We start from the raw sequence: 144179 nt of genomic DNA on the forward strand, positions 1-144179 counted from the left end.
CTGTTGGTATTGGAAAGAAATGAAAGCTTTTCTTTTAGTGATTCATGCTAGAAGCGTCTTACCCAAGAGGAAAGAATAGATCTTGACTGAAATACAAGGAGGACATACCTCGCTGGTTTTCTTGGCCAATGCGCCATGCCTAAACCTTTGCCAGGCTTCATGTGGAATGTTGCTTTGCTCAGTAGGATCTGTTGGCCAGATTATGTATTTTGAGAAAATTCCCCAGAAATGTTTGCCAAAGCTGTTGATGTCTTCCAAGGGTGAACAAAGTATGCCGTGATGTATATAACCCAATAAAAATACATTTCATAAGCTAGTAGTCACCCTCGCTATTCTTCAATACTGTTCTCATTGCTGGATGTCTTCGCATTTATTCTCTCATTCGTGAAAATAGATGTTGAAATAAAATCAGCATTAACAGTAACTGCCCTATTAAGGAATGTTAAATGTTTTTGATGAAATATGCAAAGAGATCAATTTATCAAGATAATTTGCATAGAATTATTTTTATTGTTCATTTTTGTGATGTCAGAATCTTGGAATGATAATCCCAATCTGAAATCTTCTATAAAATTGTTTTGTTTGAAATAGTAGATGAAAAATTATCATGACCCTTGCATGGAAACTAAATCACAAGTCCTGGTGCCACACCTCGTAAACAACTAGCTCTCGCTGTCACTGTACCGTAAACAAAAACGAAAACATCACAACCATGACTAGTCTTAAATCATTCAAAACAGCCACTGGAGCGAGAAATTCCCTTCAACAACTCGGACATGTTTCTCGAACAAAAGATGTCAGCGGCATTCATTAAAGCAGATAGGCCGCGATGCTTTGTTAACACTTTGAATAGGAGAAACAGTCGGGGCCATTACATTGTGCAAGTTGGTTTCCATGGCAACCACAGTTAGGCAGTTTATGTTTCTAGGTGTACTTGGCAGTAACCCGGACGCAAACGCCTGTTGCTCGGCGCAGTTGTAAAGATGGATGTGCCAGGTAGAAAATTTAAAGAAAAACACCTGCTTACAGTTAACTCTGCTTCACTATTTACTTGTTCTTTCTCTTCTGATGTCATCTGCATCCACCATTTATTTCTGTTATTTTTTTACAAGGACTGGAAAATTATTGTCAAATACAGAAATACAAATAAAAGCGTTGCCGTAGTACTTTAATTTTAGGAAGAATTTCATTTCAGTAATAATACTAATGAAACAGTTTATGTATAGATCTTTCCTTTCAATCAAACACACGCACGCACACGCGCACGCGCGCTCACACACACACACATACAGACTCTTACACGCTCCCTTTCTTTTTACTTTATTTCTTTTCAGTACAGTAAAGTTTGTCACAAGTTTGTCCTCCAACAGCTTCAAGATCAAAGATAAAGTTAAAGATTCATTTTGCAGAAACTTAACTACAAATTGTTTTGTTTCGCTTTTTTTCTCTTATTCTAGCAAAGTCTCTCCTCAGTTCTCGGCCATTCGGTATTAAAAAAGTCTGAGAAGGAGGGCAGGGTGTTTCCAGAGCTCGAATGTCCGTTCCGATTCCCTGCCTTCATCATCAGTAATGTTCTGGAAAGATGCTGGGGAAGGGCTGCAGTAATGCAATGTCGGTGCCAGGGGAAACCTTGCCATCGATTGTAGAGGAGGCTAATGTTATCTTTGTACTCTGCATTCTACAGAAAAATACAGCTTTTCTTACTGCCACACTCACACCTCTATCTCTCTCACACACATTTATTTACACAAACAGGGGCGCGAGCACGCATATTTATTCAGAAAAAGCAGAAGAAAAATAAAAAAAAACGAAGAAAAAGAGATAGTGCATAACTTTGTACACATTTAGAAGTAAAACAGCAAATTTCTTTGGACCGACACTCTATTTATTCCTCTCTTGCATTATTCTCTCTCTTCTCCCTAGTTTTGACCTCCGATTGTGCAAAAGGGACAAACTGAAGCTGACACCCACACAAACAATCACAACAACACTCATATCGTGAATGAAAAGTGTTTCAGTCAACTGAGAGACGGAATAACTAGTTAGTCTACCTTGTGTTTTCTCACCTGTATTTAGCATCCAGCTAGAAAAGAGAAAAGCAGCGATAAAATCAAGCTTACAAAACAATTATCATTGATTTATTTGTGCATAAATCAACACTTAATGATTTTTAAAGACTTGCATGCATATATGCATGACTAGTTTGTTTATCTGTTTTTATAAAGGTGTGTTAGGTGATGATTTTCCCTGCGCAATACTTTGTATGACTGGTCAATTTTTAACGATGATGTTCATGTCATCTTGACCCAGGAATACATTTTAAATTAACAACTGCCAAGTGTGCAACTCATAATGTCTTGCTATAAATGCATGTGACTTACATCACAAATAATAGCAAAATTACAGCTACTGACACTGTTGAAAATAATTAAGGAAGTAAAGTTGGTTCGTTACCATAAATCTCACAGAGAACCTGAGATCCTAACGACTGAGGTAAAAGGAATGAATTCTGGGAAAACAACCGCAGCAAAGGAATGTGTAATTGATGTCATTTCTAGAAAGAGATGCATTATCAGCTGCAGTGATCCCGGGTAGGTTTGGTGGCCACCCCTATTTTGTTTCATTACTTAAGTGGCACCGCTTGCGTTCTGAGATGTACGGACAGTTTCAGTGAGGTGGAGATGCCAACAGCAATGAGCACAGCATGGTACAGCGAGGTCTGTCAGTTCTCAACTACAAGTAATGACAAGAATAATAAAGTGTGCAAATGTAGTGAAACCACGCACACTTATATGCAAATATATATATACAAACTTATGACATATCTACAAACGTGACACAATGATTGCTTCTATATGTCAACACCTTTACGTTCCTAAGTTCATAAAAGAATCACTTTGTAATCAGACTGTCTGCACTTTGTAACAGTAACGGGAGTGTTGGTGTGATGGCATAGTATAGTACTTAAATGTCAATTTGTCTATCGGGTTAGGCTATTTGGGGACTCTAATTAAATTAATAGACATCGTCTTCCTTTTCTCTTAAACAGACTGTTTAAGATTGATTAGCTGGAATAACGAGTTCAGGCAGACGACGCTGGCAGAAAAAAAAAAGCTTTACTTTCCAGCATCGGTTAGGATCTCAGAGGAGGGATGCATCCAAAGGAAGGTGGAAATAAAGAAATCCATTCCCAGCTGCACAAACTTAAGGCAAATTGCAAGTGCTTTAATTTGTTTGTTTTATTTTTTGTTGTATATATTTTTTTTAAAGGCGAGGGAACGAGTGAAGCCGAGACAAACAAGAAATTGCTGGAGCAGCTCTGATGAAGATCTTCACTCTATCGCGCTCGGCTCGCCATACTTTTTCATCTACTTCTACACTCTGGCTGCAGGCTTTTTTGGTTCTTGCGGTAGAAAACGATCTCTCTTCAACAGTGGAAACTCTCCTTATCGCCCTTCCTTATCCTTCGTGAGCTATTAACAAGATCTTTTCCAAGTGGCTGAAGCTCATGTGGATTACATCTTCCTCGATTTGTGCCCGCCTACAGTTTCCCAAACCCTGAAAGAACCATTTCCCGGAGCATTAATGCAGGGGGATTTTTTTGGTTCAAGCAAAGAATACATCCACACATTTCCCGACCTGCCGTGTGCCTGGTTTCTTCAACTGGAGGTCTGGACTTACAGTTAAGGGTTCCTTACACAGGACTGCAGCATCCACTACAAGGAGAGTTCAAAACAATATCCGTTAGCGCTATAGCAGATGAGTTTGTCAGCTACAATAGCGATGTAGCTGTACTTTGGGTTTGCTTAAACTTACCGTTTTACATATCAGTCGGATATTTATAGCTGAGATTCACATTTCATCTATGTCCTAACAAAAAGCTCTGAAAATTATTACCTGAGAGTCAGTGGCATCCATCTTTCCATAGGGTTTGGTTTTGTAAAATGTTTGCCATACCTTCTCCGTGTGTGTTGGAAACAATCTTTCCTACATGACCAAAGTCCATTTTTTCCGAAAGGTGATAAAGATTCAGCCAGGTATACATCAACAGGTGAAAATCAACCTTACGTAGATCTTCTGATACGTACCTGACTCTCATCCAGTAAAATGTGACAGGTTTTCAATGAGGCAGGTTTGAAGCAGTGTGGTGTTTGACTCCGGTCTTTCTTGTCACCTGAAAATACCCGCGATTGGCAGATAACTGGACCTGTCTGCTCATTGGTCACGTGAGTCGCGTAACAGCCTCGCACTGACTCACTCAACACACGCGCTTGCATTTTAGCCGAATGCCCAGACCGGTGAGCATGCACGACTTCCGCTACATAAACATCAGTTGTCAACAAAAGAACCACTTGAGCAGTCTGGGCACGCATGCGCACAGCACACGTACGGACACAAGCTATAAATAAACACACACGTGTGCGAGCGCGTGAGAACACTCCATTTATCTTCCGCAGCCAATGGCCGTGAAGATGGGGTCCTGTTCCAAACCGTTCGCCACAAAATCGGTTTTCCTTCTCAGGGGACACCTTGGTTTGAGTTCAGTTCATTTCTTAACGTCCTTCTCTAGATAAAAGGCAGGAAGAACCAAAATAGAAAAGAAATAATGATGAGAGTTGGATGAAAAGAGAGGTGGATAAGAAAGGAGAAGAAAGACAGATGATTTGTAACTTCTTTCATTTTTGTGCGTTTATTTCTTTCCGGATGTTTCGCTTCTTAGTATAAGATGATTCCTAAAATGTTGGCTTTCTTCTCTCTTATTGCTGCGGTGAGACATATCGTGTTGCCATGGAAATAGCATCCCAGTAAGCAAGGGTTTTATAGCAGAGCGAATGCCCAGGTGTGGAGAATAATGAAGAGAATATCCGATCTCTCACTCCTTCTGCGTAGCTCGACCCATGGGTAGCATCTTATGTAACCCTGTTTTTTTTGGTACCTTCCAGCAATGACATTCATTTCCCCGGGTGGGTCTTCATCCAGCTGCACACTGTCTAACCTTACCTCATCCTTGAAACTCGCAGTGTTCATCCTCATGCAACTGCTTTTCCGCAAAGCCGAAAGTTCTAGAAAAATTCCCTTTGACATAGAACATAACTCAGTCCAATAAAAAGAAATCATTGAATTGCGTGGAATACAAAGAAAAATGTGAAGTTATTTATCTAATCTGAAAATGTCCCACTAAAAGTCTCACTTGGCAAACTTTTTATCAGTACTCGGAAAATAAACAAATTAAAAAGGTGACAAAAATTCGGTCATCTGTTATGCGAGTATTATTTTTTCATTCTCCACTATTTGTCAGTTGTGGTAAAGTTAAAGACCCCCAGAGCATACAGGCCGATGGGCAGTCCCATAATTCATCTCGTCTATAAGACGGAATGTGAAGGGCAGACCCCAACACCCTCTTTCCGCCGTCTTTATGTTCCCTCAGGTACTCATTTCTGTTGGACTGCTGCAAGGTGGGTGGACTTTTCCACCCAGCAACCGGAAATCAACGATTGACAGTAGACACCATAGACCACTATGACATAGGTGTGCACCCTCATGGAAACGAAAAGATGAGTCAATCGGGTATTGAAATTACAAGACAGTATGTGTGGCCTTAATATAACTAGTCTATCTATCCATCGCTTGCGCTCTTCCACCGTGGTCTTCAGTCACTCACAGTGCAGGTTCCCCCTTCTGTCGGCACACGGGGCAACACGAATGGGCCCTGGCCCCGAGCTGCTAGCCTCCTACGCTCCACCTCCCTGCAAGTTACGTCTGTGTCCCGCCATGCCAGCTTGTGCCAGAGAGGGTTCCCCTAAACCGCTCTCAAAAACAAGAATCCTTGTGCTTTGTGCACCTTTGCTGCCTTGCTTTTCCTTCGCTGTTCATCCTGCCTGTACGTGGAGGATTCAGAAGCGCAGAATTGCAGCCCACACACTCTCTCACTCCCTCACTCTCTTCCTTCCTACCTTCAACTATCTACTGCACAGCTGCTAGAGTATCCTCCGTGTGTATGCGTGCGTCTGTCGGCGTTTCGGCTCCTCATGTCGGCTCAGCGTTTACTTTCATGAGCGCGCAAGGAAGAGAAGCATCTGGGATCGAGTGACCCCCAGGATCAACGGGGCGGAATGGCGTGTGGTCCTTCCTGCAGCCACCACTACTTACCGAAGCATGCGACGAGCCCCTGGTCGACCGAATGAAGTGACGAACCGGAACAAAGTTGTTTTTGTGTCGGTGACATCACAAACGAAACTCCTTCAGAAAACGACCAACCAAACCATCAATATTAACAACAACAAAGTTTTGCATGATGGAAGAAGAGTTAATGAGGATCGCCACCGATTGTGAAGGTCAAGCCGACTGATTGGCTGACATCATCCAATCTGACCTCAAGATCAGGTGGGTGAAAATAACTCGTCGGCACTAGCCTTCCTTCCCCTCGTCCAACAGGTTGAGAGGTACACATGTGTGGGGTAAGTGATCGTCTCTGGCCCCGTCACATCGGCTCGAAGCTGCTGCGGGAGTCGGGCAACAACCCGAAGTCCGCCACGCAGCCGCCGCCGCCCTCTGTCGCAGCACCATGCCGTCTATGGTTCGCTTCTTCGGGGAGTTAGCGGCAACCGGTGCTCATCAGTCCACCAGAAGGTCCAGCATCCGCAGGGGCTCGGAGATCGGGGAGCGACTCGAGCACACCATCCACCTGACCTCCCAGTCCTCCACTCCGTCGGCTCACGACACGGGCAGCGACTTCAACCCCTTTCAGTGAGTACAGCTCATGCTTGACCTCTTTCCCTTCGTGTCCTGAGGTCTCGGTACTCTCCCGTCTTCTTTACTTCAGTTCCTAAAAAAACTTCTTCCTACTCATTCATGCATGGTTTCCTCCAAAACCTGTTAGTATCCTTTTTTTAAGTTTTAGGAAAACGAAAAGATTAAAACCAACCCACAGTTATTCACCAAATGGTGTAAGTTAGTTTAACGACTGGTCAGCATGTTGGTCCAGCTGTCACAAAATAATGTGGCTGTTTCATCGGATTGTCTATAACCCTTAGATCCTATTTGTCGAGTGCAAACAAGTATCCCAGTGTCTAGCATCGCCATTCTGGTGGTGGACGCAGCTGACAATGGTTCTGCCGACTGACTAGTTGTTTGGAAGATCGATGGCTGCCGCGTCACCGATCGCCTTCCTTCATTTACTCACGCCTGATTGGGATGATTTCAGGGTCTTTACACTCGCAGACACATACAAAAAATGGGTCACGAGGCTGGAAATAAGGTTCCAGGGATCTCAAAATCCGAATGCAAACATAGATAGACTCACAGAAAAACATGGACAGACAACAAACATAGATAAATCCCTTGCAAACATGAATATATACGAACGCAAATATAAAACGCACACAATGAAAGATGAATGAATGAAAACATAAAATGTGGTCATTAGTCAGTAACTAGGGAAAATAGTTATAGAAATCAGTTGTTATTTGACTAAGGAAGGCAAAAGGATTCAAATGTAGAATTTGTTATTGATGTGTTTACGAGTAAATGTTGAGGGTTGAGAGTGCGGAATGAGTGCGTGCGTGTGTACTTACACTTCACATCCACATCTAAACACTTGTGAACTAATCTTACTCGAACTTCGAACTATCCGTATATCTCTCTGCAAGCTGATGAACACACACCTGCACAGAATTACCATCACCGTGTGTGCATCGAGCACGATCCCTTCGAGCTGATTTACAACCCCGTGAGCACAAGCTGAAACACACTAATGGCATTTATTCGCCTGCACTCATTCTCCTCCCACACAGACGATTCCTGCGCGTGCAGTGATCCCACCTGTACACATACCTTACCTGTCACACGGCACACGCAGGTAGTTGGCGTCAGGTGTCGGCACCACACACCTGTGACACGTCCTGAATATTGTCTGCAGGGCAAACACGCGGTCTACCTCACTGCCATTCACCGGAATTTCAATCTGTTTCCGTTTACACGATCCAATGATCAAAGGTCTGACACAATACCGCAGAACACTTCAGAGGCGAGGTATTCAAGAATGTTCCTTTATAACCGAGGGAATGGACGGAGTCACCTGGGTTACTTCAGTCCCTCGATTACTATGAATAAAACTAATCTTTCTAAAGAACAATTCACATCGTCATTATCATTATCATATTATCATCATGAATATCGTTGTTCCCACCTTAATTCATGCGTTGTGGTAAAGGCTTGTAGAGATATCCATTGCGTCCTTTCACCTGAGAATTATTTCTTTTAAAGTGGGGAAGATGTCGATATTCCTATCTTTGTATCTCGTTATTGGCATTTCTTTTGCTTCTTACAAAAAATTAAATATCAAGTTAAAAAAAGAAATCAACCGTGTAAATGTTAACTGAAGTGAAAAACTATCATTAATTCTATTTTAGAAAAAAAAAAAAGAAAATCATAATAACTGTTTATTTTGTCACTCACATTGCTCTAGTGCCATTTGGAACTAAAAACATTTGGAATAAATTTCCCAAGACTGAATAGAAGAATATTGAATTGGAAAAACTGAATGTAAAAAAGATTTCGCGTTTTTTAATGAAATCAGAAATCGAAGGTACGACACAGAAGTTATATCAAAAAACATTCGCTATGAAGCACGGGCAAAGTCACTTTACAAACTAGTAACAAATAATAATAATTATTAATTGTAGTAAAACAACATCAATTATAAACCTCAACAGTCAAGCTCTAGGAGCAATGCCACTCAATAAGAGTTGGTACTTTTCGAATTTTATTCATTATAGAAATGATTTAGTTTCATCAGTAACAACATATTACAATCTCTAAAGATTACCCGGATGTGATCATCTGCATGATCTCTATTTTTGTTATGCTTCTCGATGTGTGAGCATCCTCCTCTCGTAATTCTTGTTCCTTCCCTTCTCACCTCCATCTCTGAGTTTCTACAAGTAGTGCTGACTGTAGGAGTTCACACCCCCGCTTCAGTTTATACTTTCGGCCAAACTGTCCTGGGATACAATGACAGGGACAAGGCTCTACGATTTTGTCCCGAAGGTTACCCTAGACCTCTTCTCTCTTTTGTCGACCAGAACACCTCCTGCACGTGAGTGCCACTGTCTGGGTCACGTGGTGCATCGATCAGACTATCCTCGTAAGGAAACACTTGGAGAGCATGTAGCTTTGGTATTCAAACAAGGCAGCCTCGTTGCCAATCGACCGAATCGTGTGACGTAAGAATCGTCTGGAAAAACACAGCGTCTCGGCATTTGGATTTTGTTTTGTCTTGTTTTCCTCGGTGTTGACCGAGTATTGGGAGGATCTTTGCCACGCCTCTGAGGTCGATGTACTTAAAGTGTGATTAAAACTCAGTTCACAAGATTGCGTGTGATTTAGTGGCACACTGGGAACTGGAAAATAAAAATGTCAGATTTACACAAATGATTCTTAACCAAACATTAAGGATCAAAGAAATGAAATTGGATAATTGTGTAGTCAGTAGCAACCAAAAAGTATACATTGGTGACCTCTTCGCCCAGATGACGACAGCGGATATGATGTCACTTCGCATTGCAAGGGAGTAGTCATTAACTGTGTTAATCAGACGTTATCAAAAATGAAGCCAGAAAAAAACTGTCGACATTCAAGACCGAAGCAAGAGAAGAACTATGAAGGTACGAGTGTTAAAAATACACTTTTCGTAGAGCATTTTACCTAGACTTGTTTATTAAGAGTAATTATTTCGGCATCATGGAGATGAAAAATAACAACCCAAAACCAAAAAATTGTAAAACTATAAATCAAGTCACGCACACATGTTTAATATTATCTCAAACAATAGACGAACATCTGGTAGCAATGTAGAGGTAATATACTAGTCATGAAAAACATTTGCTGTCTTTTACCTGCAAATAATAAATATTTGCAAATATGTGGTAACTGAACATGAAAAAATCGTTCAAAGTATTGTCTATGTTTAAAAACTAATTATTTTAGATTTTCATACATATTATATCCCAGATTTATCAGTTTATGATATTTTCTAGAACACCTGTAGCCTGTTCTGAAAAATTTTTTTTTTTGTGAGAAATGGTTTCTTTAGTCTGTCTAGGAGGCTACCGGCTTTGCAAAAAGGTTAAGTTACACTTTAACGAACTGATGAAAATGTAGACATGGAACCTATTCGAATGGACGAAATGTAATGGGTGCATAGCATCCTGCTTCTTGTATAAAGAAAGAAATAGTGATCGGCTTGACTGTTGACCGCTCATTGACGCCATCATGGTAGTAGAGGAAGGACCAGATGAATAAGATTATGTCCGTGTCTGATGGCAACTCTCACTATCTCAAAGAAGAGAATTTCGAAGACAAAGAAACTTTTCGGGGTTAGTTTTGGTTGTCTCTTGACTCTCATTCTTTGGCATACGAAGTTTGTGTCTTGGTTTAAGGGTTATTACTTGGAATGCACAAGTCTGTTCTACGCAAATGTACCCTGACTATTATTTGAAGCAAACAAGTGCCGATTCTCCTACAAACCTTAGAACTAAACTAGCCAGAACGAGGAGCACACACACATACACACGTTTAATACGTGGTTGTTAGTGGACTGGCTGCACAAGTAGCATCTAGAATGTTCTACAGGAACTTCACTGAAAACTTTATGGCTCCTTGCACACCCTGTCTTGGGTAAAGCCTCCGACAGCGAGTTCTAAAAACAGTACTAAAAGTAGAAAAAATAGTCCTTGACTCTCCATGATTCCTGTTCTCCATCTATCCCAAGAAAGTACTTCAGAAGCTAAACATGGCTACTGCACAAACTGCTTCAAGATGTGAATACTTTGAGCTTCAGACTTCCAGGAATATTAGCTGTTTCTGTGTAGAACACTTTTGTTACTCACTGGGCTAACCCAGGCTAGTAAAAAAATGGCAAAACTGGAGAGAACATTTAACCAAACACAAACAGAGACTGAGACAAGATAAATGCAGGTGGATCTCCTGCTTTGTGTAAAAGAAAGAGAGGACCTGAAAGAGAAAAGAAGAAACACCTTCACGCTTATTTCCGAAGGTGAAAACTTGTTTAGTTTCCTCTCGTATCCGACGCTGTTCTTGTGAGGAATACATTACCACTTTGCTGAAAAAATATACACAAGATGCCAGAAAAAACCCATTTCTTTCAGCTTGTGTGCTTGCTCTAGGATACAGCGACTTTCTCTTTGTCTGAAAAGCTTCCATCTTCGAGTGTCTAATACCGTAGAAAAAAGTTAACAGTTTTACAGGCTTCATCTGCTTTTCTGACTCAGCCTTGTAAACCAGGTTCCTAGTCTTTTACATTTCTTTTAAAGAAAGCCAGTGAGTTCTAATTAAAACTAAATGGCGGTGAAGCTTCTGTCTTACATATCTAGCACATGTCTTTAAAATGGATGGCTTGTCGAATGTTAACTTCTTTCTTATCAAAACGAAAACAGGTTTACATTTCCTACCTCAGGTCTAATCACAAGTGGAGTTCGTGGTTTGATTTTAATTTCATTAACGACCTTCATGTCGCATTTCTAGCGTGATTACCGTGGAGTCGTAGAAATCCTGGGATTCGTTCCCTGCTGGTTTGGCTTCTGTCATCGCTTCTGAGTTGCCGGCGATGTAATTGTCAGCAAGCGACCCCCAGGTGAAAGCGAGTATTTCTCCGTTAATTACTTTACTCGTTTTCCCTTTCTTTGCTTTAATTTTAATACTGCTGTGAGAGTTTTGAAATTGGGGAGTAGGATGTGGCATTCTGAGACCTGTTTCTGCTGTAATTCGTGAACTTTTTTTTTTTTTTGGCGAACGTTTTCAAGTGGTTTTGTAAAGGCGTAAATCATTTCTAAATCATGCAGCTGACGTTCTTAACATTAACCATAAGCCACTAAATGTTTTAATGGATCTTCTTCAGAAGAATGAAATTTATATTCTCTTTATTTCCCTGCTGCTTGGTTGTCTACTACCCCCACTCACCCATACCCCACCTCACATACTTATATTTCTTTATTTTTCTTCGTCTCTCAAAGGGTCAAAGTAGTCTGAATATTATTAATACTTACAACAAAGGAATCAGGGGAGGGAGTTTAGAAAAAAAGGCTCTTTCAAAGCACTTTAAGCATACCTGTTGAATGTCACTAATCTCCTGGGAAACATTCCCCACATAATATCAAGGAAACACTCCAGGCTCATCTCATCACCTTGTCTAACAACAATACATCTTACATTTACCAACAATACATCTGACATGCATCAACAATGCATACTTCTAGCAACCGAGCGTCTCCCGAGAGTTTTCGAGACACCATAACGCGAGCTTATCAACGTTTACAACAGTTCTCCCCTCCAGCGCCATCTCTGTCACACTGACATCCTCCACAAGCCATCGGTGCATGACGTGTACTGCCAACGGCTGAGGAGAGACTTGGAAATAAAAACCAACTTTGCTGATGCGATGTAAGCTCCCGGGCAAAGTTTTGAAGCGGTCTGCCAGAAATATCTTGAGGAGTGCACTGCGTGCATTGGCTAATGAGCTGGAAATGATATATGCCTTATATGAGACAGGACGAGTTTTAAGATAAAAGTAAGATGTGGGAAACCTCATCAGCCCTCAAAAAGCCAGGAAATTACGACTCCACAGAGCCAAGGTTGGGTGACATTTCTTTCCGACATTTGCCTTCGACCTCAGTCCTCCAAACGACCCCGTGAGAGGAACCCTTCCCCTCTACACTTAGGCTCGCTGATTTTTTTTTTCTTCTGCAGGATTCCTTAGAGATGTAACCTCCTTCTGCACTGTTCCTTAGGGAGGTAACTTCCTTCTGGCATCAACTAGGACGCGTCCGCTTTTATGGCCTTCTTCTGCGTTTGGACCTCAGAAATCAAGAAGCTTTTCGCTGCCCATCGATTTGTTTATTTATTTTATTTTTTATTACTTTTTTTGGGGGGAGAAGTCATCAGTTTCTTCATCATCTTCCTGATGTTTATTTCTGATGTTGTTTTAAATCATGTCAAACCCTATTAAATTTGTTTGCAATTAGTGATACTCTATCTCTGTACATACCTTTCTGTGTCCATATAAACATTAATTAAATAACTCGTTTTACTGTTGTTAGTGTATGCATTTTATCTGTTTCATCCATTTCCACTCAAGATTACACATTTTTCTTTACTGGTCGGCTTGTCAAGGTTTCTTTACTTTGTGTAGGCATTTTTTTCAAATCCAGATCCTTTTAAATGGACTACCGTTATAGTTTATTCTTTCCCTGAAAAGTGGCCTAACATGTCAGATGACTGATCTTGCGCTTTCTAGCCATTTGTGAACATGAAGAGTATTTGTTCATTTTTTAGGAGTCTAATGTCACTGGACATCATTACCTCTTGATAACAGAAGCTCGGAAATATTTTGTAATTTTTAAAATGTATTATTCCCTGTGATTCACAAAAAGCCTGACGAGGTGCAAAATACGTTTGAAACATACAGCCGTTGTAATACATACAATGTTAATATTTTTGTACTGTTTTCCTTGGGTTAAACATTAAAGATAAGAACATTGACAGAACTAGCATATCTGATGGCAATGTATTTTTTTCTACGAGAAATGAAAATTTCTTAGCAAGTTTTCTTCTTTTTTTTTTTCTTGTCCTACATTCCTTCAGATTGTTTTGTGTGAGACTAACGTCTGATGATGCAGTTCTTAGGACTTAAAATTTCTTTTTCTTTATCTCCTATACACTCTCCCCTTCCATCCCCCTAAACACGTTAACATAATGTGACAGGATGACGTAATTAGAGTAATGGACATGCGCAAGACAAACTCTCGCCCAGCAGACACCGTTCTTGATTAGTAAGAGATAACGTCCCTCTGACAGTTGCTTACATTGCAGGGTTTTTTGGGTTTTTTTTTTTCTTTTTTACTTTCATCTCCACTTTTTTTTTTCCTCTGAGCAAGTCACAGGAGTTCTGCGTTGATCAGATGAAACACGTGAGAAGCTGTAACGGCGCGCGCTTAGTCTAATTACGCCCCCTAGCGTCCCGTTTTCTAGTAATAGTCATTCGACCGTGGAAAGTACTATAATTATGTCCCTTCCACCACTAAAAGCAGGCCTTACAAAGATCGTAGTGTATACAAACTTAGTTTATCTCGCATGAGAGATCACGTGAAGGGGAAAGGAGACTGTCGGGAGAATAATGGTTGCAAAGTAGGGTGTGCGGCATAAATTGGATATTATTTTTTTCTGTTCCTTTTTATTTTCTTTCATTCATTCATTCGTTCATTTTTTCCTCTTTTGTTACCTTTCCTGTCTTCTTTATTTAAAAAGTATTCCTTTTGTGGTATTTCTTTCCTTCTTGCCTCTTTTACTTCCTTCCTCATTTATTTATTCTGTATTATCTGTCTTATGCGCGGTCCGGTGGCGCCAATACAGTGAGAGTTGGCTGTCTTGGGTTCAGCTCTCGTCGTGGGCAGACTATTCTTTTTCTGCATGTGGCTTCTGTTTACAGGGCTGGCTGCCTGGTTATATAACTTTAGCTTGCCGGTTCAGTATAAAACACAAATTCTCTCCCTCTTTGGTCTTCTTTCTTTCTTTATCTTTTTCTCTCTTTCTCTGTGTTAACTTCTTAAAGCCCCTACTGTATACAAAACCACCTGAGTGCAAGTCCCATATATTCTATTATTAACTCCAACATTTCAATGACACGTAGCAAAGGGTTTAGACTCCTTGCAAGCAGTCATCTCTATAGGCTTTTACATTTTCTTTGATGATGCCTCTCACATTTTCACGAATCAGTAAACTAGGATCGTTAGTAAGATAATTTTGTAGTTCTTTAAGTGAGCGTCTGAAGACTGCGAATTGAAACGTTTTTGCTTTTTCACAACTGGCTGAACAAAACATTTCCTTTGAACTTGTCACACACTTAAGTTTACTCAACATTTGGGAATGTCTTATCTGTTGAAGTTGTCTCACGAACTCTTCCAAGCGAGCATTCTCGGGTAGTTTGTATTGTAATGTTAGACATTAACAAATGGCTTTGAGATAGCTGATTCATTCCTTGCGATGCTTTCAGCTTAACATTTGGCTGGAGGCCACTTTGTGATGGTAGTACTGAGGCATTTGCCCCAACATTTCTTAGCCGATGAAGATGAAGATTGCAAGAGGCGTGTGTTTTGCTCAGGAAGACAGCTGTTTGCTTGCTATACTTGGATGCTGTGTGGAAGGGATTCTATCAACCTTGTTACCACAAATTTAAAAAAAAATTCACTGAATTATATTAATCATTATTTGTACTAAATGCTCCCAAATGTTATAAAGCTAAATTTCTCTTTTTTCAGACCATCGCTTCTCCGATAAATATGTTTTGGTTCTATGATTCATGAGAGATTCAGTATGGGACGGCCAGCTCATGCAATAAACTTTCACCAGACTTTCAGAAGACTTGTAAACTCGTAAACACATCAGCCAAGAGGTGTTTACTTTGTGAACGTGATCTGATGCAGAGATGCTACGAATAGAAGTTTAGTTGATACCATATGTTTCTTCATTACCGTGCCACCTGTTCTTCTCTCGCTCTGCTGATGGCGGTATCCATCTGAATCGTGTTTGGTGATATCGTACACCACAAAGAAGCTACGGCTATGACCTGCTTTTGTACTTAATAAAACTATGGCAGAAAAGTTCAAGCTTCCATCCCATTAATGATCATCCAGCATTTTAAAGCTCTGTGTAAATATTTCAATATCCTGAAGGAAGATTACATGACGAGCAGAAACATTATCCCGCCCAGAAATATTCTAGGTCCAGACACTGACGGTTCAAACCTTCCCCATCAGCAGTAAGCCACCACAGATGCTCCACGACTTTACATCCTTACAAGTTCATCCTAAAGTGAAATCAATGTCAAAAATTCGTAAGTCTCGTAAGTCGGGGACATTCTCATGGCTAAAAACATTTCTGAAGGGACAAAGAGAATTAAGTATTGGAAGTTTTAGGCTGAGCATTGTTTACAGATTAATTAATGAGTTGATGCACGTGACAGGACAGCGCCACCTGTTGCATACCTGTCTGCGCCATGAGTTGTCTGTCCTGCAGGAAGCTCTCCCCTGACCTCTGATGTCATGGGTTAATGACTGTGGTGGCTGTTAACGAGAAATCTGCGAGCGTGTAATGGTGGATGCTCTGAGGAAAGGGAAATGAAAAACCATGGACTGTTAGCGAAGTTCGATATTTAAAACATCAGTTAGATCGTGGTGGTCTCTAAATGCGCATGCGCGCTACGTGCATGGTACATGAAGTCTGGTTTATATCTTTCATTAAAAGTGTTGTTTTATGTTTGTACGATCGCTTTTCTTTACAAACATGATGGACGCTATAGTAACAGCACAAATGCTGAACTGAGAAGTTACACATATATTATGGTCTTGTAAAAATTATTATACTCTTTTTAATTATAGTAATAACAATAACTCTTGGACCTTGTTTTAACTAGAACTCACACACATGTATGATGAGGATGGTTTCACTCTCAACAGCTGTATCAGAACAGGAGAAATAAGGAGGAAACAGAGGAATGTTTTTATATGACTGATTATTTTAAATAGGACTTTGAACTTCCTGGAAAGAATCCTCTTTACATCAGCGTTTGGCAGACTGCGGACAGGAACACAACTGTTAAACAAACATCTTCCTGCGAGGAGTATGTTTCCGGAAAGCATGAGGCAAATACAAATACACTTTCACATTCTCTGGTCACATGCTGATGAGTCAGATGTTTGGTCTGTTAGTGAAGGGAGCTGGCTCGAGACCTCGAGATTGTGTAATGATCGTCGTCTATGTCTAAATACCTTTGGAGAATTTTGTTTATGTCTCGCTGTAAACAAACTGCATAGGCGTGATCCTTTATCCTCCAGTCAGTGCCTTATGTTGTTGATCACCTTTTTAAAGTTTGTTTGAGTTTTTATTTTATTTTTAACAAACGGAAGATAACGACATGCAGAAAGCGACGAGTGAAGTGTTAATAAGAAAAAGATAAAAGCACTTGTCGAATTTCTGTTTACGGGACCCCGTGAGAAAAGACAACACGTGTCGCTTGTAGCAAAATCAAAAAGGCCGAAGAGAAAGATAAAATATGAAGAAAAAAAATATATATATATATTAGACAAACTATGTCTCAGTGATGCTTGATTTCTGAAAAATATGTTTTTGAGTTTGTCTTGACTCATTAGCGAAATCATTTCTTTATCACTTTGCTAGAACATAATTATTTTTTACCTGTTTTCTCTTCCCTCTTTAGTTTGAATTTTCACGAAATGCATGCTTCGCTAAAATGTTATGCATTCCTTCCTTTTCCTTTTTCGTTCCTTTTTTCTCTTTTCTTCCGTCTCAGTTTTTCTTTTAATAGCCATCATTTGTACAGCTGATAAGAAATAGATGGAAATAAGTATACTTTCGCAAAGGAGGGTAAAATCGTCAACCACGTGCATTAACGACTAATCAAGTTTAAAAGATCTGGACGACATCAACCTCATGTACAAGCTGGGTCAAAGGTATGGTAGTGGTGTCCCCTGATTTCGTTTTAACTGATTAAGCTTGATGTTAGAAACACTGTTAAGTCTGAGAAGTTACCTCCCCTGCCAATTTGTGAGCAGCTGGCTTCTCTCTCCATCCGAGGCTACTATCTGCCCATGGCTTTTCTCAGCGTCAGTCGCTTCCTAACAAATAGCCAATCACAAATCGAACTGCAAAAAGATCAGCCACTTTGATATATTTGACAGGAGTTATCGTGCCTATCTCCGTGGGTTCTGTCCCTTCATTGCTTATAAGAGCACATAACCCTAACGTGTGGGATCGGGTGCTCTTTCTTGTGGGTGTTCGCTCTGTGATCAAGGCAGGACTGAGCAGCCACCAGTAAACTTTTAAGTTTGGAATTACAAGTGCCGTGTGTGTGTGAGAGAGCACACGCGGCTTAACAAGTGATCTTGATGAAGTTGGCAAGTAGTCTTTCATCCCATGAAGACGAGGAGTCTCGTCCCAGTGACTAACCCCATCAGTCAGTAAAGAAGAGCGACCAGCCTTTACTAATTGCAATTTTCAGTGTTACAGTATTTCTGTCACTCGACTAAATCAGGACTTCTCCCACTATGTCACTTTTTGTGGCATGCCATGGATTTGATGGCCTCTCTATTATTTAGAATTTAATGGAAACGTCAAAGAGATAAAGAACAAACCCTTAGCCTAAATATTAAATAAATTATAATATATCACACCAGTTCTTCACATCGTAGTCTCATCAAAATTATATTATATATCATTTCATATAATTTCCAATGCTCATCACGACAACTTTTCTGGAATCTTCAACCCTCGTCGTTTCTTCTCTCAGCATTCCCTGTCCTGTCGGGACTGCTCGTGCAGAATTTCGTTTCATGTCACCGACTGCTTGTATTATTAAAGCGCAGCTGAAAGTCAAAGAACTTCAAAGAGGTTAGGCAGGAGGAAGGGGCAATAGTGGGTGAGTCTGTGGATGGGTGGGTGAAGACATGTCGGTGTAAATGAGAGTAATGGGCTTGGGAAAGCTGCTGTGTGTCGGCCTATCACCCGCTGCCAGAATTTCTTGAAATTGCTAGAGCTCTGCAAATCACCGGAAGGCGTTTAGGAGATGCGCTGGTTCCTCGCAGTCTGCGAAACAGAGAAAAAAAAAAGTTCGTGTGAGCCCAAGGTGACTGGTGGACTAACTGAAAGTCTGATGCCGGAGGTCAGAGTGGAGGAGTTTCAATGAGTCAGACTCTCAAAGTGTGCACGCAGTGGTCACTAGCACCCGGTCTTGTGTCGAAGAAAAACCTGTGATTGTCGGAAGTGATTCTTTCTGTCTTCTTTCGAGGCTCCTGGCAAAAGAGAAGCCGTGCTGTGTGGTCAGCCTTTCTCACTCCCCCACTTGGACTTTGCCATCCCATCAGTCACAGCGTGAAACGAGGTGGAGACGGTTTTATCTTCGAATGCCCTGGCGTGAGACCAGCCTCGTTTAATTGAGAAAAATCTGACAGACCACTACGCCCCCTGTCGTGCCCTCCCGTCCCTCCAGATCAGTCGCTGTTTTCATCGGTTCTTGTGTGGACCCGTTACGCCCTTCACAGAGATTTTTAAAGGGAAAAATAAGCAAACAAAAAAATCCCACCCGATTGAAGATTCAGAGTTACTTCCCTTTCCCCTAGCCTCCCCCTGCAGCTGTCTTGAATCTTCATTTCCAGGAACGCTTAATCAAATTTGCAGAGTCATCCAATGATGGTATGGACCTCGCAATTCTGGTGGTAAGTACTGGATAAACAAAAAGGAAAAGGAAAAAAAAAACCAAACCTATTAGCGTTTCTATTCCTGGCGTTGCCGGGTATCCTCAATCGGAATAAAAAGAATGACAGATGGGAGTTAGAATCAGCGATGTCTTACCAGAATGCCGATTGTACTTCGCCTTGCATCTTTGCTTGTTGTCTTTAAAGCAGCAGGAACTCAGCCACACCTACCTCAGTAGATGGCTTTCTCGCCTACATCTCCACTGCGTCAGAATAACGGCGTATTGATGCTCGCTCGTTGCGCCATCGGAGAAACAAAAACCGTTATAGCTAAAGTTGTGCTATTAGGGAACTTTTCCAAAATAATTTAGATAAAAGACTTGCTGAAGTTATTTCGATGACAACAAGATCCGTTTAACTGTGAAGCATTCACTTGTCCGCTAACAAGAATCTTTATTAGAAATCTTCGGTGTACTATTCCTTGCGAATATTTTTTTAATGGTTGCCATGGCTGCTATTACTAATGTTTTCTTCTTTACAAAGATATTACAAGAAACTGGTGAAATAATGCTAAATTATTACATAAGAAGGCCTTGCTGTGGGAGAGGTCAGTTAAATTTTAGTCCAGTTTTGGAGTTTGTTCCCTGGGCAGGGTACTCAAATTATCAAATCTCCTTTCAATGAGTAAACAAATCCTTTTTGCTAACCTCTGAAGTTTACAGTCATTTACAAGCCATGGCAATGCAATGCAAATATGCATGAAGTCTCATCCAACGTGGTGAATATTCATCCAGCATGGGGTGGGGTATTTCTGTTTATTTTTTCTGTCTTAATACTGACTCCGTTCTTTAGAACTGTTTACCGTCAGTCGATGACACGACACGGATGCCACGCCCTTGCACTTGCTCACGCCTGAGGACCTCCTCACACCAGACCTCAACCCTTGCGCAAAGCACGCAAAGCTATTACAAGGGGAAAAATGGCGAAGAGCAACAGCTCGATTCCGTTTCCCAAGTAAATGCTTTTGATCCATTTTTTATTCGCACCAAAGTTTATTTTTAATGTCCGTTTGCCTTCAAACTTCCCGCACACAGACGAAAACGAGTTAAGGAGTGAATCATCAGACCCGTTGTCTCTGTGATCATCTCTTTACTCGCTGGCCAGGCTAACTCAACCGGTCCTTTGCTTGTCTCGGAAATGTCAACAGTGTGAAGAGCGCAAACTTTAATCATTAAGCATTGAAATCCGGCTTGGAAATCGCTTAAACCTTCTTATTTTAGCCACTTCTCGTAGCTATTTTAGGTCCAGGGTAAAGGAGAGGTTATTCCTCGATGAAAGCGTTTAACGAACACTTCGTTATAGTTCCAGAAAGAATTATCTGTATCTTTGAGAAAAAGCAAGGAAGAAGACCATATTTCATGCATTCAGCTACTTCATTTTTATTTCTTTTCTTCCGGTTTTCCTTAATTTAATTTATTCTTGAATTTTTTTTGGCCATTTTTCTTCTTTCATTTCTTTCTTTCCTCTCTTCTTTTTTTCTTTTATTCTTTCTTTGTTTCGGTAAAGAACTTCATCAAATAATGTCCTTAACTCAAATCCATTGATTCTGTTTCTTCTCATACATATATATATATTTACAACACTTACCTTTTTAAACAAAATGACAAAATGCCTATCACGAAAAATTCTTTTCTAATTTTCTTTACCTATCTGACTCCGTATCCCAGCAAGCAGCAAAAACAATCTCATCATAATGTCAAAAATACATTTAGGCAACTAAATACCACCACCATCATCATTACGAAGAAAAAACTGTTCACGTGACACTAAAAATTCAAAGTCATTATTATTTTTATTCTCTAGCTGTGTCTGATGAACGCTCTTCGTTAAAACACTGGAAAATTGTTTTGCTTCTGTTTTCACTTTGCTGCAAATCCTTGCTTGACCATCTTCAGGTAGTTTGCACCAAGTGTTCTCCAGACAAGCATTACTCCCTCGCCCAGGTTTATATGCCTTTCAGCAGCTGTGAAAGTGTGTGGCGCTAACAGTCTGCGACTTTCCATTACCAGAACTTTCGTCAACAAACCGTGATGCCAATCCCATGGGAGTCGCACTCGTTTAAATGAGAGAGTTTGGGTGTTTTAATTGTTTGAGGTAGGGGTGGGACTGGCTGTACTTGAAATTGGCCAGAGAACCGAAAGATGGCAAACTGTACAGTTCTTATATGGACGAATATCTGCATCGGAAAGTGCGTATGAGAACATCAGAAAAACCTTTATAACATGACTTTCACGTGTGTTGGTTGGTTTATTCTGACCATTTTCGGAAAAAAATTAGAAGTACGGTTAGTGGAATAGACTGGTCAGACGAACACAAATCATTAAATTCATGGGCATTTCGTTAAATTCAATGACTCTCTAAAAGAGTGCGCTTAGGAAGTTCGTTTCAATAGAGCAACGCGGGAGCAACACTGTTTGATGTCAATCTTGGCAATTTTCTGGAACTTTGTTTTGTTTTGTTTTGCGATATTTTTTCGGAAGAAAATCAAGCAGAGCAAACATGTCTGCTGACGTGCTCTTGTGTGACATGGATTTTCATTTCCAATCTCTAGAAAATCCTCTTTCTATCTTATTCGAGCCGAAGATAGTATCTTTCATGGCAGGTTATCAGCCCCAATCCATTCTAAGCCTCTCTGATCAAAGAGTAAGCGTTCCTGAAATCTGTCCTTGTCGAATCCAGTTAAAACAGAGTTTAACAAAATCCACCTGCGGTTTTCATGTTTTACACGTCTATGACCTATGACATTTAGGATTTTCTTTGTCTCTTTTCATTTTCTTTGCATTTCTCTTGATATATGTTTATTGCCAAGGTTGCGGGAGCTTGTTAGGAACTGTATCCAATGAAGTCCTTCTTGAAGCGATTTGACCTTTGCCCAAGCTTGGTTATTTTTGTAGACTTGAACCTTGACACGATAGAAAAATTAGTTCAAACCTGAGAGCTCAGCCCAGTCACTTGAAAAGAAACTTGAACACAGGTAGACATTAATAACGGAGAAAATTGCAGACCTTAGATTGAGTGGATGGTGCCCGTGCTTGAAAGATCATCAAAACATCCTACTGTTTTTTGCAAGCCACTGATCACGTGGCAGGGTGAGTCAGAGGTGCATATGTATACGGGGTACTTGCTGCTTTCACGAAACCTCTTCACTAAAAATGTCTTTCCAGGGACGCAGGGCAGTTGACCTCAACAGTTGCGACCTACTTTTTTTTAACCTTTTCAAAAATAACAAAGAAGCAAACATTTAACTCATTTTAACTTCTTTCTCTAAAGTTTCGAGATCAAGATATTTTATGTTTTACGAAGAGGTTCGTTATCAATTTTTTTCAAGAGGCTAGATAGTTTTGATAATTGCTTTAACCCATACTTCGCGGTAGAGAGGTGTTTTCCACATCCATGCATTGTAGACACCCTTCTATCAAAGTCTGCTATATGGCTTTTATAGGATGGTTGTGTGAGTCTCCCTTTTTCAACTTCCTGTTCGGCAGCCGGGGTCTGATATCACCTGCGGCGCAGGTGAACGTTATTCCGCTCTTCGAATGTAAATTAAAGCAACGTAGACAAATTTACAGGCAATGCTAGCATCGCTGGACCACCGGAAGTTGCCTTCTTATTCGCCACAGGGAGGAAACCTGTATGGAAAAGATACCAGCCACAGTACTGAAAATTTCTTTGACAGTTTTCCCGAAATAGACCTGAGTGAAGGAAAAAGACAGTTATTTCTACTCAACTTTTTGGAGAAGTATTGGTTGGTAATGTGTTGTAGTTTGTGATGAATTCTAACATCTTTTTAATATTTTTATTGTATTTCGTTTATTTTTGAACAAACACTCAGACATTGGTGCATTATTTCTCTATTTGTCTTTCTCTAGAGCCGAGTGACTTTCGTGTTAAATTTAAGTAAGTTATAAAGAAAGATAATAAATACTTTTAGTGGCCGCCATATTGCCGTCTGAGCCTCACGCTCCACCGACCACGCTAGTCTCACTGAATGACGCTTGTCATTGCCGTTAGAAACCTCGGTCAGCCATGTCCACATCCAGCATCTTGTTTCTCTGCACTTTCCGTTAAAGCAAAGCAGCCTGTAATGTAAGCAATTATTATTTCTGGTCAATTTTCAGTCTTCTGACAAGTGTCTGAAAGTTAAGCTGAAAATTCTCTTGACTTAAATTGGTTTGGCTTCCGGTCACCTGCACAAGCGATTACCGTTGGCTTCAGAATCAGATCTACCGGTTTCTTCACGGTAAAGAAATGAAAACTTATTTTTTTAATGTGTGTAAGAGAGACGTATAGATGAATGTAATAAATTTTATATTATTATTATTAAATTTTTTAATATCGACAGAGCGAAAATGGCTTAAAATAGCTGATATTGGGGTTCATCGTTCATCATCTCTGCAGTACTGCTTTTTCAAATTTCTCCCAAGCCTAAAACACACACATATATATATCGCTATAACAGGACTGATGTTTTGTCGAAACAGAGCAAGTTTTTGTATATTATTAGCTTTAGGTACATGGTCAACTCAAAGCTGGAGCGATTGTGCATACGATCGAAATAAAACTGTTATCTTTTATTATCTTTTCTTTCGTAATAGATGCGTCAGAGCACTCTTAACTCCTCCCATCCTTTCTCTACATCCCACTTTGTTGTTGTTTAATAAATAATAAATCGGTTTGTATTATTTGCATAGCGCACTTTCCCCTTGAGCTCCAAGACCTTCAGAAAGCTTCACACGCACAAACATTAGGCATGCATCACATGGCCGTGACAATCATTCACATCGAGAAACACAAAAATAATTATCTCTTTACTCTCTCTTTTCTCTCTCTCTCTCGCTCTCTCTCACATACACACACGCACACATATAAAATACTTAATCAGGCTTACTGTGTACAGGAGACAGGAAATCCCCAAAGCACGTTGATGGTCATTTCTGCGAACAGATGCTGTAAAGGTTCTTTTTTTGTAAAAAAGTCATATTAATAAATAGTATAAGATGTTTGGTAAATAAATAAGCTGATAGTTATTTAAAACGAAAAAATATCATATTTTATAATTATTAAAGTTAAGAAAACCTTTGAGAACTATGTCAGGCTAACCTGGACAAAGTACCCCGCTGCTCTATCAGGTCACGTTGACAGCAACATTGAGTTGCTCCAGCAACAGCGATCTGGGTATGTGTATGCACCCGACACGAGGAAGGAATCTGCACACAAGCAGCCATGGCTATATTTGGCATGTCATGGAGACCACGTGCCCCTCACCGCCTACCATTTGCTTTTGATCCGAGCTCCGACATTATTATCTTTTGCGTCATCATCGAGACATTTAAACGGCTGACTGGGACTGTAGCCTTGTGCCTCTCTGTTGCCGGCAAGCCCTCGTCGACAAGGCACGCCTGGAAAAATAGCCATACCTTAGACTAGTTAGGGTCATATGACCAAGAAGTCGATAGATGGTATTAGAAGACAAGTAATTAATACAGCTGACTGAAGTTATAAACGTCCTCTAGCGGCTTGTGCCATGTGATGTGTCTAGCCCCGGGCTAAAAAAGGAAGCTTGGAAAGTTTGGTTTACTGCACAAGTCATTTCTACGATCAGCTTCTTTCTCCATCCTCTTTTTCTTGTTAACCATCCTTATTTTATCTGATCGCATTCGTACACTCTTCCTTCTCTCTTCTCTTCATTCTCTCTCTCTCTCTTCCTTTCCTGAAATTCTTCCTTCCTTTTCACCGCAGTGCACACATTGGATCCGCAATTTACACACCCTCCAGTGACGCGATACGAATTAGTTTTCTGCAGTAACACCTTCCTGCCCATAGGTTTGGGTGCTAAAGTCTTCAGTCGATGTTTACCTACGTCACTAGCAGCGCTCCCTCCGGGTTTTTATCGGTGGATTGCAGTCCAAACAGGTCACAAGAGTTCGGGGAGCGTCTCTTGGCGATTGACTCCCTTGGGTTGGTTCCCTCCCTTCGCCGCCAGACAGGTATTGGAGCCGTGTGAAGAGGCAATCCACTCTCACCTGACTTTCATCGTCAGCGTTAACTCCCCTTACAGCGATCATTGAAGTCAGTCATTTCAAGACAACACGCGTGGATATTCGCAAAGAGCATGTTAAAATTTGTCATTTTATCATTGAAGTAATCAAAGAAACATTGCTTAAAATTTTATTTTAAATACATTAAAGAATGTTTATATTTAGACTGACAGACTTTTTTTTTTTAAAGTCTGACATTTTAATTAAATCGTTTAGTGTAAGTGGTGCTTTGCCAGCTCCACGAACAGCTTCAGCAGCTGCCATGGTTGACTCTGTGGGTTTCGATCTTTCTCACGGTCTTGGTGTTAAAAAAGGACATAGTCTCGCCTGATGAGAGAAAAGGCTTTTGCCTTAGGAAATCCTGTGAGACCGAGTTTAATGTACTGCCATGAACAGAGACAGTCAATATTCATTTTACAAAGCACCGTGGTGATGAGAAGCAATTGCATGTCCAGTAATAAAATTTGATCACGCTTTCAGTTGAGTGCTTGAAATCTTTCTCTCTCAATGTCTTGAAATGCCAAAGGAAAAGTCGTGAAAGCCTCTGGTAATTTTCATGTGGAGTTTCGTTATCTAGTCTGTGCTCACGTGACACAGCGGTGAAGGAAGGTTTGCAGTCAAAGAACAGATTTTCTACTGTACTGTAAATGACTGCATGTCGAGTACTGAGAACACTGTACAAACTGAAGCACTCTCAAGATCTGACGATTGGCTCACGGTTCTGACTAAGCCAGTCTCCAAGGTAACACATGGCAAAAGATGGTGAAAATAGTGCAGCATCAGGTCTTGACCCCAACACCTCCTGCCTGCTCCTTGATTTTAAAACTTGCACCAGATATCGGTGCACCTATGGGTGACAGATGGGTCGCGTTTCATACTAACCCAAGTTGGTTTTGACTGGCAACCAGCCAGATAAAACCGGATGAATAGCTAACGTACCGGATGCAAAAGCAGCGCTAACTGGCCTGTGGTAGACGGGACCAGTTGCGGCCGGTCAGTTCAATGGCTGCAAGGAGGGAAAAAAAATTAAGACCTACTTTAAAATGTACCTGTGTGTGTGAGAGAGAGCTAGATTGCAGGTCGGAACTGAAGACTATGGTCAATCAACTGGAAGGAAATGATCAGAATGCTTATGAAGAAAATAATTATAGTAATGTAAATGATGATGATTATTTTCACCGATGGTGATTTACTAATCACGTGTATAAAGATATAAGAGTGAAGTGCCAGTGTAGCATAAAAAGTATTTAAGGGAACGAACTCTCCAGTAGAATTAATGACTTACAAAATTCACAGACCACCAACAGGAAGGGATCACGTGGTGTTGCAGCAGCAGCAGTCTTGCAGAGCCATGCACCGCAGTCAGGCGGCATTACTCTTTCCACAAGTCTTGCTTTACCTGCAGCCATGCCGTGTCAGTATTTGTATATAAAAAAACAGATGAGCTCAGAGCTTTACCCAAAACCAATCGGAGCTTTATCCTCTCTCTCTCTCCTCCCCTGTTGTTTGTCACTCCCTCCACGTCTCTGCTGACATCGTTACAGCGTTCAACGGCTTTGCGCAATGCACACTGGGAGAGTGTTTTGCTCGTCAGTCGGTATGTCTTGCCACGAGACAATCATTCTCTTCTTTTTCGCTTTAGACCAGACACTCGATGCTCAGTTTTCGTGCCCAAAAAGTCGGTTACAGGCATCTGTTAGAACGCTTTGCTGCGGATGCTGACGCCCTAGCCTTGTTACTCACAGAGAGATGGTGGGGTAGTTTTTTTTTATATCAAGAATGCATCTTGTAATAGTGACTACACTAATACTGCACTTCCATAAGTATTACTTTTGATTAGAAGTAGAAATTCTCTCCATCACTAGAGAGAGAAGCAGGAAGAAAGATTAAGCAGTGACTAATGAAAGAGAATTCACACCGTGCGTACTGCAAATGAACAATCTAATGTTTGTATTTTGACACAAAAAACAAATTCTGCACTAGAAAAGGTCTCAGAAAGGATAATCCAAACAGATTTTGAACTGGAACCTGCTCAAAATAAGCAAAGAACCACAACCCTCCCCGCCCTTGGCAAATTCCGCCTTTTGATGTCTTAAACGGCGAGCAGAAACACATACTTTCTCCAGGTGTTTGGTTTGTATGTTTAACTCCTCTTTCTGATTGTGATTTTTCTTTCAAGTGTAGTTGTTAGTTTGTCCGAGATCAGAAAGTCATCAAACGATACAAATGAAGACATTCTTGCCCCCCCCCCTTTAATAATTGAATTTGCATTCATAATTATGCGCACAGAACTGTATATATACACACACATACGCAAACACCCGAACACACGCGCGCACACACAAACACACACACAGGCACACACACACACACTCATTCAGTCAGACAACGCACCAAACACGCTCGCTCAAACATCTCAATAAACACAAAATACATAACAAGCAGGCGCACGTGCACATGTAACATATACGAAGAAAAAGGGAAGAAAGGATTTTTAATCATTCGTGTCGGTTCCAGCTGCAAGCACTGCATGACGACAAACATGAAGGAGGATCCGTTGCGCATCTATACAGAAAATATCTGCTCCTCCAGTTTGTCTTTCCTGGCACAGGCATCCCCACGTCAGAGTTCTGCCCCTTAACCTGTTTCATCTCCCCGGGAGCATCCCTCACTTGTACATTTCCGCCTCATTCTCCTTTGTCTGTAGCCTGCTTGGTCTCCTTAGTGATCGGCCCCTGGTCTGCCTCCCAACAACGCCCAGACCTCACCGCGCCGGTTGGAAGGTCAAAGGTCATTAAACGGCTGCGCAAGATGCTGCAGCTGCAGCAGACGGCGACTGCGGATATCTCGCCACTAACACTGCATGTGCTGGGAGTCTGGCACCTCCATGGCTCTATCACACAGCATGTTGAATTTGTTTGAAGATAACGGTCTCTGTTTTAAGGGTTAAAAAAAATCAGCACGAACTCGCCCAGGTTATTCTCTCCCATCACCATGATGTTACTGGCGGTGCTGCAGTTGCTGGCGAGCGCTTTACAGCAGCTTTATATCCATCTGGTTGATTTTTTTAAAACCAATTACTCTGTTAGAAGTGTCTGTATCTTAATTTGGGGGTATACTGGTTGGTATATATTAATTATTTCTAAATCATTTAGGATGAATTGTGTGTACTGAATACTGTACACCTCTCCTAATATACAGCCTCATTAAAATCGTGTCTACAATTCTTCAAGTATCAGTCCGTTAAATATTTCTATCACAACCTCTGATCACTTGCCTCTTTATCTACTGTCTCATCATGATTACCCGAAAAAACGTTTATCTGAAATAAAATGCTTTGCGACTACTTCATTATTATATGTGTATATATACACCTAATGAAGAATATTATAATCTCTACCTCGGTTTCTTTCTTAACGTATCCTCCCTTAGGGTGTCGGCCGTCTGTCTATCGCTTGTCTTTCGTTCTTCCCTGCTTATCACACTGACGTAAGAAACGATCCGTTACTTAGACTAACATCATCAATTCTGTTATTGCATCTCCTAGCTTCAGCTGCAAGCATCGGATGAAGACAACTCCGCCATCTGTCAAAACGACATTGATTTTTCACCGCACAAAATTATATCTCGGCCGCCTCCATGAAGGAGACAAACACATTCATTCATCTCCTTTCCCATTTTTTTCCCACCTGATATACTCACATTTTTAAACACCAGGTGGTAAGCAGCGATGATTCAGCGCAAGTGTCGTAACATACTGCCAGAGTCTGTATGGGCGGACGTATGGACGCACAATGCTATTTTGAGAATATTGAAACAAATGTTTTTGTCGCGTCAACCGCTGCAGTAATTTTCACCTGGGCGTCAAAACTGGTTGAGCTCATTTCCTTCAAGATGTTTTTTAGTGCTGCAACCGCGAGCTGAATGTCTTTCAAAAGTTTCTAGAATATGTGGACTCTCTTTCGTTCTGTTTTGATTGTTATTACTCACATTACTTTGACATCAGGTAGATGGAAATCTTCGTCCACCATTTTTTAAAATTTATTATCTGTGTGTTTGCATGCGTGCGTGCGTGCGTGAGAGAGAGAGCGAAAGGAAAGGAGCGATGAAAACATTAGTTCATCCGTACTGTAGTCACGTGCACTCGTTCCCAGAAGCCACCGAGGAGATTGATGAGTCCTTTCTCTTTGCGGAGTGAGTGCAGTTCACACGACACCAGTGTGCGATGAGCAAGCACATCCACCAGCTGATCGATTAGTGTTCCAGAATATAACATCCTCCGATTGTCCGCCAGGAACGTTCCCAAAAACAGCCACACTTAAATATATATATATGTGTGTGTGAGAGTCATTATTCATTTGCGCGAGTCTTCAACAAAAATTAATACCGTGGGTACAGTCTCCCCACACGTGGATGCATCTCTTTCTCACAAGAATTTTCTTCTCGGGACACGGCAGCCCTTTGAGTTTTCATACCCAACTCGCTTCAGTTGCACAGTTTTCTGACCTCGTATGGCTGATCTATACAACAAAAGTAAGTGTTTGCTTATCAATAAACCGGTAGGGACTCAATAATTCTACCCACCGGCGCTTCCATCTTCATTCATGACGAGGTCTTTCATATTCGTGGCAAGAATTATCTGCCTCACTGACAGCGGCGAGGTGTGTTGGTCTGTGTCTTGGAGACCTTCCTGGTTTTCATTAATGACTCAGGTGGAAACCCAGGTCGGCATCTGCCACTGGCATCGTCACAAACATCTTTTGTTCTGGCAGGCAGGAAGAAGTGGAGCGAATCTATCAATATTATTGTCCTTGGTGTTTACAACCTCACACGCTGAGCTGTGCTTGTTAACAGGAGCAGGAAAGTGGAGAGGGAGAAATACTGTGGTAGTGAAGTGAATGAAAGTAACGATGACAAATAATATTTAGTCGTGCACACAGTAAGAATTAGAGAGTGGGAAAGGGGTAGTTTCGAATTTTATTAACAACAAAACTTAGACTGTGTATGGTTAGGCTTTTAAAGAGTTGACACTGTTCTGGATTTAAAAAAAAAAAACAGCAAAAAAAAAAACAAAAAAAAAACCAAAACAACTAAAACAAACAAACAAAACAAAACAAAAAACAAAACAAAAACAAAAAAACAAAACAAAAAAAAAAAAACAGAAAAAAACTGAGCAACTGAGTTGACAACTTAAGAAAAAAAAGCAAAAAAAAAAACTCAACAACAACAACAACAACAACAACAAAAACAGAAAAAAAACTGAGCAACCCGCACATCCAGACCTATTCTTCACGAGAGGACAAAGACTGAAATATATGTACAGGAAAGAAAGATGTTTATGAGCGTCCACGCTGCTGGCGCCGCCACAAGGGAAGCAATATGGCTGACATTTCCGTGAGATGCATCATGTTTTCTCTAACAACAACCACTTCTTTTCTTAAAGCTTTTAATCGCAGCCATCGTCGCAGCTTGACAGCTTTACTGTTGAGTCAGTCTGGCTATGGATCTTTTTGTGTTCTTTCCGCTGGTCGGCCTCACTCGGGTCATCCCGCCTACAATTCATCGCAGAGCTGCGTGGTTAGAACACGCCAGCACTCGCGCTTATGAGGCTATGTTATTTCTGTGGCGAAAGAAGGTATCAGGGGAGGATTTAATTGCCAATAAAGCCGACCTCCTTCTTCTGAAGCCGTCATGTTTAGCACGCACTCTTCTGACAGCACGCGCATGCACGCGGCCACACGTCGACACTGACGAACACGCATGCAGTTTTCATATCTTCATAGTTTTCTGGAGTTAGTTTTAAAACCTAAATGAGAGCATTTCCCACAAAAAAGACTATTCCTGTATTGAAAACTTCCGTGTGTATCTGCCAGTGGAGGAGAGTTCCATGCTTCGTGGCGTGTATTGAATTACTTCGCTCCACTCCATGTTCCAGAACCACGATCATGGACTGGAAGCTGGAGAAGGTTTTTTCTGGTTTTTTTTTTAAATTCTGCTTGCGGCGCCAGTTGAGCTGATGTACGTGTCTGGAGGATGTATGCTTTACCATTCGATATCCTAAAACAACTGGATAAAGTGTCCTTTAAATTTCAGACCTTCAGACATTTCGTCTGATAAGGTAAAAACATTTCAAGTAAGGCGATCAGAAATAAACTCAATATTATGTTTACGTTAATGTTTACAGCAATGAAAACAAGTGCAATACATTCATAAACTTCAAAGAGACATTTTTCATGTTCGTATATCAAGTACACACAGGCACACACACAAGCATGAGATCATTATACCAGCTAAACGTCTCACGACTTACTGGTTTTTTAGTCGCACTTATCCTGCGTTCTTCTCATTTCATCTTTGATGTGGTTTACAGCAATTTTCTTCTCTGAAAGCAAATATCCTAAAGATCGATGATGACTCAGCCAGGACCTATGAGTTCGTGTTGTGTAAACGTCGCTTAGAGATTTCTTAAACAAAAGACTAGTGACGAGTCTATCAAGACATTTACCTTCCTTTCTTCTTTTCTGTCGTTCACCGAAGCTCTTTCTCTTCCCTCGAGCAGCATCAAGTGATTGCAGATTTTTTTCTATCAGAGTTTGGGGAAAATACACCTGTCTTCTTTTCCAAGGTTGCGGAGTCCTCATGACCTTGACATTTCCCTGTAGTGACAGACTGCACGTGCGCGACGCACCATCATGCAAGGTAAATCGTGGCAACAGCTCGTGCACCTGGCCATACGCTGCAGTTCACTCCCTTTGCTTTGGGCCGACTGCACAGACGCACCATCCCTCTCTCTCTCTCACTGGCTCGACTGCTGTGCTCCTCCCTTCTCCCCTCGCACTGTAAATAGCTCTGCTTGCACTGTAAGCGGTGGGTGCTTCGTACCTTAAAGCATTTCAGTTCGCCAAAACGACGATTTAGTTTGCGAAACACCTGAGGCTTTCTAGCAAGCATATAAGACGATATTCAATTACTTTTAATAACTTTACTGATTATTCATCATCATGATCGTCTTCATGATAATTTTTTTCTTCGTATTATTTTTTAAGCCTATAATTTAAAAGAAATATCCGGGAGTTTTCTTGCCGACGGTCATAAAGGGTATCGAACCATTAATCTGCACTTTCTCACTGGAGATTTAGTAGACTGTGAAATAGGAGCAGATTACAGGACAGGGTGGTACTGAGGCTGGTAACAGTCTGTGGCAAATGAGTGAAGACCACACCAAAGCCTGCGTCTGCTCATCGATTGTCTCTGTGGGAGCTAAGGGCTGGCCAGGAGACGGATGCTCGCTAGCCCCGCGAGAAACCGGACCCTACTTTATTAGTCCCCGAGCTTCAGGCTGTCAGATAAGACAACACAGCTGCTGACTGGTCCACAATCAGCCTGATAAGCCTGGCAGCTAGTGAGGACAGTGCAGCCTGAAACACCGAGTGTGTGTGTGCTCTTTGCCCACCCCACCACCACCACCACACCACAAACACCACCATCACCATCACCAGGCCGCCATTGCGGTCCAGACACGGGTTAGAAAACATCAACAACCAGACTAGCTTACACCACACCGTATATAGTGTCGCCACCATCTATGTTTGCTGGATTATCTGCTATCAAGCAGATAACCAAAATGACTGAAATATTGATGTCGGGTAAAATATTCAACATCAAGCATATAACCAGTTTCTTCAGAACACACAGTTAAATCGACTAACAAACTTAAAGTAAATAAAAAATAATTTCAGCAATTTTCTATTAAAGTTAAGCACAAACTTAACACGCTTTTCTTGGCCAAAGATATCAATTTAATGTCTGGACTGAGTTTGAACCAGAATATGACAGCTCGCTTGGGAATAGTTTTAATTTAAAGCCCAGTAAACGAACTTCGATGACTCGACACTATAATTAAATCACAGAGTTAAGCTTTTGTGATATATTTTCTTTATATCATTGTGTGTGGTAGACAGAGTTCTGGGAAGATTCTGTTTTATAACTGCGTGTTGTGATAATGGCAACAATGTCACAAACACAGATGGAAAGTTTATTACACATCACCGTGTCGGCTGCTGCTGTTTCCCTCTACTTCACCTTGCTAAACCATGAAATCGAATTTGCACACAGAATAGATTACAGCATCACTTGTTATCGTGTTACTTTAGTTCTCGTGCATGCTTGCAGGCATCTGAACGAGTTGGGTGGTCAGTGAGTCAGTAAGAAAGACGGGCTGCCACGTCACAGTAGACAAAGGTCAAGGGTCACTTTTGTACTTAAGTGTATCTAGATATCGATATTAACTCGGCACTGGAACCTCTGTTGCTATTCACACCATACCTTAACCCTGAAAACTCAATAATCGTTACCCTGGTCACTTTAGCCTTGTCTTAGTGTAATGATGAACTGATAGGATTCTCCAACTTCATCCAAATTTCGATCCACTGGGACTGGACTCAGCTGGTGAGTAATGTAACCGGCAGAAGTCGGAGGAGGGGGAAGGAGAGTCATGTCTCTCCCTCTCACTCACTCAGAATCCAGAGGACAACTTTCTCTCTCACTCTTATTATCTTGCAGGCTTGTTACTACGCTGTCCCTTAGATATTTATTCTTTAATTAATTCATTATTACTTCTAACGCTTTAAGCTTCAATGGCATCCTCCTCCTCCTCATCATCATCATCATCAATCATCATCAGTGTTCTTCAATTTCCATTTTCTGCCTGTCCTTAGTCCAACCGCGTTCTAAAATGTCTTTTCAGCTGCCTAAAAAACTCTGCTAATTTTTCTCTTTTTTAACTTGTTCTCTTTTTCACAAGCACTCTCTTTTAACTGGCCGTAAATCATTTACTCCCCACAAGATGGCTGCTACTCTTGTTCACCGACCGACCGTTGCCCTCCATCCTCTGTGTCTCCGTATCGCCCTTCCCCTGCCCACAGCCATGGCAACCACTGAGCTGATTGATACGGGTAGATGGCAGTAGGCTGTCTCCTGTTGACACAAGATCCTTTTCCACTTCGTCTGCGTCCACGCACCGCTTCTCTATAATAGCGTCCCGTGCCGCGATGTAATGAAGAAGTGTATGTAGTCTAGGTATCGATATCTACATTATCTTTTCTTTAAAATTCTTTGGTATCATCGTCGTCGTTGTCATCATCATCGTTGTTTGTTAATGTTATTCCAGAAAGCAAATTTTCATATGCAAGCAGACAGAAGAATCTGCCTGTTTGCTTGTCATTTATCAAGATTCTCGGAAGAGGAAACTTGACAAACGCTTTCATATTCGTCTGGTTCCGATTGCCTCTGAGTTATGGGAAAGAAAAAGAGTTCAAAGACAAAGAATAAAATGCCGTGCGCTCTTCTATTCAGGAATAATGTTTTCAGAACCCAAAAACTGTCGATGTAGCTCCATCTACTCCAAAAGAACCGAATATCGGCAAATATTTTGGGGAGACAGGTCCAGGACTTTATGCGTTAGTAATGACAACAGGTCTCTTGGAACCGGGCGAAGGAATTTGCTGCTGTTATTAAAGACCTCGGCTTTGGCTCGAGATTAATGTGGCGCAAGTCTCCTTCGCCACCTAGGGGCGTGGGGAGAGGAGGAATATCGTTCAGGCCTCAATAACTGCCCCAGGCCTCTAGCCTCAATAACGACTTTCATGTATTACGATTAGAAAAGAACCCGGACCTGAAGGATCCTTCTGTGCAAATTGGTCCTCGATTTATGATTTTAGCGCTGATGGGTGTGAAGGTCTTTCCTCTGAAGGCGCTCCCCTGTCTCCTCCTCCTCATCTTATCTCTCATTATACCTCCATAGCTACATTACCATGCTTCTCTCAATCCCACATTCCTTCATATTTCCTGTGTGTGCCTCTAATGAGCGGGCGACATATTTTATCTCTATGTGTATAGATATATTATAACATGTAAATAAATATTATATAAATATAAATGGGTTTTAGTGATCTTGCAGTTCATTATAGGTAGAAAAAGACTCACTAAAGTCATGGTTTAAAGTTTCCGTTGTGTCAATTTGGGAACTGTGATAGCAAGTGAGATGGAGACACATTCGTGGCACCAAAATGAGATTCTGTTGACACGCAGCTGTTTCATTTGCTGCCAGTGACGACCGTCTGTGAACTGCCGACTTGGCCGACAGAAGGTCGAGCTCGATGTTAGTGATGAGAGGTGACGAGAGATTTATGGCTGGTGAGGAGGAAAGACAGTAAAGATGTCTGCGACGACTGGCGTATTTTCCACTCTGGTGGGTGCGGCGTCAGTCTTGTCATCGCCTGGGCTTGTCACGTGACTTGGCCTTGTATTACACGGCCTGATTGGAGTAGAAGAGGGATGTGAGACTGTATCTGTTCTATTTTTTTTCCTGCTGTTTATTTTATTTAATGGAAGACTCGTGACAAGCATAATAGAGAAGATGGTTCAAACTGTAAGCTAGTAAAAGAAGAAATGCAGAAAGCCTGATGGTTGGTAAAATTTCTAAAATTTTATCGTTTGATTGCAGAGGAAAAAGAATAATTAAGTTTATTTGAACGTTTTGTCCACAATGCAAAAAAAAAAAAGGCATAAACCAAAGTGGGGAACACAGAGAACAAGAAATTGAACATTGCAAATATAACAGTCAATTTCAGAAGACAGCTACATTTGCAAAGTTAATCTCGACGACCGTACAGAGAAATATCCGGTTGAAACCTTTGGGACAACATCTAAAACTGTATTTATTTTATCAGTTATTTTGGAACTATAAGTCTTAGCTCGAGGAATAACTGGGTTTTGATAAATAAGAGAGAGGGATAGGTCTTCCTTTTTCAAGTTTATATCTGTTCCCCATGCTCTCTGTTTCTCTATTAAAGGATGTGTATCTCAATTCCCGACTACTTTTACATTAAGCTAAAAGAATATCTCTTTGAACCTTTTCTCTTGTTCTCTTTCTTTGTGTTTATCTCATTCACTCTTTTTTCTGTCTCGCTGTCTAGTGTCTTTCTGCATGGCTGACTGTCTGTCTATATATCTGAATGCCATCTGTCTCGATTCATTTTCTGTCTCGCTGTCTGGTGTCTTTCTGCATGACTTACTACCTGTCTGTGTATGCGAATGTCGTCTGTCTTTATTCATTTTTCTTTCTATCTTCGCTATCTCAGTACGCTTGCTTTCTGTCGTTTTATATATATATGTTTTCTTTTTGTATCTTTCTGTAAGAGTGTTTTTTTTATTAGCATAATCGTCTATTTATTTCTCTTCTGTACTGTTTGTTGCGTGTGCTTGATGGAGCCTCGCTGCCTCAATCAGTCTTAATTGTTTCGAACGCCTGAGATCGATCATGCAGCTCTTGTTCACGACTGGTCTGTCCTTGTCGCCGAGAGACGGGAAAGAACGCGCCAGGACATTGGCATCGACACTTCCGCTTCACCGCCGGCGACCATGGCTCCCTCATGTCTTCCAGTGTGGCAGCTGCGGCTGCAAACCGAATTCCATCCGCTTGGATGCCGAGCGAGAAGCGGCCTGCGTTCAAGCTGATGGTCGTCGACCTTGTCGGCTCTTGTCAGTGATTTAAAGTCTGCGCTTCCGCACCCCGCACCCCACACCCATCCCCTTCACTCCTCCTCCCGGTGCTGGTGGTGGTGTTGTTAGCTCGACACGTGTAGTGGATGTCGCGCTGAAGGATGCGCTGGTCGTGACCCTGGCCTTCCAGGTGATGATCCTGTCCCTGGCGGCTGTAAAGGTTGGCCGGTGGCACGTGACAGGCTGTAACAGGAGGCCAGGACCTGTTGATCAAAGCGGACTGAGTACAGAGGCTTGCAGGTTAAGAAGACACATTGAGCGAGAAACAAAGTTTCAGACATCTTACTTGCACTCATTGAAACTTTCTCTCCATCACGACCCACACCTTCTCTCTCTCTCCATCTTGCGAAGGTGTATCACTGGTAATGTGTGATTAATTGCGAGGACTCGAGATTCACAACAGATTCCAGACTCATAACATTTTATTTGTTGTCTCATGGCGTCAGCTAGAGAGAACTCTGTCTGGCAGGGTGTACTAACATGTATGACATTACGGGTGTTGTACAGTTCCCTCCCATAACCAGCCTTCAGTATCAGTAGTGTCATGACACCTACGTGCCAGCGATTACACACTGCCTCCTTCAGCTGTATAATCCTCTGTCCTCGGACCAAAACATCTTCTCATCATTAACCCCACCTCCATCCATCCTAACCAACACCACCACCCGAGTCTCAACACATGAGTGATCATACAGTAAGTTCGCTGTATACTCCTTGCTAGGAACAGCGCCGCCAAGTGTGCAGCTTGATAAGCAGGCACAGGGTCAAGGCACACCATCATCCTCCACACAGGGTTAGGTTGTTTCCTCCGCTAGACGATTTATCTCTGGAAGTGAATAGGCCCAGTCCACGTCTGGCCCACGGGCCTCCAGGACGCCTTTCGCAATCTCCGGCCACCGAAGATCAAAAGTAGAGTTCTTGACAAAAGATTACTGTCTCGAAGATGAAGGTATTGGCTGATGATGATTTCCAGGTCCTTCGGTGAGACGAATATTCCGCACCATCTTTGTCGGAATAATTAGTTCTTGTGCAAACCTAGGACAGCGGAAGGTTTTGCTTTTAGTGTAATTTGCAAACGAGTGCGTCTGGTCCATTAAAAAAATCCTTGTACTAAGAATGGAGTAATTTTATAAAGTATTCTTTGCTTTTAAGCAGGGACATCTGAAGTGTCAAAAAGAACGGTTTCTCGTATTTGAATTGATTATAAGTTTTTTTAATGTGCGTGTACTGATTTTCACCTGAAAGAACTGTTTAGGATTATAATGAAGACATGTGTGTGAAAGATAGTTTTAAAGAAAAAGAAAGAGCGATGACGCGCTGTTTCATATCACCACTTTTAATTGCTTCCCTTAGCCGCCAGGGGGCGCTGCGATTCTCAAGTCTCGGGTTTTTCTGTGGAGGAAAGGTCAGACTGCGCCCTTACCAACTCGCCGTTCTCTCGTCGGAACGTCTGGAATTTCTATTAATAGATCAGTGACCTACTTTTGTCGATGCTTTAAATGACAGAGTAAGATTCCACGTACTTACTCCAGGTAGACCCTGTTATTTATTCTTTTGTTGCTGGGGTTTTTTCGCTTGTCAATGTTATAATCATTCGGTCTATGGGAAGTGAGATGTTAGAAAATACACTTTTCCCGCGACTATTTCGACTTTGATTTCCACTCCTAACCTATTCAACGGTATGATCAGCACAAAAAATCTGATAACTATGCGGGTATTGAACCAGTAGTGTTGGCGCCTGCAGCATTGGATGCCAATGCTTTGAACACTAATCATTCCTCTTCCTGTTTTTTAATAAGCCATTACACATTCCCTTGTTCATCTTTTCTCTTTATAATAATTTCACACTGTAATGTGATAATAGCATTTGAAATGTGATAATAAAATTGTTCAGATGCGAATTTCAGTGTTTTTATTAATAATTAACCGTTTTCGCCCTGAAATGTTGAGTCTTTCACTGGTTACCTGGTGTCTGATTTCTATCTATCCATATCATCAAACTGTGTTTCGGACACAAGTATAGGTGACTGCAAATAGGAAGATGTCGGCAAAAGTCTTGGAAGCTTGGTGAAGCAAATACGAAGTTTTGCGAGACTTGCTTCTTGTACTAATTCTATAAACTTTCCATCCCAACTTATGTCCCCTTGAGGTAAACGTTGCTGGACGAGGCACGAAGACATGCAACTGCACAGCTAGAAGGTAAAAAAAGACCTACCTGGGGATCAGAAGAGAAAACTATCCAAACAAACAAGGTATTGAGGACCTGGAGTGTTTGCGTGGGTAAGCTATAAATAGCCACTCCATGAAAATTTTCTGCTGGAAATAATGTCAAGGTCACAAATTTTGTTTTTCCATTTGCAAGGTGCTTTTTGTTGTTTCATTCTATTTTGTATCGTTTGTTGTTATTTGCTTTTTTTCTGTCATGTTCCCTGTTTAGAGTGGTTATTCATTCTCTCTCTCAATACTCATTTGTGCGTACGCGCGCGCACTACACACGATCTCTTATGCAAACAGAATTGGCAGATACCGAGAGAATAAAAAATATAACAAGTGCAAACAGAGAAAATAGAAAGATAGAAGTATATCAAAAAGGTAAAATAAGAAAGAATTAGGTCCACAGAATGAGAAAAATAAGTCTTAAATGGGAGAAGATTCTCTCTCTCTTTGCCCGATAATTATATACATCTAATGCAGCTGAGTGAGTGCAAAACAAACATAACTCAGCACACACTCACAGTCACGTGCGCAGAAAATTAAGAAGCTATCACACTTTCTTCAAATCGCACTGCGAGCGAGATTACCATTCCAATGAGTACACCTATCCATTTCACAAATACTTGCAGCCACCGCTCGATTTTTTTCCCAGAGATCCATATACCTCCTGAACGTCAAGGTGGCCCTGCAAATGGCCCAAAGCCTCCCATCGATCCTGCCAGTCTCCCCACTCCACCCTTTCCGTCGATCCGAGGGCCCACACGAACGACGAAACTACCCGCCGTCTCACACTCTCTCCTCTCGACACTTAGTCTTTCTTCCCCTCGGGACACCGCAAATCTTTATTTGCCTATTTGCCCAAAATTCTAGTGTATGTCCCTATCCTTTTAGGACCGAGAGCGTTTAGACTTAAACAGGAGGCACGCTGATGAAAAGGGCAGGATTTTCTTTTTTTTTCCTTCTTTTCCTCTGACGTCCGCTGATATCGATGACTATCGAATTGAGGGTGGCGAGGGGCCTGGTCCTTTCACCTGCATGCTAATCAGTTGTGCGTTTCTGTTCAGCGTTTCGGCAAAGACCACTGGTCTTAAGTTCTAAATGTGTGGACAGGGAATCGAAAGAGAACTTATTATCATGGATTTCAAAAACAGACTCCACGGTCGTATCCGTCAGTTTAAAACTTCAAGTGAAAACTTTGCTTCAGAGGCTAATGGCTTGGCAAGATCTCGAAGCCGACAACAAAAATTTAAACGTTTAGAGGTCTTCTTATTCAATTAAATGTAATCTTGAATTTACAAATTTGAATTTCAATCTTTCTCTCATCTGAATTTTTTGTTGTGAAGAAGAAACTTTGTATGTTATTACGTTTAGACAAGATTTTATCATTTATCGGTATTGAGCGACATTTATAAATTATATTTTAATTATTTTCTTTTTTCTTTCCTTCCTTTCTTTGTTTAGCTTTTTATTCTTATTCTAAAATAATGTCTTGTTTATTTTCCTCTAATTCTTGCTTGGAGAAACGAGCGCCATACAAAGTTCGCACGTAGGTGAAATGTCTCTGGCACTGCACCGGGTGACTGACAGGTGATAATGATCCCCATGCCCCTCCCTGTGCGCGTGCTGACAGTTCCTCCAGTGCGTCACGTGCGAGATGTGGCCAAAAACATGGGCAACAGCTTTAAAGCATTAACCACGAACAAAGTGTTTCCTTTGCCATGGATCGTTGGCGGCGCAAGGGTGTCTGGGAGAGGGTGGAATCCTACACGCTCCTGACCACGCGAACTCTTTTACTGGCGCGGAGCAAAGTCTCTTGGGAATCATTACACATGGAGAAGTAGGACATTTTGCATGATTGGCTTCTCTGGCAGCGTTCTGTGATCGAAAGGGGGAACTTTTTGGTAGAAAAGCTGCAGGAATGGTTCCTTCTTTTTACAAGAAACACTCTCAAAAGATTGGAATAAGGAAGAAAAATCGCAAAAATAAAAAGATGTTTATTGATTTCAGTAGTCAAAGAATATTTGCAAGACTAGAATTCAAACCTGTTACAGAAGCGTGCGTGTGTATGTGTGTGGCAAGTTTGTCAATAGTAAGAGTAACAAAGAATATTTGTATAGAACTACATCTCTGAAACCAGCTTTGCATAAACACACAAACAATACACGCGCAAGTGCACACTGTAAAGTAATCCGGGATTTCTGAAGAAAAAAAAAAACGATCTTCGACCTTCCTTAAACCAGTTGTCAATACTTGTGATTATTTTCAATTGACAAGTCCACCTTGTCTTCCTCTGCAGATTTATGACACTCTCCATCCTAACTGTTTGTTCCCATGTACATACTCTTCTTTCTTCATTCTTCACACCTTCCAAAAAAAATCTGAATTCAGGGTTTTTGTGCAGAATGGCGAATGCGGGTGGGAGAGCTCTCGTTCTCTTCACCTTCTCGAATGTGTTTCATCTTATCTGAGTGGTCTTGACTCAGTGAGTGAGGGTTGGCACACGGACTTCAGGCTTCATTATTGGCTGCCAATCTCATCAAGAGAATCGCACTGAGAGCTGATAAGACTTGTGGCTGTTTTCACTTGGAAATGTAGCGACTGGCTCAACGGATCTGTTGACGGCTTCAGGAGGGAAGCGAGCTCCGTACCTGGTTAAGGCCGGAGTTAATGATGCTCCATAATACAGGAGATTCGTTTTCTCAGAAACTTTGGTGAATATGCGACGAAAGGTGGGAGGGTGATGATATGAAATCTGGAACTGTTTATTGTATTTACATTGCTGTCCCTACATCTTATAGGATGTATCTTGTTTACCGCCAACGCATATTCGCATAAATCGCGAGGCAAGAAGGAAGATTTAATCTTTGTGTTGATTCCATGTGTTATCTAATGAAACGTGTTTACACTAAAGGACCTTAATACTCTTCAGTTTTATAAATAACGGCTTTTTGAGTGTTTTATTTTTCGCCCTGATAAGTTAAATTGAAAACTCAATTTAGGTATCCCGCTAAGGTAACTTGCAAACATCTCTTCCAAAGGTTGGACAAATGTTCTTCAAAGAAAAATTTGGAAACGAAAAAAACACAATTATTATTAAACAGAACATGTTTTCAACCTTTTTTTCTGACAAAAAAATGAGAACAGAAACAGAGAGTAACAGATAGAAAGAATACAGTGTAAAAAGAATGAAAACTCAAGCAAACTAAACAAGGGTTTGAGCTGTTGGATAGAAGACATTTACGTGGAGTGTGTCGGCAAAATCGACAGGAAATCTAATTATTTGTATGTTTTGTGGATGCTGTTAGTTTTAATATTGGTCAGGCCTGGACACTAATGTTAATGCCAGCCTCGATAACAAATTGTTCCAGCGTCTGGCTCACTCAGTGGAAACCAGCTTATGGCGGCGATCCCAAGATTATTTATTCCGCTGTCCAGAAGACGCAGATTGAAAGCAGGTCTCTGGCATGCGATCATTTTCTGCAGGTCAGGTGTGTGTTTGATTAATTAATTTATTGATTCATTTCAGATGGAGACTGTTTATTATTTGAATTTGCTATCACCCATCTGTATCACAAGTGCCTGCTGTTGAGTATGAGAGGGAAAATCAAAAGAGGGTGAGAAAACAACCTCAGCAGAAAAAAATGAAGAGACATAACATCATGCGTAGCAACCAAAAAAAAAAAAAAAAATACAAGTAGCATTAATGTCTAATTATATATTCTAGATTATTTCTGCCCTCAATGCATTCTTACTGAGATCCGATTTAAAAAAACAGTCCGACTAAGAAAAAAACCAAGAACTCAATTTGGAAGAAGTGAGTCATCAAACACTGATGTGCGTGAGTCTGGTGTCTTCAGAATTTACCTTGACAAGCTATGGAACAACTTGCCTGAGTTTCTCTACTATTATTATTTTATTAATAATCGATGATTGCACAGTTTATAGGTTTTCAGAAAAAACAAATTACCTGTAGCAGAAATCCCTTACACAGCCAAAGACCATTTCCTGTCATTCTACTGTCTGGCCAGGGATGTACACACGCAAGCAGAAATGTTTTTGTGAACAGGCTCGTTTTATAAGATGCGGTGGGTGAATAGATATTTCTAACCGTTAATGAGAGATTTGAAGGAGAGAAAAAGTGATCTATTTCGAGTGAGATATCTTCCACACCCGCATACCTCTCCTGCAAACTAAGACTAATCTTTGAAGGCATTTAATTGAAATTAATAACCTTAGAGATCGTGTTTTAAAAAGAGAAAAAAAACCACAATATTTATGAATACCCATGTATGTAAGAGAGACTTTGTAGTCTGTTTATAACCAACTGAAGTCGAGGAAACGAGAAATTCTTCCGATGGCCAAGCAGCTTAAGTTATTTTTTTCTGTGATGATTGACCTCATCCTGTGTATACACCCGAGAGTCATTTCACGGGGTTCTCCTCCAAGTTGCGGAACTCGTGTCTGTCTGTCGAGCAAGCTTTGACGTCAAAGCAAAATGGGTGTTTGCAGCCCTGTTAGCGCCACCTACAGTCCGTTTGCCAATGTTTGTTCGACTGCCAACGGCCAGGCTTCCGGTGAAATGAAGCCCTTCACTTAGCAAGGACTAAACTGATTTGGTGCTTTCGGCATCCTTCTGGTCCAGCCTGCAATCCGCCCAGATGATGACAGGCTCATGGTGTTTACATCTCATTTCATGCCTCGGCCGGTCGATGGAGGACTTACTCTCTATCCAAGGACTTCCAACCAAACCGGGTGGCTTACCACGACTTGAGATCGTGAAACCTTGACACAGTTCTCCTCCAACTCTCTTTTATTTCTTCTCCGCAAAATAACTGAGGTATATATGTTTGCGTCTTTCTGTTTATTGTATTACAGTTATTTATGTACTTACAACTGCCAAGAAAGTGGTTTTTTATTCCGTGGTTTCTTGTCCCTACTCTCGCATTCGTTTAATTAATCTTCCTCTGACTTTATTGTCTCTTGTATCTTTTTTTCTTTCTCGGTCTATCAGTGGGTAAGGATAAGCAGGTAGATGTTACCTTCTCGGTGCATGTACTCTTTCTCTGTTTTTTTTTCTGTCACTCTGTGTGTGTTGATATATATTAAGGAACCATCTTGTCAAGAGATAAAAGACTAATAGTCTCCGCGATAAGTAGGAATAACATGACTACAGACATGCTGCTGGTCCAAACAAAAAGAAAGGGGCAACAACAGGTGTTTGCAATCAAGTGGGATGGAAACTTCTCTCATCAAAAGAGAAAATCTTTGAATTGTCCGTTTTCTTTCTGTCTGTTCCTGTGTGTGTTCGTCCTCCTTGTTTACCCTATATGTACGAACCACATTTTCTGTGGCCTAAATCACAAAGCTTTCAGTCTAAAAAAAAAAAAAGTCGAGCATACCCCATTGCTGCCCAGACGCATGCATGATTAATTCATGAACACTGCTTTTAGCGCAATCTGCTTCACTCAGCATCGTCGTTCATTATATACAACCGCTCTCTGTCTAATCTGACGAGCGCCTAGTCATCTGCATTGTACATAAGCCTCATTCTTCTCTCTTCCTCACTCTTCATCGCAAAGTTCAGCGCGGCTGTCGTCACCATCCCTATCACATTTGCAGTCATAAGCGTCGTAGACATCTCCCTCATCACCAGCCGACAGGGCTGCTGGCCCACACCCCCGGTATCTGATGAGAGTAGATTGAACTGTCATCGGCGATGACGTGCATGGGGCTGACGTGGAAGGCTGTTTCAATTACTGAGCGACTCTTTGATCATTCACCTGTCTGGCCTTCAGTCATGAACACTAAAGCCGCTCGTGCCTTTCATGAAAGAAGAAAGAAAATAAATTGGAGCTACTGCTCCGTTGTGGATGTGAAATCTTTCGTTCTCGCATCTTCATTTTTTTTTCTATTTAAGTCTTTATTTCACAGTTAAGTAATGTAACAGCTGTCCGTCTCTCGTTTCACCCGACACGTCTCGTATTCCTTTTGTTTCTTCATTTCTTCCATACTTTCGCGAAACCTGTGTATAGGTGAGCTGGATACATAGACAAAGAAATGGCTAGACAAGCAGTTAAGACATAGCCTGTAGGCATAGTGGGATAGTGCTCAATGCTTGTGTAAATACTTTGTTGTTTCCCTGCGGTCTTTTTAATTGATAAAGTCCTTTTCACGAGTTACAGAAATCGTTGTCTCAATTGTTTAATTTACTAAATAAACACACACAGTTTTCTCTTGAGGTATCACATGCATTTTTTGCAGTCCTCGGTTTTTATCCAATATTTTCTTGTGTCTGTTCCTTCTCCTTCGTCGTGTGGGGAGCCGAGAGCCACTGTGCCAATAATGTTTTTTTCGCTAAACTGTCATCACAAAGCTGGTGTTTATGTTTATCGATTCTAGCACTGGCAAATAAAGATCTCAGTTTCTGGCCCCTGAGAGACCTGGCTAATGCCACGCTGCTCAAAAAAACCTTTGCACGTTGACTACATCTTGGTATGGACTCGGTATCTTGGAACTGACCATGACCGCAACAAAAACAAGAAAAGAAAATCCTTCTTCCATCCTGGTTTGCATCAGTAAGAAGAGACGAAAACAGTCCTCTCATCTTTAGGAAACGATTTCATTCCCTACTTCTTCTCTTTGTTTCTGTTTCTTCATTTATTTATTTATTTGCATTTTTTGCTTTTCTCGATCTTGTCTTACTTTTCGATCCCTCTCACTTCCCTATTTCTCAAGCTCATACTTGTTCCCTGCAACTTACCAAAGAACAACTGTTTTACATAAATCCTAAATAAATTACATAGAAAATATATAATACAGCAAGTGAATCATATATTGAACGAATTATGGAAGGAAGAGATAAAATGGAGGTGGAAGTTCAATGGTGTTCGTTGTTTTACTATATCAAATATTCAAATTTTACAAAAATTGACAATAAAAAGAAGGAAAAAATAACAAAAACTGCGGAAAGATGTCATTACAGTGAAGAAACTGTGGGGAACTCGCCAGGAAATCAATAGGAACTCTCCGACTCCAGGAAACTCTTCTGGTTTAAAAGGTGGCTTGGCGAAAAGACATACAACACATTAACCTCGGAGCTTGGCAACGGACTGAAAGGAACTCCTTGACTAGGTGCACGAGTGCGCGAACTGACAAATAAAAATACATTTTATAGAAACAAGACTTCCACAGTGTACTAGAACATAAACAAGACATTTCCCTGGGTATTAACGGGGTATCAAACACCCTTTCAAAAGGAAACGTAAACGAGAATTATACGTGCACAAAATAGCAAACAATGTCCGAGATGAACAATGAAGGACTAGTGAAGTTGTCGTTCTGTATGATTTATCTGCCGTAAAATAATGACATCTTGAAATGAGAGAGGGAGAGAGGAAGAAAGGTCCCTGAAAGAGAGAGAGAGGAGAAAAATAATGTCCGTCTCATAACAAATAATACTTCTTTCTCTTCAAATAGAGTTCCTATTTCTAAGGTCAAGGGTTATGTTACTGTGTTTGTTATAAATCTTGAAATAGAAGGTTAAAACACGTGATCTATTTTTCCTGCTCCACATAAACATCATCATATATCATGCTACTCTGTTATCGTTATTTTTACAGGGAGACCTTGGCCTTCAGTTTTAACGTCCTCGATGTTCGTCAGACGGAAGTGAAGGGGTGGGTGGGTAACGATTCTCTCCACCCTTCCTTCTTCTACTTTGTCCAAGCCCATCCTCCTAGTAGTGGACAGATTTATCTGTTCCTTGTCGCTGAAAACAATGCAGCGGTCTTTTTGAGTCTCAAGTGTTGGAGAAATGGTTTTTATCATCTAACACTGAAACAAAACTATCCCTGTCCCTCGCTATTTCAATCCACACTTCCATTTTACATGTTGCCATTACTCCTTGTTGAAGAGGGCTGTTGCCGTGAGCAGGTAGTTCACTGGTTGTCTCACATTATCTTCGAACAAGTGAACAGCTGCCACGATTTCAGCCGAACTTTGGTAACTGGCAAGTATCTGCTAAAAAAAGAAATAAATAAACAACTTTCTTTGTCCGTCCTGATTTTTCTTTCACCTGTCCTCGCACACTTCACGCGTGTGCTTGCATGTTTCCTGCATGTTTGTGCGTTCATGCGGCATGATTACCTTTCCAGCAGAGCATCATAAAGCTCTCTGACAAAGTCAATTTTTACCTGGACGCAGCGAACGTCAAGATACCCGAGCATCAGGACAGGGTACCAGCAGCCAAGACACGTTTCCAATCAACCACAAAGCGGCAGAAAGAGACAGCGACCGCCTCGCCGCTTGCAAAACCATGGCCGTGAATACTATTTACCCTAGTCACGTGACCGACGTCGATAACGTAGGTGGGTCGCGATCGACAGAACGCAAATGCTTGAAATCGGTCACGCATCCAGTTCGCAAATGTTAACAGGCCTCGACGAGGGAGAGTGCGAAGCGGCGTATTTCCTTCCACTTCGCCGCCCTTTTGTCTTCCCTGCAGACGCTTACATCGCTGTATATCATGTTTAGCAACAACATGTATATGAACATAACAGACTTTTACGGCAATGACATTCCTCTCCCTCCTTAACAGTTTTTGTTTTGTTTTTCCCCGGTAGGAAAAACACCCGGGATGTGCCACATGAGGCGGAAGGCACACATGCTGGGCCTTCATTTTCCGTGGCCATTCGCGTGGTTAGACCCAAGAGAGAGCCACCAGGGGCATGACAAGGGGGAACCGGAAGTCGATATTGATTACCTCCCTTATCATTATCCTTAGTCTATTGTAGCAGTTTCCGGTTAGCGACATGTCTTTGCGTGTTCCTTTTGCAGATTGTTGCTTCCCGTGAACAATGAGGGTGTTCGCTTCACAGCTTCTTGCAGGACAATGACATATGGGTAGGTCTACCCTCGTCCTACGGGGAGCTGCGTCCCTCCTGGCCCTGTAATGCGAGTAAACCCTCCGCACCTGCGACTGCACCGTGTAAAGTTCTAGTGGGATGTAATTTCTTGTTTTAATGACTGAGTAAATCTTTGTACTCGATACTCTTTTCCCTAAATCTGTGTAGACATCCCAATCCACCCTTTCCTTCCTTCCTGTAGGCCTACAACGATCTTCTAGCGGCCAGTAATACCTTTATATGCATTGTCCTGTTTGTCTGTTTCCGAGATACAGGCCTACAAAGAGGTCAATAACACAGATATAGGGACTGTCAACGAATAAGTATACGTTGTCAAGGTTACAGCCAATAGAACCAAATGTTAATTAGTCGCATTTGTGGACAGACGTGACGGATTGTGATTAACCTCGTTTTGCGAATGGCGGTGTTTGAAGAACAGAAGAAAGTGGTGAGTAGGGGTCGGTGTGTTCAGCATGACATAACACTACCAATAACTGCTACAACTGCCTCTTCATATTGTTTCAGGCTGACTTGATCACATTAAGACCAATACGATTAGAATTACACAGATTTGAGCTCAATTCTCAGTATTTCAGTTTTTAGTTGTCAGTCCTGGGCTTGAAGCTCAAAGTTTATGTCAACTAATCACGAGAATTCTTCCGGCGCTCGAACTTACTTTATTATTTGTGTTCTTTTTTTCTTTCTTTCCTAATCGATAATATTTTTGGAGTAGACGAGAATTTACAACAGAAAACGGACAAGCGAGTGTGTTGAGACTAGCGCCTGATAATTACAGCCTCCTGGTAAAGCCTTGAGTCGGTAGGGATGGCAAAGCTCCATGTCTAAGCAAAGTCTAAACATGTCTAAGCAGACTGGCAAATAGTTCGTTACACGACCGGAGTAGCAGAAACCCTAAGGACACTGGCTAACATGTTATTGATGTCAGCTCTGTTGGTTCTTACTCTCTGTAGATAATTTATTCCTAACCGTCAGGTCATCCTCAGGTCATTCATTAAGGTAGTTAATGCTTTAACTTTTAAAAAAAAAAACCTATGTATGTAGTGAGATGTGAATGAAGAACCAGAACACTGCGGATGATGAAAGCCGTGTTTCGGTCGCACAAATAGTCAGAAATATTTGTGAATAGTCACAAACATTCATAAGTCTACATTTCTTTATGTATGTCATTCTTTTTGTCCATCTGGTTGTGCTCATTGCAACTGGCAAAGTTCCACAGTTTATATTTGGTAGCGAAAGAATTTTCTATTCAACACATAGCAGAAAAACACAAATATACACACATGTCTCTTCTAAGAGAAGTTCATTACCTCGAGGACACCCAGTGCGTCTTCGAGAAGAGGAGAGGTGGTGAAAATGAAGAGTTAGAGACATGCGCAGAGGAAAGCAAAAGTTGATAAACATTTAATGTAAAGGGAACTTTAGACAGAATGGATGGTCTGCAGCATGTACACGTGCACCACTTCTCTCCCTCCCATTCCTTAGAAACTATGTACCCGTTCATTTTGCATCTCAATCGTTGTAAGTCTAGTCAGCAGATTACAATGGATGCTGTTTCCACGGATGCATAGAGCATGATATCTCCAAATGTTTTTTTTTTTCATTGTCTTGTGCATCTCTTGTTAAATTTAACCTGAAGCTGTATCCCATGTCAGCACATAATACAACATGTGCACAAACGAACACTACCTCCCCCAGCACACACACACACGTGCACACCGCAAGTGAAGGTAGAGCCACTCGCTCCGTACGAACGTGTGTGCAGCTGCAGCAGCCTGCTGCCGAGTGTTCCCACCACAAAGTCACGTGCCCGCCTTATCAGTGATGAGCTCCCAGGAGGTGGAGGTATGTACATCTGCTCCGCACCACGCTGCGCGCCTGTCAAGCTTCTTGTAGTCATGGCAACTGCGGTCCCGGTTCCTTGCCTTGCGTAGCGTAACGCTCTCTTTTCTCTGTCTCTAATTATTCCTCTCCTCTTTACCTCCCTTTCTCTCTCGCCTACCTCCCCCCCCACCACAACCTATCTTCTGTCGTGTGTACGTGCGAATAAGGTCGGCAAACAGTTCTATTCTGTTTCGCATCCCTGTGCTAGTTCTTTCGCTCACTTGCCCCCCTGCTGCTGGATCCACAGCTGTGCGAGCGGGGCGCGGGGTGCGGGGCGTGGGGCTCCGTGTGTGTTCTGTTAGTGTGCGTGTGTGTGTGCTTAGCGAGTGCATGTGCCCACTGCGTCCTGCTCGACTTGCCGCACCGTGTACCCGCCCCACGCCGTTGTTGGCACCTCGCACCCTCCCACCGTCGAGTACCTCCAGCCTCGCCTACTCCGAAGTGTGAGGGGTCCCGTGCTAGGACTTGCTGATGGCACCACCAAGACACTGGCACATCGCGCCGTCAATACCTTTGTCTGTCTTCGATCTCGCGCGTGCTTAGCTTAACATCGAGAACGCCAACGCACTTCGGTCCTTTGTATTATTTACAGATGGGACGATGACGTCAGTGTGAGAGAGAAGAGAAAAAAATAATCGAAAAATAGGATTGTCCTGGGCTCGCGTACGCCACTTGAATTTCTAAACTCTGTATCTGGACTGTGTGGCGAATCCGTAAACAAGAGCTTCCGGCGGACAGTCGTAGAGTGATGAGAATGATCGAACATTCGAGAAACAGGACAGAGAGTTAGCACTGACCCACAGACTCCGAACCCATCCCACTTGGCTGTCAGCAAGAAAGGTGTAGTTCAGGACACGGGCACCAGATAGTAGACAGCTTGCATGTCTGTCTATGAACCTCCCCCCTTAACTCTTCTTTCCAGACCTCTAGGAGGATCCTCTTTATTCCCTTCTCTCGTCGTTACTTCTGCTTACGTGGGAGGTCACTCTGTATCTAACTTGGCTTCTACAACCTACCAATCTACCTAGTTGTCTACCTACTCACCTGTCCATCTTTATAGTAACATTTTTACACAAAACCGATGGGTTTTTCATCCTCCCCTCCCGTTTCTTGCTTCCTCACAGCTAAGTAGAAAAGAACCCACGCGAGCGATTTCAGCGAGCAAAAAAAAAAAAAAAATAAATAAAAAAAAGAGAGCAAAGCGTGGGTTAATATTACTCAAGCTCGACCCCTTCTCTCTCTCTCAGCTTCCTGTCCTCGCAGACGTGCGAGTTGTTGCCCCTGTGCCGCTCGATGGCATCAGCTGTGCAAGGAGCTCTCTAGTTCGCCGCGCGCCTTTTGTATCTGTTCCGGGGCAGGCTGGGATAGCGGTGTTGGCGTGTTGTGTGCTGGGCTCATCATGGTCTCACTTGCCTGGCTGCACGGTGTGTACGCAACTCAACCTCAATGGCTCAGCATGACCGCCGGGGCGTGTGTGTGATAGCAGCTTTCGCCCATCTGCCTGCCGACCCAGCATCTTGACAAGGTGTAGCGAGGATTTTCGGCACACACGTGTCTCTGCGCGTGTGTGTCTCTCCGTGTGCGTGTGTGTCTGTATGTGTGAACGCGCGTTTGTCCACCCGATCATGCATCGTCCTTCAAGTGTGGCTCTTCTTTTCCGTCGTCTTCGTCGAGCTGGGGTACCCTGCTTCCCGAACTCGCTGGTCCGCGCGACCGGAGGTGTCCTCCGACTACCCGAGTGCATTGTGGATTGCCCCCTGTGCCAACACAGCACGATGTCTTAGTGGCGTTGGATACCCGCCAGAAGCAGGGCGTCACTAAAGTTGGGTAACTCTCGCCTTGGACGCAGCTGCTTTTTCACCCTCGGGTGTGTTGAAGAACAAGTCATGGACTGCGGTTGTTGTTGGGGTTCGTCAAGACGTCTTTCACGGATTTCCAACCAGTTGAGATTTCGGGGTCGTGTGCACTGGCCGAGTGCAAAGTTGTGTAAACCTTAACACAGAGACATCATGTTTCACTGGCTGGGGTAAGTGCGGGCTTCATTATTTTGTGTTGTGTCAACAGTCAAATCACTAGGAGAGTGGGATATAGTTCTTACTTTCTGACATTCTTTCTGTCTGATCTCTTCCTTTTTTTCTCTCTCTTTCATTTCTTTATCTCATCTTGAAGTCGCTCTGGTACTCTTTAGTCTTTCTCTGTCTCATTTATGGGTGTGTGTATATATATATGTGTGTGTGCGCGTACGTGTGCGTGCGTGCGTACAGTTTCCTGATGGTAGGTATAGATGTGTTAACGTCTCTTACTTTCTACCATTCATCGCTTATTTACTGGTCCCAAAATCTGTTTTCATTTTATTTTAAAAATTATTACCCTTAAATGATTTCTTCCCTGCTTGGTATTTGACAAATAAGGTATTCGTCTGTAGATTATGAATAGAATAAATACATAGATAAAAGATAAAAGACGCCAAGTGTTTATTTTATCCTTTATTTATATTTTACTTACGCTACAATTTAAACAAAATAAATTGTAATGGAGTTTTTGTTTTGTTTTTTTTTTTTTTTTTTTGTTGTCTTTCTGTAATTCTGTATCTCTCTCTCTCTCTCTCTTTTACTTACACACACAAGCACAACCTCTTTCTTTCTACGGTTTTTTTTTTTTTTGGCAATTTCCGATTCATTCTTGACTTTAATGGGATTAATTCCCAGTATGCGACAGAAGGTAGAAGGTGTAGGTTATAACGGTTTTATTCCTAGTCAGTTGGCCCTGTTTTCTGTTCACTCAGCTGCAGTGAGACGCATGATAAGCGAAAACTAAAGGTAACATCTGAAAAAAAGCTAGTCTTAATCCATGTCAAGACTTACTTTTTCATTCTCACCTGTCAAGCGAATCCCAACGACTCTAATGCTGTGTGCTGTCACAAAAGACATAACTTCGGCAAAAATAAAGTTTATAAAAAATGTTAAACTGGTAGCCAGATAAGGTGTCTAGTTAATATTTTGCAAAATCATGATACTCGCAATCCTTGTTACTTGGATCCTCTTAACGTTGTTGTATTTGCCTTTATTTGTCATCAGTGCTATTTGCCGTTTATATGTTGTTTGCTTGTTCTTCTGTCCATCTCTCCTTCTACACTAAGAATGCGAGTATGCGCTATATAAATTTTGCATTTATCATTATTAACACCAGTAACTTGCTAGCAGGTGAGGTAAGAATTTTTTTTATATTACAGAGGTATATTTATAGAAAGATATATATTTATAGAGAAAGGTGCATAGGGGAAATTTGCTGCAGTTTATAGGATTTTCCGCTGCTTTTTGTATTCTGTTCTTGTCAGAGCTGTTTAGACGAACAAAAGAACCATTTGAGAACTGTATATATCAGTCTCCATATCATTAAAACACAACCAACGTTCATAAACGTTTCCCCCGATGACGAAACAAAATTAACCAAAAAAGCAAGAGGCCGGAACTTTTCTAATTTTAGAAGAGGGGACGAGAGAGAGAAAGTGAGTCAGCCCGCGAACGCAGGACTTTCCTGAAGACAGCACAGGTCTTATTTCTTCCTTCTTGCATCACTCTGAGATTTGAATGCTACCGTAGACGTGAAATTGAGGAGTAAAAATATACCCGACATGCAGCGGGTGACTCACTGGCTTCTCCCAGTCACAGCGCCGCATCGAAGGAAGGGGAGGCAAATCGCCTGACTGCGTCCGCGGTCCGTAGGTGGAGGCTTCATGCACTTGATGCACTTGCTTCGCCACACGGGATATTCCGTAATCACAGGATAGCCAGACCAGGATCAGAACCGATTTACAGTACGGCAGAGTCATATCATGAAACAGTCACAGAGAGTACAACATAAGTCATGATTGCGAGGGAAGGGTGGAGTGGGAAGTGTAAGGGTGGAAGGGAGGGGTAGGTTGTGGATTCGAGAGAGGAGAGAGAGAAAATGCATCTTCTGCGAGGCTCAAAACATCTTTTTGGAAACGTTCTTTTTCTTCTTTTTTTTTTTTTTTTTTTCTCTCTCTTTTGGAAGCAGCTCTGCAGCAGACCGGAGGTTGAATAATTGTAGGCAGGAGTTTGTGTGGCCAGAGGGCATGGCGCTGAGATGACTAAACACACGGACAATCAGACTGAGCGCTAGTCAGGCGACTACATGGCGCAGCTAGCGGTATCAGAGCTTGTCCTTCCAGCTCTTCTCGCCATTGCCTTCCAGCTGTAGCAGATTTCTGACCTTTCATGGTTTTGTCAAGTCTTTCCTTGAATCTTGTTTCATTAGAATTCTTAGTCCTTTTGTTCTTTTAATTTTCTTAACAGCAGAGGTTTAACTGATCAATTAAAACCAGTTTCTAGCAATTTCATGGTTTTTGACATAGTATGGGAATGTTATAAACATGTGTGAATATTTCTAAAAAATAAAACCAAAACAAGGGATATTGATACATATTTTCAAGGTAAATATGCTCTGTTTTCTGTAAATATGCAGTGCGCACACAGAACTAAATCGAGATTGCGGCGGTGTTTTTATTATTAAATTACACTAGATTGATTGCCGGCCCCCACCCACATACACACATTAAAAAGCCATTGTGAGGGTGAGTTGATGAAAGGCCAGAGTAGAGGTGCATGTGCACTTGTGTAAGAGCCATTATGTATGTATTTCTATGTCAGAGAGAGAGAGAAGTGGAGAACACGTGCACGCGCTAACAAAGACATTTGTGTGCACGTGTGTACAAAGGCGTGTGCTTGTAATGTGCACATATGTAGTTGAGAAAAATTAGGGAAATTCTCTCCTTTGCCAGTAGAGTCATCCTTTCTATGGCTTTGTCTATCAGGATGCCTTTGTATTCAATTCGCTTTTACTTGAACACAAAAACAAAACTCGAGGCAAGACATAAGTTTAGGCACACCCGTGCGTGCATATGTATATGTGTACATTTGACACGTGTGAAAGGAATAGGTGTAGAAATGCTAACCGAAGATGACCAAATCAAACCAAAATACCTGTTCCCATGCTCAAAACATTCAAACACAAGTTATCCTAGTGGGTAAAAGTGTATTTTTGAGACTAATAAAACTAGAATTAATATTTACTACACTGCAAGAAAAAAAAAGGAGATGTGAACACAATCTTTCCGTGAACTATTTCTGTCACACATGGTATTTTCAAATATTTTATGCCTGCGATTTATTGTCTGTTATCAGAGCTAAACAGCATCATTAAAGTGCAGCTGTTAAGCACGTGTCCGGTCCAGCAAGTGTAAAACCATTTGTCGCAGCATCGATCGCTGGTGTTCAGACCTGCACATCAGGCAAACTCTCCAACTGTACAGCATTTACAACAACAATAAACAACAATAAAAGAGCAAAACAAAAATTAGTCTGCAGCAATGCGAGCTGCCCATGTCAGCCCCTGACCCATCCAGTGGTCACGCTCCGCTAGGTGTGAACGAGGCGCTGCCTGACTCCGCCGGTAATTAATCCGGACTCCGGTGTGACAGGGTTACTCCGGGAGGAGGCAGGTGTGTCAGGCAACAGCTGGCAATCTGTGTTTGCCACTCGCATCATGCTCACTATATGCGCGTGCAGTTTCCCTGTGTGACCCCACACATCGCACTGGTCATCACCGGGGTGGCTGTGACTAGCGAGGCAGGTGACTGTGTAAAGACAGCATCATGACAATGGGGTCCAGAAGCCAGCGAGTGCGTCGCCACTGGTATTTTCATCTTCTCCTTATTTTATTTTTAAGTCAGACTATGCTACCCTTAAAATACATCATAAACCTTACTAGAAATATTGGATGGCTGTTAAAAAGAAAACGATTTGTTTATCAATGATCCGATAAAGCATAGTGAACGGCTTTGAATGAAAGTGAACGTACAATCTAGATTTGGATTTTCCTGTAACAAAACACACTTAGCTTGGAATTGGATTTTCTCCATCTTTGTTCACTCGACCACTAGTTGTAGAGTATAAGCCGATTTCATCACAAGTTTAAAGTAGTTTCTTATCAAACCTTTAATCGTTTTACAACTGGACTTGTGTAAGTGTTTATCACGTCTTCAGGGTTTTAGAAAATGCTTTGAAATGTTGTCTTTAACAGTAGAAAGGATTGAACTTTTCTTGCCATGAATGCCCATAGAAGATTGCCCTTTTCATCTATTGTTCACAAATCCCAGGAAGGTCACGTGCTCGGCGCAAACCTTTGAAGACATCAGTTGGTTGGGCATGAGTGTGCAAATACAATTGTACCTAAATGGCATCGATCAGACGTAGAACGTACGCACTGGCTACAAGTCTGAATAAATCAGACAAAACTAGAGCGCGCGCAATAACACAAGTAACACATAGCACGTGCGCAAAGGTCAACGAACGCTCGACTGACCTCTCGCGCCGAGGCTGGGAATTGTTGTTGTTGACTCTGGTGCTAACCTACATCAGCAGTTTAGTAGATATATGTGTTAATGGTAACACTTGACCCTCTTTCTCTATCATTTCTGGAAATGTTACAAACTGTGATTCAGACATTTTTCTGGGAGCAACTGTCGCAGGACTACATTTATGCAGATGCTCGAACTGTGTGGGTCTGGCATCAAAAACCTTTTCGATGCTATTCATCAGTCTTTTTCGTCCTCCCTGCGTCTGTGTGTGGGAAGGAGAGAGGATGTTGGGTGTGTATGACAGGTGTTCTCATCCCTCCTGTAACAAATTGTGTCTATTCGTCTGTTACTTTCTCTCCTGCCAGTGTTTTTATCTCACAAACATCCAATTGTCAATCTATTTTGTGTCTATTCTTCCGTTACTGACTTTATCTTCTCCAGTAATTCTGTCTCATAAACATGCGATTGTCAATCCAACTGTCATTCGTCATTGAATGACTCACAACGCTACCCACCTTAGTTCTTGGGGTAGGTTGTCATGCCTTGTCTGTGGGTAGAAAAATGCCTCATAGAAATCCATTAGACCTCTCCGAGTGCGAAAAAACCCACAAAACACGCGAGCAGTGATACAGCAAAATGCCATAAATTTCCATTTGCCTGTGTCGCCCATCGACCCTCAGTCTTGTGACATTTACTTTCCTCTTGAAAATCATTTGTTGCGAACTTTTGCCGGTGTCACGGATTGGCATGAACCCCTCAGTCTTAGTCATACCCCTAAGAGCAAGACGGTTAATGAAGAAAGTCTGAAACTACACCAGGTTTACATTTGTGTATGAACTCTTTCCGTTTCCGATTTATTTAGCCATAAATTTCTAACAGTCAGACTATACATAAAGATCCAACCCTTAAGTGGCATTAAGCTAGACTGAGGTATGGATGTCTGGGTGTTTCATCCTAACATTACCCTCTAGTTGAAAGGTTTAGGGAGGACATGCCGGATTTAAAAGTATAGATATATAATTTTACTTGATCGCTAGTATATTTTAGGGGTTGCATGAAATAGATCTTCATATCACGCCCATCATCCTGCGAGATGATCCGTTTGGGGAAGTGGGACAACTGTCGTAAAATATTGTACAGTTGACACACGAGAATGACTCACCTAAAGATACACACCCAGGGTATGCACCTGATGGCATCTAAATATTTGCGGGTTAATAAAAAAAACGGAAAGGGGTGGAAAGAACAAAGGGTGTCGCATCTTTCTGCTTCACCGGATTCCTTGGCGCCAAGAGCAACCGCTAAGCATGTCTGAGTTATGGGTGAACTCCCCTTGCTTTCCCTAATCACTGTCTTCAGATGCTCCTGATCGTGAAATGCATTCCTTATCACAGAATCGCATTCTGTATACCTGGTGTGACGTGTTACATCTTAAGTCTGTTTGCAATCATCGTAGACTGTGTGTATAACACCACCTTGTTTGGAAAACAGATTTTCCAGTAACAAAATTGCTACATTTTCGCAAAATATATTCTCTTTTCACCTGTTTTAATTGTTCTTTGCTGCCTCTTTCTCTTTCTAGCTATGAGGCGAGGATAAGTCGTTGGCCCGGGAATATTGGGAACTCAAGCGAAAGAGTTTTGTCTCTATACTTTCGAAGTGGTATCCAGACCCTGTGAATATTTCTACATTGTTTAGCACAGGTTTGTAACTACGGAGACATTGTGTCTGCCCTGGAGATCCCCATGTTGCCCTGAGCAACGACTTACTACTTTTCAAAACTACAATTCAAGATACTACTTAACGATCAAGTTGATGTTGTAAGTCAACATTCAAAGTTGTTTTTTTCTTTCAGAAAATCTACCTCGGCGGAAACCACTTTTTTTTATTTCTTGTAACCTGATAGTTTAAAGTCCTACTTTCCAGCTTCTTCCTCTCCACGACTCTTCTTGAAGTAATTCCAGAGTTCAGTTAGTGTTTCAATGAACCAGCATTATTCACAAGAATTCATGGTTACATTCGTTACATTAGTGATGGTTAGTGCACTTCTTTGTTCGTGCCAGGCTCCAGTCACTAAAAAGATATTTATTGGAATGCTTGATCATGCACGCGTGCGCCCAAGGGTACATGCTTTAAGATATTCTTTCATGCACGTGAGCTTGCATATCAGATTATTAACAAAAAACCGACAGCCTGTCTCTCCTCTCCTTTTAAAACGTTCTCCATACCATCCTACCCTTCCCCTCTTTGATCCTTCCCCAAATCTATACTATTACCTCCATATGTTTTATTTTTTTAAAGTATCATTTCCCAAAGGAAGAATAAAAGCGATCGATTTACATTTTCGGATTTTTAGTTTTACGGAAGTAGGCGGGTGCTTGTTGGGGAATCTATTTTTTTTTAATTTGAAACCGGGGCGATTCTCGTGGTCCGCTATTTGTTTAAAACTGAGCAAACAGCAAGCCTCGGCGAGTGCAAATTGCAGCCATTACTGAAAGGAAAATACTGATTTGCAAGTTTAACCCTGGAAGATAGACCAGCGGGTATCAATGTCTGGGCAACGGCTGCACGGACCTTCGTGGGGCGACTGCTCTGAAACGCTTCGGCCTGCATCTCGGGTATCTTACTGGCATCACCCTCCCCCTCATCCCCATCCTCCCCCTCCCCCTCATCCCCCTCATTTGCAGTCCAATGCACAAGCTCACAATCATTTTTTTTAAAGGTCTTTCCTTTCACGTACTTGCGTTGTGACGATCAAACCGACAAAGTATCCGTTACATTAGGGACATAATTGAAAATCATCAGTTTTCGTTTTGTCAAACAAGACTCACGCGGTCGTAATTTGCACGCCTATGGACAGGAACAATAGAAGTAGTCTCACTGCAGCTGAATGAAAACTGGAAACTGGTGGATGGATTGAGCTTCTATGTGTTTGTAGTTTTTTTTCAGGGACGGTGAGGTGTGTGTGTGTGAAATATTAACATTGTACTGCTTATGAGGTCCCATGCATGAAACAGGCTTAATGTTCTTATTATTCTTTTATGTCTCTAAAGTACTTCTTTGGTTGGACCTCGATATTGGCATGGGAGGTCCGAGGAAGAGCGTGACATCTACACAAACCGAAGACAGACCATCTGATCGAGAGAGACAGGGACAGACGACCAGACAAACTAACAATGCTGTAAGAATGTCTGTTGTTTATGCTTTCCATTCAGCTGTGTTCAGTTTGTTTGTCTGTTTAACGGGTGTGGAGAGTACGTTGATTGTGGCGGGAAGTAGAGACAATACTCACATTCTGTGCTGTAATAACACAAAGCGAGAAGGAAAAGCACTCACAATCTATATAATTCATGGTATATTTCTTTTATTTATCCAAACTCTTTTTTTAAACCTCAGACAATATAACTTTTGGGCTGCTGCGTTCTATGTAAAATCGCATCATCTTTCTTCCAAGATTTTTTGCCTTATTTAGAATAGCTTCGAGCCCTGAAGCATGTCTGGCCAGTCACAAAAATCAAATGACAGACCCATGCGAAGCAACAATCACTCTGTCAAAGTTTTTCTGTTCTCTAAAATACGTTTTATTTTATTTATTCAAGCAAATGTTCAATTTTTACAACCGGTAAAGCAACAAAAATCCTAAAATAGCCATTTTATTCTTGAAAAAGTTTTTCAACAAAAGGAATATACATCGAGATTTGTGTCAGCCAGTATATGCCGAAAATACCTTTTAAAACGATATCATTGAATAAAATCATTTTCTTCTGTAGCAAAAACGTCTGTAAAGAACATCTATTGTACTGTTCGGGATGGGAAGCATAGTACCTCTATTTTTCAAAATTTTCTCTTGAAACAAACTAAAATCATAAAAACCGCAGATGTCCAAGCAGTAAATGTTCAACAGGCTGCTCTCTCTTCGATCGCCAGTGATTGATGCTCTGGCTTCACTGAAGGGTTCAGGCTTCATGGCGTCCTCAGGACTTATTGTATAAAAACAAGATTTTGATAAACGCATTTCTACATTTATCCGAAAATATCTCCATAAAGATGCTAGCGGACCGTTGCAGGTGACCAGTCGCTGGCTGTTAGAGCTCAGTCTGTGCTCAAATTGACCAGTGGAGCGTCGAGGTAATGTGTTTGCAGCTGTCTGACCAGACTTTGGGGAAAAACCAGGTCTTCTGGTTAATTTGGATGTATTTTGCTCAACAATAACCCTGTGAGGCATATTGATCTTCTCATCTCCCTGTGTGGGACCTCGGAGTGGAGATGGACTTTTGAACTTGTGTGCTGTCGTGAGTCCTCTGATATTTTGTGTGTGTGTGTGTGAGTGGAGTGAAGGAGGAAAAGAAGCATGTCCTTGTGTGTGCGTTTCACTATATCACATTCTTCTTTATATCTCCATTTCCGCCAGCAGCAAGACCTGTTTAGAGAAATGACCAAAAAACTGTCAATTGTTAACATTTGCTCTCTCTCTCCTCTCTCTCTCACACACATAAACACACACGTAATTCATTCTCTCAATTTTAATAATCGACAAAAAGAGGAGATTACATGTGCAGCCTGGTTCCATGTGCATAACAAGGAATTAGCCGCTAGCTGAATAGATAACACGAAGCAGTCAACAGAGCATAAAATATTAACAATATTATACCTGATGTCTTGTCGCTAACCAACCAGTTAGCAGCCAGCGAAGCGTTGTACACCTGGTCCCAGCTCCATGCTATGTGTCTACCTTAGCACGCGTGCAGACAGATAAACAGACTAGAGTCTTACCTTCAACGCCAAGATGAGGTTTGTGGTCTTTTTTTCTGATCCCTAAAAACAACGAAGAGACTGAGCACACTGGCCATAACACTTGAACAATTACTTCTTTCCAGAATCTTTTGCCAAGTCTCAGAGAAGGAGCTCCATGAGGGTTGGTGGGTAGGGCGTCTGTACATGAGTTTGTTCTTTGTTTGTCAGTTTATATGAAGACACCTACAAAAAGCTTCGACTGAAAGATAGCATTATTTTTTATAAAAGCTTTATGTTGCGCAAGGCCGCTGCGAAGGTAAAAGGATTTTAGCGCAGACAGAGGCGCCATTGTGTCCAGAACAAGAGCTCGGTCCTGTTGCCATGCTTGCGTTCCACCGCGTCTTGACGACCGGTGTAGAGGTGTTGTTTGATGCCACTTTCCATTCCCTCTTGTCAATACAAAGTTGATTACACGCCACGGAGTGTTAGCCGTCTCCTCCATGGCAGTGTGAACAATGGCTCTCTGAAGATAGGCATCTTGCTGCCCGTCGATATACTCTTGCTTAGAGAGGCGCTCCTACATTTTTCATTTTGCAATTTTTCTTTTTGTTCTTGCCAAAACAACAGCCTAGTGATTCAAAATTATGAGGAATGTCACACACACACACACACACACACTTTTAACTGTTCAGAGACTTCTTGCTCTGTAACACATAAGATCCTCTATGGAAAACACACCTCAGATCAGGTCCCTCCCAGGAATTGCTGGATGGTGTTGCTTGTAACAGGAGCTCGTCTGGAGCCGAATGCTGCTCTCCTTAGACTGGAAATGCGTCTGGACCATGCTACTCTATACGTGTAACTAATCCTCTCAGTGGAGGACCCAGTCCATTGAGCAGGGTCCCAGATAAGTCACCCAACTGATATTTTATAAAAGGAAGAGTGAGAGAACAGGAAATGAGCTCTGTAATTTTCTTACCCGTCCTTGAACCGAGCGCCTGAGAGGAATCATGTTTCCACTCTCCCCCAGTAATTTTGTTTTACTTTCCTATTGTGGCTTAGATTTATTTCCCTCGTCTTCCGAGGCATAAATGATGGTCGCTCCTACTGCCATCTTTTTTAAAGCCAGTATTTATATAAGCACGTAATCCAGTTACTCATGCGTTTGTGCATATACGGACTTATTTCTTAGTCTGGTTTCATAGCCTGAGTACACTTAGTCAAGTCTGCACTTTGAGACGAGTATCAGTGGGATCTGATCAATAATCGATTGGTCACAGAAGGTCAGTAGACAGAGGCACATAAAGGAACACTACCATTGATTTTTTTTCTGGAAACCCCTCTCACCCTACTCTTCACCAAACTGTCTTTTTCCTATCTCGTCTTTCCCTTTTTTTATCTATCTATCTTTTTCTATATCTATTATCTATCTGCTCATTTATCCATCTCTCTATAAACACCTGGTTAAATCAATCCTCAGGGGTCATACCCAGTCTATGATTGTTGTTAATTAGAACTGTGTTTCCTCATCCGGGTCTGTTTACGTTCGCTGTACCGGAAGCTGGGCCGCTGGAAGTACCCGAGTTCCCCCGAGGACCGGAGCCATTTTGTGTCAGGAAATAGCGGCCCTGGGACAGTAGGCAGGCGTTAGCCCCCGTGCAGCAGGCTATAATGTGCTATGATCACTGCTCAGTCTGGCATCGTTCACTGCCGTATCAGCTAATCTTCTAGGCGTTGTCGACGTTTCCCACAATGCAAGACGCGCGTGTTGCGGGCCCAGAAAACGCGAGATCTGTTTGTTTAATCTCGTTGGCCCCCAAAGTTTGAGGGTTTGTTTTTTAGCGTAAATATGTGTTGCCACACGACAATGGAGCATCCCCACAACACCATGAATCCCACCCAAACCAAAACACAAACTAACGGAAAGCATGTGATACAAAGACTTACATTGAAACTGGAAAGACAGTGAAATGTCCTCTGTTTTAGTTTTGTTTATTAATTTAATAAATAATAGCGATAATAGCATGTATGTAAATTACAAATGATAATCACACCTTTTTCAATTAAGATTTCGACTCTTTAGAAGGCCTTACAAGAAATAGTTTTATGTCACGCATTTAGAAGAACACCGGCTAAATGGATGATAAATAAAATGTTTTTGAAAATTACATTTGATATATTGCGTTTTCAGAATTGATTATAGTCGGGCTCTTAAATTGGTTTTCATGCAAAGCTTTTTCAATATTTTTGTCTTTTTACGGCAAGCAGTAGCTTGGGCATTGTAACATATGCATACTTATTACTTTTTTTTTTATTCCTTCTCTTTTGTCATTTTTTTTTCATTTATTCTTAGTTTCTCAAAATCAGTTTCTTGTTAGATTGATTCGTTTGCTGATAATAGATTAATCTAGTCAATCGTTTGCGTTTGTATTTTTTTCGTTCTTCAATTTTTGCTTCTTTTTTCTTTCTTTCTTGCTTGTCGTGTGTTCTTCCCTTCATTCGTTCCTTCCGTGTTCGACAGTCAGTAATGTCCTCCTGAAGGAAGAAGATGTGCGGTATGTGGTAGATACTTGTGGCCCTCAGGACAGACGTCTGCCTATCGTACTCCTAGATTAGCGAATACCACGAAGGTAATGAGCGGTGCAGGAACATGACTTGCCAGCTGCGGTAGGAACCTCCGTGCTAAGCACGCGCGTGGACTGATCCTCTCGAGCTCCGTGCCAAGAAACCTCGTCTGTGAGGCTTGCGACTTCTTCACTGATGATGATGATGATGATGATGATGATGATGATGATGATGATGATGATGATGATTATATCTTAGGTTATCAGCAAATGGCAACTGTAAATTCCTTAAAACTGTTTTATCTAAAGTCTTGCAGTGATGACTCTGCCTGTCCTGCCGCCATTTTAGTGACTGCAAAAGAGAAATAAATGTTTGATCAAATGTCTTGATAAGGTCTGTATATACTGGGTGATAATAGACCTCTTTAATTAACTGCTTGCAGGGTGGCTGCTGTAATCGTTGCCAACGTCTGGGTGTCAGACATTAACATCAGCCTAAACGTTGTTTTGTTTTGCCACGTGTTGCAGCAGAAGCGTCCATGTTTTCTTTAACAACAGAAATATATTGCGCTCTCTGTCACCTCTCTTTCTCTCTCTCCCTTAATTTTTGTGATTAAATCTTCGTGTACTCTCCACCTTTTTGTTGTTTTTGCCTCGAAATTTTACGAAGTGCAGCTAGATAGACGATAGACAAAGCATCTTAAGTGCTCACTTTGTAGGAACATGTTTATTTAAAATTTCTTACCGGATGCCACTTTCAAGTTTGTGAAGGCAGGCAGTTTATTTACGTCCTCGTTTGACGAATTAGCTTTCTGGATTCGTTTCAATAATCTCTGTACCTGTGTCCCTTTTCTTCTTTGTGTTCCTGCACTCGTCTCCATCCTCTTTCTCTTCCCTTGTTCCTCTGCTTATTTTACTTGCTTCTTTCTATCTCTCGGTAGCCGCGTGGGCGAGTGTATTTGTTTCTTTGCCAGAGCCGAACGTTTACAGAAGAAATATTTTTTTAAATATATATTATACAGGATTCGTTTTAAAGGTCAGAGTCGTTTCTTAGAGGCGTTAAGAGACTTGACTTTAGTTGGCTAAAGGGTTAGGCAACTCTTGGTGGTAAAGGTTAACCACCGCACCAGTCTTTTCTCCACACTTAAAGTTCGTGGAGCCCCAGGCGTGTCTTTGAGTCTTTGACCTTTGGAACCTGCCCTGCAGCAGCGACAACGGTTGGCGCGGTCATGTCGATAGTCGTCGCTGTCATCAACTGTGTGTGTCGGTTAGTCACTTCTGGCAAGGGGCGCAAATGAAACTTTGGTAAAAAATAAGAAAACAAGAGGGCGGGGAGACCTTCTCTGTTTTCATTTATTTATACGGTTTTTTAAACTTCACGTTATGGTAATGGTTTACTTCACTAACGTCACTGTATCGAAATGGCTTACGTTTGATCCCGTAAAGAGCGTTTGAGGTGATGTCCGTCTCTGTGTATAAGTGTAACTGTGTAAATGTGAGAGTCTGGGTGGATTGACGTCATAACTATGACAGACAACAGACCAACTAAAAACTAAGGATAAAGGGGAAAAGGGTATGTCACGTGAGCTCACGATTTTTTACAGGTTGTATAAAAAAATAAACTTAGTTAATTGGAAGATAAGTAAGACAAAGTCGGCAGAAGAAAGACATAAGAGAATGAGGAAGGTTGGAGGGTGAAAGAGAGGGGTCGAGGGTTAGCAGAATAATCAGGATTATCAGAACTCCGCATGATCCGTCACACGTGACAGGTAATGTTAGTGTAACTACTTTCTTCACATCCTATATCATCTTGTGTATTCTTCACATCTCTTGAAGTAGATTATACCTTCGTTTTGACAGGATATAAAAAACTTAATTAGCATGGACTAGGTTTGGCTTTTCTCTAGCAGTAAGTGATTAACTGTCAACTTTTCCAAAGATGTTTCACCACCTCCATGAGATGCTTCGTATGTAAATTTAATTCGGGTCCTGGCACGTGTCGTTTACTGAAAGATCACTTCTAACTCGCTGCCCATACATGCAGCTGTCTATTTTTAACTGATTGCCTAGTTACCGCACATCATTTCACTTGAACAAGTGTTCACACTCTGTCTATTGATTGCGGTTTGTGGCCAGGAAGCTCCGGTGGGCGTTCATTGTGCGATGGCTTTCTCTTGCCGGCCAAGTAAATGTCGAAACAGCACGCTTGCCACGAGCTCCGTCATTAACTTCAGAACATGAACCTAGCAACCACACGAGTTTACACCGAGACTTTCAATCCCTTGTAAGCTGTGGACAAGCTTGTCCAAATGTTATGTGTTAGCTGGAAGCATGATAGAGGATGATCGACTGTTAAAGGTCTAGTAAGGTGAATGAATTTTGTTGTTGTCCTAATGATTGGTTAAAGCTATGAAAGATATAATTTCCCAGAATTTGAGGGGAATGCCTACTTTTTGTTATCCATGCCTATGTTATGTACAGAAAGAGGTCAACAACACAAAGATCAAAACTGTAAATAGGTTAGGTTACTTTGACGAGGCTATAGCTGCTGATATAACAATGGTTCAATGTTATCGTATCGTGAACAAATGTGACCTGTTCGGTGAACTTGGTTTGTCTGTCTGTGTATGTCAATAATGCGATATTTACCCATATTAAGGGAAATAATCATGTCTTCTCATCAGTTGTTTAGTCACCAGCGTCTAGACTGTGGTCCACACCTACCAGACATCTTGCTGTAAATTAGCTGATGGATATGGATTATCTATCATCAAGAATCATAACATCCTGTGTTTGAGCTTTGATTGAACTGATGCCCATATACAAGCCAAGCTACATACCAACCCCACCCTCTGCCACCAGTACACGTACACTTGACAGTGAATGTCACAGCCGTCGTCTGGCGAGGGTTGATGCCGTCAAATGAGTCAGCATCATTTGTTTCCTTTATTGGCTTTTCTGTTATCTTCATAGAGTGAATGCAGATAGTGTCAAAAGGAATAAAAAGGAAGATTAGTTAATTAATTCCCACAAAAACATTAAAAAAAAAAAAATTTAAGACCTATACCGCGCGTGTTATTCGTCGTCTTTCGTAGTTTGTCATATAGTCGCCGCAAAATTTTACATTGTGATCCTGCTTACGTAGGATAAAACTGTTTAATTTCAAATATTGAACTTCAATATGGAACAACAATCAAAATGGGATCTTACTATTCTACAAGTTTGAGCATACATCACACGCATTCTTTCCCCTCTAATACATTAGAATGTGGAAAAAAACAATGCTGATGTCATCCTGTCATGTCGATCGTCAAAGGCTGGCGTATATGGGAGTCAATTTATGAGCACCATTTGCTTCTGATAACAAAAAATGTTGCTTTTTGTTAAGTTCATCAAACTGCTTTTTGTGCTGTCTTTCATGAGCTTATGTATGTTTGTTCATGTGCGCATTCGTGCGTGAGTGCAAAATGTTGCGGAGGTGTTATTGTAGACAATTATTTACTTTCTAAAGTGTGGGCACAAATATCAGTAGCAGTCGCCGTCGTTTTGAACTTTTTGGTTTCTTGCATAAAGTCAGTCCTTTGTCCCTTTCAGTGAGTATGCAAACTCCACAACAGGTTTAGCCTTAACAGCGAGAATCGACTGACACTAACTTACAAGTACACCACAAGTTTGCTCAGCAAATCTCGGTTTATTGTGCTGTGGGCAGCAAAGATAATACCATTTATATGGAGCACCAGACGGTAAATTCACAATCAGTGAGCTGAAACGGCAGGCTTACCTCCTATACAGAGACTGGCAGTAAAACCTCCATTTTCCGTGTTGCACGTGCAGTCAAAAATCTGTGTTCAAGGGAGACAATCGATTAAGTTAGGGAGGACAACTCCGGCTGGCTAAGGCGAGAGGAAAGAAATCCCCGCATATAATTTTGACTGAAACAAGGGTGCGGGATGAGGGCTTCTTAATTTGGATTTTGTTTGTTACTATTCCTGTAAGGCAGCCATTAAACTGATTTATGGGCCACGAGGAGGGCAAACAGACACGCACTCTGTAGTCCTTTCGCTGCTGGAGGCCTGCTAACAGTCTACCACGTGGCTCTCGTGCCTCAGGGAGATTTTTTTTTTTTTCTTTTCTTTTTTTTTTGTTTTTTTTTTTGGCACAAGGAAAAAGGTTCTAGTCATTATTTATTTAGATTGTTTGATAAGGTTCTTTCTCGAAGCTATGTTTGTTCAATTACTTGGGATGATGGTTTGTTCTTAATACATTTTGGAACACTTCATCATCCAGCCCTTAACTTACATTAACAATTTTGGCATCTCATCAGTATCATTGACAAGGTGGAGAGGTTGTCCGTTGCATCTCATTAGATAAATATAGGTAAATATACATTTTTAGGCCTTGATATTTTCGACATTAATAGCATCTTCGTGTTGTGATGGATGCAGAAGCTAAATAGTGTTCTAGTCTAGGTTCGAAGCATTTTCGTTCAACAAGTATTTTAAAATTTAGGTTGTTCCCTAAAGTCCAGACTTTTGATTACAGAATCCAGTATTTCCATGTTAATACTCACACGTCAATCAATAGTCTCTGAGATATTTAAGTTTCCCACTGTTGTCAATGGAGGAAAGGACAAGCTGGTTTTAGGAGGTAAAAATTAGCTTCGCTATTTTTACAGTTAAAGGTCTATAATTTGTAGTTTCCTGTTATAGGTTTCAGGTTGTATGTTGGCCCGAGGTTGCTATTAATGTCTGCTTGTAAACTTTAATGCTAAGGATTTTTGCAATACATGATCATCGTCTCACAAATATTCATTGCACACAACAGGATTAAGGTAGCTTGACGGGTGATGCCAGGGTGTCTATATCCGGTAAAAATAGGAAATAATAATTTTCCCCGTAATTTAAGCTCAAGCTAAGCAGGCTGTGATCACACGAAGGCGATTAACCAACTAAAGAAAAACTTTGGACAAGATGTATGTTGTCCTATAAATTAGAGGACATTGGTAAGAAAGGTTTAAGCCCCGACTCACTCCAACGTCGACTTTTTGCAAACATTTCCGCCTGGAAAGTCCAGTAACTTGTTCTGGGATTCGCATCCCTTTATATCTCTTCAGCTGCACCGTCTTTTTTTCATTGTTATTTTTAGTGTTTTTGGTTGTGTGACGTCGATGGCGGGCCGCGAGAGCGTCAGATTGCGATCACAATGGTTAAACCATGAGTTGGTCTGCGCGGTGCACGTGCTTTCTTGCTGAGTCATCCCACCCGGCGCTTGTGTGCAGGAGCGACACCCTGTGTCTGCTGGGGTAGTTCTGAAGTCTGATGTAGTGCTGTTTGGAAAGTGAACAGCAGCTGGAAAGTATAGTTTGTGTTAGTAATCACCAGTGGGTAATCTTTGCTGGCTTTTGCATCTGTGTGCATGCGTTTGAGTGTCTGTTGGATACTTCTTATACAGTCCTCTTGCTGTTTGTTTGTTTTTTTTGTTGATTTGTTTGTTTGTGTTGTTTAAATCCTTTGACTAATGAGTACGAAGTTGGCAAGAACGAACAAAATTTGCGAAATTTGCGACCAAGACTTTCACTTCTTGCATGGAGTCTTATCTCGCCCAGAGACAGACTAACGGTGCTGATGGTCTCTCCTGGCTGAGGTTTTATTAAGACATTTTTATACACGACAGCCGATCAATAAACATGAAAGCGAGGGAGGCGATCGAGCACATCAAGTAATGGGCTGGTAATCTAGATAGATCACATTGCACCCACGTGACTCTGTCAAAAAACGGTTTTCTCTGTGCCTCGCTCTTCATTCCGTGGAGGGACTGGTAAGCACGAAGTTTCCACCAAGAAGCCCAGGCGTTGCCATAAAAACATTAGACTCTTCGCTTAAAGTTTCTTTTTTCTTTTTTTTTTTTTTTTAAAAAAACGAACTTCAGAATACTTGAAGAATGTTTTCAGTTTTGTTTTAATTACAGTCTTTTTAACAGGACCATTTAGTAATTGTTCTTCTATTCTTTGAACATTTCTTTTCCTCCCTTCAGACATGCTGCAGGATCAAACCTATCACTCTCAAGTCCTGTTCCAATATACGTTGTAAACTGCACTTGTCACGTGTTTTCGGTCGGTAAGCATGCCCTAGAATTTGTCATTCAACAGACAAAAATAGTCGTAATTAGGTTTTTTTGCACTTGATTGATGATGATCTAAAAGGCAACAGGTGTGACACGTTGCACGGGATACCTGGCAGCCTGTATGCGCTTTGTGTTGACGACAGTGACAAACACCTGTCATTCCATGGCCATGGAAACGTAATTAAAATAGAAATGTAGCGACACACGCAAACAAGAGTCGAACTCAGAAGTATGTCACAAGTGTACACCCACATCCACAATCAGGATGCTTGCTGTTGGACAAGACTAAAATACAACTTCAGGAGACACTGTGTGACAAAGGATGTGTCATGCGATCAAACAGTACACTGTTGTCATGACAGCCAAGTATAGTCAGCTGACAGGAGATACGTCGTATCAATAGATTTTTCGTGTCATCGACGGGGCAGGAAATGTGCTTCAGGAACATCTGTAATGTCGGGAACAACAAACTGCGACATTTAGCGGCAAAGACGTGAATGCCAAGTGACTCTGGCTGCGGGAATAAGCTCTAAACAATCGTTACTGGATTGCGAACCATCGTACTTTAGGTTGCGACACCTTCGACATATGTCTCCAGACTGTCATCTCCTCAGTCCTTGGGCATTCCACTCGTGTTCACACATATTGAATTTCATCGCCGGAGCTGTTCTCGGTTACAGAGGTATCCTACAGCAGTGGTTTACATTATTCACTGCTGTTGGTTGTGGAAGGAGCAGGACTATAGTATCTAATTTTAAAGATTTCCTCACATTGACTTAAAGTGATTTGCTAGAAACGCCGATCTTTTTGTCGTGTTAGGCAATTAAAATGACCATAACAATGACCGACAAACAGTATAATGCTGCTACTTTATTCCCGACACGCTTTTGAGTAGTACATGAAGATCAGTGGCTTCAAAGACTGTTTGATGTTCCTTTTCTATTTCCCTAACAAGACCAAAACAACCTTCTTGACCGACTTTGTGACTTGCAGATTACATACTCCATGTCCAGCAACACTTTTCCATGATTCTCAGTTTTAAGTAAATTAATTAGATATGAATTAGACGAAGAAAGTAGACTAGTTTTACTCTTAAAACGATTTTTCATTCCTTTGCTGTTCAGGATTTCTTTCTTTTTTCTTCCTTTTCTTCTGTTTTCCATCTTCGTGAAGGGCTTGACACTGACGGGGTTAAAAAGTACTCATATCTCGAGAAGTTTTCCTAAGGGGTTAAAAGGTACTTAAACGTCGACGCGCTGCCTAGAGGAGGAAGCGACGATGTAGGTTTGCCCGCCCAGGTAGTTAAACTTGAGAAGAGAACATCATGTTGGTTTTTACATCTACGACGTGTTGAGAATGAGGCTTCTTCTTGCTGCAAGCAAAGCCTGAGTCAGCCTCTGAAGGCTAGCAAGCATTCTTTGTACTCGATGCTAGCTCAGTCTGTCACGCCACACAACCAAGACTTCCATTCTTTCCGTTTCTGGAACTCTTAAAACAAAAGCAGGACAGTTGAGGGCAGGTTGAACTGTTTGGAGAGTGATCAGAAAAAGCAGGGGACGGATGTCTGAGTGTCACGAAATGTTTTAGAGAAGGTTCGTCTCCCGCTTGTCCCCGGTGTCGAGAATGTTCTTCAGACGGTTTTCTGGACTTTCGTTTGTATATCGGAAACGTCGTCTGGAACTTAATTTGAGGATCTGCTTTGGGTGCCAGAAATAGGATGGATGGCTGAAAGGTCCTAGCGCCCTGGCGCTAACAGCTGGGCATGAGAGAGTGAAGACGTGGACAGAGAAGAAAAAGTCTTTGCAAGCTGTTAGCTCCCTTTACTGTTGTACTTTCAAGAAATGGCGGCACGGCTCCACGGTAGAATAACATCCAGGTAATTTTTTTTACTTCTTTGAGTATAAAGTCATATACGCGTTTAAATTGGAATATAAATTTCATGATGTAAATGTTTTATGTGAGGCTTAGAGCTGAAACATGGTTACTGATGGTAGATGTAGTGAAATAGCATCACCCTCAGAAGAAGTAGATTGCTAGAATATGTAAAGGTATGTCAGAATGGTATGAAATTAGTAATGTATTTTAAATTCTCTCCATTTTTTCAAGCAATTAGATATATAAGTCATTCAATATGTCTTACTAGTCTTTAGTATCTGTAAAAACGAGACTTTTATTCAAACATGTTATTCCATAGGATGACCAATCTGTAATGTTACCTAAAAAAGCATGTAATCCTAGAAAGAAACTCGTAAAGGTAAACAGTTCTGCCTATGCTTATGGTTACTTGCTCTAAATAATATTTTATTCTCTTCTCCATACCTCAGTGTCTTTTTCAGTCCTGTCATAGCTTCGTTCTTTTGCGCTTTTTTTCTTTTTCCGTGTCATTGTTATCTCTTCACTTGCCGCTTCTTGTCAAATGTTAAATATCGAGGGTAATTATATTGAAACCGCGCAGGCTGCGCATGTATTGTGTTTATTACTGAAAGTATTTATAAACGTCTTGATCCAAATTTTGTTGGTACCCTTAGCTCAGTTGTCTTTAAAATGGTCTCCTCCTCGTAAACATTTTGAAGGCCGACGTCTCGGGAAAAAAACCTGGTACGAAGTTATGTTTTGTATTCTTCATCATTCTGCTTGATCAGTGAACCGACACTATGCATGTTGACTTCAAAACAGATTGTTTTCCTCTAGCAGTAATCATCGCATAAAAAACTGTTGACAGGAAAAAGTGGCAAAACATGAATATATACCCCAACTAAGACACAAGACCACTGCTCTTCATGAGCTTCCGAGCTATGAAAACGTCCGATTGGGTGTGTTTGTAATTTTGTCAAAACGAATAAGCCCTACTCTTGAGATGCAGGTTCGCAAAACAGCCATCTTGCTGGGGAAAAAGCTTGCGACTTCAAAGAAACTCCATTACCTGTTCATTCTGCAATATAGCGCGCATCATTCATAGAAGAGTAAACACAGGTAAGTATGGCGTCTTCTTTTGGCAATTTCCGGTTTCGCAGCATTGATCAAACGAAGAGCAAGTCCCTGACAATTCAAGCTGCAAATGTTAGTGAGAAGTGATAGTAAAGGGTACAGCGATTGAACCTTTATCACTGCCTGATAACAAGATCTCGAATTATCTAACCAGAAATATCTGCTCGTTTCTGGAAATATGCTAAAACAAAAATATCATTCAAAGGACGAAATATCTTTATTTTTACTTTAATTCTTTGGTTATTCGTCAGTCTCATAGTTTATGGAAAATATTAGAAGTAATATTAAATGTAAAATACGGATGGCCAGGATTTGCCTAATCATATTTCTTGACGAAAAGGTCACGTGTCAGTAATCAGCCCAGCCTCGTCCTGGAACTTCTCGTCTTCGCACATGTTTGCCAAACACTCTTGCGGTGAGAGGCACTATCTTGTCAGGCGCACTCATACCTCAGTAAGAGGAGCCACTGTGTGAATACTGTGTTGATATCGTGATTGTCAAGTAATGCTTTTAAAAAACTCTCAATGGATAATGCAATCATGCCTTTAAAATTGGAATTTCGTCTGGTTGATAGCAGGACATGCCTGTGGCTGTCATGCCAGCGGCTTCTGGCACCGACAAATGTCGCGCCGATTACCGCCGTCGTTGTTGCGTATGATTGTAGGGAGGTGTCGCCCTAAATCACAATCAGTTGTATTGACTGTAAATGTCACTACCCATGCCAGGTTGTTATCAGGTTATGACGACAGCCTGGCATTTATATCGTGTGAACTTCTTCTCTCAACGTGGAAATAGCCATCTTAATAATAATAATTATTGTGCATTGCCAGGGGAGCTTATGGTGAATTGTTAAAAAAAAACAAAACCTGTATGAATACATACACACGAACGGACACACACACATACACAGATGGATCGGCACGCACATTGACTGTAAAACTTATGACACGTATGACGGTCAATGACTGACCTTCCAAACTTATTACATTAATATGACATGAAAGAAATATTTAATTTCCATGTGACACCCAGACCTTGCATAATTAAACAGCTGGCCCTCCAAGACTCTTCTATTGTAATTTGAAAGCGAGTCACCGCCATTGTAGGTCAGCACCAGACGACCTCGAGAGACATCCATGGAGGCCAGGGGTCACTAAGGTCGACATGGAGTTCTCTTTACTGAAAGGCCGCGCAAAGCGAGTAATTATTTGTCAGCGAGAGTAAAGTTTGTTTTTAGCTATTCATAACTATTCTGCCGATCGCTAATGGTGAGTTAATTTACTCGCCTGGCGTTAATGCTCGGGACTTTCTATCATAATCACTTCATTCATACACTCTCGCACACGGAGAACTGTTTATCGGCAAACTTGTTTATATGGATAGTCGATCAAAACTAAGGGTATTACAACACCCGTATGGCTGCACAACAGTGTTCTGACAATAATGCGGGAGTTGACTCTACATTGTAATCTCTTGATTTACACAGTCGAACGCTCACAACACCTTATCGCCATGTTGTTCACGTGAGCAGTTGATAAAAAAATAATGGAGAGGGGGAACATTCCTAGAGGTGATATGTAACAATGTTCTGACAATACAGTGTGAAAGAAAAAAAAAACCACACCCAAAAGAATTTAAAAACAGAACTACGTCGACCTTCATTGTTATTTGCTCTTTTACGTCATCACGTGAGCTAGTCTACGTTGCCTGACGAGGCCAGGATCGTCTAACTCTAGCTCAGCGATGCTCGGCTTCTTTTTCTGGACGCGCAGCAGCGACACCCAGGCGCAGCTGTTTACAGCTGTTTACAGCTGCTTCTTGCTCAAGACATGTGTGGTTGTGAGTCTCGGCTAGCGCAAGCTGCTCATGTTTGGGCATCTGCTCCCAACGTTTATGGTCACGGCGAGCTGCCGAGTGGGAGGCTGGGGAGGATGGGGTGTGCAGCACAACCCTCCCGGTGTAAGCGTTACGTCTTAATGGGATTGTTATCCTCTACTCACAGCTGATGGAGTTTTTGACCTTCTCGTGAACTGGCCGCAGTCTGTCAGAACGCCTTTCCTCTCTCGTCGCTGCTTGTGCTCTGTGGCGCAGACGAAAGCTCGTGATAAAAGCTGACTTTATTTACTTATTATTTGTTGCTGGAATTTTTTTTTACTTTTTTTAGGAGAAAATTTGAAGTGTGAAAAATTTTACTAGGAGTAGTTGTGACACTGTAGTTGCCTTTTTATTTGTTGTGTTTTATGCACAGTATGTCAGTGATATATTGGACTGAAACTGTCATTTCAGATATGCTACCAATTCAGGCGTGGTTTCACGTTAATTGCTTTTTTTAATTACATATGTTTACCATGCAGTTAATAGGATACGGTTTGCATGATTACCCCTTCTCTTTCCTCTCTTGAGCTCTGTCTCTTCATTCTGTCTGTTTCTCTTGCTGTATATTTATCACACAGACACATGAGAGAGAGAGAGACAAGACCAATAGAGAAATACAACGGTCATAAATTTTCTTCACACTTTTGCCATCAATTGATGTGAATTTCGAAGGACACCAAACAATTCAATGCACTCGCTGACATTTTCGTTTAAGTGGATGTTTTATTCTCAAAGAATTATACTGTCAGCTCTGTGTGACACTAAAAGACACCGTTGGACCGATTACTTACCAGTGAGTAGCTGACTGGTAGCGATGCCAAAAAATTGAGCTTTTTAATTTTCACAAGTAATACCCTCATTTAAGTCTCAAAAAAGCTTTTTACGGGATGAGAGGGGAGAACCGGAAAGCAAACTGTTGACATACACTGCTTTTCCCTGATAGTTCCCCTCCAACATATTTGTCTATGAATATCCGAATGCATTTAATCAGAGTTTTTGGTTCTATTGACAGAAAATTGATATTTACGGCAATTAAACGAAAACCAAAATCAAGGATATTGCTAATACAATGTAATATACACGACTAAAGGGAGGATCCGTCCACAACCGGATTACGAAAGAGAAATGGGTTTTGCTGATTCACTAACGTAAACACACTAATACGTGTTTGCTGACAGTGACTACGTTCTACGTTGTCAACAAAACGCAACAGACAAGAGTTCCCTCCAGAAACATCCGCTTCCCAGCATTCCTAAAATCCCAGCAAACCTCTTTATGACGTCATTAATGGGTCTTTACTCGGCAAAGATTGGCTGCGTTTAAACAAATGCGGGTTTAACGGTCTGTGGGTAAGTCAGGGGGCCCAGGCCTCCAAGCATCTGCGTCCTTGCCGTCCTGACATTAACGAGATGATGGGGTTAAATAAACTGCCCGACTGCTCCAGTGAGTCGACAGAGGATGGCACGCAGACAAGACAGCCTCTTGTGTACGCTGGCATCGCACCTTGTCCGCCATCCCCACCCGAACCCTCCGCTCCCATACCCCACCTCCTTCCTCCCTGCCAGCCAGATCATTACCACCCTGGATGTGTCTCACCACCATCAGAAACTTCAGCAGCAACAGCAGCAGCAATATTGCCGGCCGTTCCTTATCAAAGTGCGGTGTGACAAAAGCTTGTTCAGCTGCTGGGGCTGGGCCATGATAAGCCCCGCGCCTTGTCCTGGCTGTGAAGAAACGTCGCTGTGATGCACGTCCGCCCCGTGGCCTCTCCCTGCCTCGCTGACGTCACCGTGACTCACGCCTGGCGTAGCGGGGCAAACGTAACGAAGGATGCACGAGGGGTGCATGCATGTACACGTCACCGGCGCTCCTACTTTCTTCTTGTCCTTCTCCTCCCTCTTCTTCCGTAGTCAAAGCTCCACTCTCTTTCCTTCTTCTCTTCGGACAAGTGACCAAGCCGGCTTGGCTATCAAGACTTTTTTTTTTATTTAATTGGGAACACTCAAAAGTTTGGCGCGTGCATGGCTGAATCCAGAACTTGGGGAGAGCGGGTGGCTGCTGGCTGCTGGTGCCTGCTTGCTGCCGCCATAGCTGAAGCTGACTTCTTGTCCTGGTCGACCTAACCCACCACCACTAACCCTCCCTCCCGCATCCATTTGCCGCTCCATCGATCAGAGTGGGAGAAAGTCTGACTCCCGTTGCGCGTGGTCAGTCGCCACTCCACGCACTCACACCGCCCTGTTCAGGACGCAGCCGAACCTTCACCTACGATCATGAGCCGCCTTATTCCGGAGGTGCTGTACAGAGATGGTTAGTCGCCTCGAGCGGACCTGCCCTCAGGGACTTGTTTCTGGTAGGTGTCTTGCACCTTCTGATTCTATCCGTTAATACCTACTCTCCTTACCCGCCCTCTCTCCTCTGTGCATGCGTGCATGTGTACTGCGTGTGCAAACATGCATAGTGAGTGCAGCTTTTGCATTGTCAGCGAATTGACTCCTCCTCTTCCTTTTCATCTGTACCCTCAATATCTCATTTTGAGTCTTTTCTCTTTTTTCGCTCTCTGTCATCCTTTGGTGTCTAAGTCTCTGAAGATGAAGACAAAATTCTCTGTTACTCTTAGCAACGTAACCAAGGAGTCAGTTCGAGTGATGGAGGACCACTTAAAATGTGTGTGTGTGTGTGTGTATAGTATGCAGACTGTGTCATCATATCCGGGCATAGAAGGACGGTCATTCATTTGTTTTGCTTTCATGTTGACTTTTGTAGAATTGCTTCTGCTGGCTGTTTGTAAGCGAAACTTCCGTTCGATATTTTTTTAATCCATAAATTTGAAGAGAACAACTGTTTGTCAGCGTGAAGTGCACGTGACCAGCGCCACGGTGCTGCACAGACCGTTATTGATCGATTACAAGAAATAAAAACGATCTTCTGATTAGACAAGTTGATGATGACAGACGTCCTTGCACGGTAGACAGTGCCAGACATAGTCCTGAAATAGAGAGTCTGTTACAGTTGTCATCTAGCAGGGGCGTGGGCGCGCGAAGCACACACATACACACACACACACACACACACACATTTATGAAAACCAACATCCTAGCTGCTGACGACCAGGCATCGAGAACCACTTCCGCTGTGAAAAATCACAGCCACAACACGTGGGCAAAATATGAGACAGCAAGAGGAATCGATGAATTTCAACAAACTAAATACTGTACGCCGAAAATTCACTTGTTGCTGACCCTGAGTGTTCGTGGGAGGAGGCAGGGAAGGCGAGGAGGTGGATCCTTGAGGGAGAGAATCGGCGGTGAGATGGAAAAAAGTTTGAGGTCGATGGGAGAAGCAGACAGACTTCTGTACCGCTTATAAGACTAATTTAGGCCGCAGACACGATTATTGAAAGATTATCAGGTCTCATGACACCGGACACATCGTTCTGAAGATTAATCTATTTTATTTATCCTGGCATGTGTTTAGAGAGAGAGAGAGAGAAAAGAAAGACAGACATGTTGGATTACTTGATGGATAGATTGATTCATTCATTTCTTTATTTATTACTTTTTTTCCGAGAAGAAATACCAAGTTGAAATAAGTGGCGAGCCCATGAACCGCCCAGCCTACGATCTGACAAGAAAAGTGTATATTTAAAATTCAGGATTGAAGATATCCGCCATTTGACACTAAAATATGAAGCTAGTATTAAGAAACAACACATTGTTCAAAAATTCACTCGCTCATTTCCTTCAGCAAGGTTGTAATATTTTAGAGTTGGAAACACCACAAGGAATCTCAAGACATCAGGAGCCACGTTTATTTAACCATTTTTATCTTATCTATGTGTTCATTAGCAATTACCTAGAGTGTAATTAATTATACCTCTTAACATCATTCCGTTCATAACATAGCTATAGCTATGAGTTTCTCAAAGTAGTCATGATTTCAATGCAAACTCCCACTCCACTTAATCAGTTTTGCTTGTAATTAACTTTCTGGAAGAATAAGGAGATTAAAACATGATAACACAGGTCAAGTGTTTTGCAAGCATAAATCAGACTTTAAATTTTTTATCAGTAATACCCCAATTGTTTATTTTTTTTTTTTTATCAAATTTAATTAGCGTCAGACGGAGGTCAGTGGACGGAGAAATTTCTGTGGTGCTTCACAGGAAATACACGATCACAAAAAATGTTTTCGTTCTCTTTCTTTATGCCTCTCTCAGAGAGAAAAGTTGATTTAAAAACATAATTAAAGAACACAATAGGGATGTCCTGTAATACCTCTTCGGGAAAGGCAAATCCTCTCATGAAAAATACTATTTTTTCGTAGTGTTTCATTACTAAATAGTCTTTTATACAGTTCTTTCTTCCACCTAAATCACTCCTGATAGAGCCATTAGACTTCGTGCTGGATTCTGTCCCTTGTCCTTGTTTGTATGTTCTGATACTGACTCTGATGAATACTTTGGCGCTGATGCTGTTGGACGATAAACTAAAAAAGATGTTTATGCCATTAAAATGGATTGTCCTTCTGCAGCCAATCACAATTTTCTTTCCAACATTAGAGAATTAGTAAATGTTTATGAGCTAACAGGTCAACCAGTCCTCAGACACAAGCATGCCTCTGTCAATATTGGGAGAAACTGCTACTCTTCACATTCTAGAAGATTCCATCCGTATCTTTATATGGGATGTTGACAGCTGTTGGCTAAGACGACCATGATCACTAGAACTGAACACAGCTCGAAGAGTAAAGTAGTTACATGGACGCCGCGGCCTGGAAGCGACTCCGATATATCGATACTGCGAGATACAAAGTCATCAATATAAGGGTACAGCGATATATTAATATGTCGATATGTATAAACAACAGTGTGGGGGGTAGGTGGGATGGTTATGTGTGAATGTCGATATTTACGGTGATACATTAATACGTCGATATGTATAAACAACAGTGGGTGGGGTGGAGGTGGGAATGGGTGTGTGTGAATGTCGATATGTACGGCGATATATATATATACATTGACACGGACCCAGGTTCACGTACTGCTCGTTGTTCCATCAGTTTCCGTCCTACAATGGGTGTGGCCTTTATCCGAGACTCAAAGAAACAGTGACTTGCTGCTGTGGCTGACGCCTCGTGAGTGAGTTCTGAAAATGTGCTGACGGTTGTAGCCGGCTCATTGAGCCTTGATTGACGTTCCCGAGTCCTTAGTGTCTTCTGCTTGCTGTGTGGGAGACGGGAGGATCGGCGGAGGATGGTAAGCTCTCACCACACAAAGACATAACAGATGCACTGGCTAAGCCCTCCCATGCTTGTCAACAGGACGTGCTTCCGTTGCGAGGCGAGCTGGTCGAGATGGGGATGCAGTGTCCTACGTTCCCTCCCCTTTTCCCCTTTATACCATTGTAAATGGGTGGTCACATTGAGGGGACTAGCAGCCCCATCATTCACAAGTGGCACGGCCAGTCCTTTACCCTGATCTAATCCCTTATTTATATGCACTCTCAAGCGGCGTGCCACCATTGTGGGCCCATCTATTGATTACAGTCCAGTCTACCAACAGCAGCAACTCGCAGCGACAGGTCGATCACAGACATTAACGGATGTGTGGAGGGTGATGGGCGGGGGAGGAGAGTTAAAGTGATTCTAGTCGTCAAGCACATCCTTAGCTTTACGAACAGGAAATGGTCAGTTGATTGAAAAACAGAAAATATAAGACTAAAGTTTGTACAAACATTCTTAATGTCTGTGTGTGTCATTCAACGCCATCTTTTGGAGATTATCGAACTCATCAATAGTTGTGTTATCTATGACAAAATTATTATTGATATTGTCACTCTACTGTATCGCAAAGTTTTTTCTATCTGAACATTTAAACTGTTATGATTTAGTAAAGTTTTTTTTTCATTTAGTTCTGTCTTTCACAATATAGTTTTATTAGTGTATTTATTACTTAGGTTTATTGATCAAATAATGCGTTTCCTATTTATCTGCTGTTCACCGGTTAGAGACTTCCGATTGCATTATCTTTAGAAATCTCATACCCTCCTTCTTTTTAATAGAAAATCCAGGTTTAAAATCGATTTACAGGAACTGGAGTGTCGACTTTCTTGGGAATTCCGGAATACCACATGCCTGCCTGCCAGACTATTGTTCCTGGGTTTAAGAGTTAGCGCACTTGCTTGCCACTGAGCCTGTGTGCCACAAGTGTGTTAGTAGCAATCCTTTGGCTTAAGACCAATCTCTTGGTTATTTTGTGTTCAGGAATATATTGCAGCTCTTGAAGAAGTTCTGGTTCTTGTAAATACTGTATTTCACACAGGGAGTAGCTCTTAAACTGCCGTGATTTTAGTTGCAGGGCTAAGTTATCATTCAAAAGCTTTGAACTAGAGATTTGTAGAATTCGATCGGTTCTTGGCCATGAGAAAGTTCAAGCGAAGGACAAGGTCTTTCATCCCTTAAAAAGTAAAAAATCTTAAAATCAGCAGGAGAAAATATCTCCCCCACCACCATCACCACCACCACGGTTCTGTCGATAAACAGAACAGAGTCTATTGATTTATCTCTGTCCTGCTCTCAGCATCATCAGATTGCGAAGAAATAGCCTGGAGAGCGTTCTGATGACAACCAGGTGATTATATTCTGCTTAGAGAAGCCATTCATCTAGCCATTACCGTAACCTTGCTGCCTTGCATGAACATTGGAAATCAGACTTATCGTAGTGATCACCCTTGTCCCACGCCTTCATGGAAGCATGAACAGACACTCGATAAAAGCCCTCAGCAGACTCCCAGGCGTACATCCGGGTCTGCCAAGAACATTCAGGGCTTTGCGTCACTATCTTGAATCTTCTTTGCTAATATTTGAGGGGTGCTTTTTTTGGTGGTAGGGAGGGGATCAGTTTTTGTGATTTTGTAGCCGAATCATAGTGGTAAGGAAAAAAGTTTCTTCAGAAATCGAAAAGATTGCTGCAAAGAGAGAATGAAAGAAAGAGAGAGAGAGATGGGGGGGGGGATGGGATGCAGGGATGCGGGAAATGGAGATGGTGCTCAAGAGGGAAAATAATTTCATAGAAAGGCAATGTTCTGCCATCTTGACACTCTCGAATGTTTCTTTCCCAGTCATTAAACTGCGCTAAATTCTAGCTTTGCATAAAAAGCACGAGTGCCGCAACATTGACTACATCTATTGCAAAAAAAAAAGAACAAAAAAAACAAAAAAAAAAAACAAGAAAAACAAAAAGACTTGACGCTTGTCCAACATGTCACGCTGTCAGATGATGTCAAACGGATGGGTTGAATTCGTGAGTTCGACAAATTATCTAACATCTCTCACGCATGTCCTCTTGCTATTCTTGCTTTTTTTTTTTTTTTTTTTTTTTTTTTTTTTTTTGGTTTGGTTTTTTTGTTTTTGCTCACTAAAGGCGTTTGACGCGTTTGACGCTTTGTTGACGTTGTCTCGCGGACTGCACGTGGTGTTTGACGAGCCCTATGTTTGGCATGTCTGGCAGGATGGACAGTATTATCGGGTCGGTAGGGAGAGTAGCCAACGTCAAAGTGCGCAACGATGACGACCTCAACGATCGGCTGAATCACCTGTACACTACAGGTATCCTCATTATCTTCACTGTCGTTGTCTCTGCCCGTCAATATGTGGGAGACCCCATACGTTGCTGGTGTCCTGCACAGGTGAGTAGATAATGCTACGAGTATGTATGTACCTGCTCTGTATGTGTGTGTGTGTGGGGGGGGGGAGACAGAGAGAGTGGGGTAAATTTATTAAAGTGTGTTACGGTTTGATTACACATCAACAGGAAGACGTTGTTGGGCTTCCTTTATTGACCATCGATCCGGTCTCTTTAATCGCAGCCAGCATGGTTTAAGCTAATCATTTATTTTAATGACTTTCACGCATGGCAAGGAGTTGAACGTTCCTGAACAATAATTTTCAAGCTAACAAACACAATAAAAGAGAAAGATAATGGCAGACGTTGAGAAAAAAAATACAAGTATTATTATGTATTCCGCAATAATGAGACAAGTCAAACCGGAGGTCGTAGCTTGTAATGCCAGGTAGATGTTGTTTATTGTCTGTTCCTGCTTGTGACACGGGCATCTCTTGGTTCCGTTTCAGTTCACGGGCGCGCACGTGGACTACACGAACAACATCTGCTGGATCTCCAACACCTACTACATCCCCATGGACTTTATCGTCCCGGAGGACATCAGCCGCCGCAACGAGCGCGAGCTGACCTACTACCAGTGGGTGCCCGTGGTACTCCTCCTGCAGGCCCTCATGTTCTACATCCCCTGCCTCCTGTGGCGCCTCCTCAACGGCCAGTCGGGCATCAACGTGGACCGCATCGTCTCGCTGGCCAGCGAGGCGCAGTACGAGAGCCCGGAAGTACGCATGCGCACGATCAAGTACGTCGTGCGTCACATCGATCGTTGCCTGGACAACCAGCGCGAGTCGCGGCACCGCTGTTGCGTCAAGCTTCGGCACGTGCTGTCGGCGAAGCTGTCGATCCTCTGTGGCAAGCGTTACGGTAATTACTTGCTGTCCGTGTACTTCCTCATGAAGGTCCTCTACATCTCCAACGCCGTGGGACAGCTGTTCATGCTGAACGCCTTCCTGTCCACGGACTACAACATGTACGGCTTCAGGTGCTGGAGGACCTCGTCACCGGCACCGAGTGGACGGCCTCGCGCCGCTTTCCGCGCGTCACCATGTGTGACTTCGAGATCCGTCAGATGACCAACAACCACCGCTACACCGTTCAGTGCGTCCTGCCCATCAACCTGTTCAACGAGAAGATTTACATCTTCCTCTGGTTCTGGCTCGTCTTCGTCTCCATGCTGACCTGCTACAGTTTCACCTCCTGGCTCTGGCACATGGTCTTTCCCACCTCGCGGGTCCACTATGTGCGCAAGTTCCTCAAGATCATGGACCGCCTGGGCACTGGCCCGGACAAGAAGCTGGCCACCCGCTTCACCATGGAGTACCTGCGACACGACGGCGTGTTCACCCTGCGGCTTATAGGCAAGAACTCCAGTGACATCGTGGTGGCGGAGATAGTGTCCGGCCTGTGGGACATGTACAGAAGCAAAAAGTCCATACAGATCCGTAACACGACCCTGCCCACCAATGGGCACGAGTCAGAAGGAGAGGATGTATAACAGAGAGTTGGGTGGTGGTGGTGATTTTTTTTTAATCCTCCCACATGTTACAAATTGTTATGTTGCGTGTGTGTGTATGGGTGGGTGTGGGTGGGTGGGTTGGTGTGCTGTTCTCTCGACAAACAAGACATCGTGCGCTAAGTGTTATGAGCGCATTCACTCGACGCTTGCAGTCAGGTGATGCATGCTCCGCGTAACGGATTATGCAAATTTTATCCACAGTCATAAACAGTTTTGTAGAGTCACGGGGTATACACCATTCAAACGTGTTCCTCCTCCATACACCCCCTCCACCCCTTGGTCCCCCATCATCATTCTCCTCCACCACCACGCCATCTCCTGGGTGAAGTGAGAATCACGGCTGTGTATATCAATGGTGCTCTTATGCGACAAAGCATCGACGTCGCATGACCGGCAGCAGCCAATGGTAGACTTCCACGTGGAATAGTATCGAGTGCAACAGCCTGATGGTGTCATGAGATATTCTGCCTCCAGCGTTGTGATCTGCCTCCATATGTTGCTATTCGCCAACTGCCAGCAGGGATTCGTGGAAGCCATGCTAGAGTAAGGACGGCTGCCTGTGGGTGTTCCCTCCCGACATTTAGATAAGCGAAAACTTCTTTCAAATTTTTTTTTTACACGATCGCCTTCCGATCTCTTAACAAAACATTCCGGCTAGATCCATTTGCTTCCCCTGGCTCTCTGTCAAGCATCACCATTATAATAATAATTATTATTATTAGTTAAAAAACTGAGACTTGGATGGCTACTGCAATCACTCATGAAGTTGTATACACGCAGTGTATGGTCGGTTTGCCCTGTTAGGTTGTGTTTACGCATTTTTTTTCCTCCCGCATGTTTAGCAAATACCCGTATGCACGCGTCTTCTGTTACAGTTCAGTTTGTACACGTCTGGCAGAGCTTAGGTGTTCAGAACTTTATGAACTTTAGACCAAATCGTAGTTGTGAACATTCTCTCCGGTAACTCTGCAGATGAAATTCCAGCATCACTGCGTCCTCTTTGTTTTTTTTTTTTTTTGTTCGCCCACACAAGCATCATCATGTCTGCTCGCCATCAGTACTAGTGCCACTGCCATTGCGATTGCCCTAAAATTGTGTGACTATGACAGTTTTTTTTAATTATTATTTCTTCTCTATGTCGGTTACCATGGAAAAACGACAGTGCGTCTACCATGTTGTGATTGCTGTGAGCACAATGGCTGCGTGGCTGTGATGAAACACGGTTTTCTAAAAAAAATTTATTTAACTAATCGCCTTTGCTGAGATCCTGTTTGCTCTCCCATCCTTACCTTGTCTTGCTGCAGTTCATCGGACTCTTGTCGGCAAAGTCTTTGCGACTGTGGTCATCGGCGATGAGCTGGCTTCTCAACCTCCCACTCTTTACTTCCGGTTGGACTGAGCAATCACCCGTATGTAGAAGGATGCACTAGAAGAATTATATTTGCACGATTGCGTGTCATTTCATTTCAAGGCAGGGTCTTCAGTCGTGGAGGGAGAAAGAGGAAAGGAAGAAGAATGAAAACAAACCTACAGTGACCATGTGTTCGGATCCCTGTACCTTAGAGAATACCCAGAAATGTTGAGAGTGAACTTTCTTTTTTTTTTTTTTTTTTTTTTTTTTTTGCTCTATTATCTCTATTTCACAGTTAGGTGAAAAAGTGGTTTGACGGCTGTTTATGAAATCTCGGGTGGTGGATTGAGGAAGGGGTTGTTTCTCTTTTATTCTCTCTGCATCTCACATAGAGATTCATACCCTAGGCTATGTACAGCCCACAAACAAATAAACTCTTTCCCTTCACACTGTTTAGAGCCCACGTCTGCTCATCTGTGAAGAGTCATTACAAGACAAACAGAACTATACTAAACATTTAATATTTCGAATATGAACCTTAAGGTGTTCTTTATACATCATTCTTTACTAGAAATTTTCTTGTTAACGCAGACAGAAAAGCCTCATTACAAATTCAGAGACTAGATTGGTCATTTTTTTTAAATGTAAAATGAAAGTATGGAGAAAAGGACAAGAAAGAGAGGAACAAGAAGTAGGCATGCGCTTTTTGAATGCAGACTACCCATCGTGTACACCGGATGTTTCACTGTCTGGTATTACTTCAACGATCAGAAAGCTTCTAACTCTTTCTTGCGAAGTTTAATGGGGTAGAATTCAGATCCCAACACCCGCATAACAGGAAGGAACCCATCTGCGAAATTTCTGTTAAATGGCTTCCATCTTCAGGATTGTTCGAGAATAAAGCTTAGGGGTTTTCGTTTCTTTCTTTTATTTCCCCTGTGGCTAACTTCTAGTCATTTCTAACCGGAATTAGACACTTAGATTGGTTTAGTTTATGAGGCTATCACTCCACACCCCTATCCCTTACTACCCGTCCACTTAATTAACTCCATTAATTTTAATATCTTCATGGCTTTTTACTCACTTTCTTATGTCTCTGTACTTTTTTTTTCAGTCATTCCTCGAAAGACAACCGTTTTCTCTGAGCGAAAAGAAGGAAGAAGCACTTGGGTATCTTTAGCTAATTTTTGCTCATATCTTAGTGCGATCTGTGATGAAAGTGTATCGCAGTAGGAAGCTTTCTCTGTCATCCTTTTCTGGAAAAAAAACTAGCAGGAATTGGATTGCTAGAATTTCTTTGAAATGATTTCATCGCCGATGTTTTGTAGGTTTCTCCCTCCACACAAATGGCTCTTTTATTTAACTTCCCTCACACATCTTCTCATTACATCTTCTAAAATCCAGACTGGATCCACAATCCCATAATATATACATAACTTAGAGATTGAAAGAGCGTTAATGTCCAGTGGTAACCCTTCACACTCTGTGACACTGTCTCCCTCCTGTTGTTGATTTGAATACGATGGTCAGTCAGCCTTCGTCCTGGTTTGTAAATAAAATGGAAGCACGCATAACTCCACTTTATTTCTCCGCTAAAGGCAGTGAAACGATCACATTTCGCATTTCGTTGATGCTCAGAACGAGACTAGAGGCACCTAACACCACGTGACAGGAAATTACTTTGACTTTCACTACCAAGTAACCTGCCACGTGGCCAGACTTGGTCCATTAAAGAGGCGTTGTCAAACTAGGATATCTTGTCGATAGTTCAGCAAGGCGTGAACACAGTCGACCCTCAGATGAACTATCATTTTGCTCCGGAAAGTTCGGAAAAGGTCAGGGCTGTGTGAATCTGTCATTTTTATATGAGGTATTTCCATGTGTGCGCGTCCTCCAGTATCTCATGTGTGTGTGTTGTGAGTGTGTGAAGTGTGTGCAGACAGCTGCTTTAAACACATTTCTGTGTTGTTTTGCCCAGCATTTCTCGAAAACGTGTTTGACATGGCTTCATTTGAGAACTCAGAGCTATTTTTGTATACTGAACAGAAATCATTCAACCATCATTTGCAAACACGTCTTCCAGGCCGCTGTGTTCAGACCCAAACGTGTTTAGAGTTAAGGTTCTTTATTTTGTACAACTCAGCTGACAAAGGGAGTAAAGCGAGCTTTATTTGAACTCTCAAATGTGATCACATTGGTTTTTGCATTCACTAGAATCGCGTCCTTTTCATTTTTTGTAAATGTCTTCTTCTAAAAATGTAGTTTTCTTTGTGTAAAATGCCCTACACTTACCAAAAAGTGACCAAGTTTTGTATTTTTTTAAACCGAGACGCGAGAGTATTCATAGTATTGCAATTTATCAACATCTGTTATGTTGTTACTGTTAGCATTTCCTTCTGACTTATAGTAATTAAACAAGTTTAAAAAATTTAAATATTCCAGTGCCCCGCTCAGTGAAGATTTTCATGAGAACCCATGTTGCAGCCAAAACCTCTCAGAAACTATACGCCCTTCTAGTGTAACATGCTTAGTTTGTGTAATATGTAATGTGTAACGACTGATGAAGTAATGCCAGTCCTCAGCTCTTACAAAGATAATGCAACATGCTAAGTCATCATGTACATTCATGCCAGAACTCACCTGTATTGTGCCTTCTGGACAACATCGATACCAGTCAAAAGCAAAACGAGAGTGTGAAGGATGAGTGAGGGCTTTCCCGATGAAATGAATGAGAAAGTGTGTAGTTGGAAGTGTTCTTGTTGTACGGATAGATGAACGAATGGGTGGCTGACAGTTTCTTGAAGATGTACTGACGAGCACCCCGAGATGAAGCCAAGGGACGACTGGCATTATCATTGTAAAGCGTTTGTAAGAATTCAATCGGTGTGCAAAGTGATGCCGATTTGTTATGTTCCTTCTGTAACTATTTTCACCTGTAACTTATGGAATGTTTTTGTTATTTATCAAACGACAATTCCACTTATCCCAAGTATGCAAGCAATATGTAAAGATTGTTGTTATTGGTTGTGGGGGTGATGTGCATGTGTTGTATGGAATGGATGGTTTTACTTACATGAAGTTGAGACTTAGTAACTTGCATGTGTAGCTGGTTGTAATCAACAATCATGACAGTTAGATTATCGTCATCATAAGTACTTGATAATTCATTTTATTATCAACCTCTTATCCCACTCTCTATCTCTCCATCTTGAGGCGTCTGGTTCCTTCAGGCATGCATTCAGGCCAGTACGACTTCTACCAACAGCTGCTGAAAACGCAGGCCTGTGAGAACAATCCGTTAGTCTCACCCAGTCTATTTTCAGCTTTCTATTTTTACATCCGGGGCTTAGGCAAGAGAGTCTAAGAGTAGAAACAGCTTGAAGCTTGGCCTTTCTTGTCGTATCACTTTTGCGAAAGTTGAAAGACAAGTCGAAAACTTTCGTAGCCCGCACGACTACTCAGCAGCAGCACCTTCACATCAAGAATATTATAATATTTCCTGCAAGAAATTAGCAAGTGGCTATGATACCTACAACTTTTGTAGACTTTGGTTCACTTCCCTCCCCACACTATTCCCCCTCCTTTCCCTAGACATGTGGATTCGAAAAGTACGAATATCTTTTATCCTTTCAATTCCTAAACAACCGTATTTTTATTCGCCCTTGCTGTTGCTTAGTGTCGATGGCGAATTTTACAATTCGCTAGGTTGCGATGCAATGACGGCCCCTTCAAGGGGTTGTTTGCCCCTGACCTCTACCCGTACGCTGTGTTAGCTCCCCTTCGCTACTGCATCAGACGCTGGGTGGGTAGGAGATGCCGAGGAGGGATCCGAGCACAAGCAGGGTAGGGTAGGGGTTGAGAATGCGGGGTAGGGAGCGAGCAGGCTAAACTAATGGCATTACCATCGACAGACACAACTGTCGGGCCTGCGCACGCAGTCTCGCACGAGCGTCACGGATGTTCCACTAGGTGTGTGCTTTCTCACGGTTCACAAGGATCCTCCTGTCTTCCTTTGTTCCAAGATCGTGTAGTTCTTCCTCTTTCTTTTGTCTCTAGGTGGTAGCTGATCATTGCTTGAGCTGCGTGCTTTCAGGGGTCTTTATATAGCCATGTGCTGCTTGTGTATCACAAAGACTTTCAACGCACCCTCCTTTATTGTGAGTGTGTGTGAGAGAGAGAGAGAGTTTGTGTTCGGGAGAGAGGATCCGGTGGTTAGGCTTTGTGTCCCGTTCAGTCCTGAACAACAATAGCATTCTGAAAGTTTCTTATACTTGCATTCTTTCTCATTGTTTTTCTCGGAAGCATCGTCCTGTCAGCATCTGTGGCCTCCCATTCACACTCTTTTGATCTTATCAAATCCATATCTTTGGTACCTAAGATCAAATATTCTTTTGTTTATAGTCAACTGTTGGACAATGAGTTCACTTTGTCTCATATACAAGAAAATATTATAGCATTAACTAAGGTCGTACAGACTTGTCAAACTGAAAGATCCATGGAGAAAGTAATGTAGATTATGAATCATAATATCGTAATGCGAGACATGTGACAATGTTCATTCCTAAAAACTATAAACATAGGGATGCTGCAAGCCATGACTTCACTACATGATCAGCTAAGAGAAGAGCAGTGTGTTTTTCTGTATCCGCAGATATTATAAATTAATATTATAATCAGAATTAGGTGACTGCTTTGAAATTCAGCAGTGCCTTAGTAGTAATTAGCCTGAGCCAGGCATTGTAAGAAACTGTCATTTTTTCTAAAGACTTGGGATTGAATATTCAATAATGGTCCGAGTAGTGTTGTTAAAAACTCTTTTCAAGAGTCACATTAATTATCGCTAAGCATGGCTGGACACTTTTTAAAAGCACACATAATGGAGTGATTTAGATGCATAGGACTACTTCGAGGGCATTGGGCTCCTCAATTTGTGATTACATGCACAGCCGCAAAGAATGTGTAAAGACTGCAAATGGTTTCCGACGAGTTCCGTTAAGAAAGTACTGTATGCCTGTGATAAAACACAGCCGTCGATCGTTAGGTTCAGTGGGGAAAGGGGGATTGCGGGGGATTGCGGGGGAAGAAGGCAGAGACGTGGACGGACGGGTTTCATGTCCATTATGTTCTTGCAAGCCAGCATCTCTGAGACTAGCGCCATCGTTAATGCTTCAGGAAACCGTGCTGAGATTTTACTGTAACCAGTAAAACATGCACAGTTTTATCTTTTTCTTCTTGTCTGTGCTAGTTCACCTGCCTTTCTGCACATTTTGAGCCTGCGCTGACGTCACAGGCCCGGGGCCTGTCTGTTGGCGGGATTCCAGTAGTTTGTCTTGCGGTTGTGCAAAACCATATGTGCCAAAAGGCGAAGCATGTGCGCTACCGTTGCCCACGCAACATCCAGACCCCTTGATTATCAACAAACTCTCTTCTCCTCGCGAAGACCTTGCTAGGAAAAAAGATTCCCTTCGCGAATTATCGGCTTTAGCTACAGCAGGGTCGACTCTCTCTCTCATACGTTCCGTATGGCGGTGACTGTGTACTTGTTGTTACAGGTGCGTCTCTGTGTGTGTGTTTTAAGGTCTCCATCGAGCACGCACGCACGAACCAGAAAGTTCTAACACCTCTTTAGTTATAAACTGTTCCACAATAACCTAGCATGGACACACGAGGACAGGCACCAGCACATCCACGAAACCTCTCACTCACACACCTGCACGCGAAGTGTTGGACCTCGGAGACAAGAGATGTTCAGTTGACATGTTCAATACTATTGTATCTGAAGTAAAACATCTTCAACATACAAGGGGTATCTGTTGATTTAGTTACTACTGAAATCCGCTTCAGCTTGCCGAAACTTTATGAATGTAACTCGCAAACTCTGCTGTAAATTAAACATTGACTCGCACTATTATTAGGTGTGAGTAGTTTTCATTTGACATCTCTGTATGTAGAGCCCGTCCTCTTGCTGTTTGCGTTTGTAACATAGGTACATTGGTCTTGTACTTAGTTGTATGCTTATCTTTTTATTGGTGGAAGTTCACGACCTCGTCTTCAGCGGCCGTTAATTTGTGATGTCCTGAACAAGTTTGTGACGTGTAAACTAAGGGAAGAAACTCTCAGTGCAATACCACTCTGTGTGCAATACAGTTCTAAGCTTTTACAATATCAATGTGCAATTTGCAGGTGTATGCAGTACATAATTATTTAGCAACGGAAATGTGCAATTTACTTTTGAGGAAAGGAACGCGTTTCTGGTATTGATCTCAGTAATTATTTTTTTCCAGTTATCCTTTAACAAGTATTGAATTCGTATGAGAATAATTGTAAAATGACTTAGATATTTATTTCCGCTAGAGATGAAATGTTTTATTCGACAATGTAGTAGCATGTACACAGACGAGCTCTCCTAATTTTTTTTTCTACAGTCGTCTATGTTAAGCACCAGACAGTTAATAATATTCTTAATGGTACAACGGCCTAATTAGACAAACACTTACAGGTAGTCTTTTGAACTCTACCGTGAGCAACAGTCGAGACCATTGCTTGTTTGTGTCTGCATACACTGCCAATGTTCCTGGGCGATGAGGCCAGTCGTTTAGAGAACAATCTCAAGTGCCTTCGTGTTCCCATTGTCTCTGCACATCTATGCAGGGCGCACGCCAACCTGTGCCAGGACGCCCCACGTGGCTGGTCAATAAGGTCAAAAGGTCAAAAGGTCAATAGTCTTCACATCTTTCGCTCCCTCAGCATCTGGGAGGCCGAGCGTGTTGACGAGGAACACTGCACTGCAGGGTAGCAAACCCGGAGGGTGTGTTGCTGCATGAAACGCATGCCTCAGGTTGTCACGACAGTGCATTATCATCGACACACAGGTTTGCAGGTCCCCCCACTCCTAATCAACATCTTACTTCGTCTGTGATTCCGTTTGTACTCAAAAGCAAAGTTCGTTCATTGTGTATGACGACGGTACAAATAATTTTACAAATTTCTTACAGATGTGCAGTTGGCTGTTCTTAGCATTCATCCTGTTTAGACTAGAAATGAAAGATGGTGATATGTCATAAATACGGCCAAAAGTATGGATTGTATTCAATCTTCAATACTCCCGAAGCGCAAGGGTAAAGGGAGGGAAAGCGTATGATGGAAGGGATGGGGATGGAGAAGTTAGATGCATGTGATGTCAAATGGTTTTTAGGAGATGTGAGTGCGTGTAATGTCAAATGTTCCTGGAGATGTGAGTGCATATTCACAAGAAGTGGAGTGCCTGGCAGATCAAAAGCTCCGGCACTGTCTCCAAAGAGCCGTTACCCTCACAGACTGTAGTGTGCTAGGGGGCGCACTTTCAACAGTTTGAACAGCTGCGAACAGTTGAATAAAACAGTTGTGTTCTGCGAGTACAGGTGTAACTCGTCACTAAATGAAACGCTTGGATTGCACGATGTCTCTTGAGTCCTTCTTCCTTCAACATTCTCCTAGTATTTATGTCCTCACGCTTGTTTGCATGTCAGTGCGTACGTCTGTGTGTGTGTGAGAGAGAGAGAGAAAGAAAGAGAGAGTATGCCTGTTCACATGATCTCGATGTCTCGGTATGCGTGAATATTTTTCTCTCTCACCTAAAATTTTATTTTATTTATTTTAAAGACTGTTCCTTTTGATACCATTTCTTTGAGCACAAATCTCAAAACAACATATAAAATACTTCAGCTCGGTTTCTTCACCATATCATATAACGGACTAGCCGTGTTCATATAAACGCACATGGAATAGATATATATATACACTGTTATGTCAACAGAAGCATGGTCGAGTCAGGTACTCTATACTCTCCTTTATACGAAGATGCTATTCTTACTCTTTATATGTCTTGAGCAAAGATGGATGACAATTGCTTTGTGTTTTATTTTATCTTGATGGCGATGATGATGTCAAAACGAAATTGGTGGATGCCCTTTTGCTCTGATTCATTCATCCATGATCAGACAATAATAATTAGGACTCGTGTTCTTATTAAATAATGACTGGTATCTGGAGTGATGTGACCTACTTACAGGTACAAGGTGGAAAATGTAATCACGATTTTTTTATGAGAAAATGTAGTAGCGAACCTTAAATGGAATGTTGCTTGTTGTCTGGATTTTTTACACTAGTGATGTGCTTAGAACTATTTAGGATTAAATAATGTATTAAGGAATCCAATCACATGGATCATGCAGTTACTATTTTGTGATTAAGTTTAGTTTTCATTGTTAAATATTTAGGTCAAAATTGCCAGAAGACAAAGTTTAAATATCAGTAAAACATCTTCTAAAGTGTGTTCTGTTAAGATTATAAACCTCATCAAAATGAAAAATGTCTTCAACTCGCTCTTTTGTCTGTTTTTGAACTTGATATGCATGTTGACTAACGGAAAAAAATTGTTGATATGAAATGTTACAAGATGAGTAATTTGTCTTTATCTTTGAATATTCTTCAAAATATCTCTCAGCAGCAACAAATGCTAGTTCAGGATCCTGAAATATATTCAATGTTGAGGTTAAGATGTCTAATACATTGCTAAATAATAATATTTATATCAGGAAATATGATTGGTGGTGTCAAAAGCTTTTCGTATCGAGGTCAATGTTGAGTAAAAGGTCAAAGTATTTGTTGTTTGGTTACTTTTCTTTAGCTTAAAGCCTTAAATTCATCTTTTCTCTAACAAACTTTCAATTTTGACTGTATCTATGAACTGCACAGATGGTGTAAATGTGATTTTGTTTTTGTTGTCTCAAGCTCACAGAAATGTTCCTTAAGTAACATCCGTTGATTTCTGGTGTGTACTGATTATCCTTTTGAGCTTTTCTCTACAAGGCACATATCCTTTCTTAAACACCTTTCAAGAAATGTATACTTATGTATATGTATGTATATATCTATGTATATATATACAAATATATACATGCGTGTATATAGTCTGAAGAGAATGTTATTTATTGTGTCCTAAGATGTTCTAGCAGCTGGCCAATCAGCTATGCAGAGTAGACTTGCACCGTTAGTTTGAAAACAAAAATACCTCCATGATGTTGGCAGATGAATAACATTTTGTTCTGACTCACATCTTTGACGACAAGCTTCGAGGGTTTTTATTTATTTTTATTTTTTTTTTTTTTTTTAGTGCTGTTGCGACTGAAAGATTTCTTTCAGTTTCCCTCGTTGTTAAGACACGGGACACGTTCTTTCATTGTCGACAACCTCAACAATCATCTTCACATATTGGATGAATATGGGAGGAAAGCGGAGGATGGGCTTAGTGTTTACCACTGCAGTTGATTTGTTCACATTTCTCACTGCTCTCCTCTGAGTTATCCACAGAGGAACTGTTTTCAAACGCTGCTTTATATTTACTGAGTTATTTCCCTTACTTCCCTGTCCTTGCCTGACTGAAGTTAGCCTCGGAGAGGCGCAGTTGTTTGCACTGTTGACATGTCAGAAGTTCGTTATTTATTGTTCATGTCTGTTTCTGTAGAAAAGTTCAGAAGTTATTTATTCAATCTGTTTTCTATGCAAAGGTATAGCAATTACTCGTTTAGGTGAAAAAAAATGTGATTTAGGGAGGAAAAGCATCTTTGAGCAAGAAAAACATCAAAAGCTACCGTTTGACTGGAGTGACCAGTCTGGGTTTTCCTTGCTGAGATGCTGCAAAAGAAAATTTAAGTACTTGCAAACTCATTCAAAATCTTACTGGAAGCTTGTGTTGTGGGTCGACCAATGTTCTCAGAGCTCTTACATCAAGTACGATAACCTTCATGTCGAGGTGATGCAATACAACAGATGACAAGGCTGTGTACATTTCTGGGAGGGGCTGGGAGGGGTGTGAGGACGACAAGGAACTGTTGTTTGTCGGGTTTTACGGATCGAACCGTTCTGGGACAAGAGACACTTCAGCGAAATGCCAAGGGAAGACAACCTGTGATAGGATTGGACGCTTGCGGCCAAACCGTTATAAAAATGCCGTTGATGCGCTCGTTACTTTGTTGTGTGTGCGTGCATGCGTGAGTGAGTGTGTGTGTGTGTACGTGTGTGTGTGTGTACGTGTGTGTGTGTATATATAACGTGAACGACTTTGTCAGTGCGTGCGTGGTATGGTCCGTTCGTGCGCTTGTGTTTTTCCCCATTTTGCTGTGGCATGTCTTACATCTTGACTATAAATAGCTTTTGTTCACATCATTGTTCTCTTCAGTTGTTTTTTGCTGTTTCCATCCTAGAATTTTCCCTTTCCCTTACAATATCGTTTAGTGTGATGAGTATCACTGCAGTTATAGTAGCGGGTGTTAACTTGTAGATATTTATATTATTACTCTTTGTTTCAATCTGTAGATGAATTATGTTTGACCACAATTCAAATAAACCTCTGCTGTTCTCGAGTGTCTTAGGTAAATTGTATCACCATGTTGACGTGAACATGTCATGAACTTCACGATGTTACTTGTTTCAGATGGAGGTTAAGAGTTCTCGTGTGTGCATATTTGCTATATTCTAAATTAAATCATCATGTATGTGAATAAAGACTGGTTTCGACAAGTGCTGTCTTCTGGATTATTACTGTATTGTATGGAACATGTTCTATGACAGATAAAGCAAGGTTTCCATACATATATGAGCACCCTACCATCCACATACCCGGCCGTTCGTCCACGATTTCATGAGCTCGTACACACAGAGACACACATACGTTTGAGTACAACAATCATGCTTCTTTGAAAAATAATTTATCTGATGTAACTTATATTAAATATATTCGGGGTCTTTATTTTTATCCTTATAGAAATTGCAAGATGCTCCAGTCCTTCAGTCCTTGTAGAACTTTTTCCCGTGGAAAATTAAATGTCTGTTCTATACTGAGATCAAACTGACGACATATCTAAACATTTCATTTCTTGTTACTAACCATGGACTCACCAACGTGAACTTGGCAGCAACTAGAGGAAATTTAATATTGATTATGTAGACATCAACTTCAGGAAATGTGATCTTGTGTAGGTAGAAGAGGTCGGCCAGTCTTTACATTAATCGTGACAGCTGATCATCACCCCGCTCTCCCACCCTCCCTACCCCTCCGATGATGGAGAGTAAAAAAAACCCACGTAGATAGAAGTTAAGTTGAAGTTAGAAAGAAGGAAGAGAAAAGTAAGAAGAGAAAAATAAAAAAAAAAGAATTGTTATAAAAGAGTAGGTTAGTAAAAAGTAATAAATCGAATTTCTCTTTCTTTCTCTCCGTGCACAAGGCAGACTCTGGTAACAATTTTCTGTAGCATGTCTGTGGGGCTAGAGCACCCAGATGAATGTGTTTTCCGACCTTTATCATCACTAAAACCCAGCATGTCTTCGCTGATCCGATTTCCTTTACGAGCAGACGGCACAGGGAGCGAGCTCAAGTCTTTAACAGAGCGACTTCGACCATGTCCTCGCCACTGCAAAAGGTTCCAGGTCACGTGACATCATCCTGACGTCAACCAGCCGTTACCTGCGAGACAAACAATATTATTGATGAATCTTACCTGGCAAAGATCAGCAAAAATGATATTTTAAAAAACAGAATTATTTATTTAAAGAATACTGAACTTCTCACATGATCGTTATCAATCACGTTCTTTAAATGTAAGTTTAAGGTAAGAGTATCAAGTATTTACTTACAAATGCTACAGGTATGCAGTGAGTCTAAGCTTGAAACAGAGGGGATGGAGAGGGCGTGGTTAGAAATTCCGAGGAAGTAAATCAAGTGGTTGAAACTACAATTACTGTGATCAAGCTAAAAGACGAAGACATCACGAACTGTCTTCCAGGGGTTGTTGTTTCGGTTTTGTGTGGAGCTGGAGGTCACTACAGCCTCTTGACCCCACTCTGCCCATCCCCACTAGTCCGCACATACAACAACATAGCAATTTTGTACTTATTGCATTAACTGTCACCTCTGAATTTTTTGCTGTAGATTTTAAAAAAGGGATGTCAATTGCTTAATAATAATAATAATAATAATAATAATTTTGTTGTTGTTTGTTGTTAACAAATAAACAAATCCATAACAAATTTTGATTATATACCAATCCAAATATCAAATATTTCGTATCCATTTAAGACAAAAAAAGTGTGAGTTAGAAGCCGTAAAATTAAAGGATGAAGAGAACTCCTGTAGTAATAGTTTATCATCTCCCCACACTGCCTTGTTGCCTGAGTCGCCAGGATGTGCTGGGGACACAAGGTATGGACAGGTAAGCAGACAAAAATGATCTTCGTCAATCGGATGTGATGACCGGACGTAGTCCATTTCAACATCATCAGCACACCACCATGGCTCCCGAAATGAATTCGGCCACCCATCGTGCATGCATCTTTTCATAACATTGAATGACGAGGGCCTTTTGTACATCAATTCCAACTAAAAGCACGCGCTGAGGGGCTGGTGCACACCACGCCGCTAGCTGCTAGCTGAATGGCTAACGCTTGACGGCCCGCTAAGATAGCAGCTGCTAGCTGAATGGCTAACGCCTGACAGCCCGCTAAGATAGCAGCTGCTAACTGAATGGCTAACGCCTGACAGTCCGCTAAGATAGCAGCTGCTAGCACGTGTCCAACCAGTCAGCGCCTTGCCAGCTCACCATGCACAAGACCCCACGGCATCGAGTAACAATGTGCGTCATGAAAATTGAACCCTTCATTCCGATTGGCTACTTCTGCTTTACTTTAACATTTCAGGGGGGGAAATGGATGACAGGTCTCAACATAACTGCAATTTGTTTCTTCTCATTTCGATTCCGAGTACAGCTAGACTCCCACTCGTGACTCCTCGATCAAAAGTAAACGTGACAGCTGTCAGAATATTGGCAATAATTCTAATGCCTGCATCGCATCAAAGTTTCGTTGTTTCTTTTTTTTTTTCTTTCAAGCTCAAGTGACATTCAGCCCTAAGTGACTTTATTAGGAAGCGCAATCCATCTTAAACTAAATTCAAGTGTTACCTGTGAATAATGTGATGCGCATTAGTACGCGCGCACAAACACACACACACACTCAAGCAGGAACACCACCCACTCCTCTCTCTCTCCTCCCACTAACCCTCGCCCTACCCAAGATTCTTTCGCTCAACAAAAGTGTTTCATGACGCAAATTGACATAATCAGGGCAACAGGGTACCTGCTTACAGACAAGAGTTCGGAAAGAAAAAAACACCCGCAAAACCACCATGCAAATGTCATGCAAGTCATGAGGTTTTTTCAAATGTCACAGAAGTCAATCGAGAATTTCGTGCTGATTGTGTGGGCCTGCAACAGGTTTCTTCTTCTCTTCAATTTCGATGTGTTTGCGTCCCTCTTAATTGGGCCAAAGTCGAACCTTTGACCGACAGGTGTGTGAAGGCCACAGGAAACCAATGTTTGAACTTGTTTCTCAGTACCTTAGCCACAGTAAGACTGGGACTGTGAGTCTTTGGACCACTTCGGAGGTGTGAGACTTCGGTACTTTGCGCTGTTTTCAATAAATAATAAAAACAATTCAAAGAAAATAATGTGCATGTATGAAGCATGTCACTGGTTTTCGTTGTTTTTTATGGTATGAGGTGGGAACTGGAATTTAATTGTAGTACACTTTATTTATTTTCTGCTCCCAGAGGGTTGACGACCAGCCATGTGTCGTCTGCAGTAAGCAACTACATAATCATTAGGACCAACACCATCATCATCATTGCCACCAACACCTTGGAGTGTAACCGTCAGATGAAAGTCCGCAGAAGAAGTAAACCTTACAAGCGCTTCTCACATCCCAAGCTTATCCACTCCTTAAATTTATTTCTTCTTCTAATCCTTAAGGCGATCGAGTGGGACTATCTAAGCCTCCAGAGCCATGGATGGAGCTGCTACATAAAGTTTTGGAGCGCTTACCATGCGATGTCTCAAGCTGGATGACTTCAAATAAATTACCTAATTATGTAATGAAGATAAACTGTTTGTTAGATGGACTTTCAGTGCAGGATTGCATCAAACTTAACTGCAATTTTAGAAGATGGAGACGGTAGAAATTAATAAAAGTAGGAATAGAACGCCTGACAAGACTTTGTTCCTCCTTCAGGTGGACGTTGTTTGCAGGCAGGTGTTTGCTCCATTGTAGCACCACAGACACGGGCTGACAGCCAGCTTGCGGAAGTTGGGAGGGTGAGGGACCTGCCGACTTCCAAATTTAAAGAGGCACACTTGGCAAGACGGACCGAACACCAAACCAAAACAAAACACAAATGGCCTACACGCTGCAATCTTAATAAAGCTTTGTGAGCCCTTCATCACAACTCCTAGTCATGACAAAAACCGGGAGGGAGAGTGTTTCATGGAAGGGAACTGGAGGATGAAGCTGGTACAGAAGAAGCTGAGACTTCATGTTGTTTACACTGGGATCTGACATATACTCAAACTGTTACAGATGAGCTAGCGCGGCTCACCTCCAGTCACGTGGATACCCCGCGTCACCGAGCTATTAATAGCATGTCAGGCGTAGAGATTACTGGACGTAGACGTATGGCAATTAGGTATGGTGATTAACAACGGTAATTAAGTAAGTTAAAAAAGCACACACCTTGAAACAGGATTTTATTTGTCATGTAGAAATGCATTGATTTTATATCACGTGCTCCTAATGATGTGCAGGCATTGATGTCCGCCCACCATCCCACCAGACTGCAGCCTATGTTCTTTCTCTCCTTCTTTCTTTCCTGCCTTCTTTCCTTTTCTTTTGTTTCTCTCTTTCTTTCCTATTCATTAATCCTTTTTTAAATTTGTTTCTTTAGTCTTTTAAATTGACTTTCTTTGTTATGTTTTATTTTTCTTGGATGCTAATGAAATTTTTTGGTTTAAAAAAAAATCCTCTGTATCTATAATGTATTTGATGTTCAAGCCATAGTTCGTCTGAGAGACAGTCAGAGGGATAGACAGTCTGCCATAATGAATAAAGCAGGCTACGACATGTTGTCTTATAAATGTTATGTACTTATGTGTGCAGTAGTAGAGTAGGTTAAGTTCTAGTAGGGGAAGGGGAATCCAAGTTGCAGCTTCCAAATTTGCCGCTCGTGCTCCTACCAGCACAAGTCAGGGGCGTTCTTTATTTATGAAAACGACGTTGCCTGAAATAACAGCATCCCCCCTACTCTGTCCTCCAGTACCTCTTCGGTCGAATAATATTCAGCTCAGACTTTCCTAGGTCGGCGCTAATCTTTGACTGAATTCTCGTCTCGGGTCTGAGACGAAAGAAAAAACAAGACTGGCATCTCCTCCGCGATTTCCTCAATCCTGCAATATGGATCTCTTCGTTTAGAGAAGGCTAGAAGCGGTGTTGCAGCTCCAATTAAACGCCAGCCTAAACAAAGCCCCGAGGGTTGAAGAAGGGCGCACCGGTCGTTGAGAGACAGTCCAGTCCTCCTCAGTCCTCCAGACATAACACACTCCTTCGTGGTCGACTCTTTGCTAGGAGAAATACTTCCTTTTTACTGTGCAATCAGTGTGAAATCGTGAAAATTACAGTTTCGTTCTGCAGTAAAACATTTTCGACTACAGGGGAAAAGAAAAGCTGAAGAAAGTTGTGTTTTTATTTGGCTTGTATCGTCGCTCATTCAACCGGAACAGAAAGTGTCTAAAAGTCCTCAGGTCTCTTGTAATGGGCTCCTGCAGACGGCTAGACGATATTGCAAACCAGGTTACTGTGATTTGGTCTTCTTTACTGATGTTATAGAACTGAAGGAAGACCGTAGATGTTGAATGTGAAGGACGGTCTCGTGTGATGAGTCTTACATGTCCTCAGGGCTTCAGCAAAAACATTTCTTGGAACAACTTAGTGTCAAGTCTGTTTGCGTGACAGCGATAATCTTAAACCATTTGCATGAAAAAAGTACTAAAAAAACACACACATATAAAATTTATATATATAATATATTTTATTACCCGACATATATAGGCTTTGTAGACAAGAACATTGTCCATTTTGTTTTATTTAAATGATCTTTTCTTTTAAAACACAAGAAGTTAGCTAATTTTAATAAATAGCTTTTACACACTACTGCCTTCCTGACCTATGTTATTTCTCTATGACTGGTAAGTTTATGTGCACCAACACAATCAGACAATTGCAGGCTGTCCAATATAACCCTGACTAAAATTACTGCAACCTAGCAATTGAGTTCTATCATGACAATTATTTAGGTTGGATACATTTTTTTAGAATGTAACTGACAGTCTTTTTTGCTCCAAGAACTTTTTCATTTCAAGATCAAGAGTTACTCCCTGATTGTTACTTTCTTTGTCTTCTAAGCAGGGTACCCCAGACTCTTTCCACTACTACCCTAGGTTGTTATCCCAGTCCAATCTGGCATTCCAAGCCTGAAAGGTCTACTGGCATTCCTCCACTACGATCATGTCAATTCTGATTTTCACTGGCCAAAAACAACCACTCATAATTCACTTAATTGCTCTTAAGGGCTGCGTTTTGTTGGCTTTCGTGTTGTGGAATTTCCAATAAATTTGCTAATTTGTGAGGCGTGGAGTTTCCTCTTTTTTTCTTGCGGTTGAATTTGTGTTTTACAGGGCGTTCGAGGAATGTTCTTGTGCACTGTGTACACCTATTCGCACGTTTGAAAAGTCTCGTGTGGCCAAAGAGAGTCTGAAGTCTTTCCAAAGTGTCACTTAACCAATAGAACGAGACACTAAGTCAAACACCCAGACAAAAAGGATCGGTCTTCGTTCTGAGGGCTTGGCCCCTCTACTCACCCGAGCTTTGCCTTGTTTCCCATGTTTCTACACCCTGTTGCCCTTCCCATCCCCCAACCAAGGTGTTTAACGCCCTGGAGTCGGGAGTTGGCCAGACCTGGAGACACGGGAGCATCAGCTAAAAGGTCAGATCCTAGTTAAGCTCCTTGTCTTCTGCCTCGCTGACGTCAAGACCCAGGATCCATACCAGCAACCAGAGGACATTTTTATCAAAGTTAATTTCATTGCACGTTGCAGAAACTTTGCAATTCTTTACAAAATAAGAAGTAAATACAAAAAAGCCTGCGATTCATTGGAATGCTGTCAGGGGCTGCGACCGCAATACAGACCGGCGTTGGAAGCTTGTAATGTCACGTTTCTAGATTATGATCTCCAAACAGCAAAAGCAGACGTGCCAGCCTCCCCAGTGCAGTGGCTGCAAGAGTCAATATTGGTGGGCTGGCACTGGGCGTATGTGACTCAATAACAGAGTTCTTTTGTCGGGACACGTTGCAAGCTGCGGTGAGGACGCCGTGCCAATCAATGGCGCCCTCTGAGTGGAGAATTATCATTTACCTAATCGGGTTTCAATGCACTTAATTACTCCGGCTTTTATTTCTTCTCTCCTTTCTCCGTGCATTCTTGATTGTTTTCTTCTGAGATTTTCTAAAAGTTGTCGTATTTGTTTTTTATGTTAACTTGCTTTCTTTCAAGTTTTTTGTCCAATCTTCTTTTATTCTTGTAAAGATAAAAAGTTACCAATCTCACAGACAGGCGCTTTGCTTTTTTTTTTTCTTTTTTATTAGCAACTTTTATTCGTCTCAGTAAGGTTCCACAAGTGTCTACGTCACGATTGGTGGCCAAAAACCAGCGTTCATGCTACGTCACGTCAGGTTTCCTTCAAGCGTTCAGTTCCTCACACGCGGCTGTGGACAAGGAGCTGTTATGTCACTGCAATGCCCTGGCACCTACAATGGTCTCAGAATCAGGTGACTAGAGAGCGTCTGCAAGCTGGAGAAGATCTGAATCCTGTTGTTACCCCTTCTAATATCAAAAAAAAAACCACAACAACATCATAAAACAAAGAAGATGCTACATCACACCACGTGACATTTCGTTACAACCTACTGTCACGGGTCTCATGAAAGACAAGGTGTACAGGACAGAAAACCGGAAACAGTTCGTTTGTTTAGGCCGGCCTGTCGTCCTCACACAAGCTGTGCTGACATCCTCCCTTTCCTGGAGTATTGGCTGGAAATAATACGAAGGCTGTCCACGAAGTTGCAAATGAACAAACTTGCCAATCTTCCGCGGGCGGAAGCTGAGACGAGCTAATGGTGTAAAGCTTGTGTTCCGGGCTCCCTGGAGAAGAGGATTCAGGAGAACCCCAGTGCGCATGTGAGGAAGTGACATTAGTCGACTCGATCTCATTCTTCCGACGGTAGTGTGAGTCTAGACTGGCATCGATCGGGGCGAGAAATCAATTGCAAAGTATGGTAGCGGGGGCTGGGGGATGGGATGCAGGTGGTGGTGAAGGGAACCTCCCTGCCCTGACCACCAGCCAGACCACGTTTGTCTACTCAGAGAAAAGCTAGTTAGGCTCAAGTGAGCCATTTGCTACAGTCAGCACGTTTCTAATCAACCACTGTGTAGCCATCATTCTGAACCTGATTGTGGGGGTCAGAAATGTTGGTCAGTTCAACACGCTGACACACATGCAAACACATGGATTACAGACACAAAACCGACGAAGGACGTATCCACGTAAGAAATGGCGCCCATTGGACATAAAAAAGATGTTTGGTGGATGGAATAGGAGGAGATAAATGCGAATAAAAAGGCGTCGAAAAGCCGGCGGTGCTAAGAAATTCAAAGGACTTGAATAAAACTTTCACGTCCTTTCAGTACGATGGTCCATTATTGGCCAGGCCTGTTAACAGACCAGTATCCAGATTTTTCTGTTCGCTGAATCAATAGTCCTGCCAAAGCATCATCTGAATGTTCACTGGCCACAGGACATAGAGGATCAACTTTACGAAGAACTTGCTACAAAACCTTTTTTACTAAAACTCATTTCGTCGTGGAGGGTCACAAATAAAGACGCCCCGAAGCTGTCATCCAGTCTGTTCTCATTCCTGTAGGATCCTGTAGACGGCGCTGATCTGACCGACACAAAAACGTGTTTCGCTAGGTATATTTTCCATCATTTTCCATTTAGGCAGCTGGAGACGAGGGAGGGAAGTCCAAAAGCAGGATACCTACATCTCACTGGAATTACAGAAAAAAAGGATATTTTCGTAACTCGTCCTCGCCATACATCAAGTTCCCCTAGGGACCACTGACGTGAACAAGGCAAAAACAGTGTTTGCTCACCTAATATTAGAATGGGAGGATTTCTGCAAAAATAATACACCGGTATTTTGCCATCCCCGTATTTTACATGCACACTGAATGCGCCGTAGTTTGCATACATTTGGGGAAACATTCGAAGAAAAATACGAAATAAACAGCAAATACAGTTAAGCACGGTCTTCACTTTAACGACAAAAGCAGCACCTTCTCTCGCAAACAGACGGCAATTGACTTAAAAATGAAAAACACGAAGTGATTATCTTCAAACATCTTCAAGCAGGTCCACATTTCTACATCATCCACTGTTAGCAAAAATAAATAAATATAGATCATATATATATATACAGAACTATTTCTATATTGCTCGTCGCAAATAAGAATTATGACCATTTAAGATAGGATGACAGCTGAGTTTTGCAGGTCGTTGCCAGGATGCCTAGAGGACAAGTAATGAATAAACTGAACAAAAACAACATTGACTAGTATGTGTAACAGACAACGTTAACTACGGTTATTTATGTTCATTAATCCCTCAATCTGTCTTCGATATGTTATTGGATTATCAGGGAAATATTTCTGTTAATTTTTAATAAGGTTGCGTGTTGCACAGTAGTCAGTCACGTGATGGACACAGAAATCCCTTTGAATACAGTGTTTAACACATTAGTCAATTATTCATTAGGTCTTTGATTACCTCTTTATATATATATAAATGCGTATACATGTGTGTGTGCATACATTTGTGTATTTATGTGTTTATGTTTAATTTGTATGTTTATGAGAGTTAAAATACTATCTCTGTTACCTTACAGTGTTTTCCATCTTGTATACTTATACACACATGAGAAGTAATTCTGTCGGTAACTATTCAGTATAAAATGGAAAACAAGGCCACTTGTTTATTTAACTTCAGACAGACAACAACAAAAAAAGGTAGATAAACAACATTCTTCTGTACAAACACGAAGAACCCTGACAACAGATCCATCTCCAGCACACGCCTGTGAAAGCCATGAAGAACTACCCGTTGTAATACGGTCTTGGCAGAGCTGTCATCAATAATTAAGGACTGTAATCAAAGTCCAGGTGCTGCCAGAGGGCCGGCCACGGTGGTGTTCTCTAGTGGCTCACACACCCGGCAGGCAAAGGCCGGACCTTAATTTGTCATAAGGCTGGTGATGATCTCAATGGCCGGCAGGCACTAATGTAATATAGATGTGTCCCAGCTGATGGTCGGGCTAACACCTCGTCCCCACGGCGCCGGCGGAACTGTCCTCTCAAAGACTCCATCGATTTTGTTTAAGTAAGACAATAGGTGTACTTTCTTGTATCTTCGGCAGCTCAAAGTTGGGCAGAACACAGGAACAAAGCCTTTTTTAAAAGTGAAAAGCGTACCCATCAGCCTCGATTTTTCTTAACTTTTTTTCTTTCTCTTTCCCCTTTCTTTCATCTTCTCTCTCTCTCTCTGTATGAGAGAGAGACACTGTGAGAGAGAGAAAGAGAGACAGATATAAAAAAAATACAGACAGTGTGTGTGTGTGTGTGCACGCAGGCGAGTAAACGGTTATTGTGTATGTGGGCGATATCAGTCCAAAAGCTGAGGTTTCGGTGGGTGAAATCAGGAATATCTGTGTAAGGACTTAATGGCGCCTATTTTTCCGATCCATCTTTAAAGCTGTCAGATGTGCGGCCTAAGTGCAGCTGTATCTCCTCTCCATTTATTTTCTCTTGACAGTATCTGTTTTGATTCAAGCTCAACATTAACAATCAATAAGCTCTGACTGGCGTTATCAAAATTGAGAGCGCTGGAAAATTGCTTCTCTCTCTCTCCATCTTTCATACAGACACACACAAAGCATTGAAGCATTTTATGAGAAATCCTTTCTGGATGTACTTTTATTTCCTCGGGTCTCACTCAAATAAAAAAAAACAATAATTAAATAAAAACAAAGAAACGTATCATACTAACATGGATTAGACATGTATACATCCTGACATGGGAGGAGGATGCCAATCAAACAGAGACAGCGCTCTTCTCGTTAAGAATAATAATTATTTCTGAGTTGGCATTTGAGATATGAATTGCTCATGTTTGAGAATGAGAATAGAATTATTAGAATTATTGCATAACTGTGTGTGTGTGTGTGTGTGTGCTAGAGAGAGACTGGCAGGTAAATACAGACAAACCGGACAGAAAGACTGCCTTTAACCCCTACACTCTAAAAGCAAGGCTACAAAGTCAGCCAATGGACAGAATACTTGTCTGACTTGTCAGTCAGTGCTTTAACATCTTCAATTACAAATTACAGAAATATTACAGAAATAAACACAGATGCTGTGTGCACACCTACCGTCACCGACTCTAAGAGCTCGCTGTTGATGTACAAACAGCTCTCGTCCTTTGGTGTCACGAAGGCTTCGTGGTCCCCAGCTTCCAGAGCTTTTCATGCAGACAAGGCTATTCTCAATTTCTAAATTTAAAAAAAATCATGAGAAGAATTGTGAGTTGAAAAACAAAATACAGTCATTAAACAGCATCTGTGTAAGCTTCAGTAAGGTGCCCTTAAGAACAATACGCAGGCAAAAAGATTAAAAAAGAAAGAAAATGTGTTTCAGAAAGTAGAGGTAGTGAGAGTTTTTCCAGATGTGTTTTCCCATCTAATGCTGCGGCCTTACATGATGAGAATCGACGCCAAGGGCTGTCCACTGGGGAGGTGAGGGTGGAGTGCGAGTTGGGTGGGTGGGTGTCGAGTAGTCCAAGCGAACACCCCGGGTAAGTTGGGCACTGTTTTGATCAGAATATTCAGCAAAGTTCTTACTTAAGTCATTAATTTTGACCCTTCAAGTTCAAAAAAAAAACATATCTGATTATATGAGTTTTCGGTTGATTTGAGGGGGAGGTAAAACGTATACACACGATGAGAGGGTCTCAGGACTGGAATATTGTGCGTGCGGGACATCTGAACAGCTTGAGGATGGGAATAATCCACAACACCTAATTAACCCTTTGTGTTGCAGGCTTTCAGTCAGTGCAGCAAGGAAATCATCAAGCTGCTAATGACAGGCCACTATGGAAGGCGTATTCAGCTTTACACTCGCAAGACCAACATGGACTCTGGACAGTAAAACATTTTGCAGGACATGCAAGACACTCTCTTCTCCCCATTTTTCCTGTGTCAATCCGTGCAAGAGTAATCTGGGATGGCTTGAATTTCCACGTTCCTCTTTGTTAAACAGAACTGGCTAACGTCACCTGAGCGTTCTTCTTTATTTTTTCCTTCCTACCTTCTTTCCTTCTCTCCTTAAATTGTGTTTTATCATGTGCCTCAAAAATTGCCTTACTGATTCTGACTTGGATTTAAACTCTTTCCAGGAAATTTACTCCACTTTTATTTTTCGTTCTCTCTCCTTCTCTCTTTCTTTCCTTTACTTCATTCTTGGTTCGTGTTTTAAAAATTCCTTCTTTAATCGTAACTGTACGATAGTTTACTCTTTTGTTTCGCTTTCTTATCTTTACAATTACTTCTTATTCATGTCCTCCGATAAACGAGGAAACCTGAAATAGCAAACTGTTGACAACCATACCGTTGCAGGAGTACTCACTCACCAACCCACACACACACTCCAAACGATATCTTTTTTTAGTAAAGATATTATCTGAAGTGTGTTGTCTCCTCCAGTCACGCGTGCTTTTCCCGGCTGAGCCGCACTCGTGGCACCTGCACTTGAGGAACTTCTGTCATGGCCGCCTCCCCTGTCACGTGACAGCTGGCCGCTCGGGTACCGCAGGCACCTCCCGCGCACGCGTACTTCCCCATGGCGTGGGATCCTCCACTGTAACAGGTCGATACGTCCAGTCTCTTCTACATCTGCAAGCCAGTGTGTCCGGCACAGGACGGGCAAGTGGCCCAACCGCTATCAACGTCTCCCAGAAACGTGGGAATGCCAGCAACACGAGAGGTGGGGTTACTCCCGGGTCAAAACACGCTCCTGTCATAGCAGAATATCTCAGCGAAATAAAAAAATTAATAAGATGATGATCATCATCAATGTAAAATGAGTTGAAGAGATGTAAATAGATGAATTGATGACACGTCTGGTTTGAAAAATTATTGGCGATGTGATGATAATTTGGAGGAAGGATCTGAAACAGTGGACACCGTCTTCCAAGTTTTCAGACAGCCCAGTTTTCCCAGCCGTTAGACGAAAGAATGGAACAGCAAAACGACGACTGTGGATGAGGTCAGAAGGTGAGGTCATCAGAAAGGACAAAGAAATACTCAGCGTCCTGGCTGCGCCATTGTTGCCTGCCTCACGCTCGTGGTAATAAAGCAAAGAACATCGTTCTACTTTTTCTGCTTTAATATAAACTTTCCGGTTGCAATATTCTCTGCGCTGACTCGCCAATTACTCGCAAAGTCTTGCGCAACCTGCGGCTGACAGCTACACGTCTGGTCGTTGATTTGCATGCAAATGCGTTTTGCTGTGCAGCCTCGGCGCATGACGAATGCACGACATGCTAGTTTGTGATATTCATGTATGTACAACCGATTAAAAAGTCCGCAACAGCTGGGAGACTGCATCTCCAATCCACTCGCTCGGCTCTGATGTCGGAATCAATTGTCCTTGTTCCCCAGCTCTCAGTCTGCGGACCACTTGATGGTGCTGGACCAAGGAGGGGGGTTGGGATGTTGGATGGGGGAAAGAGGTTGCTGGGTATGAGAGGTGTGGATGGTGCTAGACGTTACTAGGGAGGGTGATGCTGGCAAATAGGAGACTATGCCAAGGGAGTAAACTCTGTGCAATTACACGCCAATGTTTCTCAGTGAACTGTCCTGGACAAGGTCGTGGTCTGTATTAGCCGCCTATTGTCAGACATAATGCTCTTAAAATGTCTAATACATCTAGTCTAAATGTTCTTGCTCTGTGATATTGTGTGAGGTGTGCGGGGGTGGTATGGGGGGTGTATGTGTGTGTTTCTTTTAATGCTTATACAGGGCTTCTGCTTACGCTAAAAATTGCGTACAGTACGCATTAAAAGTTCGGAGGACCCCTTCAATTTTCGTCAATGGGAATTCACATTTGGGCAAAGAACAGGGACCCCTTAAAAATCTGACGAAGGGGTCCCTGGGACCCCAAAGAATTTAGCCTTAGCAGAAGCCCTGCTTATATCTGCCTAACTTGTAACTATTTTGTTAATCCAGTGCTAACGTTTCGCCTAACACGCACAGAATGATCTGTGGGCGAGAGAACCGACATTTTAGCTCAAGACACTTAAAATTGGGTGACACATGAAATGCGAGTAAAATACGTCTGTATGGGGGGAGGGGCAGTGGATGTAGTTGTTGATAATATTGCAAAAGTACGTCTTTCATCCTATTGTGACCAAATAGGGCAGAGATAATTATTCCTTTTGTCTACGGCAATGTTATAGACCACTTATAGCTATCTGTGTTTTGGGCATTTGAAAATGTTTGTTTTCCTTTAGTTTCTCTGTTTTAAGAAGTCAGGGCTGGTTCCAAATGAAAGGATGGTGAAGCGGGAGTCTACCATGCAGAACAAACATGGATAACATCCTAGCTTAAGACGGTCTCTGTGAGAGAGACAGACAATAAAAAGAGGGATGTGGGGAGAAGGAAGGACTCGCGTGACGTCTGACTGACTGCACTTTGTTATCTAAACACGGTCAGCGGCGTCGCTTGCCTCCCCTGCTTCCTTTGGTGGCGTGATGGCGCCGCGCGCTGACAGTCTGTCAGGAGACAGAACATCACCCAAGCGATGCCGGGTACCTCGTCTAACTTCTCGTATAGTTGTTTGGGAGCTACAGGGTGACATGGTATGGACAAAGTCTTACGAAAAGGTAAAGAGGGCGATTACACGAGATGTTCCTTGCCACACTAACCCTGCTTCTACTCTTCTCTCTGTTGTAACCTCTTTACGCCACATGCGTTTAATTTTGTATCAGTTGCAATATAGACGCATTAGCACAACAGGGAACAAACATTACATGTGTATGCCGTGCCAAACACTGGCATGGAATCGATCGGCCCGATGATATTTTACGAAAAGATTCTCGTTATTTATTTTTTTTTTTTTTTGAAACGGCATCTGTCTCTTGTTTCTTTCGTGTAATTCATCAAACATAAATTACTATCAAGGGCGAAGTAGATTAATCGAAGTGAGTTTATGGGAATCGGTTAAAGTAATTTATTGTCACTGTACTTTCCAAAAAGCAGATCCTTTAATTTACTAGATTTTTTTTTCTCACAAATTTCATTTCTGCTCTCCTCTCTCACTTATTTTCTATATCTATCATTTTTATCCCTCCACGTTCTCCATTTTTCTCTCCTATCTATATTTGTCATTAATACTAAATTTAAAAATCGCAACCACTTCAGTGCTTACCAGATAATGAACGTCGAGTGTAACATACAATCATGATTATTTCTTCGAAATTCTGTCGTCACCCGATTTGTCTTACCTACCATCATGGACAACTTTGCATAAATAACATTAAATACCTAGCATCAGGTTGATCCACACTACAGAGTTTACTGATTTAGATTAACATCGTTTTGCTTACTATGTCTCAAATTCTTCGAAAGGTTTACTCCAGGGGAAATAAATCATGGGTACTAAGGGACGCAACAAGCTCAAACCAGCAAAAACCTCAAAAATACTGTGCTTATTTCCCCTGATGGTTTTCATTTATCTTAAATCACATCTCAGGGATAAATATCTAGATTAAAGGACTTAGTGTGACACGTTGCTTTGTCTGACAGTGACAGAATTCTCTCACGTTATCTTGAGTATCTTGGTGATTGTTCCACGCAGTATGTCGGACAGAGCAAATTTACTTATTCATTTATTTTGATGATAGCTGTTTGAAATAAGTGAGGAAAAGATATATATTTATAGAATGTAAGAATGCTGCTCTGCAGATAATAACTGATGATGGTGATTGAAGATGAAAACTACTGTTGCAAATGAATGAAAAAAAAAAAGAAATGGAAGGAGTAAGAGATACAGAGAGGAGAAATGACAGAATTTGTGATACTGACACGAACAGAGAACCAAAAAAAAAAATGATGGTGGTGACATAGAACATGACAGAATGTAGTGAGGGGATATAAGGAGAAGATAGGACAAAAAGACAAAGAGATACGAATACTTGACAAAAGATTTTTCTTTTTATACATATTTTTTTAAAATATATTCTAAATGCTATTTTAGAACACACAGAGAGAGAGAGAGAGAGAGAGAGAGAGAGAGAGAGAGAGAGAGAGAGAGAGAATGAATACAATATCTGAAATATCGCGACTCGTGTATGATATTATAGTCTTGTTACATTTATTATTTAGTTCTAGTTACATGTTGATACAACAGGAAAATTAATAAATATACAACAAAATTAATAAATATAAACAAACCAAAACTATAAAATAAACGCACAAAGACATCCACTAATTTATTATGCAAACCGAAGTTTGCAACCGCGTAAGCAGATCCACACACCCCATGAGATGCTAGATGTGGCGATGGATTGTTTTTCAAGGGAGGCAACTGATACAAACGTCACTGTTTAGTGCCAAAGGTACAGTGCCTTCCCTTTGACTACTTCTTGAGCCATTTGCGCTTGTGCGGAAAAGTAATAATTGTTCAACTCTTACTGATCCTGATATTGACGAAGAGGATAGATAAGTAGATGAATAAATAGAAAATGGAGTGGTGTCTTATCTTGCTGAGCAGTTTTCAGTAAACGGGGAGTTTGAATATCAAAGCTTTTTTGTTTTTTTTTGTGAATTTTCGATCGTTCTTACTGTCTTCACTTTTGTCACCTGGGATCTCCTGTCGTTATCCCCGACCTTACCTATGACCATTCCTCACACACTGTCCAGCATGACGCACATTGACTCTTTGAATGCAGATTTCTACAACAAGACCTGCGTTGCACTGTACAATCTCTGTCCTCTCTTTCTCTAGCTCTTTGTCTCTCTTAAGTTGTACTTCTCTCTCTCTCAGACGACGCCATCAATCTTTTTAAACTGCTTGTTTTTAAACTGCACCCGGCTCGCACCATACCGGTATACAGAGATAGCTGTCTAAAAGCCATACTCAGCATGCGACAACGAACCCGGTGGCATGTTAGACAAATCAAAACACATTGTATTGTAGGCTTCGCAAGTCTGGTGTTTGCATGAGTTTTATGAGTGTGAGCTGGTTCACTGAAAGAAAGTTACTAAAAGTTACACCCAACGATATGGTGTAAGGTGAAACTGGTTGTCTCCTTGTAATTGTACATGAAAGCACAAGCAGCATTCGGTACTGGCCGCAAATTATCTCGTCCCCAAAATGTCGCTTGTCCACAACAACGGTAAGTCGTGGTGTCGGATAACAAAAATGCGAACTTTACAAAGTTTGGTTTTGTTTGGGGAAAATAAAGGATTGAAAGACGTTAAATGGTTTCTTCCAGTCTAAAAAGAGAGTAATCTTTTTTGTTTTTAAAAAACTGGTAAGATTACATATCTACCAGTAACAGGTTTACCGTATGTATAATGTTTACATTTCACCCCTATTCCTAATAAACACTTGAGCGACAGTGTGATTCGATTCAGGATCGGTGGTTCTGAAATCCACACACATACAGATATTCCGCTCTCAACACACAGTTCCTTCGATCCCTTTTATGTAACGCCGAGCTCAAAGACGAAATACACTTTTGTTTTCGTGCACACACTACTGATATGAGGCTAAAATTTTTACCTTAAAAAAGATAGAAGTACTTGCCACGATGTACTTCAATATGCTTTGACTGATAACTATTGCTTGCAAAGTGTTGCTAGATTCATACACTACTGACTAAAGGGACGACGGGAAATAGTTAACAGTTGATGTAATATAATTATGTGTGTACAAGAACCTGTTACTTATTCACTTTGTAAACCGGTTAACTGTATTTAATTCAAAATATGACATGTTCTGCTGTTTATATTGTAACATGATTTGCAATGGAATGTCGAGGCTGTCTCGGTAGAGGATACAAACCCAGTTGTAAGGATCAATGTCCTGACAACAAAGTATTTGCCTCCTTCTCTTCTCCTCTTTTCTTTAAGATAGTTGGCCATGACAGGTTGGTTGTCAGCTTGTTCTCTAGATTCTCTAGCAGTCGAAGCAGCACGTGCGTGTTTAGCAAGCGAGGCCTGGCTTATCGTCACGACCAAAAGGTCACACGTTCTTCAAGCTGAACAGCGCTTACAAAATGCAAGTCGTGTCAAAAGCCTTGCATATTTCGCTCTTGGGGAAAATCTTCTTAATTCTCTCTCAAAAGGAATGATCCTGCAGCAAAACAAAAATACAAAAACAACAAAAACAAAAACGAAAACAACCACCACACCTCACCCTTTCGCAGTACACACACACTCGAAAATCTAACGACGCAGTTTCAACGTAAGGGCACAGAGTAGATTAAAAAACACAAGCTGACAGCAGCACTCTAGCCAGGCCCTGGACGAACGGAAGGTGGGGAGAGGGAGGTGCTGGGGAAGAGTGGGAAGTGGGGGCTGCAGGGGAGGAGTGTTTGTCTCCTCCTGTCCAAGAGCTGTTTACGCCTGCACGCAGTGGTAGGTACGAGGTTGGCGACCGCTTAATGAAGGCGCTGCTTTTGTGCAACAGTCGACGACATTATTCTTGTACACGAGCGTTCTCAAGGCTAGTCTCACCGAGCATTGAAAAAAAAAAAGGACACACAAAAAACTAAAACCTTTATTTTCCTCTTTCCCATAATTCCGCAGTCGTTCGCGGAACAAGAGATATTTGTTCCAGCGACCTTTGTGTGCCCTCGTATGACGTCAGAATCTCCCCCCCCCACCTCTTTACTCACCCACCCCCTCACTCCTCCCTTCACCCACCTTCTACCTGCCTTCTCTGCTGTAATTTCTAGCTCGTAAAGTGCCGTGCTCATGACAGTGCACATCAGCAAATCTGTAAGAAATAATTAATTACATCTTCTAAAAAGTGATATAAATTGAGAAAAGCGGAATTGCCAGAGCACTCTAAATAACATTTTTTTCTGGACATGACGTTCTCTGACACAAATGAGGCGAACACGCCCTTAACCACTTAGCTTCCAGAGAATTGACAATGATCGGCGGTTCTACTGGGAATGCTCGCTCGCTACTCTTTCTGCAGTTTCGATTACTACATAATCAATGAATTTCGACCATAAAATTAAAATATAAAAAGTACGATAAATTTTTTTTTAAATTATTAAATTAATGACTCATTCCAGCTTGAGCCATTTTCCCCCACGATTTTAGATTCCTTTCCGGGTTTATGCACTTCAACCTGACGAGCGCTATGTCCCGTCGAGGGCTGATCTAAGCTCATTTCTGTGAAACACTTAAAATAAACAATGATAAAGTAAAACCACAATTTCGTCTCCCACCGGATATTATGCGTTCATCAGGGTGCATTTTACTTACGTCACCACACAGTTTGTAATACCGCGAGGTGAAAGGTCAACTCTTGAAGAGCACTTTCGACGTCTGATTGGTGAAATTGAGGAGTGAGCTGTGCTCAGTGGAGGTAGCACCTGTGTTTTCGAGCTCTATGATTTCTTGCTGAACTTTTGGATAATTACTATTGTTGTGGTGTAATAGTGCCATGGTTTTTTTCGCTCTTGGAAGGATTTGAAGTGCTGATCCACCGGATATAAGTTTTATGTGCCTTGTGCGAAATTAGACCTAGTCTACCTGATTTCTCACGTCGTCATACCGGCCCCTGCGCTGCGTAAGTAGTGCGCTAACCTCCCTTTGACCCAGTATTAGCAGGTTGCTATGTCTTTCCGGGGGAAAGCAAAGAAAAGTTTGTTCTCATCACCCTTTTCTGCTAGCAAGGAGAACCCAAAGAAACTGAAACTAAAAACCGCGACGCCGTCTCCCTCCTCATCCTCGTCATTTTCACCAGCTTCTGTGCATGTTGCCAGTATGCCCTCTACCTCTGCATCAACGGTAAAAGCTGCAGGAAACTATGGAAACTATGGAAACTATGGAGGCGGTCCTTCGTCATTCCAGGATGAGATCCTTTCGAAAGTAAATGAGGCATTGTCAATCTTCAAACCTGCGAGTGGTGATGAAAGTGATCATATTGGGAAAATGATTCCCATCCTCGCGACAGCTCTATCCGTTATGGTAGGGGAGGTAATAAAAGGCGTGACGGCCGAGCTCGACAATCGCTTACACAGAGCCACCTCGTTACAGGCACAACAACAACCAGGGAGTGAAAGACTACTAGCTGCTGTACGTAAACTGACCTACGAAAACGATAGGTTGCAGCAGTACAGTCGTCGTGACTCAGTTAGAGTGTTTGGTATTCCGCTGAATGAGGGAGAGACGGCAGAACAAGTGGAGCAGAAAGCAATCAAAGTCCTCAAAGATACTGGAGTAGACGTCTCTGCTACTGACATTGCTGTGGTCCACCGCGCAGGAAAGGCAGCCAGGGGACCCGACCGTGCTGGTCAAGTTTGTCTCTAGGCGCAAAAGGAATGAAGTGATGGTAAAGAAAAAGAATTTAAAAAGTAAACCCGGTTACGAGCGCACCTTCATCAACGATGACATCACTCCTCTTCGCGCCAGGCTGCTCGGTTATGTCAAGAGACTGGGCTACATGGGGTGGACTATAGACGGCAAAAATAATGTGCACCAAGAAATCTCCTCCTGGACTTTCCCCTGCAGATCATCCAAAACCAATAGCGATCGAGACCCCAGATGACCTCTTCAAGCTTGGGGTGAAGGCTATTGACTACGCCTCTCTTGGATTGGAGTATCTGTCCGAGTCACCGGCAGCGAGTATCTTCCTTGAACCTGAAGATGAAACCCTTACGACGATCATCAGGCCTAGGCCAGCCAAGGGGGATAACTCTGTGTCTTGCCAACTAGCGAGCCAACAATGTACTGAACATTTGCGACCGGCATACGCACGTTATGACATTCCATGCCGTCGTGGGCCTACGGTAGTAAGTACCTACCCTAAGAAACCTGTGGACTCAGTAAATCTTTTGTCCTGCCTTACCCTGAATGTATGTGGCGTTACCTCGAAGTTAACTTTCCCAGACCTAGAAGACTTGATTAAGTCATACGATATTTGTTGCCTGTGTGAAAGCAAGTTAGACAACACTGATTCGATCCACATTGATGGCTATGTATCTTTCTACAAGAACCGTAGCAAATGCGTAAGAAGATCGGGAGGTGTTCTTATGCTAGTAAGGGAATCGCTCGCTCAATATGTAACTATTTTTGAAGAGCAATCTGGAAAAAATAATATAGATAGCGATAGTGTGCATTATTACTCTTTGTTGATCACAAGATAAACCAGGATGCCTTATTTCTAAAAGTAAAAAAGGAAGCCATAGGACAGGATATTATGTTTGTGGGCATGTACATACCACCTGAAGGGTCACACTATGTAAATTTAGATGCATTTAGTGAACTCGAGGAGACCCTTCTTGCTCTTAAAACAGAACATATATGTATAATGGGAGACCTAAATGCTAGAACTGGGCAAATCTCAGAAAACCTGAGTGATGAACCACTGAACCCTGACTGTAGTCTCAATAATTATTATGATCTACCAAAACGTGTCTCCCAAGACAAAAGTACTAATAACAATGGTAAAAAACTAATTGAATTATGCAGAAACCTAAACCTTGCAATTGTCAATGGAAGAGCAGGTCCCGACAAAACACAGGAAAGCTTACCTGTAAAAACTCAAGCATAGTAGATTACTTCATACTGTCTAGAGAACTCTTTAATATAATTGAAGACTTTAATGTCCTAGAATTTAATGAGTTATATTCTGATATTCACTGTCCACTAGAACTCCACCTCAAACTACCTTCCAAACAAAACCTTCAACCCAAAGTACTCCCATTACTAAATGATGATAAAGTAAAGAAGGACACAACACTAAAGAAACCCAAATGGAGAAACAGAATGAAAGATGACTTTATTAGCTCCCTAGATTCAAACAAGATTAGCCACTTAACAAATGAAGTCAACGAGCTGTTACAAAGAAATCATGAAGTAGACTTACACAAGATTGATGCACTAACCCAAGAGGTATGTAATATTATGCTGGATAGTGCTAGTAGATGTGGCCTACTCCATTATGCCAGCAACCCAAAGAAACAGCAAGTCCCTAGTCAAAAACCTAAAACCAAACCATGGTTTAACCCCAGCTGTCGCAGGAAAAGACGCGAATTCTTTAAAGCACGGCGCCAAGCGAAAACGTGTAACAACCCAGAATCCCAATCACGCATGAATAGAGCTGGACAGGATTACAAGAGAGAAATAAGAAAGCAGTTTAAACTCTACCCAGCAAAAATGGTTTAGGAAAATTAGACACTTAAGAAGTAAGGACCCAAAGGTTTTCTGGAACATTCTGAACAAGAATAACAGTGATAAATAAAGAAGGAAACCCCCAACCTGTAATGAATTTTTACAGCACTTCATGGAGATAAACAATCCTGGCAATTACACACCTGAAACTGACCTACTTGTGAATACCACTGAAACTAGCAATAACTATCTCAACAGTGAAGTAACAGAGAGTGAGGTTGCTAATTGCCTAAAAAAGCTAAAAGGAAATAAAGCTTGTGGAAATGACAATATAATAAATGAATTTTTAAAATTCTCACAACCAAAGACTCTGACTCTATTCACAGCCCTCTTTAACCTCATATTAGCAACAGGTCATGCCCCCACAGAATGGGCAACAGGTATTATAACACCAGTTTTTAAAAACAAAGGAGAACAAAGTGATCCAAATAACTACCGTGGCATTACAATCCTTAGCTGTTTTGGTAAGCTATTCACAAGTGTCCTTAATGTACGCTTAAAACATTACCTAGAGGAAAATGATCTCATAGGACAGGAACAAGCAGGCTTTCGGCAGGGGTTATCCACCCTTGACCACCTATTCACCATGCAAAGCATCCTCGAAATTTTACTAAGTAGAAAAAAACGAGTTTTCTGCGCGTTTATAGATTACCAGAAAGCATTCGACAAGATAGATAGAACTTACTTGTGGGAAAAATTGCTAGATCTAGGAGCCAAGGGAAGATTCATGAATATAATCAAGGATATATACAAAAAGGCAAAATCCTGTGTTAAGATTAATGGAAACCAGTCAGAGTTTTTTAAAAGTAGTCATGGTGTCAGACAAGGGGAGAACCTATCTCTCCTATTATTTGCAATTTATCTTAATGATCTGAAAACGCATCTCTTAGCAGACTCTGTTAGTGGTCTCCCAGAACTAGCCAAACTGACACCAAATAACCTCACCCCCCAAGAAACTGATGTGCTTCTTAAATTATTCATACTCCTATATGCAGATGATACTGTCATTTTATCCGAAACACCAGAGAATCTACAGAATGCTTTAGACAGCATGAAAAAATACTGTGACAAGTGGAACCTGACAATTAACTCAGACAAAACAAAAATAGTTATTTTCTCTAGAGGTAAAATAAGAAAGAAACCAACATTTGTTTATAACGGTGAGAAACTTGAAATAGTAGATTATTACTCCTATCTTGGCCTGAAACTAAACTACAATAACAAATTTCTAGTAGCACAAAAAGACCTATATGACAGAGCCTCAAGAGCCATGTTTGCTTTACTGAAAAAATGTAAAAAGTCACAGCTACCACTAGATATTCAACTTGACATGTTTGACAGAATTGTTCTTCCAGTACTTACCTATGGTTGTGAAATATGGGCATCAGGAATTAGTGACATTTGTGGTAAACTACAGCTAAGATTTTATAAAATGGTCCTCAAAATAAGAAAGTCCACCCCATCTTGTATAGTGCTTGGAGAATGTGGTCGCTTCCCTGTTAGTCTCCTTATTAAAAGTAGGATGCTTAGCTTTTGGTTTAAATTGATTAGCAACAGTAATAAACTATCAAGCACTACATATAGAATGCTCTTAAATCTACACGAAACAAACATTCTTAAGTCTAGCTATATCAGTACTATCCAGACAACGCTGCAAGACCTTGGCTTAAGTGGAATATGGATAAACCAGAAAAGCATAAGCATAACAGGTGATTGGTTCAAGAAGAAAGTAGATAGGTCCCTACAGGACCAGTATATCCAGAATTGGTTAGGGGAACTAGACTCCAAACAAATATACTCAAATTATAGAATGTTTAAAAGCAGCTTCTTACTAGAACCCTACTTAAATCCTACCCCCACATGATTACCTCCCTTTAATAAAATTTAGGTCATTGAATAACCACTTTCCAGTGAATAAAGGTAGGCAAACAGATATCCCTAGAAATGAAGGTTCTGTAGACTCTGCAACACCAAGGACATAGGGGATGAATTCCACTATCTTTTTAATTGTAACAAATTTGATACCCAGCGCAAAAATACTTACCAAGCTACTATACTCGTAACCCAAATGCTTACAAATTCAAATCTTTATTAGCCTCAAAAAATAAAAGACCCTCAGTAGACTATCTCAATTTGTAAAGATATTACTAAGAACAGTAAATTAGTTAAATTGATAAAACGTGTGTGTGTGGGATATATAGTACACAGGGATGGATGGGAGTGCATTACCCCTGTGATAAAGAAAATAGTAAAGAATACAGAACACCTGTGAAAGAGAGTGAGGGAGAACAAGAGAGTGGTTATCCTATGTTCTGATATGTCCAGATGCTTTAACCTACTCGATTACAATATCCAAGTTTACACGAAATGATTGGAAAAAGGAAAAAATGAGTGGATGATTTTGAATATATGTAAATGAGAGACACCCTATATTTAATGATAAGAATGTGAATGTATATGCATTGATACTTCCTAATTTCTCAATACCCCCTGGAGGGCGACAGAATAAAAGAATCTTGAAATCTTGAAAAATCTTGAAAAATCTTGGTATTGTCTATATGCAGACGAATACTTCTCGGGGTGAAAGGTCACGGGCTGCAGCCTACTTTGAAACCTGAACAGCAACGTTGGCCTACTGTGAGTTGAAATAAATAATGCATGAGAAAGAGAGCGGGGAGGGGGAAAGTGTCGTCTGCTGCGAAACCTGAACGTTCAAGTTTCTTTTCCTTTGTGTGAGTGTGAACAAAGTCGGCGAGGTCAAAGGGCGGCTTTTTCAGTGCTCGTAAGCTTGAGTGGGTTCACTTGCATTGTCTGCATGCACGTCACGCCGGTGCAAGCGTTTGAAGGGCGAGCCGGGGGGAAAGGTGGATGGAGGTGAGGGACGCCCAGTAAATTAAGAACATAAGTGATCAGGACGATGAAATGTGCGATAAAGCTGTGAGTCCGGGTGACACTAGGTGCGGGCACTGTAGACAAGCTTCTAAATTTATTGTTTTTTTTCCCTTAACTTTCATTGGCCTCTGTTTTTCTCTTTCTTGTGTATGTATGTGAGTTGTGTTTGTTTGCAGGTTTGATTTTGGTAATAGGGTGTGATGGAGTGCTGTTTGGCAATTTATTTTTCAAATTTCATATATGTAGATGCGAGTGTGTACACACAGAATTACACAGGATGCACATTTTTATTCTTAATTAAAATCACAGAAAGCAACTGAATTCATACTACTTTAGACTTCAGACCCTCATCACAATTTATTTATGCACAAACTTGTATTACTGGACTGCTGGCACAAAAATGTTTTCCATTTAACTACTAAAACGAGGCAGATGTGTACAAAGCTTCGGTTTAGTCGCATTCATTGTTAAGGCTCACGAGACTAACAGCGGAGAACTTCGCAAAAGGCTGAGCTTTAGTCTCGGCAGACAGACAGCAGTCCACCTATATACATCCATGATTTATGACTTAGCTAAATGCATTTTCTTTGCAACTTTGAAACTAAAAACATACTCACTGCATCCTGTTCCATGTTGCAGTTGGAACGACATGATAAGTAGCACCAGCCTCCCCCCTCATACAAACAAAGCAGTAAACAGACGAACGATAGAACACCGAGTGCAGTCCTATGTTTTGCTTAATGATATGTGGAAAAACAAGATAATGAGGGTAGCATTACGTGCAGGTAAGATCAAAGAGATAATCTCAACAGAGACCTAATTATGTAGAGATATCTATCCATTTACCTGCAAGTCTATCTGTCTATCTATGTGTTTACAGGGCCAGGTTCCTTTTGCTGTGCTAAAGTTTTCGAAACACCGATTCTCTCTCCGCCTGGTCTCACCATTCACCTGCTTGCACAACGCGAGTTCAGTTTAAATTCTACGCTCACCTGAGTCCTCTAATGTTTATCACAGGCACTTTAGTCGTCCCGACGAAAAAATGGAGTATAAGAAGAAAGAAATGAGAAAGAAGAAAGACATAAAGAAGGGATTTTGAAAAATACAAAATTATTTCGTGGTTACTTGCATTGTGTGGTGTATTTCCTAGATTTTTCTTTCGAGCGTTTATGTTTCTAAGAAGCTTTTTTTTGTAATTCAAAGAGTAGGTCCAATGGTGCACTCTTCAGAGACGCAGATGGTAATAAAGGCCAGATGAAGATCTTGCCGATGACAATGGATAAAGGACAAAGTCGAGGTTTCGTGATTTATTCTACGGAAAATGCTGGAATTGGCATCCCTTCAGAAAAAGAACTCAGCCGACACTCTCATCAAGACACAACGATAAATGTCAAGAAATGATGTATTAAAAGGTCGGGACTGGCGAGAGAAAAATCCCTTTGATATTTTTTTTAAAAATAAAGCAAAGCTAAACCGAATACTAAAAAAACAAAGAGAGCTGAAACTATCAACTTCATATAATGATGAGATCTTAACAAATATAAACACAAACTGTGTCTATGACAATAACTTACTATCTGTCTACATCGCAAGAACAGTTGCACTGTTTTGTCTTTCTCGGGCAGTGAACAGCAGGGAGTCTAAACAAAACAACTTTCTATTAAATAACATTTTGTTTTGCTTTTCTTATCAGAAGAAGCGCTGTTTGTGAACCAGCTTACTTTGTTTTTAATTCTGTGTGTATCACCGTATATATTGTAAATAAGGATTTATTGTATTACTTTCTGTCAGCTGTCATGCATGTTTTCTTTTATTTTTCCGATAGCAGGATAAAGTGTATAATTTCTCCCATAAATCACAAACTTTTTTCTTCTCTATCACAGTGTGTTTATTTGTGTATACTTGTTTGTGTATGTGTTTATTTTTTAAACTGTATTAAAACGTACTTTGACACAAAACACACTTTGATCGTGAAAAAAAATTCCTGATGTAAACATTTGGAGCCTCGCTGCGCTTCCCCTACAGATGCCAACCTAACGGCTATCATACCCGGATATGACGCACTGTACATCTCTAAGACTTGCTGCATGACGTCACAGGCGCGAGGTCCCGCACTTGTGTCACGTGACAGTCTCCTGTCAGATCCCCGGCTGTGACGCCTTCTCACCTCGGGTGGGCGGGGCGAAGGTTGTAGCACCTGTCTCCGCCAGGTTGACGTCACGCGGCAGCACCTGCTTGCACGTGAGCAGCTAGCCTTATAAGACGCTTTGTACGATGCTGCTTATATAAGATCACACTTCACAGATTGGGGCAAGCTGCGTCTCGCAAAGTGTCTGCGTGTGTGTGTGTGGAGGGATGTGTGGAGGGATGTTCTCTTTCGGAGGATTGAAACAACCTTCACCTGCATGCCTAGCACCTCGCCCTCCTGTCAGCGAACTGCCCTTTCGACAGACTCCACTTCTAAACAAGCACTCGACAGGCGCTTTGCTTGTAAGGGAATTGATGGAGTCGAACTTGGAAATAAAGACCGACCCGTTACATGGTCGGGGCACCTTGGGAGGAGAGGAGGGTTGGAGAGGAAAGAACTCCAGGAGGAGTCGAAGCTGATTACACTAGAAGCCACCACAAGCATGATAGAGAGAAAGAGAGAGTGAGTTCGTCCCGCGGTGCGTGATTCATTCTACGCCGCTGTAAGAGATGGCTTTCTCACGGTCGCAAAGAACTCAGTTGAGACGAAGTTTGGTGGGCGGGGAGAAGGACGGGTGGGTTGAGAAGGGAAGGATGAGAGTTTTTGGAGAGTGAGAAGAGAAAGAGAGAAGGTTTGGCGAGCGTTCGCCAGGACTCAGCAGTTTTGTGAGGCTGTGACCGCTGCCTTTCCGGTGAGCGTTGAGGGCTGCTGCTGCGGCATTGTTTGGCAAGCCCGGAACAGCCGTGTGGCTGCTGATGCCAAATTTCACTGATTTGCACGGGCATTCTCAAGTAGCGGCTGACGTACTCAGTGGGGCCACTTGGCACGCGCGAGCACGTGTTTGTGTATGTGAGCGCAAGCCAGTGTGTCTATATGTTTGTGGGTGTGGGTGAGCGTGACTGGTACATGCATGTTTGTCCTGTAAAATTGGTCTCAGGTGGACGTACATGCCTCGAGACATTTATGTGTTTATACTTTTAAATTTAATTTTATTCGAATATGTGTGTTTATGTGTCTTTGAGTTGGTAGGTTGTTTTCGGGTGCGTAAAGATAATAAGGGTGGCAACCTGTACTTGTCAGTTTGCGAGTGTTCCCTATTCTCCGTGCACACACATGTGAGCATGTCATATTAGTTTGCATTTTTTCAAATATTTTAGAATCTTTCCTTTTTATTTGCCTTCTTGATTTCACCATTTACCTTTTGACCTAGCACATCATTTTTGACATTCTGCTCCTGTTTATGAGACAATGTCGCACTCGCCGGAGGAGACAAGAGGGTGACAAAGAGTCAGGCAATATATTCAGCATCCTCACGGTCGCCGCCACCATTCCTCTCCTTCCGCTTTTGATGAGACATTTCGCATTTAAACATCAGCATGCATGAATACTGCATTTCACTAAAACACGTGTGTTAACTTTCTCACAAACATTCATTGGAAGAAAGGGAACATTTAAAAGGTCTTTCAAAATCTGTTATTAAAGATCCACGGAGTACACTTTCTATGGAAAGTGGTGGCGGGGAAGGGACAAGAGAGTAGGATTTGGTAAAAACATTCTCTTTTAAGATATCTATCTTTAACATTTCAGCGAATAGTATCCCTGACCCTTTCTGTCCACGAGAAAAAGCTCTCACTAGAAGGAAAGGCTATGGCCACATGGTTAATTAAGCTTAATTAACTTCAGGGATCACGTGCACAATGTCTGCAGCCACTGGCTGGCAGCAGTCAGCTAAACTTTACAGCCAGCTGCGCGGTAACCAATCAGCTAGCATCTCACTTCCTGCTGTGATCATGGCTCCAGCTCTTCCATTGGCTGCAACTCTCCGATGACGTCACGCTGTCATTATTTACATGTGTGAATGTGTGCACGCACACCCTTATAGAAAGCTTGTTTTATGCTAAAATTTAGGGAAATAAAATCGTGAAAAACCTTAGGTAAACAACTTAACTTGGGAAAAAAAACTTTGCCTCGTCTGGGTTTTTCGAAAGCCGTTTGTACTTTGTATTCTTCATCTTCATGTTTGTTTGAATCTCCAACAATAAGGTTCAATTATTTGCTTAAATTTTTTTTCAAATTCTTATAGCTTTTAATATTACTAATCGCTGTATTTGTTATCGTACCGCCTGTCCTTCTTCCATCTGTTTACTTTTTCTTTTTCCTGGTTATGAGGAAAAGATTGGTAAACAGAACTGTCAATGCCATCACAAATCAACAACCGTTTTTTCCTGTTTTTTTCTGGATTGCCAGAGGGATTGTGTTTTTGTAAGTGCACTTGGAGATGTTTTTACCTGCGCTGACACGCACGTGGTCTTCGTTTCCTGTAGCAAGATATAGCTGTTCTGAATGAGTTTAGTCTTTGCATTTATGGCTGTTACGAGAAAGCTGAAATCTCTCGTTGCCAAATAATCAAGTGAGGAAACAATTTATATATACAAACACAGATTTACAATATACAACTTGCAATGTGTGTGTGTGTGTGTAAGTGTAAGTATGGGTGTGAATGAATGAGAGTTCTTGCAATAGTCCTTACATGATTCTTTTTCTTAAGTGAGCGTCCTCCTCAGATAAACCATAAGCATTGTAAACATTATATTATCAAACATTGTGTGAAATATAGCATTTATTCATTGATGCTGTCAATATTTTGAACGCAAAGGATCTTGATTTCTGTATAAATAAGTTTGACAGGTTTTGTGTAACAGACAAGACAATGGTTCTTCCAAACACCAGCTAGTTCTTGTTTTGCTCCAGACATGATAAAACCTGTTTCCTCGCCACTCGTCACTCACACACTCACACACACACGCACACACATGACACTTTCCCCTCCAAAGTATAAAAATGAAACCCACTTCTCAACACTTCTTCTGTTCGTAATTTTCTACAACGTTTATGTGCACGTGAAGATCGTCTGTGGAGGTGATGACAGAAGATAAAAAGGAGCAAGTGTTGTGAAAGTGTTTGCACATCTAGAACAGCGGAATGGAAATGTTTGTGAAGATGAGCACAGTGGTATATCTAATAGCACAATCACTCCAGACCACCATGTATTTCATGGTTCCAGACTCACAGGGAAAAACCTTCTCTCACTGCTTGTGTCATCAACAACTGCGGCATTTGTCATCAGTGAAACTCCAGTAGGTTGTGTCTTCTGTCTCAACTGAGTAATAAATAAGAAAGTTGATACTTAATTTAATAATGTAAAATTATGTAACGAAAATCTATACAATAATGAACTGTCCAGAAAGCTGAGCATGCGCCCAAGAATATTGTACCAAAAGTAGAGCAGTTAACCGGAAGGGCATGTGCAGAAAGAAACACGTGACGTGAATAATGGCAGCGCCTCCCAGTCCCAGACGAGCAGCAAAGTCCGATCCATTGAAAACCCAGAAAGAACCCAGCTCAGACTCTATCCCCATCTCTTAGCAAACCAAAGCAAACTGTTCAGGACTCGCGGCTTGTACAAGAAAGGAGTGGAGGTTGGGAAGAGGCTGGGAGGGATGGGCAGAGAGGGGAGAGGGGCCTGGGAGCGCACAGTTCTTGCCAGCTCATCAACTTCTTCATCAATCAAAGTGTTGCAGAGATGAAAATCTCGACGGATCATCAGGACCAGCCAAAGCCAGGAACAAGTTTGCGAAGACGTTTACGCACGGTCACTGCACTGCGAGGATGAGTTTGTCTCAGGCTGGCGAGTCTGTGGAGGGACAGGAGTTCAGGACATGACACTGTGGACAACATTGTTAGCAAGATGCTAAGTGCACTTCATTGCTTGCTATCTGGTTACGAACAGGCAATTTTCCATTTCGTGATCTTCCTGCTGAGGCATGCATGCAGCAGATGCCTGATTTAGTTCGAGGATTAAAAAAAAAAAACTGCGCCCGCCCAGTAGAGGTTTCCTGAGAATCGATCAGACTTATTCCTGCCAACCAGCAGGACGACCTTTTTGGACCCGGAGCTGCCCAATGGACACCATTAGTGCAGGGCACTAGCTGGGCGTTGTTACCACAGAGATGCATTGATGCTTTTTCAATAGTTGTAAGGTAGCCAGCATTGTCGTCATTGTTACAGTGCATCTGGCATTGTCAAGCCTCGTTCCTGTAAGAAAAGTCTAACAGGTCGCAATTTTTTTCCAACTGATTGGGTTGAGCTCGATACAAAACACTGGTTCCCATTATCTGCGTTAAAATAGAACCCCCGTAGTCTTGGAGATATATTCAAGAAACATCATGGCCGAAAAGATTGTAAACCTGCCACACAGCAAGTCGTCCTTCCTATAGGCTCCATCAACAAGATTTTAATTCTCCTGTTGGTTAAGGCCAGACACCGGTCGAAAAATTGTCAAAAATTTGTCATTTTGGCCATTTTCAGATTACTTCATACTGTCAAAGTTCATATTTTGTTCTATTCACTCGCCAAGTGGTTTTTCATAGAATAATCTAGAAATATGTCTATTTTGTCAATGAAAACATCTACTTCTATCCTATTTACTTTTCCCGAGCGCAGAATTAACGAGAATAGAGAATGTTTGAGACATAGCAACACACCTCGCCACGTGGGCAACTGTGTCACATCGTATATCGGTCGAAAGGTCATGACATGAATTTTCAAACAAAGGCTGAGTCAAACCCCTTAGAAGGCCCCAAGCTATGATACAAGCTCTTTTCTAGACGACACAAAGGGTCGGAAACTTCCTTATATGGACGCATGCGTAACATACTTTGCATATAGCCAATCAGAATTCACTAATGCCGACCTAGACGGGGTCATAGGGCACACGAACACGCTTCGGCTGTGCTCGGGTATCCCACAAGGCAACTGTCATGGCCTCCGGATGTATAAACAAATGCGACGCAACTCAAAGCTTGTTCTGGGATATTTTCTTTTCTAAGACATTAACGTTGATATTAAATGTTTATTGTGCCTGTCAGACGCTCATTTCTTCTCACAATACCACGTGCAAAAAAATAAAAACCACGTGGACATTCTTAGACCGTCGTAGCAGCTAAAAAAAGTAACTTAGTGAACCAAATTCGGCTGTCGAAAACACCATCAGTCATGTGGTAAGCGAGCTGAAAATAAAGCGAAGTTTTCATTTCTGCTGCAAAGCTCGGTAGTAATCAGGACTAGATGCGAACATTTACACATTTGAGTCAACTTGCAATGCTAGTTATTTATGTACTTTGTCAGGAATGTAGGGAAACAGAGCTTACATCATTTGCACAGAAAACAAAGGTTGGGTGGGGTTGGATGGTCTTACTCCAACCAAATGTAACAAACAGAATGTGAAGACAATTATGTATAGCATTCCTAACAAACAATGAAAACTGCTATCTAGTCAAGTTTGAAGCCATTCAGTGTCTAGAGAGCACATCATTGTCAGCCCCCTAAAAGGCCAGACAGCTATAGTGCTTTTCCCAGAAATCTTTGACAGAAAATAAGATACCCCCTAGCCACAAAAATCAAGCATCTTTAATCCATGTGACTACAGAGGTAATTCATAAAATAATCCTAGCATACAGAGGAACAGAACATGAGCAGCTGCTTAAATTCTGGTGCACTCAGTGATGTATCTCTAGATTTCATGAATAGGTTATTCTTATTCCTATTTGCCCCCAGTGGAGCATAGGGCTGCAAGAATTGGTTATACTCCCCTATAAGCTTTTGAAATAATTTCTTTAATTGATGTTCATCCCATCACCCTGCAACTGAAGGCTAAGAAAGATGAGAGTGTTTCCTACTAATGCTGCTACTTCAGTAGATGCTCGCAAAAATTGAAAGCAATATGCGACATCATCACTAAATGTTAGAATAGCAAAAGACCAAAGATGGCAAAAACCATGAAGCTAGTGGACACTGAACTTCTATATAACTAACTAAACCTATAACTGTGTTGCTCAATGTTTGCAAACACCATTGTTTTATTACTGTGTACTTCTCTGAAGCCTAGTCAGCAGTTGGGTACACAACACAACCATGTTGACTTTTCTAAAAGTGAATAAAATAATTAATTTTATTAGTAATGTTAAAGTTATATGTAGTAACACATTGAAAGATGGTTATATTTTTCATTCAGCAGGTAAATTACATGAAAGGCTTAGATAAAACAAAGTTACTAAGCTTGATATTTCTGCTCGCGCTTTTTCCGTTCATTGTTTTTGTTACAGTTTGTTTACTTAAATCCCTATAACTTTATATTGACATGTGATACAGGCCTAAAATTTGAATGAAGTTTTCTTCATACATATGTAAACATTTCAGTGAGAGCTTTTTAAAAAATATTTAGTGGTTTAGTAGTTACTAAGCTTTCACTTTGTTTTCCTTCGCCTTTTCAGTTTCTTGTTTTAGTAAGCTTGTTTAGTTCAAAAGCTTATAACTTTATATTGGCATGTGATACAGGCCTAAAATTGGGTTGAAGTTTTCTTTATTCATATTTAAACATTTCTATGAGAGCTTTTAAAAAAATATTGAGTAGTTTAGAAGTTACTAAGCTTTAAGTTTTTCTTTCCGCGATTTCTCAGTTCCTTGTTTTGGTTAGAGACTGTTTACTTCAAAAGCTAACTCCTTCTTTTTGACAAGAGATATAGATCTGCAATTTGGTTGAGCTTTTCTTCATACAAATTTAAACATTTCTATGATAGATTTTTAAAAAATACTTAGTAGTTTGGTAGTTATACCGTTTTACATCAAAATTTCTTAAAATTTAACACACTTTTTTACAAAAAAAATTATAAAAAAAAAAACTAAGAGGAATTCGCAAATTATTTATCATAGAAATGTAGATCTGTCTTTTAGGTAACTATTTCAAAAAGAATTTTGAGTCTACTCACAAAATTGAAGAAGGAGTTAGCTTTTAAAATTGTTTGTTTTGGCGCCATTTTGGATTGTTTCCATGGCAACCGATAGCGCGACGAGTGCAGTAAAACCATTTTTTGAAACTCCATTCAAGGGCTAAATAGCTGATACAAAAAAATCCGCGCTATCCCGTGAAACAAAAAAAAATTTTTTTCGACCGGTGTCTGGCCAGAGTAAACATACCCAGGTATGTGTCTTTGTTTTTGACCTCGTTCTATAGCGATGTTTGTTTGTTTTTTGTTGGTTTTTTTTTTTTTAGAATTAGGGAAATAATATTGTTCCGCCCAGCTCAACCTTGTCATTTGAAAATACACGAATCCCACTAGATTGTGAAAGACTTGCAGTTCACGCCACCAGATAGTGTTCATCTGGACGGCCTGCCATGTGAGACCTGCTGTCGATGGAGCAGCTGTGCAACTGCCAAATGTTCCGACGACCAGTTGCGCCACGAAGTCGTTTCCAGCGAACGTTGCACACGTCACAAAGAAGCATCCAAACCGCCATGTCGGCTTCCTTGGCCAGCGCGCGCCACCTGGTGTGAGGTGCTGAGAAATGGTTTGTGCTTCTGCTGCAGGTGCAGCCAGACAGGGATGATGGGAAAGTGCTGGCATGGTGTCTGCAGTTGGCGCTGTACACGTGTGGGTGGGCAGGGACAGGATGTGAAGATCTCTGATGATCGCTACCTTACCGCGACCTCAAAAAACGCAACAAAAACAAAAATCAAAGAAACTGGCGAGTATCACGAGTACATCCTTTATTTTTTTGGCAGCTTGCAATGTAGATGACTAGCATTACATGACATGGAAACTGCTTCGATGTATGACATGGAAACTGTCAATATAAGGCGAATTTTCAGCATCTGGTTTTGCTTTTATCTGACGCCCACCCACCTGTCAAAAAAATAATTAGCATTATTGCCCACTGGGACAAATAAAGTTTTATCTTATCTTATCTTATCTTATCTTAGATTTAGTCTTATTCAATACATGATTCCTTAGCAACATTGCCTTCGATGAAAGACTAAGTATCGTGCTTCGTTTCTCTCTCTCTCGTAAATTGATTTTAAAAAATAAAACTGTTTGCTTTATTATTAATTGCAACGACTAACCTAACCAATCAGTCTTGGGCGTTGTCTCCGCTTTTCTAAATATTTTCTTGCGTCTGTGCAAGTTTTTGTGAAGGTAAAGCAGTAACATCAACAGTGTACTTGTATTCTTACCTGCGATTCAATTATTTGAGTTTATTGTCTATATTTAAAATAATCAAGTGCGTATGCATATTGCACTACCTGAGGTTTGTAAGTCGAATGCAGGCAGGTAAAGGTCGGTGCTTTCAGACGGCAGATGACATTTATATACATCAGTGAGCTTGTTAATTACTCTCAATTAACGTGCATTTACAGGGACGGGTAGATTCCGGATAAGTGTACTTTCTGGGTACTTAAAAGTTACTATTTAAAAAAAGGCTCAACTATTAATAGTACTATACCACATGCTATACCTGAATATCAACTCTGATGTTAATGTTAAAATGCAGTAACTAGAATCAAATTAATAGAAATAAACACAAAGGTTTTGTAACCAGCGTGACTAAAATATTGGAAATAGGTCAATAACGGTCAGCTGAGAATACCTAATTTCGCTTGTCTACTTACTCCTCAGTGCATTTCACAAGTTTCTCCCTCCTCACATCTGGTTAGGTCATATCACGAACCTATTTCCACATCCAGCACATTGTCTCCCCCTGCTAACACCGACGTCGTTGAAAAGAACAACAATAATCCTCAACACCGCCTGCAGGGTGAACGAAAGGTCAGGTCCACTGTTAAGGTGAAGTCGCCATGACGGACATTTGAGTTGTTCGTGATTCACTGGCCGCCACCAGACAGGAACATTCAGCCCCGCACGTGAGGTGGACACGTGCATCGAGACCAGCTTTGGCACACGACAACGACTTTAGCCTCCACCCCACACACCCCAGCATTCCGTCCTGTAAAATCTGAATACTGGACGACATCGTGGACATGTAAAATTTAAAAAAAAAGTCGTATAATATGGTGAGGTAGTTTTTTTTTTTTTTTTTTTTTTTGTAAATTCAGATCTGTTTTCGATTTTGCTTTCGCCTTCTTTTCCTTGGGGCGGTCCTCTGGCGCAACGGTTACCTCTGTTACCAACACAGTGAGGATTGGCTGTCCTGGGTTCAGATCTCTTCTCGGGCACACTGTTCTTCCTCTGCAAGTATCATCTGTTCACTTTGTCGTGATAAAACTTTAGTTGCTGGCTTGGTGCAAAACACATATTCCCTCCAACCTCCACCTTCTTGTGAGCACTTCCGGCAGATGTATGAACGCCTTGTTTTTCCCTTTCATCACCCAGTTCATCCTCCTCTACCATTCAGTAATGAGTTTGTACAGAAACAAATCGCTAAGCAGGCTTTGTAACTTACGAGCACTAAGGCAGAAGATGGAGACACATATTCCACACATTCCCTGGAGCAAAAGCTTGATCATTCGTCTCAATAGACATCCTTCCCGCTTTTTTATCACATTTAACCAAAAAAGCTTTAGCGAACATCTCACGCTGAAACAGTTCAATCTTCAGGCGGTGCCAAGGGCTGACAACTCCAGGTCAATGGAAACATAGGTTGTCCCGATCCCTACTTGGAGTGAATTAGGGAAGAGTGATGGATGGAGAGTAGGAAGTGGCGGTGAGTGGGGAATACAAGGCTTTAAAGAAGAGTAAATTAAAATTACCACACTCTTAAAGATATATTTGTGAATTTATGGCTATAACCCACTTTTCCCTCTATCTCTCATTGGCTTTCTGCCTTGATATATTTCTCTCTATATGTCTTGGTAAATTTTTTCTCTATATGAAGAAGGTATAAAAGGTGGATAAAGAAAGTTGAAAATGTAACTCAGCAAAATGTTTAAGAACTTTAATGGCGTCTCAAGTCACAGATATAGCTAGCTATACGTAAAGCTTGCACTTCATGCGGATATAGACTCTTAATGACAAACAGAGACATCAAACCAGAATAACAAGTATAATATTTCAACGTGTCTCCATGTCTACAGTAGCATCTGAGAAGAAGTACAGTCATTTTTATATACATATATTTATATCGTCAACCATATATATTTGACTAAACACCATCAAAGGACATCACGGTAATATACATGATCTTTAGATTTATATGAATTGTAAAAAAATTATAATTTGCAGAGGTCAGGTGTGTTTGAAAACAGAGAAGATCAACAGGTAACAACCCACTGTCACTCGTTCCTCGTGTCTGACATTCATTCAGTGTTTTCATTGCGAGCTGCATCCTGCAGCTTCCTCCTAACACTTCTTACTTGTGCGCATAACTGCAACATCGGTATATGCTCCAGAAAAAAAACTAGTCACTTGTATAATATGAACAACAAGTCAAGTTGAAAAGGCCCAGACCTATTCATCCTTTCACTTTCCTCCTCGGTCTCTCTCTCACACAAATAGCAGCCAAAGCACAGAAAAGGGTGATATAAGGCTATTTACCAGAACTAGGCAAATAGCATGCAAATTTTTTAAGCAATTAGGCAAATATTTAGCATCTATATAAGCATAGTTTGCCTATCGTAATAAATAAATAACCAAGACCAGCGACCAGTGACTACGCACCATTGCGACCCTAAAAGTTCAACGCCGCAGGTTCCAGAGCAAAGACAGGAGAAACAGAAATAAAACTAATGCCCAACACTTGCAGGTTGCCAATTCATTGTCAGCGAAGAGGAGAGGAGACTAGGAGACAATAAACTTGTTTTGTTGCTCACGAGCTTCCGTGAGACGAAGTTCGAATCAGGACAATGGATCAGAAGAAATCGACTCTCTCCACCTAGGTATTCAAGAATGTCAACAGAGGAACGTAGGCATCATCGTCAAGACTGACAAAAATCACTATAATCTAGGTTGCTGAAGTTGTATCTTGACATTTCTTGCATCACACACATTCAGTGGAGAATGAATAACACCTCGCCCATCCGCTGGAGAAATGAATGTACAGTCTTTCCATTGGACAAGGATTTGTCGGATCCAACACACACAGAGGCGCCCAGATGTTACTAGTCTCTGCAACCGTTTTACACACAGATTGTTGCAGCTCCCTGTGCAAAGAAAAGTAGACAAATGTCTTTTACAGAGACGAACCGTGATAGAAAAAAAGAATAAACAGACTGGCGGAGTTGGAACTGCAGTACCTGAGATGTGTGAGACGAATGACAAGATATTTCTCTTGTCAGCTGCGGTCAGATGTACTCGTTGTCGCAAACACAAGCAGAAGCTGCAATAATATAAAATAATGACAGATACAACAGACAAAGATCACTTTTCCTTAGAGATTTTCGTGGGTTAAGTTTAACTGCAAGTGACTTGAAGTCAGTCTGATCAAGTCAATGTAAATGTCCACTAAAACCTTCGCAACAGTCACGTGATGTACAGAATACTCAGAGAGCTTTTTGGTGAGACCACCAAGTAATGTCAACTGACACTGGATTCAAAAAGCACTTTCTGTTCCTCTATCTTTATACAGTGAGTCAATTAAGAGAGAGGCAGAACCGGGAAACGAAAATAAGAGGACGTGTTCGAAATGAGAAGGAGAGAAGGATGCGAATGAATTGAGAATCCAAGCTGAAAATCGACATGGCTCAAGCGCTTCCAAACACAGCTGAGGACTTTGCTGAAACTAATAAACATAAAGCAAGCACACTCTTGAATCTTGAGAAATGAAGGACTGCACTTGTAAATAAACATTAAACTAATAACACTACTGAATAAACACCCACAATACAAAGAAAAAGCACCCATCCAGGTCCTCTCGCAGGTGGTGTCCCAGAAAGAAAACAAATTGGAAAAAAAGATGAAATTCGTTGACCTTTTCAAGACAAAAAACAAAATGATAGAGATTTCAATGAAATGGTGATGAAAAAACTTTTATCATTGTTCCTCCTACCTTTCCACAATGGGCTGTTATAAATACAGTCTGAACATAATCACAGATATATTATTTCTCTATAGAAAACCATTGCTTGGCCTCAATGTTTGCACTTTCTAAAGTAGGTGGCTGTTCTTTAGAGAAACGAAAGTTGTGTGATTGCGGAGAGAGTAGAAGCCCCCTGATACAAATGTTGGAAGTGTCTGACCCTTAACCCCAAGCTGGCTGGTCCTCCCAGTTTGAGGGTAAACAAACAAAAGAATCCTTAAAGCAACTTCAGAGATGTTAGTGTGCGATGCCAGCTACATCAGCGTGTGCTACCCCGAAACACTCTTTAGCGAAGTACTCAGCTCTAAAATAATGAGTTACTCAGCTCTACAAGAAATATTTCTTTAAGAAAAATCACACACAGACATTAAAAATGAAGCAAACTGCAGGACTATTGATATTTAAGCATTGCGTTTTGGGAAAATGTTAAACTAGTGTAATGTGCCCCCGAGCTTACTCACGCATGCGCACAACCACATTCTTTCTTTCTCTGACTCATTCACAGGGCCTATGACTGAGACCAGAGTTTTTCTTCTAGTTGCCATCTTTGACAGCCTCTCCTCGCTTTCCAAGCACACATTGCGGTGTCTTGTCTTCGTCATCCAATGTAAAAATATTTCAAAGCTGTCATCATAAGTCGATGATATGAACACACAATGTCGTTTGAGTGCCAGGTGACTGAAAGCCTCAAAGTTATGGGAAAGTCCACTGAATGGCATCCTCTACTGATTTCTGCTGCCTCATGGCTCCCTCTAGCGGCTTGCCTCTGTTCATCGCAAGGTATCTTTGTCCTCGACCATGATGGGCACATGGAAAGCTCGAAAGTGCGAACTTTTGCAGAAGGGGAAATAGAGTATGTCCACCCGTACTTCCATCCTTCTGTTAGCACGGGTGCTTTTTTTTTTTTTAATCAGTCGCTGATCCTCAGGACAAACGAGGTTCGGACACCCGGCACTCAAAGCACAGTTTCAACCGCTATGGTCAAAGGTTTTCAGTGTGGAAACATCCGCAAATCAGTTTCGGTAAAATTCCACCTTTGTTAGCACGACAAACACATCATGTTTCACAATCGCACGTTGTTTCATGCTCAAGGTATTCGTACAGGATTTGGTCCTTCCTGTCATCAAGAAGAATTATCACACAAGAAAAATCCTTCCTTCACCCCCAGCCCACACCTCTCCCCATCTGACTGTCCCAGTCTTCTGATTTTTGTCTGTCTTAGGGTGAAAAGTTTACAGAGTATATGGCAGTTAACAAAGGATTTTTAGTTGATCTTCTGTGGGGCATGTCAGGACAACATGCGGTCAGGAAGATGGTGAGAATCCTGTGAGACCAGGACACAGTGAATTCACTGGCTTTTTCACAGCATGCACACAGCTACAACTTTGCATGTCGGTCGTGAATTTCAAGATTTTATCACATGTTCCTCACCGTGAAAACAAACACGTGTGGGACAATAATCCATCTCGACCACTTCTAACTCGCCTCAACATGAAATCAGAATAATATTCTTTTATTTCCGCTGACTACCTTTCCCGATGTGAAAAGCAAACTAAACTGTCAAAGACAAAATCTATGTACATCATTGATAAAAGTTCATATAAGTAAATGAATTAATTTACATTTTAGGACAACAGCTTTGCCTCATTGTCTTGCCTGCAACTGCAGCACAAGGTATCATGAACACACCATGAGTTTGTGAAACACCCAATAGTTTCAAACTGTAACAGTTCATTATTTTTCCAACTGGCAGAAAGTACGCCTATGTTTCGTGTTCATATTTTTGTCTATTTTATACAGCCAGAAAACACGACATTCACATTGTAATACAGTTATAATATTCTCTATAGGCACCAATTACTGGACATTCAGAGAGAAAGATAAAATTATTTTTGAAAAAAGCAAACGCCTCTAGAAGGCAAGCAAAGAATCATCAACATTGCTGTACTGAACACGTTTGAACTGGAGCTCATTTCAATGTGACTGTGTTTGGCAAAAAAAATTTAAAATGTCAAAGCATCAAAACATATTTTTCTGTAAGAAGATTTAATTACTTCAGTTTAAGTACGCAGGAAGTAAACACCTAATTGAAACTCCTCGGCTTAATGATATATGTCTGATAAATGTTTTTTTTTTCCAAATAAATATTCTACGTCCCAAAATGTTTTTGCAAAGCTGATGAGCCTTTTTGTAAAGGGTCTGCCACTGAAAAAAGATGAAGCAATGATTTTTTAAATTTGTTTTTAATTTCGAGATTCCTTTTTCTGACTTGGTAATTCGTCCTTTCAAACAGCTTCTCAGACCAAGTATCACAATTATTTTTCCCGAGACAAGTTCGGTGATATCTATCCACTGTAGCCTTGCTACTACATGTGACTTATGCACAACAATTTTTTTTGGCAAATCTTTACATCACAGTAATATAAAAAATAGCCAAACAGTCACATATTCGACAGGGTGTGTGTGCAATTTGTACTCGGAAATTCTTTAAATGTTTTAACTGGGCAAACAGACAAACTCAGGACCAAGTTTGGCAAGGATTTTACAAGGCAGTTATTTAAAAAAAAAACTTTGCCAAAATTGGTCCGACTTGCCACAATTTTTCCAGTTAAAAGAAAGACCTTAACCATACCTATGAGATTGCACAAACTATTGTTGAGTGATTAAAACAAAGGGTTTAGATTGTGTGTCTCCATAAAACATGGTAAATCCATCGTTTCCAATGGAGCATCAATAAATTTGTTTGCTGAGAAACATACTTCCCATATATCTTTCACACTTCTAAATAAAACAAGATGATAAGACACTATATGGGTACATTTGAATCAGCTGAATGATGGATGAAAACGGCAGTTGCGTAGAGGAACGACATAACTAGATGGGATTTTATTATCCACGAAAGAGAAATAAAAAATCCGATCAGTTTGCCAGTCTGGCAGTTCCAGCCAAAAGTGCTTTGTGGGACAATAGTGTGTCATGGGTGAAGAAGCGATGGAAGAGGTGACTGATGACTGTGAGAAGCGCCTGAAGGAACAGCTGCAAGGTGACGAATGCTGCGGGAGACGATCCGGGCACTTGACTGAAGACAGGTCCTTGCGAGGGTTGTTGTGTCCCTCTGTTGTTATGTGTTGTATCGGCCTCGAGCTAATGAAGTCAATGCCAGAGCGGCACCTATCTCCTTCCAGTACATCTCCCCCTCGCCTGAGCTGTTGACAGAAAGTCATGACAAAGAAATCTTTAGAATCTGGAGCAGAAAGACATTTTAAACCTTTCTAGACACATTCACGCACACCGGCATTCCCTTGTTAAAAAGCCATACTCACAAGAACAAAAAAAAATTAATTTATCATAAAAATAATTTATGAATGAGAAAGAAAGATAAAAGCTTGGATATGTATATAGGAAGATAGAACTGTTTTTTTTCATCGCTTCTCTACGTCGAGAAATATCTGTAGTCAAGTGAAGGTCTATCTCAGACTACCATGCCTGCAAGATCCATCTTGAAAACACCACTTACTAAAGCTGTTTAGCTCAAGGCTTAGTCCATACATCTGCTCAACTTTCTGCACCCACATAGTTCAAGACCCTGTTCCCTGGAGAGAGAGACGGGGGGTGTAATCCCTCATTCTTTATGTCTAATGGCATCACCCCGTGCATCCCCTCGAGAACTACACATCTTGTCCATCTGCGTGAGAAAGGTTATGTTCGCATCTAGCGAAGTAGGATTCAGTGTCAGAAAATTAAGTTATCCAGGGTGGCTGCGTTCGAATATTGTCACTGCGCATGCGCCATGGGGGTCTTCGTTTTCCCTCTGCACTTGATGCCTCGCGACAAACCGAGGTCGTCGGCGAACTCTCTGGTGCTGCTCGCCAAAAGCGGCATGGTCCGTCTAAATATAGGACTTGATAAAGTCCTCCTGTTTCAGTTTACTGCTGCCACAGGTTTTATACATAATTCAGGTTGGAAATACTCATATACAATTTGTTTCGAAAAATATAGAATGGTTTCGAAAAGCTTTTCCATCACACGTTATTTCCTGTTGGTTACACAAGACTCAAGCAGAAATGACTTGTCCATCGATTCACAAAATACCAAGTCATCCTACTCTTTCAAAAGTTCTTAATGTCAATGTCTGTTGCTCTTTCCGGGAGCAGAAAAGATAGAATCAATAGTAAACATAACAACCTGAGATGGCGCACACTTTTTGACAAGAAAGGAAACGACTGCTTGTCCTCACTACAGAAACCCAAAAACTCTCTCTGTCTCTCTCCAGACAAATATCGCCGCCACCATAGCGAGAAGCAGTCGAGTTCTCAGATGAGAGTTTTCTCTACAGTCATCGCCTGCAAGCTCTTGCGATAAAAAGTTCAAACGTTCGCGAAGAACAAGCGTGAGAAACGTTCACCAACTTCAACCCAAACCGTTGGGTTGGCTGGTTATTGGTTGCATCGCACGATGGCAGGAAATAAGAAAATGTCGAGGAACAGTGAAAATTGTATGGCCACAAGGATCCTCGTGGCCGTCAAAATTTCTTTTTTTAATTCTCTTTAGAAGCTATTTCCTTCTGGGCAATGAATCGATTCGTGCAATCCTCAAAAGCAAGAACGGTTTGCTCATTAGCTCGTTCTGTCTGCAGGGCCTGGAACAAGCCATCGATCTCTTCTTGCCAGCCTCTGGGGGTCCGCATAAGTATGATATCAAAATCACAGGGAGGGTGATCTAAATCGCAGTGCAAGTGCTAACAAAGCAACATGCGCAGAATCGGTTGCGCGCGGACGTGTTGCAGATTTTTTTTTTCCAAAATTGAAAAATTGAGGGGAAAATATCCCTTCTCACCCATTAACAGACATCAAAGGACGGGCTTCCTTTCTGCCAAAGATCTAACGATCATGACTAGCCATCATAAATCTTGACAAGGAAGTGAGAAGGGATGGACAGACACGCGTGCGAGCATTTCGTTTGCTTGTCTGTTTGTTTACTCGGAAGACAAGAGGAAGGGAGAGAGAAAGAGGACGATGAAGCCATCAGCAGGTAATTTGATTTCTCTATCCGACAAGCACAGAAACGTTAACACATATGAGTAAAACAATTAATAATTTGACTGCTTTCAGCTTTTTATGCAACATGATAAAATATTTGACCAACCAGACTTTTATAGCACAACTACAAGCAACGGAAGCCAAAACATGTGATGAAAACATCAACAAAAGGAGCGACATGAGATGAAGATCGATAAGGAGCTTTTGTGAGGAAGAGAGAGAGAAGGATGTGCACAGTCCCAACACTAATCAGGTTTTGAGGTAACTCGGCGTTTCTTGTAAATGTGAGAGACTGGGAATTAGTGTCAAGACCAAGACATCCATTTAGTGACGATGAGGAAAACAGAAGAAGGAAAGATTTTTCGGACTGCGCGGTGAACGCTGTATTAAACGGGTTAGACCGGAATTAAAGGATGCCTCCCTGTCTTCTTCCTTTTACTTTCCACTAGTGCATCCATCCAGGGAAGGAAGAGTCGCTGTGTATGTGGGGGGTGAGGCATGTGGAGGTTGAGGGACCAACAGAGAAGACGATATGAAGAAGTAAATATTCAGAGACCGCGACAGCAAGGAATAGAAAGAAATCAACACATAAAAAAATCGGAAGATGGTGTAAGGCAGATAAAACTATTTGTTACTTAGAACATTTTATTCGCATTCTTCTGTTCCAAAAAATAATATAAATGATATGACAAAATAGCTCAGTCATTTCTTGTGATGGCATCTGATAATGATTATAATGATGATGACGACGATGATCATGATGATGAATTTCCTTATTTATATAGTGTAAAATCAGGCGCTTGCAACACCAAAACAGGACAGTGTATGAAAACAAAATGAAACAATGGGAGACAATCTTTCATATACAGTAGTTCACATCTTTGTGTTTTGTTGTTTTTTTCTTCTCTTATACTTGTCATTATGATAATTATTTCTAAAATAAAACGCCCTGGCATCACCAACATGCATGGACACGTTGACATTGTCAAGAGCACATCCACTGGAAATCTGAAGCCAGAAGGTTAATTAGGCGTATCCGTGAACCTCTCTGAGATCACGTGTGTGAATTGTTTTTATGGAGTGTGATCATCGCTGGCTCGTGAACGGAAGCGATGATTCACTCAGAATGTTTCATTCCGCCTCTTGTGATTTGTTAAACAAATAACACGAAACACGAAAACAAAACTTTAACAGAAAATTTGAGACAGGAAGACCTTTAAGAGCACGTCCCACCTGCGCTCAGTGACAGCCGTCCAGTCAGGTCAAAGGGCACACCACGTGATGCAGCAGGTGTAGTAACGCGAGCGAATGAGATTCGTAATTGCGAGCACACACACTCCCTACGAGTCGCAGGTAATTGAAAGTATTTAATACCATCATCCACCGTCCACTCTCATAATAATGCGTTTTTGTTGAAATCACAGGAATTATTTTCAAACTAACATGTAATAATTCATGAACAGACACAATAAAGTCTTTTCTCCTTCAAGACATAGGATAGAAAGACAGACTAAGCAAGGAAGAAAATTACTTGCAGGTAATCATTTCCATACTTATCTCCGTCTCTCACCTGCTGACTTCAGATGTGCGCCTGCGTAAAGCCATTGTTTCAAACTCCTCGGCGAAATCTGCACACAGAGAAAAAGTCGGGTGAATGTTGCCAAGACCAGCGCCACGCAAAGGTCGGGTGTAAGGCGAGTGCAGCTGCCAGAAGTGGAGGCGGGAAGGAACTCTGCAAATTTCAATTAAATGTCACAAACACCTCCTGATTAGGGCAGTCTGTCTGTGTTTGTGTTCTTGCTACTAAAGTGTGTGTTTCACAGTCACAGGTGAGTCTTTTAACCAGGACGAGTACGGTGACTTGTCGCAGAAGTTGTCTGCTTTGACAGTGTATACCAAGTTCAAGTTATTTTTTTTAAATCCAAACACCAGGACTTTGTGATGACACTATTATGTGGCGTCATTTTTTTTAATTTATTGAGACCTCACCTGAGGTAAAATTTATGGAGGTAAGAGGCGGCGCGGACAATGAAAGGTTAAGTTGACCGTGTGACTGTGCTCGCATGATGGGTGAGTAAGCATTGTGTGTGGGTGTGTCTGGCTGTGTGGGTGTCTGGTGAGCTGTGTGTCTATGGGTGTGTGTGTGCGCGCGTGCCAGTATGCAGGTGAGTGGCTGCTGACCAACAAGTGCAGGTCACCAGAAAGTCTCACAACCATTTTGTAGCACCTGTCTCCGTACCCGACTAGTCGACAACTCACAGAGCATCTCGTCACGTGGCGACGTCAGTGGGAGGTTTGACGGCCTCGGTGTTCAAACTGTTGTACGGGTACCACTACTGATACATGAAGGTATGACGGGTGGAACGCAAGCACCATGCACTGTCACTGTCACTAAACCATAGACTAAATACCGCCAACCTACGACTAAGACCTAGATTAATATTTTTTTATAAGGGGTTAGGGTTGGGAGGTGGTATTCAAATTTTCGAAAGTGGTACTCGTCTGGAAAAGTTTGAAAACCGAGGTTTAATGGTGTACACCCATTTCTAAACAAGGAACCGAGGGGTGGAAACGACGTGGCCCTATGCAAGCTTACTTAACGGCTGTGTCGCGCCGACCTCACATACCCGCCAGAGAGTGGGTGCACGCAAGGTGGAATGCATTCTAATCTGCCTCACCTAGGAGGACCCCTTGAATCTCCCCCACACACACACAAACACCTTCTCTCTCTCCCTCCCCACTCCTTCACACAAAGACCCGGCGAATAAAAACGAAGCCTGTCTCCGCCTTAATACCCGCCAAGACGAACATAATGTGACCAGATTACACACGTTCGATGCAGAAAGAAAGACAGAAAAACGTGGAGAAGAGAAGGCAGGGGGTTAGAGAGGGAGGTTACAGAAACAGAATGTCGCAAGACGCTGTAAGCAAACGAATAAACTTTTTCTACAAATATAAGAAAGCTGGCTTTAGGGCAAAGTTTTCTTCGGCTTCTTCATATGACATGACGATAGGGCAAGCGAGTGGGTTGACAGGCTGACGATGAGAGGAAAGGAAAACGTCTCCTTCATCCGGCTTGGAGATAAGAAACGTTGAAATCATGTTTTTTATAACTGGCAGGTGCAGTAGAATAAAATGGAAGACGAGAGGTGAAAGTTTTTTTTTTTAACACGTGTCCACCCACACGGATGTGTTCCTTCTTCTTGACTTATTCTTTCTTTCTCTTTCTTGCATGCTAATGTTACAGTTTAACAAATTCTAGATGGATGGATGGAAAAGCAAGGAATAACAACTCAGCTACAAAGTCACGTGCTATCCTAGAGATCCCGCCATCGATCCTCCCAGCGGACGCCATTTCTGTGTCCCCAAGCTTGGGAGGCTCTGTTGACACGTGACTAGGATAGAGAGAGAAGCATCGGAAATCGCTGGAAAGATGCTGAGCGGAAATGAGTTGTAGCTACAGTCTGTTATTGCTGTCACCTGCTGAACATCACCAGACATGGGAGCGAGGAGCTGGAGCTTACAAGCCCCGCCGCCACCCGATCCAGGTTTTTATTTCATCTTATCAGCATGGAAACTACAAAACTCCTTCTGCACCGCGCACGAAAAAATGCAGAGCTTCAGCTTCTCCTGTTTACAGCGCCTCCTACAAATTGAGATTCTGCTGATTTTATATCATGGCCTAAAAAATGTAAAATAAACATCTTGCAAAGATCTACATCAAGAACTTTATCCCCTCGTAAGACTGTTACTGAAAGAAATTTGATCGTTTGTTTCTCCTCTTCATCCAGTTTGTCCTGTTCTGCTCCTTCCTTCTTGTTGTGGTGCTCACAGCACATTTCATGTCATGGTCGTGGCGCCAGTATCAACATCACCCGGCACACCCAGTTCAGGGTTTCACCCTGAGTGTGTGTCTGTGACCCTGTAAATCACAAGTTAGCCAGCGCACCCTACAGCTGACTTCTAGTTTATATCGGGCCGTTAAGAAAGGGTGGTTCACCGGGTCAAGTCCCTGCCTATCGAGTTTTGTGCATTTCTTTCTGAGATGCAGTGTAAACAACGGCTCGAGTAAATCTCAGTTTTGTTGTGGAAAATAGATACACAAACTCTCTCTCACATTCTCTCCGTCCAGTCTCATCAAAAAAATGTAGGTTCCCATGTCTAGGGTTCAGATTCCGCCCTGGCATACCTAATTTCTCACTGCATCTGTTTATAAAGCTCACTAGTTCGCCATGTCATAGTCTGAGCTGACACATCAACACTTTCTCTTTCTCTCTCTCTTTCACCTTCTCGCCCTCGTTCTCGGTGTTTTCAGGATACGACAGTGATTAGTGGAAAAGCTTCTTTGCTGTAAGAAATAAACTGCCTCAGATGTAATTTACAAAGGCTTAACACTTTAAAAAAGTTAGAATCATATCCCAGAGAATGTATGCCTCTACAAATTTATATTTTCTTTCACGGTCCTATGTGATCACCATTATGTCAGACATAATCAGAAATAGCGACCTAATAA

At 41.6% G+C, this 144179-nt stretch overlaps 3 protein-coding genes across 4 annotated transcripts in view; 2 read left to right on the forward strand and 1 right to left on the reverse strand.

Moving 5' to 3' along the window:
• The first annotated feature begins 5703 nt into the window (after positions 1–5703).
• Positions 5704–28446, forward strand: LOC112561113. Its single transcript, XM_025233358.1, has 3 exons — positions 5704–5881; positions 6464–6747; positions 27899–28446. The coding sequence occupies exons 1-3, from the start codon at positions 5704–5706 to the stop codon at positions 28301–28303; spliced, it is 867 nt and encodes a 288-aa protein (XP_025089143.1). The 3' UTR covers positions 28304–28446.
• A 22627-nt stretch (positions 28447–51073) lies between these two features.
• On the forward strand, positions 51074–93502 carry LOC112565694 (innexin unc-9-like). The gene is given in 5 exon segments (XM_025241343.1): positions 51074–51988; positions 59398–59525; positions 82139–82316; positions 82762–83287; positions 83290–93502. Coding segments are annotated over 4 exon segments (1224 nt in total). The 5' UTR covers positions 51074–51988; positions 59398–59520; the 3' UTR covers positions 83805–93502.
• Positions 93503–132534: 39032 nt separating this feature from the next.
• LOC112553445 (iroquois-class homeodomain protein irx-1-like) overlaps positions 132535–144179 on the reverse strand; it is a 123874-nt gene continuing 112229 nt past the window's right edge. For both annotated transcript variants that reach the window (XM_025220702.1, XM_025220785.1), the window contains exons 7-8: positions 141237–141294; positions 132535–137833 (exon numbers count right to left, since the gene is read on the reverse strand). In XM_025220702.1, the coding sequence (XP_025076487.1) occupies positions 137749–137833; positions 141237–141294 (143 nt within the window). In that variant the 3' untranslated portion in view covers positions 132535–137748. The remainder of the gene's footprint in view (positions 137834–141236; positions 141295–144179) is intronic.

The sequence above is a fragment of the Pomacea canaliculata genome, linkage group LG1 (assembly GCF_003073045.1).
Source record: "Pomacea canaliculata isolate SZHN2017 linkage group LG1, ASM307304v1, whole genome shotgun sequence".
NCBI lineage: Eukaryota > Metazoa > Mollusca > Gastropoda > Architaenioglossa > Ampullariidae > Pomacea > Pomacea canaliculata.

Excerpts from the sequence above, each read along its gene's own strand:
- LOC112561113 (XM_025233358.1), top strand. The coding sequence starts at position 5,704 with ATGGGCCCTGGCCCCGAGCTGCTAGCCTCCTACGCTCCACCTCCCTGC. Across the intron at positions 5,882-6,463 it reads CTTCGCTGTTCATCCTGCCT|TGATCGTCTCTGGCCCCGTC; the intron begins GTACGTGGAGGA and ends GTGTGGGGTAAG. Across the intron at positions 6,748-27,898 it reads AGCGACTTCAACCCCTTTCA|CTGCAAGCACTGCATGACGA; the intron begins GTGAGTACAGCT and ends TGTCGGTTCCAG.